The sequence below is a fragment of the Bombina bombina genome, chromosome 4 (assembly GCF_027579735.1).
Source record: "Bombina bombina isolate aBomBom1 chromosome 4, aBomBom1.pri, whole genome shotgun sequence".
Lineage (NCBI taxonomy): Eukaryota > Metazoa > Chordata > Amphibia > Anura > Bombinatoridae > Bombina > Bombina bombina.
The window spans coordinates 139,688,558-139,832,736 of NC_069502.1; the positions used below are offsets into that span (position 1 = coordinate 139,688,558).

At 40.1% G+C, this 144,179-nt stretch overlaps 1 protein-coding gene across 2 annotated transcripts; it reads left to right on the forward strand.

The window, feature by feature from the left end:
• Window positions 1–34,677: 34,677 nt before the first annotated feature.
• On the forward strand, window positions 34,678–107,852 carry LAPTM4A (lysosomal protein transmembrane 4 alpha). Of its 2 annotated transcripts, none has more exons than XM_053709647.1 (7): window positions 34,678–34,864; window positions 51,473–51,623; window positions 54,571–54,647; window positions 63,037–63,159; window positions 68,488–68,583; window positions 90,575–90,673; window positions 107,294–107,852. In XM_053709647.1, the coding sequence occupies exons 1-7, from the start codon at window positions 34,736–34,738 to the stop codon at window positions 107,369–107,371; spliced, it is 753 nt and encodes a 250-aa protein (XP_053565622.1). In that variant the 5' UTR covers window positions 34,678–34,735; the 3' UTR covers window positions 107,372–107,852. The 2 variants fall into 2 exon arrangements, with proteins under 2 accessions (XP_053565622.1, XP_053565623.1); XM_053709648.1 differs by having other exon boundaries at window positions 34,679–34,864; window positions 51,473–51,593.
• Window positions 107,853–144,179: the final 36,327 nt, after the last annotated feature.

Here is a 144,179-nt window from a genome sequence, read left to right on the forward strand (position 1 = left end):
CTATGGGGAAATGCCGAATTTTAACGAGCTAATTCGGATTTATTCGGAGATAGGGCAGCTATTTCGGATTCATTCGGTAGATTCAGAAGTATTTTAATTCGGAAATCCGAATCGATCCGAATCTCCGAATTTACCGAATTTACCGAATTTCCGAATTAATCCGAAACGAACCGCACATGTCTAATCCAAATTTGTAGATCCAATATGTTTCCATTTGCCTCAGACACATTACCCTATTGACCCCTATTTGGGGCTTAATAATTTCCAATGGAGTGATGATCATTTGGCAATTCATTTGCCCATGTGTATGTATATGATGCCTAGATACACTATGTTTTAGGGAGCCATTTTTAATATTTCCTAGATGCTCACTCCATCTTTTCCTTATTTTTATTGTGGTAAGTCCTAAATATTGGACCCCACAACTGCAAGTAAGTAGATAAATTACATAAACTATTGCAAGTGATATGTCCAGAAATCTTAAAAGTTTTTCGTGTAACTGTTGATTTTATAGTTTTAGCCTTATTGGGTAAGAATTTACACATTAGGCATCTTACATGGTTGCATTTAAATACACCATTTATTCCAGCATTTGATTTGTTAGTCTTTGTGTCTCCCTTCTGTAATGTCCTTTTTGTTAAGACCACCTTATTTGGTGCCAGCTTCTGTTTTATAGTCGGAGCTCTTCTATATGTGAGACTGGGGGATTCTTGTATAATCTTATTTAATAAGGGCTCCTTCAGAAGCACAGGCCAATGTTTCTATAAGATTTGTTTTATAGCTTTATGATTGGAATTGTACTGGGTAATGAAGTTTGAACTATATTTCTTTGTGTCATGTTCCTCTTTCTTTACCTTTTTCTCAAACATATCTGTCCAATCTAATTGCCTCGCTCTTTTATAGCCATCCTCAATAATTCTCATTGGATATCCTTTATCTATAAACCTGTTTTTAAGAACTGTGCTTTGTTGGTCATATGAATGATCTGTAGTGCAATTCCTACGGATCCTCAGAAATTGACTAAAGGGTATATTTGTTTTCCAACTCGATAAATGGTTACTGTAGTAATCTAAGAAATTGTTGCTGTCCACTGGTTTAAAGTATGTGGACGATACAAAATTACCTTCATAATCCCATGACAGGTTGACATCCAAAAAATCTATTGTTTCTTTCTGTATATTGGAAGTAAAAGATAATCCAAAATTATTATTGTTCAGGTGTTTAATAAATTTCTGTGCTTTAAAATCGCTCCCTTGCCATATAAATAGCAGGTCATCTATGTACCGCCCATAGAACACCATGCTTTGCTCCCAGCTTGTGTTGTAAATGAGAGTTACTTCAAAAGACCCCATATAGAGGTTAGCAAAGCTGGGAGCAAAACCTGGTTCCCATGGCAGTACCCCTAATCTGGAGGTAATAATCATCTAGAAATCTAAAATAATTGTGATGTAATATGAATTCAATCGAATATAAAATAATAACATCAAAACTCCTTGAAAAACTAGTTTACAATTGCCTAACCCACTTCCTGTCCGCCAACTCCTTGCTTGACCCCCTGCAATCCGCATTCCGCCCCAAACATTTAACTGAAACTGCCCTTACCAAGGTTACTAACGTTCTTCTCTCTGCTAAAAATATTGGCCACTACTCTATACTCATCTTACTTGACATCTCAGCTGCCTTCGACACAGCTGACCACCCCCTCCTCCTACAGACCCTTAGCTCTTTTGGCCTCTGTGACACTGCTCTTTCCTGGATTCACTCTTATCTTTCTCACAGGTCTTTTTCTGTGTCAATTGCAGGCGACTCCTCCTCTCCAATGCCTCTGTCTGTTGGAGTACCTCAAGGATCTGTTCTGGGTCCTCTACTCTTCTCCATTTATACTTCTTCGCTGGGTAAACTTATCAACATTTACAACTTCAAATATCACCTCTATGCTGATGACACCCAGATCTACCTCTCCACCCCTGCTCTCTCTCCCTCTGTCCTTTCTCATGTCAGTGACTGCTTATCTGGTATTTCTTCCTGGATGTCCTCTCACCACCTAAAGATGAACATGTCCAAGACTGAGCTCCTTCTTATCCCCCCTCAAGCTCAACGCTGACTTGTGACTTCTCTATCCCTGTTGCCGGCATCACCATTTCCCCATCACCCCAAGTCTGCTGCCTCGCAGTTACACTTGACTCAAATCTATCCTTCGCCCCCCATATCCAATCGCTTTCTACATCCTGCCGCAACCATCTACGCAATATTTCCAAGATTCAACCTTTTCTGTGCGCTAACACCACAAAGCAAATAATCCACTCCCTTGTTATTAACCAACTTGACTACTGCAATAACACACTTACTGGCCTTCCTCTTTCCCACCTCTCCCCCTTCAATCCATCCTAAATGCCTCTGCCAAGCTGATCCACCTTTCCTTTCGCTCTGTATCTGCTGCACCTCTCTGCAAGTCCCTTTATTGGCTCCCCATTAACAGCAGAATTAAATTCAAAATTCTCACCCTTGCATACAAAGCGCTCATCAACACTGCTTCCCTCTACCTATCCTCTCTAATCAACAAGTATTACATTTCCCTCATCTAACTCTGCATTAACATCTTTCTCAATCTTGCAGTCCTCACCTCCTGTTTCTCAATCTCCTACCCTTCTAGATTGTAAGTTCCCATGGGAATAGGGCCCTCAATTTCTCCTGTATGATATCTCAGCAGAAATCCACAAGAGAGGGGAATTCACGTCATTCTGTATAAAACTCCACAACCAAGGCAGACAAGTGTAGCTTTTCTTGTCCTCAAAGCTGTGACTTGTGACACCTGCGGGTACCAAATTCTTTCTCAATACCCAAACTCTGCAAGAATATCTGAACTCTGAAATTCAAGATGACCAGCATTGACAGGCAATCCATAGTGTTTGTGTTTTTTTATCCTGGATTGCATTGAACAGGGATTGCCATATGACCTAGTCACTAATCTCACTTCTACTATGAAGGACTCTTTTTTATGGTTACTTGTTGATACTGTTTTTCTTTATATTCCAACCCTGGATATTACTGAATGTCAGACCTCAATTGTTGTTTGTTTTCTTCAATGTGGGGAGGGCAGAAATGCTATTACTATTTTTGTGGTTGACTCATTTGTTCATTTAACATTTCTGTGCTCTTTCATTACAGATCAAGGAAGGAACCTGCAGTGCCCGTCTAATACAGTAGTGGTCTTCACACGTGTCGGATTTCTGCTCTCTGGCACCCTGAACTTAACTTGACTTGCTCACATACTCCATTAGTGTTTAGACCACACTACACTTGCTGCCTCTCATGTGCTGAGCTCTAGACGTAAATTGCTTTGTGGAACGTGGGAGGTATTACCTCCCCAGCCACGCGAACCATCATACTGCAACACCTTAAATGACTACACACTGACATCGCCTTATTACAGGAAACCCACCTCACAGCTGCCTAGCATGAGAAATGAAGAACTATATGGGTTGTTCACATATTATACACACCGTCTGAAGGTCAAAAAATGTGGGGTTTTGCCTGGTACTTCCCTAACTATCTATACACAATTTAGAATTTAAAATGCACCTGCGGTCACAATGCAAAGAGTATAGTGCCCTGAATTGTCAGTACCCTGACAGGAAAGATTACAGCGTTCACAGCCCATTATAACTCTGTGTGAAAGAAGATAGACACCGCCATGACATTTTGGGCTAGATGACGAGTGGCATGCTTACTGTAGTGCTCAAGTGATATGGGGTATTTTGCAGCTCTTTGCGCACAACGGAAATATTTCTATGTGTCTACAAATGTATTTATGTGTTTTACTGTATATGTACTATACATATTTCACATTTCAATGTTGTTCACTTACAGGATAATGTACTTTTAATTGTAAATATATATTTCCATATATATCTATATACTGTATACCTATAAATGTATATCTATTCCTATAGATATGTATTTTACATGAACATTATCAGATATATATACATATAAATATATCTTTAATAATAAAAAGTACATTATTTTCTATTTGAAGAACATAGGAATGTAAAAGATGAGTGTTTTGCAACAGGGTTCGCAATTTACAGCAATCTCCATTCAGAACAACTGCCAGGTGCACTGCAAATGCTTTTTCAATAGAAACATTGAGTATACTAGGGTTCGGCATTCCCTCTCTACTGTTCTCATAAAGCAGACACACAAGGTCAAATCCAACACGCCTTTAAAATGAATGTAAAGTTGAATAAATGAGTGCCCGGTTTTTAAAAATACTAATAAAAACAGGGGCACTTTCATTCATTAAACTTTACATGCAGCATTTTTTTTTAAATACTTACTTTTTCTTTAGCAAAACCAGACCGGCGATCCTCTACCCACTTCTCATGCTGTACTTAGCACCTCAATTATGAAACCGGCTTCCTCCAATCACGGCGTGGCGTCACGAGATGGACGCCCTGGGGTGCACGCCATGATTGGAGGAAGACGGTTTCATCATTGCTGAGGAAAGTACAGAGGAGTTGCCTAATACAGGGGGATGGCCGGTCCGGGTTTGCTAAAGAAAAAGGTAAGTATTTAAAAAAAAAATGCTGCAATGTAAAGTTTATTGAATGAAAGTGTCCCTGTTTTTAATAGTATTTTTAAAAACCAGGCACTCATTCATTAGACTTTACATTCTCTTTAATGTAAATATTAAGGCAAAATGTGTTACTCCATCACTCCATAATGTTTCGGTTTTCAACCCAAGCCTTTGTCAAATGGAATGCTGCTTCACAATATGGGCTAGATTACAAGTGGAGAGCTAATTTAACGTGCTCGTAAATGGGCAAATTTGTGTTTACCGGTGCACGCTAAATAACTAGCCATTACAAGCGCCTGGTTAATGCTACTGGTCACAGTAGCACTTGTGCTAAAATTAATTAACCAGAGATTAGAACTCTGTTTAATGAAAAAAAAAATGTCCCCCAATCGCTCCCCAAATAAAGTGTAAGGTTCCTTTATTAAAATAAAAAAAATTGTAGCAATCAGGAAGGGCTACCCAGGGTGCTGAAGCAAGGCTGCTTTTTCGAATAAAGATACCAAGAGAACAAAGAAAAATTGATAATTGGAGTAAATAAGAAAGTTGCTTAAAATTGCATGCTCTATCTGAATCATGAAAGTTTAGTATCCCTTTAAACTGTAACTATATATGCTCACGTGCTAACTTTTTAGCACGCTAATGCAGCCGCCCTCATTTTTTACTTTAAGCAGATAGCGCAAGAGCGAAAAATAAATTGCACGCCACTTGTAATCTGGGCCATAATGAGTAATCAAAGACATTTAAAACACTTAAAGGAACAATGAGCTACCGAGCAATAGTAACAAATCTGGTGAACCCCCACTACCCAAACTGCTAAAACCACAAAACAGTAAATATCAATGTTAGGGAAAAAACCCAGAACAACCATAACACTTGGTAAGGGCCACCAACCACTCTCAATTCATTTAACCCATTCATTAATTTCAATATGAACAAAAATATGAAAAATAAATTAAAGGGACATTCTAGTCAAAATTGGAATGTACACGGGTGCATTTTAGTATTGCATAGAAATATTTTGTTGCAATATACATGCATTAGCAAAATTACTTCTAGTAAAATATATAGCTGTTTCAATAGCTTATTTAAGTATGTTCCTTACACCAGCATTTTAATCTCAGCACTTGCTCAGAGAGCCTAATTTTTTAATTGCTGACATGATACAAGCCCCACTGGTGCTCTGAGCAGCTGCAGTATTTAAAATGCTGGTGCACTGAGAATATCTAACTATACTTCACATGCACATGTAGAGAAAAATAATAACACTAAAACAGTGATAACTTTCAATAGATGCATTTTTGCCAATACATGTATATTGCAGATATGGGCATTTACATTTTGACCGGAATGTCCCTTTAAGATTTTAAGAACAATACCAGTACTGAGCAAATTACATAACTAAGCATACATTGTGGAAATAGATAGACAGTGTGAGTAAAAGGAAGGTCAGAAAGAGTAAAAGAGAGTAAGGGGGAAAGAATGAGAAGAGAATTAGCGATAAAGAGGAATTCGTGAAATAGAGGAATACAGAATAAAGCAGAAGGGAGTAAGGAAGATTGAAAGAGACAGATTACTAAAAAAAAAGAGTAAGGATCTTTAAGTTTGTAAAAGGGAGAGGGAGGCTCAGTATATAGTCTCATAGCCATGTAAAGTAGAAGCAGTGTCTTAAAGCTTAGGCCCTAATATTCAAAACCTCTCTTCTCAGGTGAGATATTCTAAAATGATCCTCCAGCACTGCAAGAACCCTCGTGAAATATTCAAAAGGCAGATTTTACTTTACTTCTCCTGCTTTTCGGTATGCGAAAGAGAGACAAGCCCAGTGCAATATAGCATTGCATGGCATGAGTTCTGCTGCATTTACACTTTGTGCCTTGTATTCTTTAATACTTTACACTTCAGATTAAATTTTATTATATTTAAACTTTGCACTTTCTATTTTGTATTTTATTTTGTATACAGCAGTGTATTTAGGATTGTAAGTTTTACAAATTCTGATTATGCCTTCGCAGTTTATGTGTAACTTTAACAAATTAGGCTCATACTTTGTATATATATATATATATTTGAGTATCTTTTATAAATTACATTGCACTTTGCATGTCTTTTATTTAAATTAAAACTAAAAAACTGTCAGCTTCAGTTTCCCAGAGAGCTTCATTACTTTCTATGTTCTATATAATCAAACATTATCTAGTTTTGAGAGAGATTATAGTACTGAATTTTCTAAGAAATGGGGACGAACCTGGAAATCCCAAAGATATAAGAGATGCCTTTCATAGAAAGTAATGAAGCTCTCTGGGATACAAAATTTCACATGGAGGAGATAAGGTAACTGGAGAACCCCTGGGGCTGATTATAAAGGCTCCATTTGCATTGCTTACAAATTAAACTGAAATGTTTTCACTACAATTTAACTTGCTTTTTTTCTATATTTTAGTATATATTACATTTTTGTTAGTTTAAATAAGTGTATTGTGAATTTTCAGCAAACTTCACTTGCATACAGCTGGCGAGACAAATCAGTGAGACCTGCCTGTTTATCAAAAATAAGAGAGGGCACATACACTATATATACACTGTACAACTTCAAAAACCAACATACACAGCTCATTCAATATATGGCACTTGTACCTATTAACATACAATTATATCAAAGTCCCATGTTGAAAGTCACTATGATAGTGCAAAAAATCAGGTATGTCCTCATTGTGAATGATGGCTGCACTCCTCTTCACAGAAGATACTGGAAAAACTGTAAAATAGAAGAAAGAGAGGGGCTCCTCATGTGTAGAATCCCCAAATCAAAAAAGCCAAAGCTTATGCACTCGAACCAAATTGGTACTCACATTTAAAATAAGCACCAATGTGCTAATGGAAGCAGACTGACATAATATGGTGTGTCAGTACACCCACTCCAGGATATCCCCGCCATGTGTGTAATGTCCAATAGCACACAGTGCTGGTATGGTAGATGCAGACTGATCATTTTAGGTTAGGACGTATCAGCTCACCCACTCCAGGTGTTACCAACGATATGGTCCAAAAACAGGATAAATGCACAAACAGCCCAATCTTGGGAAATGGGAGGTGAGGTAGAAACCACTATACTTGTGTTATAGTAAAAAACATTTTTATTAAAAGACTGAAAACAAAAATTTAAATTAAAAATGAAAATATTAAAAGAATATAATAACAACAAGTACTGGTCAAGGGGATAATCCCCTCTAATGCAACGCGTTTCTCGGCACTGAAGGGCCTGAGGAAATGGTGTAACAAAACATTCATATCATGCAGTACTGTATAGCACTGGGCTTGTCTTTCCTTCATATATAGAAATATATAGAGATATCTAGCAGTGGTGGAGAGCTCCGTCCCTTTTTCTTTTTAATATTCAGCGAGTTCAGCCCTTGTGAGGTCTAAACAGCAATTTCTCTCCAAGCTAGAGAACCGTTGAATGGGCCTACTTTAATTGCTTTTCTATACAACATAGACAGATGAAAAAGCTTTAGTTACTAAACCTGAAAAAAGACTAAACTAGTCTAACTGAATCTAGTGCAGTGGCTTTTGCAATAGCTGATTGATGTGTAAATAAATAGACAGTTACCCATGAAATGTGAGTTTATTCATTTGCAGCCATTTGTTTTCTAGTATATAACAGAAATGATTTGACTTTTTTTTGGTGCACATTATGGTTAAGCATACAAACATTTCTGTACTGCTCAGCATGTGGCAATGTCATATTTTGGCTAAAGCTCTTTGAACATTTTCTCCCCCAGACATAGGGATTTAAGCTAGCAGAGGTGGGTCTGAAATGTAGAAAATGAAAAACGCATTTCTTGTTATGTAGAGAAATAAATAAGCTTTTAGAAACAGAGAGAAAAGCAGTAAAGTTGGCTGTTAAATTCCTAACACACTGTATAATCAGGAACAGGTGAGAGGTCTACCCTGACTTCCTTTGTAACCACGTTTATATGTATTTATTTTGGCTTCATTACTTTGGGAAGCATAATTAGAACGTAGCATTTCAGGCAGTGCAGATATAGACACTAATCTCCTAGCTTCCTTATTGGGGCATCTGTATTTTTGCGGCTTTTTCCCCTCGTCTAGTTTTTAGAAATTTACTGCACTGATGTCACTCAGGAGAATAAAGGCCTTGCTCATTTATAACCTTGTGCATGACCTCTTGGAAAAATGAAACCTCAATTTTTATTTTATTTTATACAGCATAAATGAAGTGGTAAGCCAGGGTCTGCATCAAGTGGCATAGGAAATTAGAGCTAATGTTACTCCAAACAGATGTTTTGGGGTTAAAAAATGACTCATGTATGAACTTGCTAACAGACAAAAGTAACGAGATGTTTTCATCTGTGCTTTTAAAGCAAAATGAAGCACAGGAGGCCATCAAATTTGATATTTTATTAATATTATGGTATTATTTTAACAGAGGATTTTAGGTGGTTTCCTACGTTAAAATAAAACCAGTTTCATTAATTGTTATTATTTAAGCAACACCTATATATTCTGTCTCTCCAAAAGATATTTTCAGTGGCCTTCTGCACCACTGAGCAGAAAACAGATATCAGTAATTTGCTAACGAAGAAACAGTTCCACCCTTCTCATTAGTTAATTAAGCTTGTGTATTACCATTTTATTATTATTATTATTTGGGTAGTAAATACAGTTTAATTAATGAGGTGCTATAATCACTTTTATGTATTCCATCTAAAAGGGAATTCTTCAAAATATTTTATAGTGCTTTGATTTTCAAAATGGATGTTCTTATTCTGAAAAAAAAAAAAACTTTTTCTTTTTGGGAGTTATCCCCCAATGAGCCAGAATTCTAGGACCCAGCTGGACACAATCAGGCACATGTGTTTAACATTAAAGGGACAGTCTAGTCAAAAACAAAATTTATGCTTACCTGATAAATTTATTTCTCTTGTGGTGTATCCAGTCCACGGATTCATCCATTTCTTGTGGGATATTCTCCTTCCCAACAGGAAGCTGCAAGAGGATCACCCACAGCAGAGCTGTCTATATAGCTCCTCCCCTAACTGCCAACCCCCAGTCATTCGACCGAAGACAAGCAAGAGAAAGGAGAAACTATAGGGTGCAGTGGTGACTGTAGTTTAAAAATTAAAAAACACCTGCCTTAAAATGACAGGGCGGGCCGTGGACTGGATACACCACAAGAGAAATAAATTTATCAGGTAAGCATAAATTTTGTTTTCTCTTGTAAGGTGTATCCAGTCCACGGATTCATCCATTACTTGTTGGATACCAATACCAAAGCTATAGGACACGGATGAAGGGAGGGACAAGGCAGACGCTTAAACGGAAGGCACCACTGCCTGTAAGACCTTTCTCCCAAAAATAGCCTCCGAAGAAGCAAAAGTATCAAATTTGTAGAATTTAGAAAAAGTATGAAGCGAAGACCAAGTCGCCGCCTTACAAATCTGTTCAACAGAAGCCTCATTTTTAAAGGCCCATATGGAAGCCACCGCTCTAGTGGAATGAGCTGTAATTCTTACAGGAGGCTGCTGGCCAGCAGTCTCATAAGCTAAGCGGATTAGACTTCTTAACCAAAAAGAAAGAGAAGTTGCTGAAGCCTTTTGGCCTTTCCTCTGTCCAGAGTAGACAACAAACAATGCAGATGTTTGACGAAAATCTTTAGTAGCTTGTAAATAAAACTTTAAAGCACGAACCACGTCAAGATTGTGTAATAGACGTTCCTTCTTTGAAGAAGGATTAGGACACAGTGACGGAACAACAATCTCTTGATTGATATTCTTATTGGATACCACCTTAGGAAGAAACCCAGGTTTGGTACGCAAAACTACCTTATCTGCATGGAAGATCAGATAAGGGGAATCACACTGCAAGGCAGATAACTCTGAAACGCTTCGAGCCGAAGAGATAGCTACCAAGAACAGAACTTTCCAAGATAAAAGCTTGATATCTATGGAATGCAGAGGTTCAAACGGAATCCCTTGAAGAACTTTAAGAACTAAATTTAAACTCCATGGCAGAACAACAGGTTTAAACACAGGCTTGATTCTAACTAAAGCCTGACAAAATGCCTGAACGTCTGGAACATCCGCCAGACGCTTGTGCAAAAGAATAGACAGAGCAGAAATCTGTCCCTTTAAGGAACTAGCTGACAATCCCTTCTCCAATCCTTCTTGGAGAAAAGACAATATCCTGGGAATCCTGACTTTACTCCATGAGTAACCCTTGGATTCACACCAATGAAGATATTTACACCATATCTTATGATAGATTTTCCTGGTGACAGGCTTTCGAGCCTGAATTAAGGTATCAATGACCGACTCGGAAAAACCACGTTTTGACAAAATCAAGCGTTCAATCTCCAAGCAGTCAGACGCAGAGAAATTAGATTTGGATGTTTGAAGGGACCTTGAAGTAGAAGGTCCTGCCTCAGCGGCAGAGTCCAAGGTGGAAAGGATGACATGTCCACCAGATCTGCGTACCAAGTCCTGCGTGGCCACGCAGGAGCTATCAAAATCACCGAAGCTCTCTCCTGCTTGATCTTGGCAATCAGACGAGGGAGCAGAGGAAACGGTGGAAACACATAAGCCAGGTTGAAAGACCAAGGCGCTGCTAGAGCATCTATCAGCGTTGCCTTGGGATCCCTGGACCTGAACCCGTAACAAGGAAGCTTGGCGTTCTGACGAGACGCCATGAGATCCAGTTCTGGTTTGCCCCAAAGTTGAATCAACTGTGCAAACACCTCCGGATGGAGTTCCCACTCCCCCGGATGAAAAGTCTGTCGACTTAGAAAATCCGCCTCCCAGTTCTCTACTCCTGGGATATGGATAGCTGATAGATTGCAAGAGTGTACCTCTGCCCATAGAATTATTTTTGAAACCTCCAACATTGCTAGGGAACTCCTTGTTCCCCCTTGATGGTTGATGTAAGCTACAGTCGTGATGTTGTCCGACTGAAATCTGATGAACCTGACCGCAGCTAGCTGAGGCCAAGCCTGAAGAGCATTGAATATCGCTCTTAGTTCCAGAATGTTTATCGGAAGGAGTGTCTCCTCCTGAGTCCACAAGCCCTGAGCCTTCAGGGAGTTCCAGACTGCACCCCAGCACAGAAGGCTGGCATCTGTCGTTACTATTGTCCAATCTGGCCTGCGGAAGGTCATACCCTTGGACAGATGGACCCGAGATAACCACCAGAGAAGAGAATCCCTGGTCTCTTGATCCAGATTTAGTAGAGGGGACAAATCTGTGTAATCCCCATTCCACTGACTGAGCATGCAGAGTTGCAGCGGTCTGAGATGTAGGCGGGCAAACGGCACTATGTCCATTGCCGCTACCATTAAGCCGATTACTTCCATACACTGAGCCACTGAAGGGCGAGAAGTAGAATAAAGAACACGGCAGGAATTTAGAAGTTTTGACAACCTGGCCTCTGTCAGGTAAATCTTCATTTCTACAGAATCTATCATAGTTCCTAGGAAGGAAACTCTTGTGAGAGGGGATAGAGAACTTTTTTCTTCGTTCACTTTCCACCCATGCGACCTCAGAAATGCCAGAACAATGTCCGTGTGAGACCTGGCAACTTGAAAAGTCGACGTCTGTATCAGAATGTCGTCTGAGTAAGGGGCTACTGCTATAGCCTGCGGCCTTAGGACCGCTAGAAGGGACCCTGGAACCTTTGTAAAGATTCTTGGTGCCTTGGCCAACCCGAAGGGAAGAGCCACAAACTGGTAGTGCCTGTATTGACCCTCCTGGCTCATAGGAAGGATGGTTCAAATAGTCTCCATCTAGAAGGATGGGACTCTGAGAAATTTGTCTTAGATCTTGAGATCTAAGATTGGTCTGAATGTTCCCTCTTTCTTGGGAACAACAAACAGATTTGAATAAAAGCCCTGTCCCCTGTTCCTCCTGCGGAACTGGGTGGATCACTCCCATAACTAGGAGGTCTTGAACACAATGTAAGAATGCTTCTCTCTTTATCTGGTTTGCAGATAAAAGTGAGAGATGAAATCTCCCTTTTGGGGGAGAGGTTTTGAATTCCAGAAGATAACCCTTGGACACAATTTCCAATGCCCAGGGATCCTGGACATCTCTTGCCCAAGCCTGGGCGAAGAGAGAGAGTCTGCCCCCTACTAGATCCGTTTCCGGATCGGGGCTGCTCCTTCATGCTGTCTTAGAGGCAGCAGCAGGCTTCTTGGCCTGTTTCCCCTTGTTCCAAGCCTGGTTAGGTCTCCAGACCGGCTTAGACTGGGCAAAAGTTCCCTCTTGTTTTGTGTTAGAGGAAGTTGAAGCTGCGCCACTCTTGAAGTTTCGAAAGGGCCGAAAACTAGACTGTTTGGTCCTTAATTTGTTGGACCTGTCTTGAGGAAGGGCGTGACCTTTTCCTCCAGTGATGTCAGAAATGATCTCCTTCAGTCCAGGCCCGAATAGGATCTGTCCTTTGAAGGGAATGTTGAGAAGTTTAGACTTTGAAGTCACGTCAGCTGACCAGTATTTAAGCCATAGCGCCCTACGCGCCTGAATAGCAAAACCTGAATTTTTAGCCGTTAGCTTGGTTAAATGAACAACGGCGTCAGAAACAAATGAATTGGCTAGCTTAAGGGCCCTAAGCTTGTCAATAATATCTTCCAACGGGGTTTCAACCGGTAGAGCCTCCTCTAGGGACTCAAACCAGAAAGCCGCGGCAGCAGTGACTGGGGCAATGCATGCAAGAGGCTGGAGAATAAAACCTTGTTGAATAAAAATTTTCTTAAGGTAACCCTCTAATTTTTTATCCATTGGATCTAGAAAAGCACAACTGTCCTCGACAAGGATAGTGGTACGCTTAGCTAGTGTAGAAACTGCTCCCTCCACCTTAGGGACCGTCTGCCATAAGTCCTGTGTAGCGGCGTCTATAGGAAACATCTTTTTAAAAACTGGAGGGGGAGAGAATGGTACACCTGGTCTATCCCATTCCTTAGTAATAATTTCAGAAAACCTTTTAGGAATTGGAAAAACATCAGTGTAAGTAGGTACTGCATAGTATTTATCCAATCTACATAATTTCTCTGGGACTACAATAGTGTCACAGTCGTCCAGAGTTGCTAAAACCTCCCTGAGCAATACGCGGAGGTGTTCAAGCTTAAATTTAAATGTAGACATATCAGAATCAGATTGAAGTATCTTCCCTGAATCAGAAAAATCACCCACAGATTGAAGCTCCCCTGCTTCAGCTTCATTATATTGTGAGGGTGTATCAGAGATAGCTACTAAAGCGTCAGAGAGCTCTGTATTTATTCTAGTCCCAGAGCTGTCTCGCTTTCCTTGCAATCCTGGCAGTTTAGATAATACCACTGTAAGGGTATGATTCATAACTGCCGCCATGTCTTGCAAGGTATACGCAATTGGCGCACTAGATGTACTTGGCGTCCCCTGAGCGGGATTTATAGGATCTGACACGTGGGGAGAGTTAGACGGCATAACTTCCTCCTTGTCAATTTCTTCTGGTGATAAATTTTTTAAAGCCAGAATATGTTCTTTGTAATCTATAGTAAAATCAGTGCATTTGGTACACATTCTAAGAGGGGGTTCCACAATGGCTTCTAAACATAATGAACAATGAGTTTCCTCTATGTCAGACATCTTTAAACAGACTAGTAATGAGACCAGCAAGCTTGGAAAACACTTTAATAACTGTGAACAAGCAAAAAATAAAAACGGTACTGTGCCTTTAAGAGAAAAAAACAAACACAGAAACTTCTAAAACAGTGAAAAAAGCAGTAAATCTTACGGAATTTTTACAGTGTGTATAATAGGCTGAAAGAGCATTGCACCCACTTGCAAATGGATGATTAACCCCTTAGTTTCAAAACCGGATCAAAAAAACGATATAAACGTTTTTAAACAGTCACAACAAACTGCCACAGCTCTACTGTGGCCCTACCTGCCCATAAAATGACTTTGGAAGGCACAAATACCCCTTAGCGAGGTCCTATATGTTCAGGGGACTCCTTCAGGGAAGCTGGATGTCTCAAGCTGCAAAAACTAATGGAAAATAGGCCCCTCCCAACCTGTACTCACAGTGAGAGGGCCTTAAAAAACTACCCCTAGGCAAAATCTAGTCAGCCATGTGGAAAAACTGGGCCCCAGAATAAAGTTTTATCACCAATATGAAATAAACGTTTATACTGTATAAACGTTTATTTCATATTGGTGATAAAACTTTATTCTGGGGCCCAGTTTTTCCACATGGCTGACTAGATTTTGTCTAGGGATAGTTTATCCCTCAAGGTGGGAGAGATATAACGTTTGCTTGAGGTGTATAAATTATACACCTCAAGCAAACGTTATATCTATTCAGTAATGTGAGTAAATAATAAAAATTTTACACTTTACAGCAAGCATGATATCAGTCATTATTAAATCACTGTAATCAGGCTTACCTTAAATAAATCCGGTATTGTCAGCATTTTCTAGCTTATCATTTCTCTAGAAAAATTTAAAACTGCACATACCTCAGAGCAGGAGACCCTGCACGCTATTCCCCAGCTGAAGTTACCCATCTCTTCAGTTATGTGTGAGAACAGCAATGGATCTTAGTTACAACCTGCTAAGATCATCAAAGACCACAGGCAGACTCTTCTTCAACTTTCTGCCTGAGGCTAAAATAGTACAACTCCGGTACCATTTGAAAATAACAAACTTTTGATTGAAGATAAACTACATTAATGCACCACATCTCTCTAGCTGCTTCCCTTGTCGAGAGCTGCAAGAGAATGACTGGGAGGTGGTAGTTAGGGGAGGAGCTATATAGACAGCTCTGCTGTGGGTGATCCTCTTGCAGCTTCCTGTTGGGAAAGAGAATATCCCACAAGTAATGGATGAATCCGTGGACTGGATACACCTTACAAGAGAAATTAAACTTTCATGATTCAGATAGGGCATGCAATTTTAAACAACTTTCCAATTTACTTCTATTATCTAATTTGCTCAATTCTTTAGATATCCTTTGTTGAAGAAATAGCAATGCACATGTGTGAGCCAATCACACAAGGCCTCTAGGTGCAGCAACCAATCAGCAGCTACTGAGCATATCTAGATATGCTTTTCAGCAAGTGATATCAAGAGAATGAAGCAAATTAGATAATAGAATTAAATTAGAAAGTTGTTTAAAATGACATGCTCTTTCTAAATCACAAAAGAAAAAAAATTGGCTTTCATGTCCCTTTAAAAGGAATTTAAAGGAATAGGAAAGTCTACCTTAACCCTTTGGCTGCTAAGCCATTTCCCACCTGGGTGCTAATATTTTATTTTAATTTTTTAATTTTTGAAATTTGTGATTTTTTTTTTTAACTTTTTTATTTTTTTTTACAGACCCCCAAGACTTACACTGTTGGAAAGGTTAGGCGATTACCTTTCCAACAACGGGTCTTGGGGGTCTGTAGCTGCTTAGATGCCTGAGATACAGGCTTCTAAGCAGCATGCCCCCTCCTCCTATACTTAACATTGTTAAGAATAAATAAAGTTGCGCGATGACGTCATCACGTAATTGCGCGTGACGTCACCGCGCATCACGTGAAGCCCCGGCGATGCCTGTCACTCTACAGTCACGATCGCCGGGGTAGAAGCAGTTAGGAGCCCCCAGATCTCCCTCAAGGTGGGAGAGTGCTCATGACGGCTCTGAGCCGTCATTAGCACCAGAGTGAGAAACTCTGTGACGGCTCAGAGCCGTCATTAGCACTCAAGGGGTTAAACTTGCATAATTCACTTTAAGGCACTTTTAAAGGGACAGTCTACACCAGAATTTTTATTGTTTCAAAAGATAGATAATCCCTTTATTACCCATTCCCCAGTTTTGCATAACCAACACAGTTATAATAATATACTTTTAACCTCTGTGATTATCTTGTATCTAAGCCTCTGCAAACTGACCCTTTATTTCAGTTCTTTTGACAGACTTGCAGTTTAGCCAATCAGTGCCTGCTCCCAGATAACTTCACGTGCACGAGCACAGTGTTATCTATATGAAATATGTGAACTAACACCCTCTAGTGGTGAAAAACTGTTAAAATGCATTCTGAAAAGAGGTGGGCCTTCAAGGTTCAAACAATTAGCATATGAACCTCCTAGGTTAAGATTTCAACTAAGAATACCAAATGAACAAAGCAAAATTGGTGATAAAAGTAAATTGGAAAATTGTTTAAAATGACATGCCCTATCTGAATCATGAAAGTTTATTTTGGCCTAGACTGTCACTTCTATTATCACATTTACTTTGTTCTATTGATATCCTTTCCTGAATATAATATGTACATATCCTTAACAATAGCAATGCACTACTGGGAGCTAACTGATGACTGGTGGCTACACACATTTGTTTCATGTCATTGGCTCACCAGATGTGTTCATCCAGCTCCCAGTAATGGATTGCTGCTTTGGAGCTGAACTATATGTTTAATACCTTTGCAGGGTTAAACACACAGACTTACACCACAATCTTTCTGATATCTGCTCCCAATAACTCAGTTTCGGTTTCAGACGATATGGAAAATGTGTTTTTTGAGTGATCACAAACCAATATGTATTCGCCAATAAAAACTTACAGCCGCAGACGAGATTTCCATAGAAAAGTTCCAGAAAACATGTACTTGCTATTGGGTTCAAAACTGTGAATCCCACCAAAACTGTCATATACAATGGCCCTTTTACACCTCTCAAAGGGACAGTCTTCTCCAGATTTTTTTTTTAAAAAAAAGATAGATAATCCCTTTTAGGGTTGCCACCTCAGCCATGTTTTCCTGGGCACTTATGAGTTACACACGCTGCAGGGTGTGCAGGGAGGAACATGTATTGTGTTTCTGGACAGCACTATTCATATTCCTCCCTGCACACCGTGCAGCATGTGTAACTTATAAGTGTTCTGTATTTTAAGGGATGGGTGACAACCTAATCCCTTTTATTACCCATTCCCATACTTTTTGCCTCTGTGATTACCGTGTATCTATGCCACTTCAGACTTGCATTTTAACCAATCAGTGCAGAATCCTAGGTAACTCCACGGGCGTGAGCACAATGTTATCTATATGGCGCACATGAAATAATGCCCTCTAGCTGTAAAAAACAGTCAAAATCCCCTGAGATAAGAGGTTGTCTTCAAGGGCTTAGAAATTAGCATATAAACCTACCTAAGTTTATATTTCAACAAAGAATACCAAGAGAACAAACCAAATTTAATGATAAAAGTAAATTGGAAAGTTGTTTAAAATTGCAGTTTAATTTGGATTTTACTGTCCCTTTAAGGTTACATTATACTTTATAAGAATTAACCCCTTTGTATAGTGTGTATGGGAAATCATCATTTACATGTGTGAGATTAATCCTGTTGTAATTGGATTCCATTCTAACTGATAAACAATTTGAATGACATCTGTATATAGGTATGATGGGTATACGGGCATGTTTGTTTAATAATTATATTGACATATATTTCCAATTATTGATTGAAAAGCACAGTTTTACAGTTTGGTGAGATATACTTCTGAAATCAAGAAGAACACTACAGATTTCTATTAGAAGGAAGTGGCAGCAACTTAGCTTCTAAAATTAAATTTTTTTAAAAAAATGGTAGGTTTATTTGAACAGTGAACAGAATAACAACAAAAAAATCCAGACAACGCATTTTAAAAAAGTTTTAAATTGATAACCACGTCCATCTACCACGTAACATCCCAAGACGTTTTTCAGCCTTCTTCAAGCAATTTATGTCAGACTCATCTTCTTGTTTCATCTTCAATCAGTTTAGACAGAGGTTCTCCAATGCATGTTACAAGATGTTTTTTTTATTGGTTATTTTTCATTTGTAAAACCATTCAATTTTCGTCGCCTTCTTCTAAAACTTACTCTAATCTGCATCAAAGAAGAAAGAGTAGGAATATGGTCTCTATGGACAGTATATGGACACTAGAACACTACTCATTGGCTAATCTCCTCTGCTCATGTGGATTTACTGTTTTCATTGAGGGGTTTTTATAATTTTTTTATTGAGAGACCATTTTTAACAGGTACATCTAAATGTAAAAGGAAGCATAAAAAAAATTCTGTAACAGTATATGATCTGTTATACAATAAATATGAGATACAACCTGTAAAAAAAAACAGTACACACAATCTCACTTATACCCATACCTGGATGCATATACCTACTTATCTAGGTATAAGAATAATAATAAATGTAAGGTAAAACTAAACTGATAGGGTATTTAAATATGAAAAACCCTGCCCAAAGAATATTGCTTTATTGGGTATCTAGAAAATATCTGTACAAAAATGCTAACTAGAAAAAAAGGAAATTTTTCTACCTCCTTTGCAAAGTAAGGTCACTCTTGGACCTGAATTATCAATTAAACACTTCGTGGGAGGTGCATTTAAGGTATAATAGGGTTACTCTTAAACCCATGACAAATATCTAGACTGTGCATTATATTTATTTATATTAACCTATATACAGAACAGCCATTAATAACAGACTAAACATAACATCTAGAATCCACATTTCTATATTGAAGTAGTAATTCTAAAACTATATGACTCCAAAGTTTGTAAGATCATAGTGAGAATAACTGATACCATGAGACCCTTATCTGAGAAGATGAAATTAAAGTGATCCGGGGTTGATATATTGTCTAGATAAGTGTGAGTCCAGGCATCTAACATTATAATTTTCCTCTTACTGGTCCACCTCTAAGTAGAAAGGTAGGGTATATATATATGTAGGAATATGTACATGACTAAAGGACATATAGTAGCTGTAAGCTGAATCATCATAGTGTATGACTATTGTATATATAAGCATATATGGAGGTTCGTCTAGAGTCATAGGTTATGGGATCAGGTTATTGCTGTCAATAGCATATACAGTATTAACATATAAAGCGAAAGCATGTTAACCAATCTCCCATAATACTTCCTTCTATAATAAACAGCTATATATCTGAAGGAGTGTGTCACTCATTATGAGAATGAGTTAGGGCTTAAACTAAACTGGAGCTCAAGATTATATAGCACGATTGTCATATAGCCAGTACAGTACAAAAACATACATGCTAGCATCACTCTCTAACAATGGATGATCCTATGCACCTTATAGGAAATATAAGCAAATTTGTGATTCTATAGTGTAAGTTTAGGAAAATGTATCAAGCAGCTGATATAAACATCAGACAAAATAGCCATCACAGATATAACTGGTTACTAATAAAAGCGGTGTATAATGGTAGCATAAAACTATAATCTTTGGCTTCATATCACTCTCAAATCTGGAAGGAGAACTTTAGCCAATACCAGGTCTAAGAGTTCCTCGATCTTGACATGTCCAGCGTACAGTTCATTGGATATGTAAGTATTAAATAACACTGCTGTCTCTGTAAGATTTAACCTATACCAGAGCAGTTATTCCGGTAGAAGATCATTGTTGACGCTAGCCCTTCTCCCAGGGCTTTGTACATATCTGTCGGCAGGCAAGATGTCAAGTCCAGCGGTGAGAAAGCTGTATCACAGGACCGCCTGTGTGAGAATCTCCATAGTTGCTGTAGGTGTAACGCGGGCCTGCTTGTACTGGAATCACAGTCTACTAAACCGCGGTGGTTGAGTGGTATTGCGGTCCTGCCTGTGTGAGTTTCGCTGTCTCTGTAGTCGCGGTGAGTAACCTGTATTGCTGGCCTGCCTGTGCAGAAATCGCTGCTGCAGAGATACTTTTTCTGGTGCATATAGTACGATTACTTTAGTAGCAATATTAACTCCTGGCTGCTCCATTGCTTCGTGTTGGCCAGAAGTGAAATTGGTCTCCATATCCCGACCAGTGACTGCAGTTTTCTTCCCCTCATTTGGGAAAGGCTTCTGGTGAATGTTAGGTGGACTTACATCTTGCGGCTGTTTCTCAATCTTCACGTAGCTGCTAGAGTCAGAACTAAATGCTTTTTCTATATCATTGCAGAGCTGGATTATATAAATCTCCATAATCTAACTAATTATGGTAATTATCTGTGTATTCTCCATTGTTCATATAGCGCTTTAGTAGTAGTGACTGAAGTTTTAATGTACTTCAATCTGAGCTTGTAACCCAGTAATCTGGGGGGGGGGGACAGTATGTGGTAGCCCCAACTCCACCGTTTCTCGACAACAGAGTAGGCCTCACAGGCCGCATTGCTATATAGATCTTTTGACGGTTGAAAAGTTTAGTTGAAGAGCATAGGTCAGGCGCAGAGTTTAGGAATGCTTTTTCCTGAATCTTTCAAGCCTTCTATGGTATAAAACTACTGATAAGATAGTGATATATCGTTAAAAATAAAATATATAGTTAGGAACTCTTCAAAAACACATCCTGCCGCTTCAACTGTAGTCTCCGCCCCCTAATGGCATTTTAACAGTTCTCACTCTGTAAACCGTGAAACCACTCCACAACAATAACTGCAAAAATGCTGATTATGAATTGCACCTTCATGATTAGGATTTCAATAATGTAGCTGTAAAAACTGGAAACCATTCTGAATATGTTTTGTCTCTACAGTCATGAAAGTGCAATCATATTTGATATCATGGTCATGAAGAGAGTGACCCAAGCTTTAGTTTGTCCTTCTCAGCACCAATCATAGATTATTTGTATTCCCACTGCTTGACGATAAGCATCAAAACTAGGGAGACCTAGGTCTCCATCTCTTAAAGATCTATACATAGTTGACTTATTTATACAAGGAATTTAAGGTACATTGTACTTGCATAAGATTTGGTTATTGACAAAGGTACAGCTTGTGAAGCATACAAATATCTAGGTATTATGTTCATCTTAAATGTTTGAATTCAGCCCCACCAAGAAACACTCTTGGTGCATGAAGGTCTGATTTGAAATAAAGATAGGACTTTTTTGTAATTAAAGTTGTATAATTGTCTCAGGCAAGGAGAGAGGGCAATGCCTAAATATTTTAATGCATAAGTTTGATGTTTACAGGGCAAATGTCTCGTATAGAGGATAATTCTTGATCTGTGAGCCTAACATAATGTATTTCTGATTTTTGACTATTTAATAAAAAAACTGAATATTTACACAACTCCTCAAATACACATAACATCTTGGAATTAAAATCAGTGGAGAAGTTAATTAAAGAGAGGACATTGCATACATTGAGATTTTATATTCATTACTTCCTAAATTCAATGATGTGGTCATTAGGGTGTCTCTAACATGCACAGCCAAAATTACCTATGCTAAATATGAATAAACGGTGTTATAACAGGCAGCCCTGTGTATCATAAAACTATTGAATAGCATTCTGTTACCTGTAGATGACTGATTTTTTTATTTTCTTAGGCCTAGATTTGGAGTTTGGCGGTAGCCGTGAAAACCAGCGTTAGAGGCTCCTAACACTGGTTTTAGGCTACCGCCGGTATTTGGAGTCACTCAAAAAAGGGTCTAATGCTCACTTTTCAGCCGCGACTTTTCCATACCGCAGATCCCCTTACGTCATTTGCGTATCCTATCTTTTCAATGGGATCTTTCTAACTCCGGTATTTAGAGTCGTGGCTGAAGTGAGCGTTAGAATTCTAACGACAAAACTCCAGCCGCAGAAAAAAGCCAGGAGTTAAGAGCTTTCTGGGCTAACGCCGGTTCATAAAGCTCTTAACTACTGTGCTCTAAAGTACACTAACACCCATAAACTACCTATGTACCCCTAAACCGAGGTCCCCCCACATCGCCGCCACTCGATTAAATTTTTTTTATATATATATATATATTTTATACTTATGTACCCCTAATCTGCTGCCCCTAACCCCGCCGACCCCTGTATTATATTTATTAACCACTAACCTGCCCCCCACAACGTCGCCGCCAGCTACCTACAATAATTAACCCCTAATCTGCCGACCGCAATGCACCGCCACCTACATTATAGCTATGTACCCCTAATCTGCTGCCCCTAACACCGCCGACCCCTATATTATATTTATTAACCCCTAATCTGCCCCCCTCAACGTCGCCTCCACCTGCCTACACTTATTAACCCCTAATCTGCCGACCGGACCGCACCGCTATTATAATAAAGTTATTAACCCCTAATCCGCCTCACTAACCCTATAATAAATAGTATTAACCCCTAATCTGCCCTCCCTAACATCGCCGACACCTAACTTCAAACATTAACCCCTAATCTGCCGACCGGAGCTCACCGCTATTCTAATAAATGTATTAACCCCTAAAGCTAAGTCTAACCCTAACACTAACACCCCCCTATTTAAAGCTAAATACTTACCTGTAAAATAAATCCTAATATAGCTACAATATAAATTATAATTATATTATAGCTATTTTAGGATTAATATTTATTTTACAGGTAACTTTGTATTTATTTTAACCAGGTACAATAGCTATTAAATAATTAAGAACTATTTAATAGCTACCTAGTTAAAACAATTACAAAATTACCTGTAAAATAAATCCTAACCTAAGTTACAATTAAACCTAACACTACACTATCAATAAATAAATTAAATAAAATACCTACAATTACCTACAATTAAACCTAACACTACACTATCAATAAATTAATTAAATACAATACCTACAAATAACTACAATGAAATAAACTAACTAAAGTACAAAAAATAAAAAAGAACTAAGTTACAAAAAATAAAAAAACAATTTTAAACTAATAATGATCGGAACAGCCAATAGAATGCGAGCTCAATCTGATTGGCTGATTGAATCAGCCAATCGGATTGAACTTGATTCTGATTGGCTGATTCCATCAGCCAATCAGAATATTCCTACCTTAATTCCGATTGGCTGATAGAATCCTATCAGCCAATCGGAATTCGAGGGACGCCATCTTGGATGACGTCATTTAAAGGAACCGTCATTCGGCTAGTAGGCGTCGGGAGAAGAGGATGTTCCGCGTCGGATGGAAGATGATGGCTCCCGAAGAAAGAAGATTGAAGATGCCGTTGATAGAAGACTTCATCCGGTTCATGGACCTCTTCAGCTCCCGCTTGGATGAAGACTTCAGCTGGATCATGGACCTCTTCAGCTCCCGCTTGGATGATGACTTCAGCCGGATCATGGACCTCTTCAGCCCCCCGCTTGGGCTTGGATCAGGACATCGGAGGAGCTCTTCTGGATCGATCGGTGAACCTGGTATGGTGAAGATAAGGTAGGAAGATCTTCAGGGGCTTAGTGTTAGGTTTATTTAAGGGGGGTTTGGGTTAGATTAGGGGTATGTGGGTGGTGGGTTGTAATGTTGGGGGGGGGGATTGTATGTTTTTTTTTACAGGCAAAAGAGCTGAACTTCTTGGGGCATGCCCCGCAAAGGGCCCTGTTCAGGGCTGGTAAGGTAAAAGAGCTTTGAACTTTAGTCATTTAGAATAGGGTAGGGCATTTTTTTATTTTGGGGGGCTTTGTTATTTTATTAGGGGGCTTAGAGTAGGTGTAATTAGTTTAAAATTGTTTTAATATTTTTCTAATGTTTGTAAATATTTTTTTATTTTTTGTAACTTAGTTCTTTTTTATTTTTTTTACTTTAGTTAGTTTATTTCATTGTATTTATTTGTAGGAATTGTATTTAATTTATTTATTGATAGTGTAGTGTTAGGTTTAATTGTAGATAATTATAGGTATTTTATTTAATTTATTTATTGATAGTGTAGTGTTAGGTTTAATTGTAACTTAGGTTAGGATTTATTTTACAGGTAAATTTGTAATTATTTTAACTATTTTAGCTATTAAATAGTTCTTAACTATTTAATAGCTATTGTACCTGGTTAAAATAAATACAAAGTTACCTGTAAAATAAATATTAATCCTAAAATAGCTATAATATAATTATAATTTATATTGTAGCTATATTAGGATTTATTTTACAGGTAAGTATTTAGCTTTAAATAGGAATAATTTATTTAAGAAGAGTTAATTAATTTCGTTAGATTTAAATTATATTTAATTTAGGGGGGTGTTAGTGTTAGGGTTAGACTTATCTTTAGGGGTTAATACATTTATTAGAATAGCGGCGAGATTAGGTCGGCAGATTAGGGGTTAATACTTGAAGTTAGATGTCGACGATGTTAGGGAGGGCAGATTAGGGGTTAATACTATTTATTATAGGGTTAGTGAGGCGGATTAGGGGTTAATAACTTTATAATAATAGCGGTGCGGTCCGCTCGGCAGATTAGGGGTTAATAAGTGTAGGCAGGTGGAGGCGACGTTGTGGGGGGGCAGATTAGGGGTTAATAAATATAATATAGGGGTCGGCGGTGTTAGGGGCAGCAGATTAGGGGTACATAGGGATAATGTAAGTAGCGATGGTTTACGGAGCGGCAGATTAGGGGTTAATAATAATATGCAGGGGTCAGCGATAGCGGGGGCGGCAGATTAGGGGTTAATAAGTGTAAGGCTAGGGGTGTTTAGACTCGGGGTACATGCTAGAGTGTTAGGTGCAGACGTAGGAAGTGTTTCCCCATAGCAAACAATGGGGCTGCGTTAGGAGCTGAGCGCGGCTTTTTTGCAGGTGTTAGGTTTTTTTTCAGCTCAAACAGCCCCATTGTTTCCTATGGGGGAATCGTGCACGAGCACGTTTTTGAGGCTGGCCGCGTCCGTAAGCAACTCTGGTATCGAGAGTTGCAGTGGCGTTAAATATGCTCTACGCTCCTTTTTTGGAGCCTAACGCAGCCATTCTGTGGACTCTCAATACCAGAGTTATTTTAAAGGTGCGGCCAGAAAAAAGCCAGTGTTAGATACGCGGGTCCTTACCGACAAAACTCTAAATCTAGCCGTTACTGTTAAGGACTAGGGCTGTTTTTAAATTTTTATGGTCTTTGTGTTTAGCAGTAATTGTACTCTTGCTCCTTTACTATACCCACACATATTATATACCATTTTTCTCGCCATTAAATGGACTTTCTAAAGATAGCATTATTTTCATCATATCATATAATTTACTATAAAAAAATATAAAATATGATGAAAAAATTGTAAAAAACACACTTTTTCTAACTTTGACCCTTAAAATCTGTTACGCGTCTACAACCACTAAAAAACACCCATGCTAAATAGTTTCTAAATTTTGTCCTGAGTTTGGAAATACCCAATGTTTACATGTTCTGTGCTTTTTTTGCAAGTTATAGGGCAATAAGTACAAGTAGCACTTTGCTATTTCCAAACCATTTTTTTTTTTTCAAAATTAGCGAGTTACATTGAAACACTGATAACTGTCAAGAATCCCTAAATAACCCTTCACATGTATATGGGTTTTTTTTAGTAGACAACCCAAAGTATTGATCTAGGCCCATTTTGGTATATTTAATGCCACCATTTCACCGCCAAATGTGATAAAAAAAAAACAATTGTTAACTTTTTCACAAACTTTTGGTTTCTCACTGAAATTATTTACAAACAGCTTGTGTAATTATGGCACAAATGGTTGTAAATGCTACTCTGGGATCCCCTTTGTTCAGAAATAGCAGACATATGTGGCTTTGGCGTTTCTTTTTGGTAATAATAAGGCTGTTAAATGCTGCTGCTCACCACACTTGTGGTAATTAGGTAGCTTGTAGGGTTAACTTTAGCTTCAGTGTAGAGATCAGCCTCTCACCTGACACATCCCACTCCCTGATCCCTCCCTGACCCCTCTCAAAAACAGCTCTCTTCCCTCCCCTACCTCACAATTTTCACCGCCATCTTAAGTACTGGCAGAAAGTTTGCCAGTATGAAAATAAAAGCTTTTTTTTTTTTTAAATAATTTTATTTTTAAATATATTTGCTGAAGTGTAGGTTCTCCCCTAACCCCCAACCTCCATTATCCCTCCCAAAAAATCTCTCTAACTCTCCCCCCTCTACCTATTTGCCGCCATCATAGGTACTGGCAGCTGTCTGTTTGCTGCAAATTTGGCTCATTTTTAAAAATAAATAAATAAAAGACCCATTTTTTCTGTAGTATAGCTGCCTCCTCAATACCATACCCCCCTCCCAGATTAATTTACATTGTCGGATACCACATAGGCTCCCCCTTCCTTCCTCCCCCCTCCATCCTTCCCCCTCACTGCCGCTGTGCCTTAATATTATTATTTTTTAATTCCTGTAGAGTGGCGTAACGTTCCCACCTGCTCCCGCCCTCCTCCAGCGATGGGCCGCCCACCCGCCTCCCTCCTCCACCAACGATCAGCACCATCGCTGGCCGATGTAGAAAGGGCCACAGAGAGGTTAAACTGGAAATATGGCGTAATATTTGCTCTCCAAAATAGAATTTCTTTAAAGCGGCTATTAAAATAGTCCAGTTTAAGATATCAAAAGTTTATTCTGAGTCTGTAGAAACCAGTATCAGTTTAACCTGGGAGTGCTGCACATATTCATTAAGTAGTAAAGCTTGAATTGTGCTGTCACAAAATGTGGCAATATCAAATGTATTATTTAGGCAAACATTTTCAAAGCAATGCTAAAGGGACATCATACACTAAATACTAAATCTAGCTTCCACTACATGCCAGTGCTGCCTTCTCTGCACAAGTCTAGCAAATCTCATTCCGATACCTGCAGTGTAACCGAGGATCCAAAATGACGACCCCCATGAATAGAGGGAGGTGCATGAAATGTATTTATGGCTAGATTAAGACTGGAGCACTATGTATCGCTCCCACTCACATGCTAACTCCGCTTGCTTTCAGCATTGGGTAGCCTGCATATTACTAGTTAAAAGTATATTTTTCCATTTGTGTGCTAACCCGACGTGCACAAAGAGCAAAAGTTAGATTTTAGTGACCGCATTAATATACTCCCCCATAGACTTTAATGGAGCGAGAAAAATAGAAAAAATCGAACACCCATACTCACATTCTAACCAGTATTGTCATAAGCCCCCTATTCTAATAACCCCTAAACCGCCACATAGCCCACCGCAATGTTCCCCACTACACTATTAATCCCTAAACTACCACACTCCCACTTTGCAAAATACCCCTCTACACTATGAACCTCTAAACCGCCACATAGCCCACCACAAACGACCCCTCTATACTATTAACCCCTAAATCGAAACAACCCCCATTGTAAAATACCTTTCTAGACTATTTACCCCTAAACCTCCACAACCCCCATCGCAAAATTCCCACTAACCTCTACACCCACTAAACAGCTAACCCCCCCCCCCAACACACCTAAGCTAGTACCCACTGACTCAAATTACAAAAAAACAACTAACATTACATGGGAGAAAACTACCGTTGCAGAAAATAAAAAGCCTACCATTATAGAAAAAACACAAACAAATTACCGAAAATAAAAAAACAGGTATGCCTATTCTAAGACTAAAGCCCCAGTTAAAAAATAAAACACCCCAAAATAAAAAACCCTATACTAAGACTAAACTAAACTATAGCAATAGAAGGTCTTTTTTGTATTACATAAAGTGATTTAGCTCCTACGCAGCGGCGGTGGGCCATCTTCATCGTGGCGACGTTGGTCCATCTTCATCCCGGAAGCGGTCTTCTATCTTTAGCCATCTTTTTATCACCTGATCTTCTATCTCTGATGTCCTCTTCATGCAGTCACCTGTCGCATGCTGAATTTTGAATGTGAGGTACACCCTTTATATATGGGTACCCTTGCATTGCTATTTTCATTTTCAAATTCAAATCAGCCAATAAAATGAAAGCTTTTTCTATTGGCTGATTTAAATTTGAAAATTAAATTCAGCCAATAGGAATGCAAGGGTACTCCTGTACAAAGGGGGTACCACACATTCAAAATTCTGTGTTGTGGGTGACAGCATGAAGAGGACATCAGAGATGGAAGATCTAAAGATAAGAATAAAAGAAGATGGATGAAGATAGAAGACAGACTCCAGGATGAAGATGGACCACCACTGCTGGAATAAAGATGGGCCACCACTGCCAGAATGAAGATAGACCACCAACAGGGAGACGATGGACCGCTACCACAGGGATGAAGATGTATACTGCCGCTGTAGGCGCCGGATTCAAGTTTGGTGAGTACCATCTTTTGGGTTTAGTGATAGTAGGAAGTCTTTTTTTCGAATATGGTTATTTTTTTTTTCTTTTGGGAAGCAAAAAAGCTAAATGCTAGACATGTGCACCGCTGAAAAATTCGTTTAATTTCATTTCGCTTTCAATTAGTTAAAAAACTATTTCGGCAAATTAGTTTAGCTAAGTTTTAAAAAAAAAAATTGTTTCAGCAACTTAGTAACGTTCCGTTAAATCGGTTTTGAATCCGTTTGTATTTTCAGATCCATTCGTTTTTTTTAATCCATTCTAATTTCATTTGCATTATTCTATGCTGAACTAAGTTAGAGAATAATGCATATGAATAAAGAATGGATCCGAAAAAATGAAATAATCCGAAAAAATGATTTAACGTAACTAATGTGCCGCCGAATGCTGAAACAAAATTATGTAAAACCGCTGCTGCCACTAAATAAAGCTATTAACCCCTAAACCACCATCCCCCCACATCACCAACACTACTTAAACCTATTAACCCCTAAACCGCAGCCCCCCCACAACGCCGACACTAACTAAATCACTAAATAAAGTTATTAACCCCTAAACCGCCGTTTCCAAACATCGCCAACACTAACTAAATCACTAAATAAAGTATTAACCCCTAAACCGCCGTTCCTTGACATCGCCAACACTAACTAAACCTATTAACCCCTAAACCGCACCCCCCACATCGCAACAACCTAAATTAAAGGGCCATAATAGCCAAATGTTTAAACACTTGAAAGTGATGCAGCATAGCTGTAACAAGCTGACTAGAAAATAATCTCCTGAACATCTCTATGTAAAAAAGAAAGATATTTTACCTCAAAAGTTCCTCAGTAGCCACCTCCCATTGTAAAGGATTTCTAAGAAGCATATTAGTATGTCTGTCCTAGGACAGCTGAAGGGGTGAGCATCGTGCACTCTCATCTTATTTCACCAATCAGGTAAAGGAAGTTTACAATGAAATCTCATGAGAGTCAAGTCAAATCTCATGAGATCACAGTAAAAGTTCATGACCTCAGCACTGCTGATGCTGATTGGCTGCTGTTCATTTCTTCATTTTTTTTATTTTTTTTTACCTGCAGCTGGGAGCAGTTGAGTATAACTTTTTACACAGAACTTACTCTGCTGAGCTGAGGAGATTGTGAGGTAAAATATCTTCCTTTTTTACATAGAGATGCTCAGGTGATATTTTCCTGTCAGCTTTTTACAGTTATACTGCATCAGTTTCAAGTGATTTAGCATATGAGTATTATGTCCCTTTAAACTATATGAACCCCTAACCCTAAACCTAACACCCCCTAACTTTAACATAATTAAAATAGAGCTAAATTAAAGTTACAATTATTAACTAAATAATACCTATTTAAAACTAAATACAAACTTAACTGTGAAATAAAAATGAATCCTAAGCTAGCTACAATATAACTAATAGTTATATTGTAGCTAGCTTAGGTTTATATTTCACAGGTAAGTTTGTATTTATTTTAACTAGGTAGACTAGTTAGTAAATAGTTATTAACTATTTACTAACTACCTAATTAAAATAAATACAAACTTACCTGCGAAATAAAAGTAAACCCTAAGCTGCCTTACACTAAAACCTAACATTACAAAAAAAAACTAACATAAGAAAAATAAAAAACCTACCATTACAAAAAATAAAAAACTTTAAAATTACAAAAAATAATAAAAAAAATCTACCATTTACTTTTATTTCACAGGTAAGTTTTTATTTATTTTAACTAGGTAGTTAGTAAATAGTTAATAACTATTTACTAACTAGTCTACCTAGTTAAAATAAATACAAACTTAACTGTGAAATAAAAGTAAAACCTAAGCTAGCTACAATATAACTATTAGTTATAATGTAGCTAGCTTAGGTTTGTTTTATTTCACAGGTAAGTTTGTATTTAGTTTTAAATATTATTTAGTTAATAATTTTAACTTTAATTTAGCTCTATTTAAATTATGTTAAAGTTAGGGGGTGTTAGGTTTAGGGTTACGGTTAGGTTTAGGGCTAGGGTTACGGTTAGGGGTTAATTTAGGTTGCTGTGATGTGGGGGTCGGCGGTTTAGGGGTTAATAGGTTTAGTTTGTTTTGGAGATGTTTGGGAACGGCGGTTTAGGGGTTAATAGGTTTAGTAAGTGTTGAGGATGTTTGGTAACGGCAGTTTAGGGTTTAATAGGTTTAGTTAGTGTTGGCAATGTTTGGGAACGGCGGTTTAGGGCTTAATAGGTTTAGTTAGTGTTGGCGATGTCGGGGAGCTGCAGTTTAGGGGTTAATAGGTTTAGGTAGTGTCGGCGATGTCAGAGAACTGTGGTTTAGGGGTGATTAGGTTTAGTTTGTGTCTGCGATGTTTGGGAACGGCGGTTTAGGGGTTAATATGTTTAGTTTGTGTCGGCGATGTTTTGGAACTGCAGTTTAGGGGTTAATAGCTTTAGTTAGTGTTGGCGATGTTGGGGAACGGCAGTTTAGGAATTAATAGCTTTATTTAGTGATTTAGTTAGTGTCAGCGATGTCGGAGAAGTGCGGTTTAGGGGTTAATAGATTTAGTTAGAGTTGGCGATGTGGGGGTGTGTGGTTTAGAGGTTAATAGGTTTAGTTAGTGTAGGGATCGATAGTTCTTTTATAAGTATCAGAAAAGCGGTCTCATTTGCGGAGGATCGATACTTACTTTCCTCTATCCGTGATTGCTGATGCAAATGAGTGAAGAAATGCTTAGCGCATGCGCGAGACATGGACGCGCATTGTTTGTGAATCTGGCTTCTGAATGTGAACGCATGCGCAGTGACATCGCGTGACGTGGCAAAAAAGGGGTTGAACGCCCCAGGGGGGGAAAAGATTATTCGTTTACGGAACTGTCAATCACCAGAAAAATGAGGGACAAAATGGCGGGCGAAGGATGCAAGTAAGAAAATTATTGTTAAATACTTTTATATTAGGAGTTTAGGTGCAATTATAAAAAAAACATGAGTTAAACCACCTTTGTTTTTGGAGATACACAACATGAGGATGAGAGATAACCGTGATTTTACATGCACTTTAACTATAGCTCGGTTGAGAGCTGCACAAATAGACCCTTCTTCACAGAGTCCAGGGCCCACACTAATAGAAAGATTAGTGTGAGTGGATCAGTTCTTTAGCTCTGTTAAGAAGGATCGGATTAGCGTGGCCACTACTATGCTATAGATGGACTTTAATTGATCACTTCTAATGAAGATGCGCTGTCACTTACTTTTAATTTAGCCATGCCATTCTAATACCCTGCGCTCTGGCCACCCACTTTAATCTCTTTTTTTTGTGAGCTAACAGTTTGAACTGTTCTTCAATTGGCATTCTATCTACAACAAAAGTGCCATATGGCTAGAGAGCCGATTGGAGAACAGTTCAAACTAGGGTTGCCACGTTTTGCCCAAAAAAATCCTGGACACTTTTTAAGTGGGCGTGAAGAGGGTGTGGCTTGGGGCGTGGCTTGCCGCAGCCTCAAATTCATTATGAAATTAATTTTTACATATATATAAAATATATATATATATATATATATATATATATATATATATATATATTATATATATATATATAATAAAATATATATTATATATATAATATATATATATATATAATATATATTTTTATATATATATAAATAAAATATATAATATATATATATAAAAAAACATTCTAAGCCAAATAATGTTATTTTCTTTAATAAAAATAAATAAAGAGTATAGTTGTGACGTGCGGCGGGGGGCGGAGCCTAACGCGTTTCACAACCAATGGGTTGCTTCATCAGAAGAAATTAGTCAGCCAGTGACAGGAAGAAGTAATACCCTGTTACCAGCGATTTGACTACGGCTCTAATATCATTTTATGTCTTGCATCATTCTGTAAAGAGGTAGTTTGCCTCACGCTTGTTTGAACCTTTATGTATTACAGATTTTACATTTGTTCTTAATCATTAAATTATCACATTTTCAACATACAACATGCGTGTTAGTACATTCCTTTCTGCAGTTCATTTCTGCACTCCTGTTGTTTTAGTAGCATAACGCTTTAACCCCTCATAGCCCTTGAGTATTATCCCACAGTATTGAGTGAATATCATTTCCAAGGACTGTGTGAAAGACCTGGGCCAATACAAGGGAGACAGGAGGAATCCCGACCTAAAGAATCATCTTTAAACTAACACAGTGCTGCAAAGAGACCTCAGAGTGAATGAGGTAGAACAATGTGAGTACGGATTAATCCCTTTTTTTACACATATATTTTAGCAAAAAACGTATTACACTAGTAGTGCCTTTGTGCGCTTCTCTACTTCTATAATTTTCAATATATATTGAATTTGAGGCTGTGAGAAGCCACGCCCCAAGCCACGCCCACTTAAACAGTGTCCAGGAATTTTCTGGGTAAAAGGTGGCAACCCTAGGCGGGTGGCAACCCTAGTTCAAACAGTTAGCTCACAAAAAAATATGAATTTGAAGTGGGCGGGGGAATTAGAATAACATGGCTAGATTAAAAAGTTATAGCACATCTTCATTAAAGGGGCAGTATACTATAAAATAGTTTTTCCCTTAATGTGTTTCCAATTACTTGTTTTTCCAGTTGCAGAGTATAAAATGTATGAGATTTGCTTTTTTAAAGGGCCATAATACCCAAATGTTTAAACACTTGAAAGTGATGCAGTATAGCTGTAAAAAGCTGACTAGAAAATATCTCCTGAACATCTCTATGTAAAAAAGAAAGATATTTTACCTCAAAAGTTCCTTAGTAGCCACATCCCATTGTAAAGGATTTCTAAGCAGCATTTTAGTGTGTCTGTCCTGGGACAGCTTAGGGGATGAGCCTTGTGCACTCTCATATTATTTCCCTATTCAGCTTACTATGAAATCTCATGAGAGTTAAGTCAAATCTCATGAGATCACAGTAAAAGAGTTCATGACCACAGCACTGCTGATGCTGATTGGCTGCTGTTCATTTCTTAATTATTTTTTTTTACCTGCAGCTGGGAGCAGCTGAAGTATAAATTTTTACACAGAACTCACTCTGCTGAGCTGAGGTAAAATATCTTCCTTTTTTACATTGCGATGCTAAGGTGATATTTTCCTGTCAGCTTTTTACAGTTATACTGCATCAGTTTCAAGTGATTTAGCATATTAGTATTATGTCCCTTTAAGGCTTATTTGTGTATATGAATTAGCTGATTTTGTGTTTTGAAGCCACAACCTAATAAAATGGGTTGAGCTTGTAGGTATAATCAGCTATCATTGCTTCATCACATTGTGTACATATACCTGCTTCTTTATCTTATATCTGTCCATAAACCAATCACCAGTACTTGGGGAGAACAATGGAAAATTAACATTTTATTACCTTATCTCTTCTATAACCCACTAGGAGTGTAATTTCTTCTACTGGCTGTGTTAACACAGCTTGGCCTCGAGACCAAAAACTTTCAGGATGGGTGGGGATACCACAGGCTAAATAAACTATTTCAAATGCCAATATAAGGGTGATGGAAATACTTGTAAACAATTTAATACACTCCAGCAGGTAAAGTGAATCATCAGGAACAAATTAAAGGGGAGACATTTTTTGAGTTGTCCCTTTCAAAGTGCTCAATTAAAGTCAATCTAAAATATTGCTTAGATTTCTGACCTGATTTTAAAACATGTCAAGTTTACCATCACTTTAAATTAAATTAGTGCAAATGCCTAATGACTGTGAAAGGCCTCAGCAGTGAAAGAGCTTATCAAACCATTTCAAATTGTGAACATATCTGTTTTCTCTACTGAATACAGTGAATTAACAACTGATCCACTTGAATCCGCTTTATTTTATTTTCACTTTTCCAACATTTTGTAAAACATATATCTTTTTAAAAAATAACATAATTCTACCACAAAGGGCTGAAACACACTGCTTTGCAATACATTCGTTAGATTACAAAATTATATAGTGCTCCTACCGGTCGCAACTGCCCATTTATATGATGGCGTCGTCGGCTTCACGCCCTTTATTATCAGCTGTTCTGTCTGAATGATCGCTGTAATGTTTTTTCCTTTGGGTTTAGCGTGACGTAAGCGCGCCTGGAGAGACGCAAAGAAGTTGGGTATACATCAAGAGAAGTCACAATATGCGTCTTGTGTTCGGTGATACGTTCGCCATGAACCCCAAGAGGATTCGGAATCGGCTGTATAGTACTCGTTGCTGCGGCTGTTGTCATGTCCGCACTGGGACCATCATACTGGGTACCAAGTATATGGTCAGTGAGTAAGAAAGTGACATGGGGATTCAGTATGGTGGGTGGCGGAAGGGACGGAATGGTTTGGGATGACAGGGCCCAGCCCCGGGGGCTAAGACTGTAGAATGTAAAAAGGTATCTTGGTGTGAATTTGATGCATAGACCTTTATTGATAGGTGACCTGGATAGGGAGGTAATTGTGTAGTAGGTGTTCCCAAATGTCAGGTAACATGAGAGTGGATAGTGTACAGGTGACTTTCAGCTATTATGTGAGGTGCAGGTACCACCGTGGGATATGAGGGACAAGGTGCAGGTACCACCGTGGGATGTGAGGGACAAGGTGTAGGTACCACCGTGGGATGTGAGGGACAAGGTGTAGGTACCACCTTTGGGATGTGAGGGACAAGGTGCAGGTACCACCTTTGGGATGTGAGGGACAAGGTGCAGGTACCACCGTGGGATGTGAGGGACAAGGTGCAGGTACCACCGTGGGATGTGAGGGACAAGGTGCAGGTACCACCGTGGGATGTGAGGGACAAGGTGCAGGTACCACCGTGGGATGTGAGGGACAAGGTGCAGGTACCACCGTGGGATGTGAGGGACAAGGTGCAGGTACCACCGTGGGATGTGAGGGACAAGGTGCAGGTACCACCGTGGGATGTGAGGGGCAAGGTGCAGGTACCACCGTGGGATGTGAGGGACAAAGGTGCGGGTGCCACCTTTGGGATGTGAGGGACAAAGGTGCGGGTGCCACCTTTGGGATGTGAGGGACAAAGGTGCGGGTGCCACCTTTGGGATGTGAGGGACAAAGGTGCGGGTGCCACCTTTGGGATGTGAGGGACAAAGGTGCGGGTGCCACCTTTGGGATGTGAGGGACAAAGGTGCGGGTGCCACCTTTGGGATGTGAGGGACAAAGGTGCGGGTGCCACCTTTGGGATGTGAGGGACAAAGGTGCGGGTGCCACCTTTGGGATGTGAGGGACAAAGGTGCGGGTGCCACCTTTGGGCTGTAAGTGCCATAACACATTGTAGCTCATAAGCTGGACAATTGATGATTGCACAATAAGCATGTAGCCACCTATACAGGTCCTAGAAATTTCTATTTATTCTCCAACCAGTAAGAAACTTCAGGGGATGAGTAATAAATTAGGCTTGTGTCTGTCTTTAACATTGAGTGAGCTAGTAGCTTTTCTGACTAATATCTTTTTATATTGATTTGTTTGTGTACACACGTCTTAAAAAAAGACTGAAAAAAACTTTTTATTTTTAATAGAAATAAGTACTTTCCAAATGAGCAATTACCCTTAAAATAACTACCCTTCAACTGCAAATTATGACTTATGTTTTTTGTTTTTTTATATATAAAACTGAAGGTTGTTATTATCACACCTATCTTTTCTCCTCTAAATTATCCAGTACATAAGTCTTATTTTGCAATATTTTGTTTAACATTTTGTACACAATATTTTAGATTTATAGTGTCTATAAAAGGACAGAATACATTGTTGGGGCTTGTTATATACTTCTAAAATGTTATGGTACAGTATTCTATACATATGAATGTGCAAACCATTGTTTGACTCATAATAAAGCTTTTGGCTTGCTTCTAAATACAAAATACAATTTGACTACTCTTGAATTTCCGGTAAGTACAGATTATGCAGATTTTTGTTTGTACTATGCCAGTTACTGGGAGGAATAAGCTAAAGGAAATTTACCCCTTTCCATGTCCCTAGCCAAAGCCGCCCTGGGGCCACAATTCAATTCTCCAGTCACTTTTTATCTGACATTCCAGTACTTAACCAGTATTACCAATATTCAACTCAGACAGAAATCCTCTCCTCTACAAATTTCTTTCCCCTCACATCCTCAGTGTTAATACTATATATATATATATATATATATATATATATATATATATATATATATATATATAATCTTGCTTTTAAGTTTGTTTTGTATCGAACGTAATTTTAAACAACTTTCTAATTTACTTTTATGAAAATAGATTTGTTCTCTTGGTATCTTTTATTGAAGAGTAAAACTAGGTAGGGCTCATAAGAGCTCAGGAGTGTGCATGTGTCTTTAGGAATGTATGGCCGCAGTGTTTTGCAACATTATTTGTAACTTTGTTATACAATGTTGCAAAACACTGAGGCCATAGATAACTAAAGACATGTGCACACTCCTGAACTTTTATGAGCCCTACCTAGTTTTACTCTTTAATAAAATATACCAAGAAATGAAGGAAATTTGATAACCAAAGTCAATTGGAAAGTTGTTTAAAATTGCCTGCTCAATCCGAATCGTGAAAGTTTAACTTTGTCTTTACTGTCCCTTTTGTTCACTGGCTGTGTGAGTGTAAAAATGCATTCCAGTACATTTCAGTTTTTTTTGTGGTTTTTTTTTTTTTTAGCATTACTGTAATAAGCTTTGTTTTTCTAAAAATGCTTCTTTGAAAAAACTGAATTCTTTGAAGTATGAACTTTTTGAAAACATCACACTATGGTTGTAGCTAGGCCTAATTGAAGTTTAAAACAAAAATATTTCTGTGTTTATATCCTGAGAATAGAATTTTGCAAGCAGTCATAAATATTGTAATTGATTTTGCTCTGTTTACACAACTACCTTATCTGTAGGAGTTGTTAAACAAGTTCAGAATTTGCAAAGCTTTCCTTGTATGGTTGTTTCATATTGTTTTTGACCGAAACAAAAAGTTAGTTGTAAAACATGGTTATTTGATTTAAAGGGACAGTCAAGTCCAAACTAAAGTTTAATGATTCAGATAGGGCATGCAATTTTAAACAACTTTTCAATTTACTTTTATCACCAATTTTGCTTTGTTCTCTTGGTATTCTTAGTTGAAAGCTAAACCTAAGAGGTTCATATGCTAATTTATTAGACCTTGAAGGCTGCCTCTTATCTAAATGCATTTTGACAGGTTTTTCACCACTAGATGGAGTTGTTTCATGTGTGTCATATAGATAACTGTGCTCACGCATGTGGAGTTAGCTAGGAGTCAGCACTGATTGGCTAAAATGAAAGTCTGTTAAAAGAACTGAAATAAGTGGGCAGAGGCTTAGATACAAGGTAATTACAGAGGTAAAAAGTGTAGACTGTCCCTTTTTAATATCTTCAAGATGGATTATTTTGGATATTTTTTCTCTCAGAAACCTTTGAGAGAGCATGACTTTGTGAATGGATTAATATAATTGATTTATCCACCCCAAAAAACACATTATAGCCATGAATATACAGCATCTTGTTGTATAATTAAAAACTAATCCATATTTCAGGATGAATTACCTTTTTGGATTTGGATTTTTTTTTTTTTTAAATCATTGATTTTTATTCATCCTGGAATGAAGCATGTTTGATAATAGAAATAAATTGGAAACTTTTTTTTTTTTTTAATTGTATGCTCCATCTGAATCACAAAATATTTTGAGTTTCATATCCCTTTTGAAAGGGACATTTGACTCTAAATGCTGGAAAGAATGTGTATTCAAAACAAAGATTAGCCTGCAAATAACATGCAGATGTATTTGTATTAAAAATTAGTTTAAATATTAAAAAAAAAAGTGAAAAGTTTTAGCATCCATAAAGCAATGGGCTTAGCCATGTTGTAACTTACCTGTTCTCACACACACACATGTGGAATACATTAAAATCCCATGTGTCTTTATCCATCTGACAGCAGGGTTTGCAACAATGTTTATAGCTATGTGATACATAGTTGCAAAAACTGCTACAGTATAGTGGTTAAGAGCAGTCTAGCCTGTAAAGAAGAAATTCACTTGCAACCCACACATTATGGCAGGAAGCACTACCTACTTTTAGACTTACACTGTTGGTGCCAGTTTATTATTTGCTGAGGTTGCTGTGACCTTATTTCCTAGACATTTATCAATGTTGTATGATTTTGCAGACCTAATTTTTATGTTTGGGAGGAGAGGAGCCATGCCATACATATATCTCCGTGTAACATAATATCAAAAACAGTAATAAACTAGGATTTTCATCAAAAACAAAGTCAAGTTTATTTAAAAAGATACACACACGTACACACACACGTACATGTACGCAAGAACAATTTATGATCACAATTTATACTCACAGTAGTGTTCTATAATTGTATATAATTTCCCCATATGTATTGTAAGTGCATATATCAAAAACAGTAAAAAAAACAAAAAAAAAACAGGATTTTCATCAAAAACAAAAGTCAAGTATTTTATCCCCCCCCCCCTCATAATTTTAATGAATTTTGGTTTAACCTTGAAAGTAGCTTTACCAATTCAGCAACCAGAAATCTATCTCCTACTGATGAGTTCCAAAAAGAACGAAACAGGCTGTCTAGTGAGTGATTTCTGGTTTGCTGCAATAATCCTGTTAAAAATATAGCTGTGTTAAAACAGTATTTTGAAACAAAAAAACCTGAGAATTTGCATATCTAATTTTCATATCTTTACCCAGAATTCTCTTGTGCATTGGTAACATTGTATATGAGGTATTTCTGGGAAAAAGCAAGCGGGGAATCTTGCCTAGATGTGCTAATTTCCTATGCAAATATTTACATTGAGATATATATCTATCTATAATATTCTTGTCTGGACTCTGTCAGTCATATAAGCTGTTTTTTTTTTCCCCTTCAAATATGATTTCACTACATTAAAGGGAATATCAACTTTCATGATAAAGTGCCCGGTTTTTAAAATAACTATTAAAAACAGGGGGCACTTTCATTCATGAACGTTTACATTGCACCGGATTTTACAAATACTTACCTTCTTCTCATGAAACACCAGATCGCCGATCACCCGCCTGCTTCTTCCTGCTGTACTAACACAGCAGTGACGTAACCAGCTTCCTCCAATCACAGCGTGGCCTCACCAGTTGAACGCTCCTGGGGGGGATGCCGTGATTGGAGAGAATCGGTTTCATCATTGCTGACAAAGTACAGAGGAGCTGCAGGCGTGGAATCGGCGATCCAGTGTTTCAGGAGAAGAAGGTAAGTATTTGATACAATGTAAACTTTCATAAATGAATGTGCCCCTGTTTTTAATTTTTTTTTTAAACTGGGCACTTTATCATGAAAGTTGACATTCACTTTAACAGTGTGCTTGGCATCGTTATCATGCTGAAAAATAAAACCATTCCCAATCTGGAAGAAATGGCATGATGAATTAAAACCTCTCTGTACTTTTCAGCGTTCATGATCCCATCAAACGGACAATATCTCCAAGACCACTGGCAGAAATGCAGCCCCAAACTACTAGGACAGACCCTCCAACATATTTCACTGAAGGCCACACGCGCTCATTCTTCCATCTCTCTCCAACTTTTCTTCTTAAATATTGTTGATGATTGGACCCAAAAATTTCAAACTTGAAGTTGTCACTCCATAATACTCTTTTTCCACTGATCTTTATTCCAATCTTTGTGAGTTTTAGCACATCTTAGCCTTTTCACCCCTTTTCCCCTCCCGAAAAAGTGGTTTCTTGGCCTCTACCCTTCCACAAAGACCATTCCTGATCAAGCTTCTTCGAACTGTTGAAGGGTCAACTTGGCATCTCAATTAGATTATATGTATTTGTTATTATATATCCATTCATCAGATATTGTACTTTTTTTTTTTTTTTTTTTTAATGTAAATATCTAATTATGACGCTTTATGAATTACCCAATCACGAGTGAGAGAGGTCTTTTATCTTTGTTTGTTAAATATGTCTATATATAAGGCACTATATGCCGAAACGCGTAAGTCTGACGGCATGTATCCCGCATTCATGTTTTAATCCAGTGTATTACATATCTTAATAAAGCAGCAATATTGTGCATACGAGAGTGCTTGCCGGTTCTTCGGTTTGCTGATCCCGTTGAAGCTGCCAGATGCTAAGTCAGGTCCTTGCTGGATTTTTTCCGTTCTCTCAAAGAAGAAACTCTGAGAAACTTCCCATCAGACAAGTTTCCTTGGCTTTCCAGTCTTTTTTTTTTTTTTTTTGTCCTTGACCTCTACTGATTCTTTATAACAGCTTGAATACCACAACTTGAGTATCCAGTTTGTTTTCTGATTTCCCTTTGAGAGTGGCCTTGCTGATGCAAAAGTATGATTTTATGTATGTCAAATTCTATGATCTTTGGCATTTTGAATGGAATGATGCTATTTTAAAGGTGGTCTTATTAGCAAGCTTCCAATTAATTAAATTTGTACCACATGTGTACATAATGCTCAAGCATGTCTTGCACAAACCTGGTGTAATAGAACTTTTTCACAGCAATCATTTTGACCTTAAATAGTAGGAAAAATACAGGTGTTAGCAATTACATTAATTATGGTTCCATTTAGGTTTACGAGAGCCAGGTTGCTTAAGTGTAAGGAGAGGTTACACTAAATACTTGCCACTTTAGCCTATAGAAGCTGTTTTTTCTTATTTATTTTTCTTTCTGTTTTTTAATACTGCATGCAAATATCCTGTATTTTCTGGTTGTATTCTAATAAAGAGACTGAAAAATATATGGTCATTATACAATTGCTAAAACAATAAATCGAATGGTTGCCTAAGACTTTTGCACAGTACTGTGTGTGTGTGTGTGTATATATATATATATATATATATATATATATATATATATATACACACACACACCTGCAACAACTAATCGGTAAGATTGATCATAAAAAATAATTGTCAAAGAATCTCATTATCAATTAGGTGGTCAGCGATTAGTTGGTTAATTGCACAGCACCAGCTGCTTCAATCCGATGAACTCCTATGGTATTGTGCAAACCTTTTTATTTATTAAAAAAAAATTTCTATCCGTTTAATTGGATGATTATTGTCCGATTTTAATCGGATAGAAAAAAAGATTAAAAAAATAAATTACATTTTTTTTTTTTTGCACAATCTTAGTTGCAGTAGATCATCAGATTAAAGCAGCTGGTGCTGTGCAACTGACCAACTAATCGCTGACCACCTAATTGATAATGAGATTTGTTGACAACTATTTTTATGATCAAACTTACCGATTAGTTGTTGCAGCCCTACATACATATATTTCCTCATTCACAAGTAGCAGTCTTGGTATTTGTGTGGTGGGATGGAAAAGCAGATATGCTGACCTTGCATGCATTGAGGAAGTGCCCACGGTCAGACGCATTGCACAATGCATATGGGGGAGGGAGATTCTATGGAGTCCATATCTCAGCCTCTGTTCCATTTGAGATTTTTGTATTTTTATAAACTGTTTGTGAAAGGTTTTGTATGAGCATGCATTAATTGCCATTAGTTAATAATGTCTTATTCTCTGTCACTAAATAAAAAATAAGTCTTAAGAATGTGTGCGAACCACTACAGTGATAAATATAAAAAAAAAAAATAGAAAAGTAGAAAATACATTCGCAGCTCTTGTACCCTATAACTTTTTTTCTATTTGTTAAAATTGTGCCCATTCACATGTTCCCTGAATGACAAAATTAGGAAGGAATACCTATAAACATAAATTCACTGTACATGTCTAGTTAAATTACAGTGTGTTAGAATTAAAAAAAACAATAGTACTACATTTTTTTTTTTTTTTTTTTTTACCTGTGAATACTAAATTTTGTAAGCCTCTTCTACCTGCCCCCTATCCTAAAGCCTCTTCTGCCTGCTCCCCTTCAGCCTTCCATAGAGTTTTAACAAAGGTGTGCTGCACAATGCGTTAGAGCCTAATCTTAATACGGTAATAGGGCACATAACCCAGTGGCAAAGCTAAGTAAAATGTGGATCACAATCACAACATCATGATCCACGGTTTACATTATGTCAGTGTGCAAGGAACCCCTGAGACTCAAAATTAGCAAGAAATAAAAAGGTTAATGTGAGGACAACATGGGGATACAATTATAGAACACTATTGTGATCATAAATTGTTCTTGCGTATGTGTATTATTATTATTATTATTATTATTATTTTTGTGCCCTCCACTAATATTTACACCCTTGGTAAATATGAGCAAAGAAGGCTATTAAACCTTTTGTTAAAAAAAAAAAATACACAAAAATATTCTGCTCTCATGGATATCAAACAATTGCAAACACAATATAGGTTTATCCAAAATAAAACAAAACATTTTGTTAAATATGTGGTGCAATTATTGGAACCCCTATAATAAATTCATATGTGAAAATTATATTTGAATTATATTCCCATTGATATTTTACATTTTATAGTACTCTAAGAACAGGATATTGTTCAACCATAACTTACTGATTCACAGGGGTATAAATATGACGTAACACATTGGCCAAATTCCCTTAGTCATTCATTACAATGGGTAAGACCTAGGAATATAGTTGTGATGTGCGGCAAAAGGTTGTTGAGCTTCACAAAATGGGACATAGCTATAAGAAAATAGCAAAATGCCCATTTTCACCATCAGGGCAATCATTCCAGTCAACTGGAAATGTTATGAATCAACCTGAAAGAGGATGTGTGTCTATTTCTTTCTTAAGATATTGTGAGTCCACGGCTTGAGTAATTACTGTTGGGAATATCACCCCTGGCCAGCAGGAGGAGGCAAAGAGCACCACAGTTAAACTGCTAAGTATCACTTCCTTACCCCCAACCCCCAGTTATTCTCTTTACCTTCAGTGCATGGAGGAGGTGAAGTTTAGGTGTCTTCCGTGTCATTCCTTGCAGTGGTGGCTTTAAAGCAGTTGAGAACTTGTAAAGAGGTAATTACTGCGTTTTCCGAACAATTGCTGCCCTAATTTAGAAAGCCAGAGTTGGCTACTCTGTTCTTTCTTTTTCAAAGGTCTCTGAAGAACTGTCTTCTCATACCTTGTAACTGTCTACATGCCGGACAGCGTGGCAGGTAAGTGCTTTTTCTTCTAGTTGGGGAGACCATGCACTTAACAAATTAAAAGACACTGTTTTTTTTATTGGGACATAGATAATCCTGTTGTATGGGTTACACTGGGGCATGAAGCAGGCACTGTAGCATGCGTCAGACTAACATTTAGACTCTTATCCTTTTTAAAAAAAAAAAAAAAAAAAAAATGTTTTTATTAGGCTGGACTGTGGACATAATATCCCAGGGTTACAAATTGGAATTCAAGATTATCTGCAGACCAGATAAAGAGAGAGGCGTTCTTGACATGTATCAACACAAAACTTATATGAAAAACTATGCGCTGGACTGGGATCAAACTGCACATTAAAGACAGGCAATCCCAAAACCTGAAAAAAAACTTTGAATCCAAAAACAGTTAATTTGAGTGCCTACTGTTCACTAGAGGCTAAAGATCTCAAAGATGGCAATATTTGTTATATATGGAATGAATTAGGGCTGCCCGACTAATCGCATATGCAATTTGAAACCGCAATTGCAGTGATTTAAAAACTGCGAGAGTCGCGATTTTTTGCTAATAAAAAAATATCCTCAGAAGTGGCTGTAATGCATTGATTTGTATGTGATTTCTTGCAAACCAGCTCCATCTAGTGGTTGCTTTTAGCACACATTTGTAAAATGGCTGTTTTACTTTCACTTTCTGATCTCAGACTTTCTGATCTCAGAGTAGCAGCCGGCCAGCCGATCAATCTAGAAGTCTAAAAACAGAGCCCATGCAGGAATGAAGAGTAGGGAAAGCCACTTTACTTATATTTTCCCCTAGGGACATCTGCAGTCTAAAACTTAGGGTATGTAAAGATTATGGAACCTCCCACACAATCTCCTGCTCTCTGAGAAATGGCTCAAATACATAGCAGATGCAGTTAACCCTTACGGCTACCAAAAAGGCTAAAACTGCAGTCCCCTCTGCTGCTGGGTTAACTTAACTGCATCTACAATGTATTTGATATCAGCAAGGCACAGCATTTCTGAAAGGAGCAGCCCCCCACCCCTACTGCTATATGCCTGTATTGGATACCTGGACAGGAGCAGGGCTAATTTTCAGTCAAAATGTTTAAAAAAAGAATAAATAAATATATATGTATGTGTGTGTATGTGATTGTATATTATATGTGTGTGTGTGTGTGTGTATATATATATATATATATATATATATATATATATATATATATATATATATGTGTATGTGGCTTAAAATGCTTCATTTGTTAATCATACCACTGTCCACAGTTAGAATTACTGTCCAAGAAAACATGACAATGTTGTGTGTCATAAGACCTAATAACTAACTAGTTGCTACTATTTAATCACATCACAGGCAGCAAATTTTATTTTAACTATTTTTTGTTTTGTATTTTCATGCTACAAGAGTGTTTTGGACATTGAGAAACATGTACATTAAGATTCTGTAGTGTTAAATAAACTTTATAATGCAAAACGAAGGTGTTAGTCATTTATAAGAAAACTGCGATTAAATCGCAATCACGTTTTTTTTTCCAAAAAATTAAATTGCGAAAAAATTTTTGCCCATATCATCCAGCCCTAGAATGAATCTATGAATACAAATTTCTGTAGATGATGAATTTTTTATTATTATTATTAATACTCATTTGAAAAATAAATTGTTTGTGGAAGTTTATTCAATGTACATGGATTTAAACACTTGTCTCAAACAACCTGTGTATATTGGTACCAATATGAATTTCAATGCTAAGTGTAGTAATGGTCTGACAATAAAATAATCTCTCAAATAGAGACCATATTGCAGTCGTTTGTGTCCAATAAAATCACAATTCTACTTAACCCCTTAAGGACAAGGCCATTTTTCAATTTCTTTCCCTTAAAGGGACAGTCTACCATAAAATTGTTATTGTTTTAAAAGATAGATAATCCCTTTATTACCATTCCCCAGTTTTGCATAACCAACACAATTATATTAATATACTTTGTACCTCTGTGATTACCTTGTATCTAGGAACCTTCTTCCAGCCCCCGGATCACATGACTGTGACTGTTTATTATCTATTGTCTTAAATTTAGCATTGTTTTGTGCTAAATCTTAAATAACCCCCTGTGCCTGAACACAGTGTTATCTATATGGCCCACGTGTACTTTCTGTTTCTTTGTGTTGAAAAGAGATTTAAAAAGCATGTGATAAGAGGCAGCGCTCAAAGGCTTAGAAATTATCATACAAAACTACCTATGTTTAGTTTAAACTAAGAATACCAAGAGAAAAAAGCAAATTTGATGATAAAAGTAAATTGGAAAGTCTGTCTGGAATCCCTGAATATCCCTTGACGTGTGTGTGTGTGTATGTGTATGTATATATGTATATGTATATATGTATGTATGTGTGTATATATATATATATATATATATATATATATATAATTTTTTTTTTTTTTTTTTTTTTTTTTTTTTTTTAGTATACATCCCAAAGTATTGATCTAGGCCAATTTGGATATATTTCATGCCACCATTTCACCGTCAAATGCGATCAAATTAAAAAAAAAAGTTCACTTTTTCACTAACTTTTGGTTTCTCACTGAAATTATTTACAAACAGCTTGTGCAATTATGGCACAAATGGTTGTAAATGCTTCTCTGGGATCCCCTTTGTTCAGAAATAGCAGACATATATGGCTTTGGCATTGCTTTTTGGTAATTAGAAGGCCGCTAAATGCCGCTGCGCACCAAACTTGTATTATGCCCAGCAGTGACGGGGTTAATTAGGTATCTTGTAGGGAGCTTGAAGGGTTAATTTTAGCTTTAGTGTAGAAATCAGTCTCCCACCTGACACATCCCACCCCCTGATCCCTCCCAAACGGCTCTCTTCCCTCCCCCACCCCACAATTGTCCCCGCCATCTTAAGTACTGGCAGAAAGTCTGCCAGTACTAAAATAAGTTTATTTAGTTTTTTTTAATTAAAAAATATATATATCATATTCTGCTGTGTTGGATCCCCCCCCTTAGCCCCCAACCTGCCTGATCTCCCCCAATGAGCTCTCTAACCCTCCCCCCACTAACTATTAGCCACCATTTTGGGTACTGGCAGCTGTCTGCCAGTACCCACTTTGCAAAATAACTTTTTTTTTTTTTTTTTTAAATCTAACTTTTTCTGTAGTGTAGCTGCCCCCCTCCATACCCTACACCCTCCCCCTCCCAGATCACCCCCAGATAACTGCTCCTCTGCACCCACCACCCTCTCCCACCAAAAAAAAAATCCCCAGCAACTGTCTTAGATCGCGGGTGCACCCGCCCCTCTCCGTCAGCGCGCATACCCGGCATAGAGAATAGTCGGAAGGAAGTTCCCAAGTGATGGGCCGCCCACCCACCAACGATGGGCACTGGCCGATGCAGAGAGGGCCACAGAGTGGCTCTCTCTGCATCGGTGTGCCTAAAAAGGTATTGCAGTGATGTTAATATCGAGGCATCACTACAATACCTTGAAAGCTGCTGGAAGCGATCAGGATCGATTCCAGCCGCTTGAAATCCTTAACGACGTACAGGGTACGTCGCTGGTCTTTAAAGACCAGTTTGTGTAAGACGTGCCCTGTACGACATGCGTCGTTAAGGGGTTAATAAAAACAATTCTATTTTAAAAAATAGTTTCCATAAGTTATATAAACTGATAAAATTCTGGTTAAAAAAAAAAATTTTGGTTTAAAAAAATTTTTGGGCACATTTACCCAGTCTTGGTAAATGTTGTTTTAAATAATGATTTGGAGTTTGTAACTCTCAAAAAGCCAAAAGCAAGTGTAGTTCACTCCGGTGTTGTTTAACACCCTTCCAAAGTGCATTAGTCAAAAAACTCCAAAACAATAATGTTCAGCTATATATCTGCTTACTTGCAAGTAAATTCTTCCTCCAGGTTTACTTTACACCTTCTGTAAGGAGCGTGTGAAGTAGTTACGTCTGAATCCGTATGTGGAAAGACTTCAACTGAGCCGTGCTCTCCTAAGCACGCCCACAGAAGCTGGATGACGTCAGACCTTCCGGCCTTCCTAGTGAAAGTAGTCCGTAAGTGTGGCAACACGTTGCAGCTCTCAGGAGCCTTTGTCAAGCCATTGTGGTTCCCAAAAAAGAGGGAACTTTCCATCCCATTTTAGACTTGAAGTGTCTAAACAAGTTTCTCAAAGTTCCATCCTTGAAGATGGAGACTATACGCTCTATTCTTCCTTTAGTACAAGAGGGTCAGTTCATGACAACCATAGACCTAAAGGATGCATATCTTCATGTTCCTATTCACAGGGACCATCACAGATTCCTGAGATTTGCCTTTCTGGACAAACATTTCCAGTTCCAGTTTTTCAAAGGTTCTGGGAGCTCTTTTTGCAGTGATCCGTTCTTGTGGAATTGCTGTGGCACCCTACCTGGACGACGTATTGGTTCAGACGCCATCTTTTCAACAAGCAAATCTCACACAGATTTTTTTTTTTTTCTTCGTTCCCACGGAGGGAATGTGAATCTGGAAAAAAGCTCCCTTTCCCCTGCTACAAGAGTTGTGTTCTTAGGGACCATAATAGATTCTCTATTGATAAAGATTTTTCTGACAGAGGTCAGGAAAAACAAAATCATTTCCTCTTGCCTCTCCAGGTTACTGCTCATCCTTCAGTGGCTCAATGTATGGAGGTTAATCGGTCTGATGGTGGCTTACATTGACATTATTCCATTTGAGAGCTCTCCAGTTGTGCATGCTCAGACAATGGAATGGCGACCATGCAGATCTATCTCAGAGAATAGTTAGATCAGTCATCAAGAGATTCTCTCCCGTGGTGGATTTCTCAGGAACATCTGTCTCAGGGCACATGCTTTCGGAAACCTTCCTGGGTGATCGTGACCACGGACGCCAGCCGGCTGGGGATCAGTCTGGATCTCGTTAAAAGCTCAGGGCCTTTGGACTCGGGAGGAGTCTGCTTTTCCCATCAACATCTTGGAGTTTAGGGTGATTTACAATGTTCTATTGGCTTGGCCTCAGTTGTCCTCAGCCCAGTTTATCAGGTTCCAGTCAGACAACATAACCTCTGACTTACATGAATCACCATGGAGGAACTCGGAGTTCCTTAGCCATGAAGGAGGTTACTCCGATAGATGCTCTGGCGGTTCCTTGGGTTTTCAGGTTGGCATACCCGTTTCCTCTGTTTGCTCTCCTTCCACGAGTCATTGCTCGTATCAAACAGGAGGGGGTGTCAGTGATTCTAATAGCCCCTGCGTGTCCTTGCAGGATCTGGTTGGCAGACCTAGTGGAGATGTCATCTCTCCCACCTTGGATACTACCTCTGAGGAAGGACTTTCTGATTCAGGGTCCCTTCCTTTATCCAAATCTTGTTTCTCTGAAGCTGACTGCTTGGAGATTGAAAGCTTAATTCTGTCTAAGCGTGGTTTTTCTGAGTCGATCATTGAGACCATGATTCAGGCTTGCAAGCCTGTTACTAGAAAGATTTACCTTTTTAAGATATGGCGTAAATATCTTTATTGGTGTGAATCCAAGGGCTACTCTTGGAGAAGAATTAGAATTCCTAGAATTTTTATATTTTCTTCAGGAAAACCTGGAGAGGGGATTGTCAGTCAGTATCCTGAAAGGTCAGATTTTTGCTTTATCAGTTTTACAACATAAACATTTGGTAGATGTGCCAGATGTGCAATCTTTCTGTAAGGCCTTGGTCAAAATCAGGCCTGTCTTTAAGTCTGTTGCTCTTCCTTGGAGCCTTAACCTTGTTCTTAAAGTTTACAACTGGCTCTGTTTGAGCCGTTGCATTTCATAGACATTAAGTTGTTATCTTGGAAGGTTTTTTTTCTTGTTGCTATCTCTTCTGCTCTTAGAGTCTCGGAACTCTCAGCTCTGTAGTGCGATTCCCCTTATCTTATTTTTCATGCCGATAAGGTGGTTCTTCGTACTAAGTTAGGTTTCCTTCCTAAGGTTGTTTCTAATAGAAATATCAATCAGGAAATTGTTGTTCCCTCTCTGTGTCCTAATCCTTCTTCCAAAGAACGTTTGTTACACAATTTGGATGTTGTATGTGCTCTTAAATTCTACTTACAGTGGACTAAGAATTTTTGCCAGTCCTCTGCCCTCTTTGTCTGTTTCTCTGGTAAACGTAAATGTCAGAAAGCTACTGCTACTACTCCTTTCTTTTTGGTTACGAAGTATAATTCGTTTGGCTTATGAGACTGCTGGACAGCAGCCTATTGAGAGAATTACGGCTCATTCCACAAGAGCTGTTTCCTCTTCTTGGGCTTTCAAAAATGAAGCTTCTGTGAAACAAATTTGCAAGGCTGCAACTTGGTCTACTCTACTTATTTTTTACACATTGATATGTTTGCCTCGGCTAAGGCTTCTTTTGGAAAGAGAGGTTCTTCAAGCGGTGGTGCCTTCTGTTTAGGACTGCCTGTCTTGTCCCTCCCTATTTATCAGTGTCCTCTAGCTTGGGTATTTGTTCCCAACAGCAATTACTCAAGCTGTAGACTCACCATATCTTGGGAAAAAAAAACAAAATGTATGCTTACCTGATAAATTTTATTTATATCCGGATATGATGAGTCCACAGCCCCACCCTTTATTTTAAGATAGTTGTTCTTTTGAGTATAACCTCAGACACCTCTACACCTTTTTATGTTACTCCTTTTTCTCCATTTCCCTTCAGTCGAATGACTGGGGGTTGTGGTTAAGGGAGTGATACTTAGCAGTTTACCTGTAGTGCTCTTTGTCTCCTCCTGCTGGCCAGGAGTTATATTCCCAACCGTAATTACTCAAGCCGAGGACTCACCATATCCGGAAATAAATAAATTTATCAGGTAAGCATACATTTTTGTTTTTTCTCAACGCACTGTAAAAGAGGATGGTTCCCGTGGCCAAAATATCTCCAAGAATCAAAGCTGGAGAATTGCAGAGGTTTGTTGTGTCTTTGGGGCAGAATGTCTCAAACTACAATCCGACGTCGCCTACATCACCACAAAAACAAACAAACTTAAGCTTCTTCAGTTTGCCAAACACTACTGGAAATTCAAATTATGGCAAACGCCAGAGGTGGGTTTGGTGCACACAGAGAGGAAGCCATGCCCAGGCTGAGGCTGTTTTTATGCCAGAGGACCTGGACATTTTGTTGGGATACTTGGCATCATGGACTCGAATACTAACAGATATTAAATGAACACCTGACTGCCTCTGCCAGAAAGCTTAAAATACTCTGTGGTTGGGTCTTCCAGCAGGACAATGATCCAAACTTAACATCAAAATCGATACAAAAATGGTTTACTGACCACAAAATCAAGGTCCTGCCATGGCCATCACAGTCCCCTGACTTGAACCCCATAGAAAACCTGTGGGGTGAACTGAAGAGGAGAGTCCACCAGCTTCGACCTTGCATTTTAAAGGATATGGAGAGATTCTGTATGGACCAATTTTCTCAGATCCCTTGCCATGTATTTTCCAACCTTGCCAGGCATTATAGGAGAAAACTCAGAGCTATCTTGTCAAAGGGAGGTAGCACAAAGTAATGACTAAAAGGGTGCCAATAATTGTGCCACAAATATATTTAACAAAGATTTGTTTTGTTTTTGTTAAACCTGTGTTGTATTTTTTTTATTTTTTGGGGAAAAATAAATAAATATATATATTGTGTGTGTTGACATATATGTACTGTTAAATGCACCCACTGTTTTCCCATTACAGATTTAAGTGTATTATCTTTAACCTTTTTAATAAGCTGACATTTGTGATTTTATTTATTTTAAGGTGGTGTATTTGCTTATGGGAATTTTACTCACTGTGAAAGTGACCCATCCTGATACAGTGCCATCTGTGGATATACAGTATGAAGTTATTGGAAACTACTATTCTTCAGAGAGAATGGCTGGTGAGTCTGCCAACGTGCCCTCATTGCCAGGTGTGTCTTCAGAAAACAAGATTTGTAGGAGTTTATAGAAATCAGCAGAGCAGTAACTGACAATGAGCCAATTAGCAGCAACATTTGCACGGCTGGGTCACATGACTACAACTTCAGATTGGGTCACCAGCTGTTTTTTGTTCAGGACTAGGATTAGCAAAAGGTCAAAACTGAAATGTGCATTTCAGTTTTAATTAGAAGTGTGTTTGCACTATACTTCCATTAGCAAAAATGCTTCTAGTAAAAGTTACGCACATATGCTTTGAATGCCCCGTGCACCAGCACTCAAACACCATATCTTCTCAGAGTCGGCAGTGGCTTGTATGACACAAATCAAGTCTTCACTGATTCAGTACACACCGCCGCCAGTTCTTTGTGTAGGTGTGGTGCTTGAATCCTGAAGCTGTTGTATAGTCACAGGTAGCATATGTGCGTATACCACTGAAACGGTAAAAACATTTACTAGTATTTTTGCTAATGGAAGTATATTGTAAAGATGTTTCTTGCCAAAACTGAAATGCACATTTCAATTTTTTCCTTTTTATACCAGTATATACCTTAGATGTATTAAAGAATTGTGTTAAAAGGATGTTAAACTCAAAATGTAATCTCTTAAAATAAGGAACACAAATATTTCATATATGCTGCTTTTGCTGTATATAAATATTATTTTAGGTCTTTCTCCAGAGAGGCTGAAGTGCTTCCATCATACTTTAAAGGGGCATTCTGACAAAAAAAAATGCATGTTTATAAATAGTTAGTACCTGGAATTTTTACATTATTAAACCTAGATAACTTTAATTTACAGCATGTCATTTTTATGGTAGAATGTGGGGAAATGTATTCTACAGCACTAGTTTATTCATATCTAATCCTAATTGGCATCAGCAGAGGACACAAGGCTTTTCAATAGATCTGTAGATCTATTGTGCGGTTCCCAGTCTTACAAGACCTGATGCTGTGGCGTAAATTGGCCAGCAGATGTCCTCAGCTTGTTCTATAACGAGCTTTATTAAAAAAAATATAATGGTCGTAACTGAAAAATGAATGACTGACTGCATTTCAGTATTGAATGGAATTGTTTTTGCAATATATTTATATTAGCAAAAATGCTTGTGGTAAAACCAGTTCTAACTGTTAATAAGTCAGTACTTATGTACCGCCTCATACAGTGGTGTATTGCATCAGTTATGACTTAATTTGCATCATACACTGCTGTCTCTCAGCGCAAGTCTGGTGCTTGAATGTTAGTGCACAGGGTATGTGCAGCGTATGTTGCCGGCCGGGTAACATTATGAAATTGTGAGGGCAGTGTAATGCTTTACAAACATTTTGTTATTTATAAACACTACATATGCTATAGAGCAAGTAGTTTTAAACACATTTTTATTTTATTTCTATTAACTCTTTTTCTTTTCTTTTTGTATCCTTTGTTGAAAAGCAGGATCATGGGCAGCAGTGCACAACTGGGTGCTAGCTGCTGATTGGTGGCTGTACATATGTCTGCTCTCATTGCTTCACCCTATGTCACTGGTTTTCAAATCTGTCCCCAGGCCTCCCAAACAGGCAAGATTTTAGGGATATCTCAACTAGAGCACAATAAACATGGTTATTAGCCTGCTCTCATCCAAGGTAATCCTGATAATCTGGCCTCTTAGGGAGGCTGAGGACAGGTTTGAAATCCAGTGCTCTGTGCATTGCTTCAACAAAGGATGCCAAAAGAATAAAGCACATTTGATAATAGAAGGTAATTAAAAAGTTGTTTGTTCTGTCTTACTCATGAATGAGTTTTTGAGTTTAATATGTCCATATAATATTGGCTTAAATTTTTAAATTTTAGCTGTATGTGTACAGAAGAACAAAGAAATCCTTTCTAATAAATAAACATTAATATACACACTCTGTAGACAAACGTATGTGAACACCTAACAATCGCACCAAATATCCTTCACCAAACTTTATAGTAGACACCATGCATTCCTGTAGGTAGCGTTCTCCTAGCATCCAGCATAATTCATCACTCCAGAGAAAACACGTTTCCAGTGTCCAGTAGCAACTTACTTTACACCATTCCAGCTGACGCTTGGTATTGTGCATCCTGATGTGAGGCTTGTGTACACGGCCATGGAAACTCATGAAGGTCCTGACAGTTCTTGTGCTGGTGTTGCTTCCAGAGGCAGTTTGGGATGCTGTAGTGAGTGATGCAACAGATGATTGGTTATTTTTATGCTCTTCAGATCTCGGCAGTCTCCATGGTTTATCACTTTGTATCTGGGCTGTTGCTCATAGACACTGCCACTTCACAATAATAGCACTTCTATTTGACCGATCTAATAGGGCAGAGGTGACATCCTATGATAGTGCCATGTTTAAAGTCACTGAGCTCTTCTATACAACACATTGTACTGCTTATGTTAATCTATGGAGATTTCATGGCTTAGTGCTGGATTGTATGCATCTATTAGTAATGAGTATAGCTGAAACACTCAATGATTGGTAGGGGTGCCCACATACCTTTGGCCATATGGTTTGTATGTATGTCTCTGTTTTATAGAGTGATGTGGTCCGTCCTTCATCAGGCAACCTGATTGACAAATAAAGCTCAACTATGCAGTATATACGAGTGTATTAAAAACAAATGTGCATTTGTCATACTTTTTGAGAGAGGTGGGAAGTAGCTTCTAGATGTGATTAATTTCTTAAAGCTTTGACCATGTGACTGACCTGTTTATAGCTTAATCACAAAGTGGAAGCAGAGGGGACAACATAAGGAATCTTCAGTGTAGGTTTACACAAGATGTTGCCTTAATCTAGATAAAAATGTAAACACACTTATTTAGGCTTGAGAATCAAATTAATGACATTTATATTACTTTAATCGCCAGCTTGTTTCAGTCAGTACTAATTTTCTTAAATGCTCTTATAAAGTGGTTTTGTTTCTTTGCAGAAAATGCCTGTGTTCTCTTTGCGATCTCCCTTCTTATGTTTGCTATGAGCGCAATGATGGTCTATGGAGCAATCACCGTGAGTTATTTTATCCAGTATTTTTTTTTTTTTTTTTTTTTTTCTTTACAAAAGTTTTCTATAAAAATTGTATGGCATAAAGATAAGATATTACTAGGCCTTACTAGAGAGCTTGCAATCCAAAGGTCATATTTTACATGTGATATACACAATGAAAAGTAATACGTAAGACGGGTGTTTTTGTGATTTGAAAGGTATTCTTAATATTTCCAAAACATATTTACAATACCCTCATAAAACAAACCTTGGACTCGCATCTTATCTATTGTATGTGTGTGGTGGGGTTGTATATGTGTTTGTATGTGTGTGTGTGTATATATATATATATATATGTATATATATATGTATATATATATATATATATATATATATATATATATATATATATATATATATATATATATATATATATATATATATATATATATATATTTATTACACACACAATACTGTATTTGGGGAGCGCTCACCTACAGACAAACGATCCGTCTTGCATCTTTGAGACAACGGTACAATGGAGCGACCCATCCCCTTACCTAAACCAATGCAGAGGCTGCTACTGCGGGCGGAACTGCCACTCATGCCCCAAACGAAAGTCCAATATAGTAATCCAAATAGAAGTAGTGCACAGATATCAAGTGAAGGTAACACAAATCCCATACGAATCCAGCAGATAAAATTTAAAAAATGTATTTCAAGACTTAAAAACATAGAGGCAGAATAGCCAGCACGATAAAACAACCATTAGGTCAGAGATGAACAGTTTCAGACGCCTTTCATGTGCACTTAATCACTACTAGCACAAGCAGTGATCAAGTGCGCATGCACACGAAACGCGTGAGGAGGTTTCGGTATACCCGCCTGCTCAACTATGTTCTCCATGCCTCGATAAAATAGTGAACGCTCAAAGCAATAAGATGTTAAGTACCACTGAGCCGTCCACCTCTGAGGGGTCTCCGTCCCGTGAGGTGCGTTCCCTACATTCATCTCCAATTACACATGCAGCTCACCATTGCACTTCTAATCCACGTTGCTGCACAATTTTGCTGAGCAGTTGCAAATGGTGGTATTTGCAGTCATTAGTGCTTTACCTCGCCCGGCCAAGCGAAAGGTTATACATTACTATCCTTCCCAGGGGCCATCTACTTTGTTGCATGTCTCTGAGACTAGATTATCCCCTAGATTATCTCCTGATGCTGAGGATTCCAATACTTCAAAAGGCCTCTCTCTCTGAGTCGGAATCTGTGACCTCCGGCTGCAGAGGAACCAGACAAGAAATTGTTCCTGGTTCCAGATTCTCAGCTAGAATTGTGGGGATCTGTCCCCAAGGTGGATGGAGCTATCTCCACGCTCTCTAAACGAACCGATATCCCGCTTGAGGATAGGTTGTCTTTTAAGGAGCACATGGATAAAAAATTAAAGAGCCTGTTAAAGGGACACTGATCCCAATTTTTTTCTTTCATGATTCAGATACAGCATGACATTTTAAGCAACTTTCTAATTTACTCCTATTATCAATTTTTCCTCGTTCTCTTGCTATCTTTATTTTAAAAGCAGGAATGTAAATCTTAGCAGCCAGCCCATTTCTCCTACATTGGTGTGTCCGGTCCACGGCTTCATCCTTACTTGTGGGATATTCTCATTCCCTACAGGAAATGGCAAAGAGAGCACACAGCAAAAGCTGTCCATATAGCCCCCCCTCTGGCTCCGCCCCCCAGTCATTCTCTTTGCCGCTCTGAACAAGTAGCATCTCCACGGGGATGGTAAAGAGTATGTGGTGTTAGTTGTAGTTTTATTTCTTCTATCAAGAGTTTGTTATTTTAAAATAGTGCCGGTTTGTACTATTTACTCTACAACAGAAAGTGATGAAGATTTCTGTTAAGAGGAGTATGATTTTAGCACCAGTAACTAAAATCCATTGCTGTTCCCACGCAGGACTGTTGAAACCAGAGAACTTCAGTTGGGGGAACAGTTTGCAGACTTATCTGCTTCAGGTATGACCATTCTCTTTTCTAACAAGACCTAGTAATGCTAGAAGACTGTCAGTTTTCCCTTATGGGCTCGGTAAGCCATTTTCTTAGACTCAGTAACAGAATTAAGGCTTATAAATTGGGGCTCTATGCTGGTTTACACTATTGTGGGCTAAATCGATTTGTTTTTATCATATTTATATGACATTTGGAGTGTTTTGTGAACTTTGAAACACTTTTGGGAACGTTTATTTGCGCCTGGCAGTTGTTTAGACGCCTAATCTAGTCAGAGAGGCCCCTTCACTCTGGTATGCAGAGGGAGGAGGCCTCATTTTCGCGCCTCAGTTGCAGTTACTTTCTATAGGCAGTGCATGCAGCTTCACGTGAGAGGGTCCTGTGGCTGAGAAAAGGACTCAGGGGTTATTCACCACAGAAATAAGCCTTCCTAAGGAAGGTAAAAGCCGCAGCAAAGTCTGTGGCAGGGACTGTAGTGTGTTTAAACCGGTAAATTGAACGATTAGCTCCGGTTTGCTCATTTAAGGGTTTAGAGACTTGAAATTTGGTGTGCAATACTTTCAAAGCATTAAGACACTGGGGTGTAAATTTCATAAAGATCGGATATTTCTTTGATAGTTTTTCGAACATTCAGAAATGAAGTGTGCTCTTTTTATTATTTAAAGAGACAGTAACGGTTTTGGTTAAATTTGTTTTTATTGCATTAATAGCCTGCCTAAATCTGTCTAACATGTCTGTACCTTCAGATAGCATATGTTCTGTGTGTATGGAAGCCAAGGTGGTTCCCCCTTTAAATGTATGTGCAAATTGTGCCATGTCGTCCAAACAAAGTAAGGACAGTACTGTCACATTTAATAAGGTTGCCCAAGATGATTCTTCAAATGAAGGTAGTGGGGATAGTTCATCATCCTCTCCTTCTGTGTCAACACCAGTTTTGCCCGCGCAGGCGATACCTAGTACATCTAGCGCGCCAATGCTTGTTACTATGCAGCAATTGACAGCAGTAATGGATAATTCTATAGCAGCTCTTTTATCCAAACTGCCAGCATTTCCCAGAAAGCATGATTGCTCAGTTTTAAATACAGAGGATGAGCAAGTAGGCGCTGACGATAATTTATCTGTTATACCCTCACATCAATCTGAGTTGGCAGTGAGGGAGGGTCTGTCTGAGGGAGAAATTTCTGATTCAGGAAAAATTTCTCAGCAGGCAGAACCTGATATCGTGGCATTTAAATTTAAGCTAGAACATCTCCGCGCCCTGCTTAAGGAGGTGCTAGCTACTCTTGATGATTGTGATTCTTTGGTGATTCCAGAGAAGTTGTGCAAAATGGACAAATTCTTAGAGGTCCCAGTGCACACTGATGCTTTTCCGATACCCAAGAGGGTGGCGGACATAGTGACTAAGGAGTGGGAGAAGCCAGGTGTACCTTTTGTTCCACCTCCTATATTTAAGAAAATGTTCCCCATTGTCGACCCCAGAAGGGATGCATGGCAAACGGTCCCTAAGGTAGAGGGGGCAGTTTCAACGTTGGCCAAGAGCACAACTATTCCTATAGAGGACAGTTGCGCTTTCAAAGATCCTATGGATTAAAAATTGGCAAGGATTGCTTAAAAAGATTTTTGTTCAGCAAGGGTTCCTTCTTCAACCAATTTCGTGCATTATTCCTGTCACCACGGCGGCGTCTTTTTGGTTCGAGGAACTAGAAAATTTGCCTCAAAAGGAGACTCCATATGATGAAGTCATGGACAGAATTCACGGCTAATTTTTTATTATTTATTTTGGATGCCGCTTTTCAATTGGCAAAATTAGCGGAGAAAAATTCAGGTTTTGCAATAGTGGCGCGCAGGGCGCTTTGGCTAAAATCTTGGTCGGCGGATGTGTCGTCCAAAACAAAATTGCTTAATATTCCTTTCAAAGGTAAGACCCTTTTCGGGCCAGAATTGAAGGAGATTATTTCAGACATCACTGGGGGAAAGGGCCATGCCCTCCCACAGGATAGACCTTTCAAGGCTAAGAACAAATCTAATTTTCGTTCCTTTCGCAATTTCAGGAACGGACCGGCTCCTAACTCTGCAGCCTCTAGACAAGAGGGTAACGCTTCCCAGCCTAAACCAGCATGGAAGCCATTGCAAGGCTGGAACAAGGGTAAACAAGCCAAGAAGCCTGCTGCTGCTACCAAGACAGCATGAAGGGGTAGCCCCCGATCCAGGACCGGATCTAGTAGGGGGCAGACTTTCTCTCTTTGCTCAGGCTTGGGCAAGAGATGTTCCGGATCCCTGGGCACTAGAAATAGTCTCTCAGGGGTATCTTCTAGAGTTCAAGGAACTTCCTCCAAGGGGAAGGTTCCACATGTCTCGCTTATCTTCAGACCAGATAAAGAGACAGGCATTCTTACATTGCGTAGGAGACCTATTAAAGATGGGAGTGATACACCCAGTTCCAACAGCGGAACAAGGTCTGGGTTTTTACTCAAACCTGTTTGTAGTTCCCAAAAAAGAGGGAACTTTCAGGCCAATTCTGGATTTAAAAATTCTAAACAAATTCCTCAGAGTTCCATCATTCAAAATGGAAACCATTCGGACGATTTTACCAACAATCCAGGAGGGTCAATATATGACTACCGTGGACTTAAATGATGCGTACCTGCATATTCCTATCCACAAAGATCATCATCATCAGTTCCTGAGGTTTGCCTTTCTGGACAAACATTACCAGTTTGTGGCTCTTCCATTCGGTTTAGCCACTGCTCCCAGAATTTTCACAAAGGTGCTAGGGTCCCTTCTAGCGGTCCTAAGGCCGAGGGGCATTGCTGTAGCACCTTACCTAGACGACATTCTAATCCAAGCGTCGTCCCTTTCCAAAGCAAGGTCTCATACAGACATTGTTTTAGCCTTTCTCAGGTCTCACGGGTGGAAGGTGAACATAGAAAAGAGTTCCCTGTCCCCGTCCACAAGGGTTCCTTTTCTGGGAACAATAATCGATTCTGTGGAAATGAAGATTTTTCTGACAGAGGTCAGAAAGTTAAAGCTTCTAAACGCTTGTCGAGTTCTTCAATCTATTCCTCAGCCTTCCATAGCTCAGTGCATGGAGTTAATAGGACAAATGGTTGCAGCAATGGACGTGGTTCCTTTTGCTCGAATTCATTTAAGACCATTGCAACTGTGCATGCTCAAACAGTGGAATGGGGATTATGCAGACTTGTCTCCCCAGTAGTAGACCAGGTAACCAGAGACTCACTCCTCTGGTGGTTGACTCAGGATCACCTGTCTCAGGGAATGAGTTTCTGCAGACCAGAGTGGGTCATTGTCACGACCGACGCCAGTCTCTTAGGCTGGGGCGCGGTCTGGGACTCCCTGAAAGCTCAGGGTCTATGGTCTCGGGAAGAGTCTCTTCTCCCAATAAACATTTTGGAACTGAGAGCGATATTCAATGCGCTCCTGGCTTGGCCTCAACTAGCGAAGGCCAGATTCATAAGATTTCAGTCGGACAACATGACGACTTTAGCGTACATCAATCATCAGGGGGGAACAAAGAGTTCCTTGGTGATGAGAGAGGTATCCAAGATCATCAAATGGGCGGAGGATCACTCCTGCCATCTATCTGCAATTCACATCCCAGGAGTAGACAACTGGGATGCAGATTATTTGAGTCGGCAGACTTTCCATCCGGGGGAGTGGGAACTTCACCCGGAGGTCTTTGCCCAGCTAACTCAACTATGGGGCACTCCAGATATGGATCTGATGGCGTCTCGTCAGAACTCCTAGGTTCCTCGCTACGGGTCCAGATCCAGGGATCCCAAGGCGACACTAGTGGATGCATTGGTGGCGCCCTGGTCGTTCAATCTAGCTTATGTGTTTCCACCGTTTCCTCTCCTTCCCAGGCTTGTAGCCAGGATCAAACAGGAGAAGGCCTCTGTGATTCTAATAGCTCCTGCATGGCCACGCAGGACTTGGTATGCAGACCTGGTGAATATGTCATCGGCTCCACCATGGAAGCTACCTTTTTGAGGCAGGATCTTCTAGTACAAGGTCCATTCGAACATCCAAATCTAGTCTCTCTGCAACTGACTGCTTGGAAATTGAACGCTTGATTCTATCTAAGCGTGGGTTTTCAGATTCGGTTATAGATACTCTGGTTCAGGCCAGAAAACCTGTGACTAGGAAAATTGACCATAAGATATGGCAAAAATATATCTGTTGGTGCGAATCCAAGGGATTCTCTTGGAGTAAAATTAAAATTCCTAGGATACTTTCCTTTCTCCAAGAGGGTTTGGATAAAGGTTTGTCAGCTAGTTCTCTAAAAGGACAGATATCTGCTCTGTCTGTTTTGTTGCACAAACGTCTGGCAGCCGTGCCAGATGTACAGGCGTTTGTACAGGCTTTAGTCAGAATCAAGCCTGTCTACAGACCTATGACTCCTCCATGGAGTCTAAACTTAGTTCTTTCAGTTCTTCAAGGGGTTCCGTTTGAACCCTTACATTACATAGATATTAAGTTACTATCTTGGAAAGTTCTGTTTTTGGTTGCTATTTCTTCTGCTAGAAGAGTTTCTGAATTGTCTGCTTTGCAGTGTACTCCACCCTATCTGGTATTCCATACAGATAAGGTAGTTTTACGTACCAAGCCTGGTTTTCTTCCAAAAGTGGTTTCCAACAGGAATATTAACCAGGAAATAGTTGTTCCTTCTCTGTGTCCGAATCCAGTTTCGAAGAAGGAACGTTTGTTACACAACCTAGATGTGGTCCGTGCTTTAAAATTCTATTTAGAAGCAACAAAGGATTTCAGACAGACATCATCCTTGTTTGTCATTTATTCTGGTAAGAGGAGAGGGCAGAAAGCTACTGCTACCTCTTTCCTTTTGGCTGAAAAGCATCATCCGATTGGCTTATGAGATTGCCGGACGGCAGCCTCCTGAACGAATTACAGCTCACTCTACTAGAGCTGTGGCTTCCACATGGGCCTTAAAGAGCGAGGCTTCTGTTGAACAGATCTGTAAGGCAGCGACTTGGTCTTCTCTGCATACTTTTGCCAAATTTTACAAATTTGATACTTATGCTTCTTCGGAGGCTGTTTTTGGGAGACAGGTTTTGCAAGCCGTGGTGCCTTCCGTTTAGGTTACCTGACTTGTTCCCTCCCTTCATCCGTGTCCTAAAGCTTTGGTATTGGTTCCTACAAGTAAGGATGAAGCCGTGGACCGGACACACCAATGTAGGAGAAAACAGAATTTATGTTTACCTGATAAATTTCTTTCTCCTACGGTGTGTCCGGTCCACGGCCCGCCCTGGCTTTTAGTCATGTTTAAAATTTTTATTTTCTGTACACTACAGTCACCACGGCACCTTATAGTTTCTCCTTTTTCTCCTAACCGTCGGTCGAATGACTGGGGGGCGGAGCCAGAGGGGGGGGCTATATGGACAGCTTTTGCTGTGTGCTCTCTTTGCCATTTCCTGTAGGGAATGAGAATATCCCACAAGTAAGGATGAAGCCGTGGACCGGACACACCGTAGGAGAAAGACATTTCTCAGGTAAACATAAATTCTGTTTTTAGGTTAAGCACCATGGCTAGTGCTTGCTTATTGGAGGCTTACATTTACCCACCAATAAGCAAGCATAACACCAGTTCTCAACCAAAAATTGGCCGGCTCCTATGCATCACGTTCCTGTTTTTTAAATAAAGATAGCAAGAGAACGAATAAAAATGTATAATAGGAGTAACTTAGAAAGTTGCTTAAAATTTCATGCTCTATCTGAATCGTGAAAGAAATATTTTGGGTTTAGTGTCCCTTTAAGAAAAATGTTTCAGCACACGGGGTTCATTTTTCAACCTGCGGTTGCGGGAGCCTGCCAGTCCAAGGGATCTTAGAAGTCTTAGAATAAAGCCAAGCAGAGAAAGAAGCCCACCGAGACTAAATTGACATGAAGGGGCGGCTCCCGATCCGTCTCTGGATCTAGTAGGGGGGCAGACTCTCTCTCTTTTCGCGGAGGCTTGGTTGAGAGATGTACAGGATCCTTGGGTTCTGGAGGTTGTTACCCAGGGTTACAGGATAGGTTTCAGAGCTCAACCTCTCAGGGGCAGATTCCTCTCGTCAAATCTCTCATCAAATCCAGAGAAATGGATTGCCTTTCTAGAGTATGTGAGGGCTCTCTCTCTCCTAGGAGTAATTGTACCGGTATTCACAGTAATGTGAATATTGCATTCTTTAGATTGTCCCTCTCATCCCTTTCTGATTATCAATGCCTTTTTCAACAAATTATTACCAACCCCATGCAAAGTCAAAGGGATATTGCAGTTTAGTGCAGCATTACACATTATTTTGCAACATTTTTGTGGTAGAACTAAACTTTGAAATGACTACAGCCTCTTATACTGTAAGCTCTAACTGATAACCTGTTTCTTTTCCCAGCATCGAGCAGGTTGGTTGATTCCGTTTTTCTGCTATCAACTCTTTGACTTTGCCCTTACTTGCCTACTTGCAATCAGTTCTCTTACATACCTGCCTGGAATTAAAGATTATATAAAGCAACTGGTAAGTTTTTTTTTTTTGTTTTGTTTTTTTTTCATAAAAACATGTTTTATTTCTATATTGATTTCGTTTGACATTTATTGTAAAATGATTGTGAATTTGCAAGCGCTAATAGATTTGCAGTGTTTTGTTGCAAACCGCAAGTGCAAATATGGTAATATGGTTTATAAATGACAGGTACATTTAGTAAATAACACATCGTTTTACTACAAAAAGTTTGAAGCATAAATAAAGTCATAAAATAAAGTAGCTAATGCACAATGTAGCTATGCCAGATGGCCTTTTAAATGGACTGTGAACACCTTGGGTTTTGTATATAAAATGTTTAGTTATGAATAATGAAATAACTGAAATATTTTTTCATTATTTAGTTCCAGAACTTAAACTGCACCTTGTTGATTTCTCAAGTCTAACACACATATATATATATATATATATATATATATATATATATATATATATATATATATATTATACAGTGCCGGCTCAAGATATTGTGCTGCCTGGGTCCAAGAATGAAATGAACCCCCCCCCCGCAGAAGTAACATTACTTATTAACATATCCTCCTACTAGATTGGACGCTGACCTTACTAAGCCTGCCTACCTGCATGCAACCAATGCTTATGCACAATAAGTGGGAAGGTAGTTATGGAAGAGATATTCTTTTCCTACCTTATGTCACCCCTGGGGCGCGATCCGATATAGATCGTACTTTGCTGCGCAAGCGAGGGAACCCCCGTCGCCCGTAGTTTCAGCTCTCAACTCGAGCTATCCAATATACCCCGCCGTCAGATGCTAAAGTGCTGTAAGTCAGATAAACCAGTGATGTCCAGAAATCTGCGTAAGTACAAATTTCTGGAGTCGCCAGCGACTTACGGCACTTTAGAAACTGCCGGCGCCTATAAAACCTGACTAAGTTATAAAATCTCCCGTACTGTCTAACATGCCTCCCAAACATAGCCCGACACGTATACCCTTCTATCCGCTATCCCCCCTCACTCTCTCCTAATAATAAAAAATGTATTAACCCCTAAACCGCCGCTCCCGGACCCCGCCGCACCTAATAAAGATATTTTCCCCACCTACATTAACTACCCCCTAATGTGAGCCCCTTACACCGCCGCCAGCTAAATACTTACCTATAAAATAAACCCTAAGACAGCTACAATGTAATTAATAATTACATTGTAGCTATTTTAGGGTTTATATTTATTTTACGGGTAACTTGGTATTTATTTTAACTTGGTACAATAGCTATTAAATGGTTAATAACTATTTAATAGCTACCTAGTTAAAATAATTACCAATTTACCTGTAAAATAAATCCTAACCTAAGTTACAAATACACCTACACTATCAATAAATTAAATAAACTACAAATATCTAAACTAAAATACGCTAAACTAAATTACAAAAAATAAAAAGATTACAAGAATTTTAAGCTAATTACACCTATTCTAAGCCCCCTAATAAAATAACAAAGCCCCCAAAATAAAAAAAATTCCCTACCCTAAACTAAATTACAAAAGTTAAAATCTAATTGGCTGATTCAATCAGCCAATCAGATTCAAGTTCAATCCGATTGGCTGATCCAATCAGATTGAGCTCACATTCTATTGGCTCTTCCGATCAGCCAATAGAATGTGAGCTCAATCTGATTGGATCAGCCAATCTGATTGAACTTGAATCTGATTGGCTGATTGAATCAGCCAATCAGATTTTCTTACCTTAATTCCGATTGGCTGATAGAATCCTATTAGCCAATCGGAATTTGAGGGACGCCATCTTGGATGACGTAATTTAAAGGAAACTTCATTCGTCTGTCAGTCGTCGGGCCAGCTGGATGTTCCGCGTCGGAGGTCCGAAGAAAGAAGATTAAAGATGCTGCTGGAGGAAAACTTCGCCCAGATGGAGGACCTCTTCTTTGCCGCTTGGATGAAGACATCGCCCGGATTGGATGAAGAGTTCGGCCCGGCTGGGTGAAGACGACTCAAGGTAAGGAGATCTTCTGGGGCTTAGTGTTAGGTTTATTTAAGGGGGGTTTGGGTGGGTTTAGAGTAGGGGTATGTGGGTGGTGGGTTGTAATGTTGGGGGGTGGTATTGTGTAGGCAAGAGAGCTGAATATTTTGGGGCATGCCCCGCAAAAAGCCCTTTTAAGGGCTGGTAATAGAGCTGTTAACTTTTGTAATTTAGTTTAGAGTAGGGCATTTTTTTTTTTATTTTGGGGGGCTTTTTTATTTTATTAGGGGGCTTAGAATAAGTGTAATTAGCTTAAAATTCTTGTAATCTTTTTTTATTTTTTGTAATTTAGTGTTTGTTTATTTTTGTAATTTAGGTTAGTGTATTTAATTGTATTTTAGTTTAGATATTTGTAGTTTATTTAATTTATTGATAGTGTAGGTGTATTTGTAACTTAGATTAGGATTTATTTTACAGGTAAATTATTAATTATTTTAACAAGGTAGCTATTAAATAGTTATTAACTATTTAATAGCTATTGTACCTAGTTAAAATAAATACCAAGTTACCTGTAAAATAAATATAAACCCTAAAATAGCTATAATGTAATTATTAATTACATTGTAGCTGTCTTAGGGTTTATTTTATAGGTAAGTATTTAGATTTAAATATTAAAATAAATCTAATATTATTAATTAAAATATTCCTAAGAATTTAGTTAGGGGTGTTAGAGTTAGATAGGGTTATTATACTTAATATATATATAATATAATAACTATATTAACCCTAATATAATTAGGGTTAATATATATAATATAACTATATTAACCCTAATATAATTAGGGTTAATATAAGTGGCGGCGGTGTAGGGGGATTAGATTAGGGGGTAATACATTTATTATAGGTGGCGGCGGTATAGGGGGATTTAGATTTTAGGCAAAGGGCTGATTACTTTGTGACAATGCCCCGCCAAAAGCCCTTTTAAGGGCTGGTAAAAGAGCTGATTACTTTGGGGCAAAGCCCCGCAAAAAGCCCTTTTAAGGGCTGGCGATAGAGCTGTTTACTTTGGGGTAATGCCACACAAAAAGCCATTTTCAGGGCTATTTGTAGGGTTAGACTAGAGGTTTAGTGGTAGGGATAGTTTAGTATTTTAGGGGATAATTAATTTAATATAGGTGGCGGCGGTATAGGGGGATTAGATTAGGGGATAATTAATTTAATATAGCTGGCGGCGGGGTAGGGGGATTAGATTAGGGGTTAATAATTTCAATATAGCTGGCGGCGGGGTAGGGGGATTAGATTAGGGGTTAATAATTTTAATATAGCTGGCGGCGGGGTAGGAGCTCACATTAGGGGGTAGTTAATGTAGGTGGCGGCGGTGTAAGGGGCTCACATTAGGGGGTAGGTAATGTAGATGGCGGCGGTGTAGGGGCTCACATTAGGGGGTTATACATTTAATGTAGGTGGCGGCGGGGTCCAGGAGTGTCGGTTTAGGGGTTAAATACTTTATTAGGGATTGCGGCGGGGGATCGCGGTTGACAGGTAGATAGACATTGCGCATGTGTTAGGTTTTATGTAGCAGTTCGCGGTTGACAGGTAGATAGACATTGTAGGTAGTTTAGGGAGTTACGGGGCTCCAATAAACAGCGTAAGGCTTACTACGACGGCAATTTGTGGCGAGGTGAAAATGGAGTAGGATTTCTCCATTTTCGCCACGTAAGTCCTTACGCTGTATATTGGTTACGAAACTGCTCTGGTTTGGTATACCTGTCTATGGGCCAAAAAACTACGGCCGAAGGCAGAAATATACGAGCGTAACTTCTAGGTTACGCCGTATATGTGATACCAAACCATTGCCGGCTTTTGCGGGCGAAGCTGCATATCGGATCGGGCCCCTGACCGCTTCTGTGTATTTGTGCTTAATGAGTTAAAGGGACATTAAACCCAAATTTTTTCTTTCATGATTTAGAAAGAGCATGCCATTTTAAACAACTTTCTAATTTACTTCTATTGTCTAATTTGCTTCATTCTCTTGATATACTTAGCTGAAAAGCATATCTAGATAGGCTCAGTAGCTGCTGATTGGTTGCTGCACATAGATGCCTCGTCTGATTGGCTCACCCATGTGCAATGCTATTTCTTCAACAAAGGATATCTAAAGAATGAAGCAAATTAGACAATAGAAGTAAATTGGAATGTTGGTTAAAATTGTATTCTCTATCTGAATCATGAAATAAATTTTTGGGGTTTAGTGTCCCTTTAATGCTGCTGGGAGCCTGCAAATTCCCCCATGGAGACAGAGGACTGGAGGGGTCTGACAGTGACTGACTCAGTCACTAAGTGCTGCCCCTTGTCAAGTGCTGCTTGGGTGGATCTGTTGGACCCACTTGGTCCCATGGTTGAGTCTGCCCTGCTAATATAGGGTTTAACTGTCAACAGCTGCAAAACAATGCACTTTTATACTAAAATTATACCTGGGGCTAGCCTGTTGTCTGAGGACTAAAGCCTTGATACTACTACTTTGGCTACTCCAAATAGGCAGATAGGGGGTGGAGTTTGGCTATTGATAAATCACTGCAGTAAAAATGATCTTTATTTGTTATTAAAGGGACAGTCTAGTCAAAATTTAAACTTTCATTATTCAGATAGAACATGTAATTTTAATCAACTTTCCAATTTTGCTTTTTTCTCTTGGTAGTCTTAGTTTAAACTAAACATAGGTAGCCTCATGCTAATTTCTAAGCCTTTGTGGGCTGCCTCTTATCACATGCTTTAAATTTATTTTCAACACAAAGAGACTGAAAGTACACGTGGGCCATATAGATAACACTGTGTTCAGGCACAGGGGGTTATTTAAGATTTAGCACAAAAACAAAAAGTGTATATATATATATATGTATTTCACATATAAAGCTAATACTAATATTTGTAATGCAGAAACAGATTGCATTGCAATATACAGGGTGTGGTACAGTTGATAAGTTCTTCGAGACAATAGGTTTTGCTTTATATTTCTTAAGATATTTCTCAGAGGCACCATCAAAATAACAAATAACAGCAGAGCTTAATCAGCCGAGAAGGGAGGCCCGCAATAGCACTGAGAATAACTATTTTCATATGGTGCATATGTGATTACTATTTCTGTCTGAGCATGCTCAACCATAGGCAGCAAGCTGTAGCATTTGCTGTGGTAAAGCTGAGAGAGAGTAGTACATTTTGCCCAGAGTGAGAAACTAGGTTTTATTAAAATACATGGAGAAGCACCAAAGGGAAAAGAGGCACATGGGAGTATGTATTCCTCATTTTTTGTCTACCTTTATTTTGGTATATATAGTTAACTATTAAACAGCTTGTTTTATGCTCTTGTTTAGCCAGACTTTCCGTACAAGGATGAAATGCTCACCATGGATTCTAGCTGTCTCTTGTTCATTGTCATCCTGTTGGGTGCTTTTATCATCCTTCTGAAGGTAAATATGAGTTTATGTACGTGACTGTAGATGAGCATTTTGAAAAATGAGACTACATGCTAATTAGGAACCTGATCATTCAAAAACAAGTTGTTTGCTTTTTATATAATATGTATATGTGTGTGTTCCACTAGTAGCATGCACTCACTCCATATTCTGTTTTCACAGCCTAAGTGACTCCTCATAAAATAAGATTGGATTTCAGACATGAAGGAGGGCACTCACGGGTCTTTTCATCCTCAAAACAGATACTTTATTTCATCATATCAAACAAAAGTCAACGTTTCGGCTCTTGTAGTGAGCCTTTTTCAAGACAGTCTTGATGTGTTACATTTACAGCGTCTCACATCTCTTGGAAAACAGCTTGAGACGCTGTAAATGTTTTGATGATGAAAAGACCTGTGAGTTCCCTTCTTTATGTCTGAAATCCGCTATATATATATATATATATATATATATATATATATATATATATCTCTATCTCTCTCTATCTCTCTCTATCTCTCTCTATCTCTCTCTATCTCTCTCTATCTCTCTCTCTATCTCTCTCTCTATCTCTCTCTCTATCTCTCTCTCTATCTCTCTCTCTATCTCTCTCTCTATCTCTCTCTCTATCTCTCTCTCTATCTCTCTCTCTATCTCTCTCTCTATCTCTCTCTCTATCTTTCTCTCTATCTTTCTCTCTATCTTTCTCTCTATCTTTCTCTCTATCTTTCTCTCTATCTTTCTCTCTATCTTTCTCTCTATCTTTCTCTCTATCTTTCTCTCTATCTTTCTCTCTCTCTTTCTCTCTCTCTTTCTCTCTCTCTTTCTCTCTCTCTTTCTCTCTCTCTTTCTCTCTCTCTCTTTCTCTCTCTCTTTCTCTCTCTCTTTCTCTCTCTCTTTCTCTCTCTCTTTCTCTCTCTCTTTCTCTCTCTCTTTCTCTCTCTCTTTCTCTCTATCTTTCTCTCTCTCTCTCTTTCTCTCTTTCTCTCTCGTGTTGCAAATTGGTTACGTACTACACAAAGGGAAAGTCATTGTTTAGTTTGGTGATAAACTGTATTAGATTTTTAAGGGTCTTTAAAAGATAACAAACATTTTATTGTAATGCATTTGGAATATGGAAGTTTGATTTTATTCCAGCCTTTCTTTGCTTCCAAGAAGGAAGGCCAGTTTCATCCTGTTCTGTAGTTAAAACAGCTAACATGTTTGTTAGATTTCCCCACTAAAATTCAATTATTAATAATATTATTATTATTATTATGAAACCATAGTAGTTCATGACACCCTAGGTCTAAAGAAAGCAGACCATTTTTATCCCCACATATCAAGATCTTTTATCTATTTGGTATGGCTGTTGACTTAAGGAATTAACATAGATCCTTGCTATACCTTTAGCGAAATTTTAGATTAGTTTGTCTCAGTGACCTGCCTGTATCTTAAAATAAAGAATTTTCTCTTGTAAGCTGTATCGAGTACACAGATTCATCCATACTTGTGGGATATTCTCCTTCCCTACAGGAAGTGGCAAAGAGAGCACCCACAGCAGAGCTGTCTATATAGCTCCACCCCCAGTCAGTCTCTTTGCCTACTCTAAGTACTAGGAAGGGTAAAGGTGAGTGTGGTGACTAAAATGTTAGTTTCTCTTGTTAAGTGTATCCAGTCCACAGATCATCCATTACTTGTGGGATATTCTCCTTCCCAACAGGAAGTTGCAAGAGGATCACCCACAGCAGAGCTGCTATATAGCTCCTCCCCCAGCTGTCATATCCAGTCATTCTCTTGCAAGCCTCAACCAAGATGGAGGTCGTAAGAGGAGTGTGGTGTTTTATACTTAGTTTATTCTTCAATCAAAAGTTTGTTATTTTTAAATGGTGCCGGAGTGTACTGTTTATCTCAGGCAGTATTTAGAAGAAGAATCTGCCTGCGTTTTCTATGATCTTAGCAGAAGTAACTAAGATCCATGGCTGTTCTCACATATTCTGAGGAGTGAGGTAACTTCAGAGAGGGAATGGCGTGCAGGTTTTCCTGCAATAAGGTATGTGCAGTTAAAATATTTTTCTAGGGATGGAATTTGCTAGAAAATGCTGCTGATACCGAACTAATGTAAGTAAAGCCTTAAATGCAGTGAGAGCGACTGGTATCAGGCTTATTAATAGAGATACATACTCTTATAAAAATGTAATATAAAACGTTTGCTGGCATGTTTAATCGTTTTTATATGTATTTGGTGATAAAACTTATTGGGGCCTAGTTTTTTTCCACTTGGTTGGCTTGAATTTTGTCTAGAAACGGTTTCCTTAGGCTTTCCACTGTTGTAATATGAGTGGGAGGGGCCTATTTTGCCGGGGTTTTTTTTGCACAGCAAAAATTACAGACACAGACATCCAGCTTCTTCCTGCATGATCCAGGACATCTCTGGAGGGCTCAAAAGGCTTCAAAGTCGTTTTTGAGGGAGGTAAAAAGCCACAGTAGGGCTGTGGCAGTTGTTGTGACTGTTTGAGAAAAAAACAAAAAAAAAAAAACGTTTTTGTCATTTATTATTCCGTTTTGGGTATTAAGGGGTTAATCATCCATTTACAAGTGGGTGCAATGCTCTGCTAACTTGTTACACTGTAAAAATTTCGTTAGTGTAACTGCCTTATTTCACTGTTTATTTCAAATTTTGACAAAATTTGTGTTTCTTAAAGCTGCAGTAACGTTTTTTTATATTGCTTGTAAACTTGTTTAAAGTGTTTTCCAAGCTTGCTAGTCTCATTGCTAGTCTGTTTAAACATGTCTGACACAGAGGAAACTACTTGTTCATTATGTTTGAAAGCCATGGTGGAGCCCCATAGGAGAATGTGTACTAAATGTATTGATTTCACTGTAAACAGTAAAGATCAGTCTTTAAATGTAAAAGAAATATCACCAGAAGATTCTGACGAGGGGGAAGTTATGCCGACTAACTCTCCCCACGTGTCAGACCCCTTCGCCTCCCGCTCAGGGGATGCACGCTAATATGGCGCCAATTACATCAGGGACGCCCATAGCGATTACCTTGCAGGACATGGCTGCAATCATGAATAATACCCCGTCAGAGGTATTATCCAGGTTGCCTGAATTAAGAGGCAAGCGCGATTGCTCTGGGGTTAGGAGAAATACAGAGCGCGCAGATGCTGTAAGGGCCATGTCTGATACTGCGTCAAAATATGCAGATCATGAGGACGGAGAGCTTCAGTCTGTGGGTGACATCTCTGATTCGGGGAAACCTGATTCAGAGATTTCTAATTTTAAATTTAAGCTTCAGAACCTCCGTGTGTTGCTTGGGGAGGTATTAGCTGCTCTGAATGACTGTAACATAGTTGCAGTACCAGAGAAATTGTGTAGGCTGGATAAATACTATGCGGTGCCGGTGTGTACTGATGTTTTTTCTATACCTAAAAGGCTTACAGAAATTATTAGCAAGGAGTGGGATAGACCGGGTGTGCCTTTTTCCCCACCTCCTATATTTCGAAAAATGTTTCCAATAGACGCCACTACACAGGACTTATGGCAGACGGTCCCTAAGGTAGAGGGAGCAGTTTCTACTTTAGCAAAGCGTACTACTATCCCGGTTGAGGACAGTTGTGCTTTTTCAGATCCAATGGATAAAAAATTGGAGGGTTACCTTAAGAAAATGTTTATTCAACAAGGTTTTATTTTACAGCCCCTTGCATGCATTGCGCCTGTCACGGCCGCGGCGGCATTCTGGTTTGAGGCCCTGGAAGAGGCCATCCATACAGCTCCATTGACTGAAATTATTGATAAGCTTAGAACACTTAAGCTAGCTAACTCATTTGTTTCTGATGCCATTGTTCATTTGACTAAACTAACGGCTAAGAATTCCAGATTCACCATCCAAGCGCGTAGGGCGCTATGGCTTAAATCCTGGTCAGCTGACGTGACTTCGAAGTCTAAATTACTCAACATTCCTTTCAAGGGGCAGACCTTATTCAGGCCTGGTTTGAAGGAATTTATTGCTGACATTACTGGAGGTAAGGGTCACACCCTTCCTCAGGACAGGGCCAAAGCTAAGGCCAAACAGTCTAATTTTCGTGCCTTTCGAAATTTCAAGGCAGGTGCAGCATCAACTTCCTCCGCTTCAAAACAAGAGGGAACTTTTGCTCAATGTAAGCAGGCCTGGAAACCTAACCAGTCCTGGAACAAAGGCAAGCAGGCCAGAAAGCCTGCTGCTGCCTCTAAGACAGCATGAAAGAACGGCCCCCTATCCGGCGACGGATCTAGTAGGGGACAGACTTTCTCTCTTCGCCCAGGCGTGGGCAAGAGATGTTCAGTATCCCTGGGCGTTGGAGATCATATCTCAGGGATATCTTCTGGACTTCAAAGCTTCCCCTCCACAAGGGTGATTTCATCTTTCAAGGCTATCTGCAAATCAGATAAAGAAAGAGGCATTCCTACACTGTGTGCAAGACCTCCTAGTTATGGGAGTGATCCATCCAGTTCCGCAGACGGAACAAGGACAGGGTTTTTATTCAAATCGGTTTGTGGTTCCCAAAAAAGAGGGAACCTTCAGACCAATTTTGGATCTAAAGATCTTAAACAAATTCCTCAGAGTTCCATCTTTCAAAATGGAAACTATTCGGATCATCCTACCCATGATCCAAGAAGGTCAGTACATGACCACATTGGACTTAAAGGATGCCTACCTTCACATACCGATTCACAAAGATCATCACCAGTTTCTAAGGTTTGCCTTTCTAGACAAGCATTACCAATTTGTAGCTCTTCCCTTCGGGTTGGCTACAGCCCCGAGAATCTTTACAAAGGTTCTGGGCTCACTTCTGGCGGTTCTAAGACCGCGAGGCATAGCGGTGGCTCCGTATCTAGACGACATCCTGATACAGACGTCAAGCTTTCAAGTTGCCAAGTCTCATACAGAGATAGTTCTGGCATTCCTGAGGTCGCACGGGTGGAAAGTGAATGAGGAAAAGAGTTCTCTATCCCCACTCACAAGAGTCTCCTTCTTCGGGACTCTTATAGATTCTGTAGAAATGAAAATTTACCTGACTGAGTCCAGGTTATCAAAACTTCTAAATGCTTGCCGTGTTCTTCACTCCATTCCGCGCCCTTCGGTAGCTCAGTGTATGGAGGTAATCGGCTTAATGGTAGCGGCAATGGACATAGTGCCATTTGCGCGCCTTCATCTCAGACCGCTGCAATTATGCATGCTGAGTCAGTGGAATGGGGATTACACAGATTTGTCCCCTCTGCTAAATCTGGATCAAGAGACCAGAGATTCTCTTCTCTGGTGGTTGTCTCGGGTACACCTGTCCAAGGGTATGACCTTTCGCAGGCCAAATTGGACAATTGTAACAGATGCCAGCCTTCTAGGTTGGGGTGCAGTCTGGAACTCCCTGAAGGCACAGGGATCGTGGACTCAGGAGGAGAAACTCCTTCCAATAAATATTCTGGAGTTAAGAGCGATATTCAATGCTCTTCTGGCTTGGCCTTAGTTAGCAACACTGAGGTTCATCAGATTTCAGTCGGACAACATCACGACTGTGGCTTACATCAACCATCAAGGGGGAACCAGGAGTTCCCTAGCGATGTTAGAAGTCTCAAAAATAATTCGCTGGGCAGAGTACCACTCTTGCCACCTGTCAGCAATCCATATCCCAGGCGTGGAGAACTGGGAGGCGGATTTTCTAAGTCGCCAGACTTTCCATCCGGGGGAGTGGGAACTCCATCCGGAGGTGTTTGCTCAATTGATTCATCGTTGGGGCAAACCAGAGTTGGATCTCATGGCGTCTCGCCAGAACACCAAGCTTCCTTGTTACGGATCCAGGTCCAGGGACCCAGAAACGACGCTGATAGATGCTCTAGCAGCGACTTGGTTCTTCAACCTGGCTTATGTGTTTCCACCGTTTCCTCTGCTCCCTCGACTGATTGCCAAAATCAAACAGGAGAGAGCATCGGTGATTCTGATAGCGCCTGCGTGGCCACGCAGGACTTGGTATGCAGACCTAGTGGACATGTCATCCTTTCCACCATGGACTCTGCCTCTAAGACAAGACCTTCTGATACAAGGTCCTTTCAATCATCCAAATCTAATTTCTCTGAGACTGACTGCATGGAGATTGAACGCTTGATTCTATCAAGGCATGGCTTCTCCGAGTCAGTCATTGATACTTTAATACAGGCACGAAAGCCTGTTACCAGGAAAATCTACCACAAGATATGGAGTAAATATCTTTATTGGTGTGAATCCAAGAATTACTCATGGAGTAAGGTTAGGATTCCTAGAATATTGTCCTTTCTCCAAGAGGGCTTGGACAAAGGATTATCAGCTAGTTCCTTAAAGGGACAGATTTCTGCTCTGTCTATTCCTTTGCACAAGCGTCTGGCAGAGGTTCCAGACGTCCAGGCATTTTGCCAGGCTCTGGTTAGAATTAAGCCTGTGTTTAAACCTGTTGCTCCCCTGTGGAGCTTAAACTTGGTTCTTAAGGTTCTTCAAGGAGTTCCGTTTGAACCCCTTCATTCCGTTGATATAAAACTTTTATCTTGGAAAGTTCTGTTTTTGATGGCTATTTCCTCGGCTCGGAGAGTCTCTGAGCTATCTGCCTTACAATGTGATTCTCCTTATCTGATTTTTTTATGCAGATAAGGTAGTTCTGCGTACCAAACCTGGGTTTTTACCTAAGGTGGTTTCTAACAAGAATATCAATCAAGAGATTGTCGTTCCATCATTGTGTCCTAATCCTTCAAAGAAGGAAAGTCTTTTACATAATCTGGACGTAGTCCGTGCCTTGAAGTTTTACTTACAAGCTACTAAGGAATTTCGTCAAACATCTTCCCTGTTTGTCGTTTACTCTGGACAGAGGAGAGGTCAAAAAGCTTCGGCGAACTCTCTTTCCTTTTGGCTTCGTGGCGTAATACGCCTAGCCTATGAGACTGCTGGACAGCAGCCCCCTGAAAGGATTACAGCTCATTCTACTAGAGCTGTGGCTTCCACCTGGGCCTTTAAAAATGAGGCCTCTGTTGAACAGATATGCAAGGCCGCGACTTGGTCTTCGCTTCACACCTTTTCCAAATTTTACAAATTTTATACTTTTGCTTCTTCGGAGGCTGTTTTTGGGAGAAAGGTTCTTCAGGCAGTGGTTCCTTCCGCTTAATCCTGCCTTGTCCCTCCCATCATCCGTGTACTTTAGCTTTGGTATTGGTATCCCACAAGTAATGGGTGATCCGTGGACTGGATACACTTAACAAGAGAAAACATAATTTATGCTTACCTGATAAATTTATTTCTCTTGTAGTGTATCCAGTCCACGGCCCGCCCTGTCCTTTTAAGGCAGGTCTAAATTTTAATTAAACTACAGTCACCACTGCACCCTATGGTTTCTCGTTTCTCTGTTTGTTTTCGGTCGAATGACTGGGTATGACAGCTGGGGGAGGAGCTATATAGCAGCTCTGCTGTTGGTGATCCTCTTGCAACTTCCTGTTGGGAAGGAGAATATCCCACAAGTAATGGATGATCCGTGGACTGGATACACTACAAGAGAAATAAATTTATCAGGTAGGCATAAATTATGTTTTTTATTTTCTCAAGCAAAAGTTTGTTATTTTAAATGGTACCTGTGTGTACTATTTACTCTCTGGCAGAAAAGGGATGAAGATTTCTGCAAGGAGGATGATGATGATCTTAGCACTTTGTAACTAAGATCCACTGCTGTTCTCACAAGGGCTGAAGAGTACAGGAAAACTTCAGTTGGGGGAACGGTTTGCAGACTAAGCTGCATTGAGGTATGTTCAGTCTATTTTTTTCTAGACAGACTGTGTTAATTCTAGAAAAGGCTGGTAATATCCCCATGAGGGAAGGGTAAGCTGTATTCAGATACTTAGCAGGAATTCTAGCTTGCATTAAGGGCTCATTAGTTACTGGTGACACTGATAGGAAAAAAATGTTTTTGTTTATTTTATAAAAAATGCAAATATAACGTTTTTTGAGGGACTTTAAGGGGTCATTGTGGCTTGTTAAGGGTTTTTAACCCACATGGCTAGTTTAAGAAACACTCTGTTGCGTTTCTTTTAGGCCCCATAACATTGAGTGAGGTGGGAGGGGCCTATTTTTGCGCCTCCGTTGCACAGTTTCTTTTCCTCAGACGTCCAGCTGCTTCTCCAGAGGTTCCTACTGTGTTTGAGGGCTGTAAAGAAGTTTTTCCCCCCACAAATCGTTCCTAAAGGGCAGGTAGGTGCCACATCAGAGCTGTGGCAAGGTGCTGAACGTTTTTTACCGGGTTTTGACGTTTTGTCAATCCGGTTTTTACATTAAGGGGTTAATTGTTTATTTGCATAGCTGTGCAAAGTTACTAAGGCTTTATGATGCTGCTGTAATAATTTCGTTGAGTTTACTGCTTTTTTACACTGTTTTGCAGAGTTTGTGCAGCTTTTTTTCTCTTAAAGGCACAGTACCGTTTTGTTATTTGCTTTGATTAAAGTATTTTCCAAGCTTGCTTGTTACATTACTAGCCTGTTTAACATGTCTGACACCAAGGAAAATCTTTGTTCAATGTGTTTAGAAGCCATTGTGGAACCCCCTCTTAGAATGTGTCCCACTTGCACTGATATGTCTAAATTATAAAGAGCATATTTTCTTCTGTTAAGTGTGATCAGTCCACGGGTCATCATTACTTCTGGGATATTACTCCTCCCCAACAAGAAGTGCAAGAGGATTCACCCAGCAGAGTTGCATATAGCCCCTCCCCTCTACGTCACCCCCAGTCATTCTCTTGCACCCAACGACTAGATAGGATGTGTGAGAGGACTATGGTGATTTTATTTAGTTTATTTCTTCAATCAAAAGTTTATTTTTTAATAGCACCGGAGTGTGTTATTCCTTCTCTGGTAGAGTTTGAAGAAGAATCTACCAGAGTTTTTACTATGATTTTAGCCGGAGTTGTTAAGATCATATTGCTGTTTCTCGGCCATCTGAGGAGAGGTAAACTTCAGATCAGGGGACAGCGGGCAGTTTATTCTGCAAAAAGGTATGTAGCAGTTTTTATTTTCTAACAATGGAATTGCTGAGAAAATCCTGCCATACCGACATTATATCATGTATGTATAATTTACATTTTAGTATTCTGGGGAATGGTACTTCACTGGAATTACACTGTGTATATAAGATTTTAGCCTAATAGAAATACAACAGGCTTTTTAATAATTCTTAATTATGTTAAACGTTTTTGCTGGAATGTAAAATAGTTTTCATTTTCTGAGGTACTGGGTGAATAAAATGTTTGGGCACTATTTTTCCACTTGGCAGTTGCTGGATCTAATTATGACAGTTTTTAATCTCTCTCACTGTTGTGTGTGAGGGGGTGGGACCTTTTTTGGCGCTTTTGCTACGCATCAAAAATTTCAGTCAAAAGCTCATTGTTTTTTCCTGCATGTTCCGGTTTATCTCTACAGAACCCAGGGATCTTCAAAGCTAATTTGAGGGAAGTAATCTAACAGAGCTGTAAGATTGTAGTTGACTGTGATAAAAAAACGTTTATTCTTTAACTTTTTTTATGCCTCAGGGTTAGTTTTTTCTTGCTACTGGGTACAAGCCTTTACTAAGTTGCATTTTGTTTTACAAAGCTGATTGATTTCATCTGTTATATTTATTCAGTGCTTTTCAAGCACAGTTCGTTTTTTTCATTGTACTTTACTTGTATAGTATTTCCAAATTGCAAGTTTATTTGCTAGTTTGTTAAACATGTCTGATTCAGAAGATGAGACCTGTACTATTTGTACTAAAGCCAAGGTGGAGCCCAATAGAAATTTATGTACTAACTGTATTGATGCTACATTAAATAAAAGTCAATCTGTACAAATTGAACAAATTTCACCAAACAACGAGGGGAGAGTTATGCCGACTAACTCGCCTCACGTGACAGTACCTGCATCCCCCGCTCGGGACGTGCGCGATATGGCGACGCCAAGTACATCTGGGCGGCCATTACAAATAACATTACAAGATATGGCTACTGTTATGACTGAGGTTTTGGCTAAATTACCAGAACTAAGGGGCAAGCGTGATCACTCTGGAGTGAGAACAGAGTGCGCTGATAATGTTAGGGCCATGTCAGATACTGCGTCACAACTTGCAGAACATGAGGACGGAGAGCTTCATTCTGCGGCTGACGGTTCTGATCCAAACAGATTGGATTCAGATATTTCAAATTTTAAATTTAAGCTGGAAAACCTCCGTGTTTTACTAGGGGAGGTGTTAGCGGCCCTGAATGATTGTAACACAGTTGCAATACCCGAGAAAATGTGTAGGTTGGATAAATATTTTGCTGTACCAACAAGTACTGACGTTTTTCCTATACCTAAAATACTAACTGAAATTATTACTAAGGAGTGGGATAGACCCGGTGTGCTGTTCTCACCCCCTCCAATATTTAGAAAGATGTTTCCAATAGACACCACCACACAGGATTTATGGCAAACGGTCCCTAAGGTGGAGGGAGCAGTTTCTACTTTAGCTAAACGTACCACTATCCCGGTAGAGGATAGCTGTGCCTTTTCAGATCCAATGGATAAAAAATTAGAGGGTTACCTTAAGAAAATGTTTGTTCAACAAGGCTTTATATTGCAACCCCTTGCATGCATTGCGCCGATCACGGCTGCAGCGGCATTCTGGATTGAGTCTCTAGAAGAGAATCTTGGTTCAGCTACGCTGGACGACATTTCAGACAGGCTTAGAGTACTTAAGCTATCTAATTCATTCATTTCGGAAGCCGTAGTACATTTAATTAAACTTACGGCTAAGAATTCCGGATTCGCCATTCAAGCGCGCAGAGCACTGTGGCTAAAATCCTGGTCAGCTGATGTAACTTCTAAGTCCAAATTACTTAATATACCTTTCAAGGGACAGACCTTATTTGGGCCTGGTTTGAAAGAAATTATCGCTGACATTACAGGAGGTAAGGGCCACGCCCTACCTCAAGACAAAGCCAAACCTAAGGCTAGACAGTCTAATTTTCGTTCCTTTCGGAATTTCAAAGCAGGAGCAGCATCATCTTCCAACTACTCCAAAACAAGAAGGATCTGGTGCTCGCTACAGACAAGGCTGGAGACCTAACCAGTCCTGGAACAAGGGCAAGCAGGCCAGGAAGCCTGCAGCTGCCACTAAAACAGCATGAATTGAGGGCCCCCGATCCGGGATCGGATCTAGTGGGGGGCAGACTTTCTCTCTTCGCCCAGGCTTGGGCAAGAGATGTCCAGGATCCCTGGGCGCTAGAGATAATATCTCAGGGATACCTTCTGGACTTCAAACACTCTCCTCCAAGAGAGAGATTTCATCTGTCAAGGTTGTCGACAAACCAAACAAAGAAAGAAGCGTTTCTACGCTGCATACAAGAACTATTGTTAATGGGAGTAATCCATCCAGTTCCACGGTCGGAACAGGGACAAGGGTTTTACTCAAATCTGTGGTTCCCAAAAAAGAGGGAACTTTCAGACCAATACTGGATTTAAAGATCCTAAACAAATTCCTAAGAGTTCCATCATTCAAAATGGAGACTATCCGGACAATTTTACCCATGATCCAAGAAGGTCAGTACATGACCACAGTGGACTTAAAGGACGCTTACCTTCACATACCGATTCACAAAGATCATTACCGGTATCTAAGGTTTGCCTTTCTAGACAGGCATTACCAGTTTGTGGCTCTTCCATTCGGATTGGCTACAGCTCCAAGAATCTTCACAAAGGTTCTAGGTGCTCTTCTGGCGGTACTAAGACCGCGGGGAATTTCGGTAGCTCCTTACCTAGACGACATTCTGATACAAGCTTCAAGCTTTCAAACTGCCAAGTCTCATACAGAGTTAGTACTGGCATTTCTAAGGTCACATGGATGGAAGGTGAACGAAAAGAAAAGTTCACTCGTTCCACTTACAAGAGTTCCCTTCCTGGGGACTCTTATAGATTCTGTAGAAATGAAGATTTACCTGACAGAAGACAGGTTAACAAGACTTCAAAGTGCTTGCCGCACCCTTCATTCCATTCAACACCCATCGGTGGCTCAATGCATGGAGGTAATCGGCCTAATGGTAGCAGCAATGGACATAGTGCCATTTGCTCGCTTACACCTCAGACCACTACAATTGTGCATGCTAAGTCAGTTGAATGGGGATTACTCAGACTTGTCCCCTTCTCTGAATCTGGATCAAGAGACCAGAAATTCTCTTCTATGGTGGCTTTCTCGGCCACATCTGTCCAGGGGGATGCCATTCAGCAGACCAGACTGGACAATTGTAACAACAGACGCCAGCCTTCTAGGTTGGGGTGCCGTCTGGAATTCTCTGAAGGCTCAGGGACAATGGAGTCAGGAGGAGAGTCTCCTGCCAATAAACATTCTGGAATTGAGAGCAGTTCTCAATGCCCTCCTGGCTTGGCCCCAGTTGACAACTCGGGGGTTCATCAGGTTTCAGTCGGACAACATCACGACTGTAGCTTACATCAACCATCAGGGAGGGACAAGGAGCTCCCTAGCAATGATGGAAGTATCAAAGATAATTCGCTGGGCAGAGTCTCACTCTTGCCACCTGTCAGCAATCCACATCCCGGGAGTGGAGAATTGGGAGGCGGATTTCTTAAGTCGTCAGACTTTTCATCCGGGGGAATGGGAACTTCATCCGGAGGTCTTTGCCCAAATACTTCGACGTTGGGGCAAGCCAGAGATAGATCTCATGGCGTCTCGACAGAACGCCAAGCTTCCTCGGTACGGGTCCAGATCCAGGGACGGCACCTTGGGACTTCAGGATGGCTTATGTGTTTCCACCCTTCCCGATGCTTCCTCGATTGATTGCCAGAATCAAACAGGAGAGAGCATCAGTGATTCTGATAGCACCTGCATGGCCACGCAGGACTTGGTATGCAGACCTGGTGGACATGTCATCCTGTCCACCTTGGTCTCTACCTCTGAAACAGGACCTCCTGATACAGGGTCCTTTCAAACATCAAAATCTAACTTCTCTGAAGCTGACTGCTTGGAAATTGAACGTTTGATTTTATCAAGACGTGGGTTTTCTGAGTCAGTTATTGACACCTTAATACAGGCCAGGAAGCCTGTTACCAGAAAGATTTACCATAAAATATGGCGTAAATACCTATATTGGTGTGAATCCAAAGGTTACTCTTGGAGTAAGGTTAGGATTCCTAGGATATTGTCTTTTCTACAAGAAGGTTTAGAAAAGGGTTTATCTGCTAGTTCATTAAAGGGACAGATCTCAACTCTGTCTATTCTGTTACACAAACGTCTGTCAGAAGTGCCAGACGTTCAGGCTTTTTGTCAGGCTTTAGCGAGGATTAAGCCTGTGTTTAAGACTGTTGCTCCACCATGGAGTTTAAATCTTGTTCTTAACGTTTTACAGGGCGTTCCGTTTGAACCCCTCCATTCCATTGATATAAAGTTGTTATCTTGGAAAGTTCTATTTTTAATGGCTATTTCATCGGCTCGAAGAGTCTCTGAATTATCAGCCTTACATTGTGATTCTCCTTATTTGATTTTTCATTCGGATAAGGTAGTTCTGCGTACTAAACCTGGGTTCTTACCCAAGGTAGTCACTAACAGGAATATCAATCAGGAGATTGTTGTTCCATCTTTGTGTCCAAATCCTTCTTCAAAGAAGGAACGTCTTCTGCACAATCTGGATGTAGTTCGTGCCCTAAAATTTTACTTACAGGCAACTAAAGAATTTCGACAGACGTCTTCCCTGTTTGTCGTTTACTCTGGTCAGAGGAGAGGTCAAAAAGCTTCTGCTACCTCTCTCTCTTTTTGGCTTCGTAGCATAATACGTTTAGCCTATGAGACTGCTGGACAGCAACCTCCTGAAAGAATTACAGCTCATTCCACTAGAGCTGTGGCTTCCACTTGGGCCTTTAAGAATGAGGCCTCTGTTGAACAGATTTGCAAGGCTGCAACTTGGTCTTCGCTTCATACTTTTTCCAAATTTTACAAATTTGACACATTTGCTTCCTCGGAGGCTATTTTTGGGAGAGAGGTTCTTCAGGCAGTGGTTCCTTCTGTATAAAAGAGCCTGCCTATCCCTCCCGTCATCCGTGTACTTTTGCTTTGGTATTGGTATCCCAGAAGTAATGATGACCCGTGGACTGACCACACTTAACAGAAGAAAACATAATTTATGCTTACCTGATAAATTCCTTTCTTCTGTAGTGTGATCAGTCCACGGCCCGCCCTGTTTTTTAAGGCAGGTAATTATTTTTAAATTATACTCCAGTCACCACTACACCCTTGGTTCCTCCTTTCTCGTTGGTCCTTGGTCGAATGACTGGGGGTGACGTAGAGGGGAGGGGCTATATGCAACTCTGCTGGGTGAATCCTCTTGCACTTCCTGTTGGGGAGGAGTAATATCCCAGAAGTAATGATGACCCGTGGACTGATCACACTACAGAAGAAAGGAATTTATCAGGTAAGCATAAATTATGTTTTTGCACTTAAAAATATTGAAATAGATGATTCTCAGACAGAAGAGAATGAGGGTTTGCCATCTAGCTCTCCCCAAGTGTCACAACCAGTAACGCCCGCACAAGTGACGCCATGTACCTCTAGTGCGTCTAATTCATTTACTTTACAAGACATGGCCACAGTACAACACTCACAGAGGTTTTATCTAAACTGCCTGGTTTACAAGGAAAGCGTGACAGCTCTGGGTTAAGAACAAATGCTGAGCCATCTGACGCTTTAGTAGCCGTATCCGATATACCCTCACAATGTTCTGAAGTAGGGGTAAGGGATTTGTTATCTGAGGGAGAAATTTCTGATTCAGGAAAGACGCTCCCTCAGACAGATTCTGATATGACAGCCTTTAAATTTAAGCTTGAACACCTCCGCTTATTGCTCAGGGATGTATTAGCGACTCTAGATGATTGTGACCCTATAGTGGTCCCAGAGAAATCGTGTATAATCGACAAATATTTAGAAGTTCCTGTTTACACTGATGTTTTTCCAGTCCCTAAGAGGATTGTGAATATTGTTACTAAGGAGTGGGATAGACCAGGTATTCCGTTCGCTCCCCCTCCTGTTTTTAAGAAAATGTTTCCCATATCTGACACCATGCGGGACTCGTGGCAGACGGTCCCTAAGGTGGAGGGAGCTATTTCTACTCTTGCTAAGCGTACAACTATACCTATCGAAGACAGTTTGTGCTTTCAAAGATCCTTTGGATAAAAATTTAGAGGGTCTCCTGAAGAAAATTTTTGTTCATAAAGGTTTTCTTCTCCAACCTATTGCGTGCATTGTTCCTGTAACTACTGCAGCTGCTTTCTGGTTTGAGGCTCTAGAAGAGGCTCTTCAGATGGAGACTCCATTAGAGGATATTATGGATAGAATTAAGGCCCTTAAGTTGGCTAATTCTTTCATTACAGATGCCGCTTTCCAACTGGCTAAATTAGCGGCAAAGAATTCAGGTTTTGCCATTTTAGCACGCAGGGCGTTATGGCTTAAGTCCTGGTCTGCTGATGTGTCAACAAAATCTAAACTTTTGAACATCCCTTTCAAAGGAAAGACCCTATTCGGGCCTGAACTGAAAGAGATTATTTCAGACATCACTGGAGGGAAAGGCCATGCTCTCCCTCAGGATAAAACAAATAAAATGAGGACCAAACAAAATAATTTTCGTTCTTTTCGGAACTTCAAGGGTGGTCCCGCTTCAGCTTCCTCTGCTGCAAAGCAAGAGGGGAATTTTGCCCAATCCAAGTCAGTCTGGAGACCTAACCAGGCTTGGAACAAAGGTAAACAGGCCAAGAAGCCTGCAGCTGCCTCTAAGACAGCATGAAGGGGTAGCCCCCGATCCGGGACCGAATCTAGTAGGGGGCAGACTCTCTCTTCGCTCGGACAAGAGATGTTCACGATTCCTGGGCTTCAGAAATTGTGTCCCAGGGATATCTTCTGGACTTCAAAGACTCACCCCCAAGGGGGAGATTTCACATTTCTCAATTGTCTGCAAACCAGACAAAGAGAGAGGCGTTCTTATGCTGTGTAGAAGACCAACATACCATGGGAGTGATCCGCCCAGTTCTAAAAGAGGAACAAGGGCTACGGTTTTACTCAAACCTGTTTGTGATTCCCAAAAAAGAGGGAACTTTCAGACCAATCTTGGATCTCAAAATTCTAAACAAATTCCTCAGAGTACCATCATTCAAGATGGAGACTATTCAGACCATTCTACCAATGATCCAGGAGGGTCAATATATGACTGCCGTGGACTTACAGGATGCGTATCTACACATCCCTATTCACAAAGATCATCATCAATTCCTCGGATTTGCCTTTCTGGACAGGCATTTCCAGTTCGTGGCCCTTCCCTTCGGGTTGGCCATGGCTCCCAGAATTTTCACAAAAGTGCTAGGGTCCCTTTTGGCGGTGCTAAGGCCGCAGGGCATAGCAGTGGCGCCTTATCTAGACGACTTCTTAATTCAGGCGTCACGGGTGGAAGGTGAACATAGAAAAGAGTTCTCTCTTCCCTCTCACAAGAGTTTCCTTCCTAGGGACTCCGATAGACTCGGTAGAAATGAAAATATTTCTGACGGAGGTCAGAAAATCAAAACTCTTAACCACTTGCCGAGCTCTTCATTCCATTCCTCGGCCATCAGTGGCTCAGTGCATGGAGGTAATCGGACTCATGGTAGCGGCAATGGACATAGTTCCTTTTGCCCGCCTACACCTCAGACCACTGCAACTATGCATGCTCAAACAGTGGAATGGGGATTATGCAGATTTATCTCCTCAAATCTGGACCAGAAGACCAGAGATTCTCTTCTCTGGTGGTTGTCTCAGGACCACCTGTCTCAGGGAATGTGTTTCCGCAGGCCAGAGTGGCTCATAGTAACGACAGATGCCAGCCTGCTAGGCTGGGGTGCAGTCTGGAACTCCCTAAAAGCACAGGGCTTATGGTCTCAGGAGGAAACTCTCCTCCCGATAAACATTCTAGAACTGAGAGCGATATTCAATGCGCTTCAGGCCTGGCCTCAGCTTGCTGCGGCCAAATTCATCAGATTTCAGTCGGACAACTTCACGACTGTAGCTTATATCAATCATCAAGGAGGAACAGTTCTCTAGCGATGATGGAGGTAACCCAAATAATCCGATGGGCAGAGGATCACTCTTGCCATCTCTCAGCAATCCATATCCCAGGGGCAGAGAACTGGGAGGCAGATTTCCTAAGTCGTCAGACTTTTCATCCGGAGGAGTGGGAGCTCCATCCGGAGGTATTTGCCACAGCTGACTCTGCTATGGGGCACACCAGAATTGGATCTGATGGCGTCCCGACAGAATGCCAAACTTCCTCGTTACGGGTCCAGGTCCCGGGATCCCCAGGCGGTACTGATAGATGCTTCAATCTGGCCTATGTATTTCCACTGTTTCCTCTCCTCCCACGTCTAGTTGCCAGAATCAAGCAGGAGAGGGCTTCGGTGATTCTGATAGCACCTGCGTGGCCACGCAGGACTTGGTATGCAGACCTAGTGGACATGTCATCGGTTCCACCATGGTCTCTGCCAATGAGGCAGGACCTTCTAATCCAAGGTCCATTCACGCATCCAAATCTAATTTCTCTGCGTCTGACTGCTTGGAGATTGAACGCCTGATTTCTATCAAAGTGTGGTTTCTCTGAGTCGGTCATTGATACCCTGATTCAAGCTAGAAAGCCTATCACCAGGAAGATTTATCATAAGATTTGGTGCAAATATTTTTATTGCTGTGAATCCAAGGGTTACTCATGGAGTAAGATTAGGATTCCTAGAATATTGTCTTTTCTCCAAGAAGGATTGGAGAAGGGATTATCAGCTAAGCTAGTTTGTTAAAAGGACAAATATCTGCTTTGTCTATTCTTTTACACAAACGTCTGGCAGATGTCCCAGACGTTCAAGCATTTAGTCAGGCCTTGGTCAGGATCAAGCCTGTATTTAAACCTGTTGCTCCACCTGTTGCTCTTAAAGTTCTTCAAGGGGTTCCGTTTGAACCTATGCATTCCATAGATATTAAGCTTCTATCTTGGAAAGTTTTGTTTTTAGTAGCTATCTCTTCAGCTCGAAGAGTTTCTGAGTTATCTGCTTTACAGTGTGACTCATCTTGCCTTGTTTTCCATGCAGATAAGGTGGTTTTGCGTACCAAACCTGGGTTTCTTCCTAAGGTTGTTTCTAATAGGAATATCAATCAGGATGTGTCCTAATCCTTCATCAAAGAAGGAACGTCTGTTGCACAATCTTGATGTGGTTCGTGCTTTAAAGTTCTACTTACAAGCAACTAAAGATTTCCGTCAAACATCTTCATTGTTTGTTGTTTATTCTGGTAAACGGAGAGGTCAAAAGGCTACGGCTACCTCTTTTCTTTTGGCTGAAAAGCATCATCCGTTTGGCTTATGAGACTGCTGGCCAAGCAGCCTCCTGAAAGAATTACTGCTCATTCTACTAGAGCAGTGGCTTCCACATGGGCTTTTAAAAATGAGGCTTCTGTTGAACAGATTTTTTAGGCGGCGACTTGGTCTTCGCTTCATACTTTTTTCCAAATTTTACAAATTCGATACTTTTGCTTCTTCGGAGGCTATTTTTGGGAGAAGGGTTCTACAAGCAGTGGTGCCTTCCGTTTAAGGTCCTTGTCTTGTCCCTCCCTTCATCCGTGTCCTAAAGCTTTGGTATTGGTATCCCACAAGTAAGGATGAATCCGTGGACTCGATACATCTTACAAGAGAAAACATAATTTATGCTTACCTGATAAATTTATTTCTCTTGTGATGTATCGAGTCCACGGCCCGCTCTGTTTATTAAGACCGGCAATATATTTTTATTTAAAAAACTTCAGTCACCACTGCACCCTATAGTTTCTCCTTTTTTCTTCCTAGCCTTCGGTCGAATGACTGGGGGGTGGAACTAAGGGAGGAGCTATATAGACAGCTCTGCTGTGGGTGCTCTCTTTGCCACTTCCTGTAGGGAAGGAGAATATCCCACAAGTATGGATGAATCCGTGGACTCGCTACATCACAAGAGAAATACATTTATCAGGTAAGCATAAATTATGTTGTGTTTTTTTGGTAGAAGCATTTTCACTTCCCTGGTGATTCAGGCCTGAAGCTTTAGTTGGTAGATCAAAAGCTTCAAACCAGATTAGTTTCCTGGATCTATGCTAGATAGGAACCCACAAAGAGGTTTTTCTAGACAAATGTCTTCTAGAATATTCAAATGTATTGGAATAGAATTTAATTGGTTTTCTCTTGTAAGGTGTATCCAGTCCACGGATCATCCATTACTTGTGGGATATTCTCATTCCCAACAGGAAGTTGCAAGAGGATCACCCACAGCAGAGCTGTTATATAGCTCCTCCCCTAACTGCCATATCCAGTCATTCTCTTGCAACTCTCAACAAGCATGGAGGTAGTAAGAGAGAAGTGGTGAAATATAGTTAGTTTTTTCTTCAATCAAAAGTTTGTTATTTTTAAATGGTACCGGAGTTGTACTATTTTAGCCCAGGCAGTAAATAGAAGAAGAATCTGCCTGCGTTTTCTATGATCTTAGCAGGTTGTAACTAAGATCCATTGCTGTTCTCACATATGACTTAGGAGAGAGGTAACTTCAGTGGGAGAATGGCGTGCAGGTTATCCTGCTATGAGGTATGTGCAGTTAATAATTTTTTCTAGATATGTAAATGCTAGAAAATGCTGCTGATACCAGATTTATGTAAGGTAAGCCTGGATACAGTGATTTAATAGCGACTGGTATGCTTACTTTCAGAGGTAATAATCTTATAATTTTGCAATATAAAACGTTTGCTGGTATGTTTAAGCGTTTTTATATATGCTTTGGTGATAAAACTTTATTGGGGCCTAGTTTTTCCACATGGCTGGCTTAAAATTAGACTGAGACATCCAGCTTCCCTCAGAAGTCCCCTGAATGCTATAGGACATCTCTAAAGGGCTCAAAGGCTTTCCAAAGTCGTTTATTGGGGAAGGTGTTTGTTTCTGCTCCCTCGTCTGATTGCCAAGATCAAGCAGGATATAGCATCGGTGATCTTGATATCGCCTGCGTGGCCACGCAGGACCTGGTATGCAGATCTAGTGGACATGTCATCCTTTCCACCTTGGACTCTGCCGTTCAAACAAGACCTTCTACTACAAGGTCCTTTCAATCATCCAAATCTAATTTCTCTGAGACTGACTGCCTGGAGATTGAACGCTTGATTTTATCAAAGCGTGGCTTCTCCGAGTCAGTCATTGATACCTTAATACAGGCACGAAAGCCTGTCACCAGGAAAATTTACCATAAGATATGGCGTAAATATCTTTATTGGTGTGAATCCAAGGGTTACTCATGGAGTAAGGTCAGGATTCCCAGGATATTATACCTTCTCCAAGAAGGTTTGGAAAAAGGATTGTCAGCTAGTTCCTTAAAGGGACAGATTTCTGCCCTGTCTATTCTTTTGCACAAGCGTCTGGCAGATGTTCCAGACGTTCAGGCATTTTGTCAGGCTTTAGTTAGAATCAAGCCTGTGTTTAAACCTGTTGCTCCGCCATGGAGCTTAAATCTGGTTCTTAAGGTTCTTCAAGGAGTTCTGTTTGAACCTCTTCATTCCATATATATCAAACTTTTATCTTGGAAAGTTCTATTTTTGGTAGCTATTTCCTCGGCTCGTAGAGTCTCCGAGTTATCTGCTTTACAATGTGATTCTCCTTATCTGATCTTCCATGCGGATAAGGTAGTCCTGCGTACCAAACCTGGGTTTTTATCTAAGGTGGTATCTAACAAGAATATCAATCAAGAGATTGTTGTTCCATCTTTGTGTCCTAATCCTTCTTCAAAGAAGGAACGTCTATTACACAATCTGGACGTGGTTCGTGCTTTAAAGTTTTACTTACAAGCTACTAAAGATTTTCGTCAAACATCTGCTTTGTTTGTTGTCTACTCTGGACAGAGGAGAGGTCAAAAGGCTTCGGCAACCTCTTTCTTTTTGGCTAAGAAGCATAATCCGCTTAGCCTATGAGACTGCTGGCCAGCAGCCTCCTGAAAGGATTACAGCTCATTCTACTAGAGCTGTGGCTTCCACATGGGCCTTTAAAAATGAGGCTTCTGTTGAACAGATTTGCAAGGCGGCGACTTGGTCTTCGCTTCATACTTTTTCAAAATTCTACAAATTTGATACTTTTGCTTCTTCGGAGGCTATTTTTGGGAGACAGGTTTTACAGGCAGTGGTACCTGCCTTGTCCCTCCCTTCATCCGTGTACTTTAGCTTTGGTATTGGTATCCCACAAGTAATGGATGATCCGTGGACTGGATACACCTTACAAGAGGAAACATAATTTATGCTTACCTGATAAATTTATTTCTCTTGTTGTGTATCCAGTCCACGGCCCGCCCTGTCATTTTAAGGCAGGTCATTTTTTAATTTAAACTACAGTCACCACTGCATTCTCCTTTCTCTGCTTGTTTTCGGTCAAATGACTGGATATGGCAGTTAGGGGAGGAGCTATATAATAGCTCTGCTGTGGGTGATCCTCTTGCAACTTCCTGTTGGGAATGAGAATATCCCACAAGTAATGGATGATCCGTGGACTGGATACACCACAAGAGAAATTTATCAGGTAAGCATAAATTATGTGTTTTTTTTGTTTGACTTCCCTTGTAAAAGGGATTTATTTGGTACTGTTTTAGAATAGCCCAATAAAGGTGAACATTTTTTCCTATAAAAACATTTTCTCAAACCCTTTTTTTAGCATGCATATAAACAAGCAGTAATTACATGTGATGTTTTATTTTTTAAATTAAAAAGGAGGTTCAATAAAAGCTGCAAAAACCTTAAATCGAGACAGATGTAAAGTATGTTTATGTACAGATTATACCTTTAACTTATAGAATTACTTTCACATTTACACTTGGAAAAATAGGTGTCATATTTTAATGATTTAACTATATATTTTAAATTTGCAACTATAACTGCTTTATATCTAATTTTGTGTATTTATATTTACAACACCAGGCCTATCTGATTAATTGTGTGTGGAACTGTTACAAGTATATAAGCAACAGAAATGTGCCTGATATTGCGGTGTATCCAGCTTTTGAAGCTCCTTCACAGGTAATGCTATGTAGAAAGTTTTGTTTGTCACTTCTTCGGGAGTATATACATGCTATGATGTATGATCAATTTTGTAGATCCCTTACTGCGAATATGTTTGAAAGTGACTATTTTAACAATGAAAACCATTCAATTTATCTAAATCATGAAAGAAAAATGGGTTCAGTGTCCCTTTAAGCTGTTATTTTACAGAGCATGAAATTTTAAGCAACTTTCTAATTTACTCCTTTTTATCAATTTTTCCTTGTTCTCTTGCTATATTAATTTTAAAAGCAGGAATGTAAATCTTAGCAGCCAGCCCATTTTAGTGCTTGCTTATTGGAGGCTTACATTTACCCACCAATAAGCAAGCATAACCCAGGTTCTCAACCAAAAATGGGCCGGCTCCTATGCATCAAATTCCTGAATTTATTAATTATGAAAGAAAAAGTTTGGGTTTAGTGTCCCTTTAACTATATTCTATATATTAGAAAATTTGAATTTATCATGAAAGCGTTTGAAATACACTTGTTGTTTGTATAAATAGTTCTAGAATATATATCACAGGCATTTTTTGTGTGTGTGTATGTATGTATATATGTGTGTGTGTATATGTATATGTGTATATATATATATATATATATATATATATATATACATACACACCTGTTAAAATGTCAGGTTTCTGTGATGTAAAAAAATTAGACAAAGATAAATCATTTCAGAACTTTTTCCACCTTTTAATGTGACCTATAAACTGTACAACTCAATTGAAAAACAAACTGAAATCTTTTAGGTAAAGGGAAATAAAAATAAAAAACTAAAATATGGTTGCATAAGTGTGAACACCCTTTTATAACTGGGGATGTAGCTGTGTTCAGAATTAAGCAATCTCATTCAAAATCATGTTAAATAGGAGTCAGTACACACCTGCCATCATTTGAAGTGCCTCTGATTAACCCCAAATAAAGTGCTGCTGTTCTAGTAGGTATTTCCTGACATTGTTAGTCGCATCCTACAGCAAAAGCCATGGTCCGCAGAGAGCGTCTAAAGCATCAGAGAGATCTCATTGTTAAAAGGTATCAGTCAGGAGAAGGGTACAAAAGAATTTCCAAGGTGTTGGATATACCATGGAACACAGTGAAGACAGTCATCAAGTGAAGAAAATATGGTGCAACAATGACATTACCAAGAACTGGATGTCCCTCCAAAATTTATGAAAAGACGAGAAGAAAACTGGTCTGAGAGGCTTCAGCAACATTAAAGGAGCTGCAGGAATATCTGGCAAGTACTGGCTGTGTGGTACATTTGACAACAATTGCCCATATTCTTCATATGTCTGGGGCTTAGTGTGTAAATTTTGCAAAAACACATCTGAAGTTTCCCAAAAGCATGTTGCAAAAGGTGTTCTGGTCTGATAAAACCAAAGTTGAACTTTTTTGGCCATAATTCCAAAAGATATGTTTGGCGCAAAAACACTGCATATCACCGAAAGAACACCATACCCACAGTGAAGCATGGTGGTGGCAGCATCATGTTTTGGGGCTGTTTTTCTTCAGCTGGAACTGGGGCCTTAGTCAAGGTAGAGGGAATAATGAACAGTTCCAAATACCAGACAATATTGGCACAAAACCTTCAGGCTTCTGCTAGAAAGCTAAACATGAAGAGGAACTTCATCTTTCAGCATGACAACGACCCAAAGCATACATCCAAATCAACAAAGGAATGGCTTCACCAGAAGAAGATTAAAGTTTTGGGATGGCCCAGCCAGAGTCCAGACCTGAATCCAATTCAAAATCTAACAGGGGTGTGTACTTTTTATATCCACTGTGTGTGTGTATATGTATGTATGTATGTATATTTCATAAGATGGTGAGAGTCCACAAGCTATCGCGTGGGATTAAGGACCAGTCCTATAGAGGGGAGACGATGCACACCACACAGCAGAGCTTTAATTCAACCCACATTCCTATGATTTTTTGGTCAATTTTTTGCCTCCAGCAAGGAGTGATGGTAAAACTTGAAGTGCTGATCTATATGTTGATTATCAGGGGTTCTCAGACCAATGTGAGACACATTACTCCCCATCAGAGAGCTGGGAATAGGACAGAGGGGTGTAGAAAAGTACATTGTAAGTGAGAGTAATTCTCCTGTGGGAGTTTTGTCACTTGCCTGCCCCAGGTGTTGTTTGGCCTTGTTTGGCAGTCTCCTCCTGTTGGTGCGTTGAAGTACTCCTTAGATCCTGTGTTAGTGTGTACTACACAGGATGGCTCTTCTGCTGGAAGCAGGTCTCCTGCAGCTTGCTAAGCCCGGAGTGAGTGTTGACAGATAATTGGTTAGTTGCCCATAGGCTATTAGCATGAACGTGTACACAGGATTCACATAGCCTGGGGGCATGCACCAGATAACACTAAATACAGGTTTAGGCACTTTTACATATTTACTGTAAAATCGAGATGTTTTTTGTTTTTTGTGTGTGTGAGCTTTAGTACATACCAGAGCTCTGGTTCTAAATCTCAGCAGGCTCTTGGATGATCAGGGACATCTCTAAAGCTGGGGAAGTTCATTTGCAGAAGCTTCTGTGCAGACCACGAGGATTTAACTTTTTCCTGCCAAAACTGTGCTCTGTTTCTTCTTTCCCTCACAGACAGTGGCCATCTTTGATGACTCACTGCAATTTCTCCACAGACTCTCTGCCCTTTTATTTAAGTATATTTTAAAGTGCAATTTTTTTTTCTTAACCCTTCATGTAATAAGGATTCCATGCCATTCTAACACTGGGCTTTAATGCTGAAAGACAGCATGGAACGCTCTACTTTCTATGGCATCCTGCAACCTCCCCCTTTGATGCGAGCAAGAATTGGACGGGGGGGGTGCCTAGCAGCATAGGCAGTCCCCTATGACCCGATTATGGCCTTGAAGTCACAGGATCGCATTAACAATCTCATGATTTCATTTTTACAGCAAGTGTTTTTACAAAGGAACTTAGTTCCGATCTAAGCACTTATACCCTGGCATGAAGAGGTTAAAAAGACGGTACACTTTTTTTTTCTCTATTTTCTCACAGGGACTTCAGTTTTACATTGTGCCAATATTTGTGTGTTCCCCTGAAATTGTTGACCTTTTTTTTGTGCCTGGTATACTGTATTTTTTGTGCGTTTGCTATCTAATTTTAGTTACTTGTCTGTCATTACTATTCTTAATCATTATCGAACAAACTGGTGCAGCTAAAGCATTAGGACATGTCATTGATCTCTTTTATGACGATCTACTGAATATTCAACCCCTTCTTATATGTGTTTGCTATGTAAGGAAGTGTTGGTGTTTCCCCCTAATTAGCGTTGTAACCTATGGTCTGAGTCTGTTGCTAGACACGGTCACCCAGCATTGCATTTGTACTCAATTATTGGTTAATCACCAGTGTTATCCCCTGGACGGTTCTACAGACCTGCCTCCCAACATAAAACGGTACATTCACTCTGCAGCTTTCATGTCTTCACCAGTTAAACCCATATCTTCACCAGTTAAACTCAAATGCATGCAAAGGACAGAACGAACCCTTTGCATGCTCTGAGCTCACCTGGGACATCCCTATGGAGGGACCTGTCTAGGAACCCTGTAACCTCCAGGGGTACAACTAAATTACAGCAATAAAGACGATTTTAGAGGAGCACTTGGAGTAGGTTAAAACAATACTTTATTTCTTTCATGTAAATGGCAAGAGTCCATGAGCTAGTGATGTATGGGATATGCATTCCTACCACTGTTAAAAAAACAGTATGAAACAGGGTAACTTGTCAAGTGTTTCCCCTCTTCTGAGATCAACTGATGCGTTTCGGTATAAGCTGTAGTCTTAGCTGTTCCTAGACACATAAGCTCACTTCCTTTTTATAGTGGCTAATTCACACTGATTCGTTAAAAACAAAGGTGTACTCTAAAGGTAAGTAAAGGCCTGTTCAGTTGGTACTATACTTCACATTGTTAATTAGTAAGGTAAAACATATTATCAAATAGTGCAAATTACTAGTACAAATATCTAAACCTACTTCTCCTATTCACTTGTGGTATTAAGTATGCTATTATAATTATACACTTAGTAAATATCCCTGATGCCTTATTATGCACTGAATACAAAGTTCCAGTACCCTAGCTCTTTAATATAAAGAAATTTCCAATAAAAATATATAGTGAACTCCTCTTTAAAGATGGCTACTAATTTCATTCATAGTTGTATACATGTTTGTAGTCAAATTTGTAATTATTTTCAGGTAGTCCCCCAGTGTATTCAGTAGTTTGCTAAACCATAATATGTAAGGTTAGCATGAATATATATGAAATAATAGATCTAAGATAATAAAGACCATTGCAGACATATGTGTTTTATGCTGTATTATCATAGGGATACGTGTTCTGGGTACAACTAAATTAGAATTCTTCTCCTTATACTCTGAAAAATTGGAAGGGTGGGAGACTATTCCAAAGATAGATGGTGCTATTTCCATTTTGGCTAGATGGATTACTATTTAGAGCACTGGTTTTCAAACCTGTCCTCAGGCCTTCACAACAGTCCAGGTTTTCTGGATTACCTTGGATGAGAGCAGGTAAAATACCCATGTTTACTAATCAGCTGATTATTTCTCCTGTGCTCTAGTTCAGATATCCTCAAAATGTGGGCTGTTAGGGAGGCCTAAAGACAGGTTTTAAAACCAGTGCTATAGAGGACAGTACCTCTGTTAAGGATCCAATGGACAGAAAATTTTGTTTCCTTAGGAGATCCTTTCAGCTGGCAGGCTATATGTTGCATCCACTTGTTAGTGTAGCCAGCCTGCATATCTGCATCTACTGCAGTATGATGTGCCAACATCTCTGATCTTCTTTCCAAGAATCTTTCCTTGATGAAATTCAGGATCGCTTAAGGTTCATCAAGACTGTGATGCAGCTGTCGAAATATCTTATGTTTGAAGTCATGGTCTGCTGATAAAGTATATAAAAGCAGACTTCTATCCCTCCCATTTTAGGGAAACACTGCTACACTGGAAGTAAAGGAGCTGTCAGGCCACAAGACAGAAAAAATAAAGCTAAGGGCAGGTTTAAGTCCACCAGACCATTTCACTCCTTTCGTTATTCCAAGACACACACTCAGCTGAGACAGAACAAAAGCTAGAATAATTTCCATGCCTGTTCATTTTCAGTGCCACTCAGGGTGCATACTCCATCCTTTTTTTTTTTTTTTTTTTTTTTTTTTTTTTTTTTTTTTAAGCACACTATATATCAGACGAGTGAATGCTCCGAAAACCTTCACATTAAAGTTTGCTGTGAGTTAAACCCAGAGAGTGTGTTATTTGGAATCTGTTGCACCCTGGTCCTCTCAGCCTCCTGGAGTAGTTTATTTGCCTGCAGATTTTGCTGCACAGGTATCTTCTGCAGTATCTGTGCTGGGAAAACGCAAGAGGAAAATTAGACATTCAGATAGTAAGGTTTCTGTTCCACTTACTGCTACACAGGTTGCCCTCCCTCATAAGTCTGATGAAGAGGATACGTCGGTAGGGTGAAATCTCAGATTCGGACAGTATTATTCCTTCATCTGATACTGAAGAAGTAGACTTAAGATTTAAGCTTGAACACCTATGTGTACTGTTAAAGGAGGTATTGGCTTCTTTGGACGACTGTGATACTTCTGTCGTCAACCCTAAGAAGTCTAGTAAACTTAATAAATACTATGTTGTTCCTTCCTCTGTAGAAGTATTCCTGTCCCAGACAGTGTGACTGAGATTATTTCACAGGAATGGGAGAAGCCAGGGTTTGCTTTCTCCCCGTCTCCTGTATTTAAAAAGGTTTCCTGTTGCTGAATCCATTAAAGATTCTTGGCGCTCAGTGCCTAAAGTAAAAGGGGCTATTTCTACTCTGGCTAAGAGAACTAAGATTCCTATAGAGGATAGCTGCTCCTTTTAAGGATCCCATGGACAAAAAGCCAGAAGCTTATTTGAAGATGTTCATCAAGGTCTTCTATGGTAACCTGCAGTTTGTATTGCAACAGTAGCAAGTGCGGTATCTTATTGGTGCGACGCCTTGTCTGAATCAATTTTAGTAGAGACTCTGTTGGAGGAGATACAAGATAGGATTAAGGCGCTCAAACTAGCCAATTCCTTTCTGATTTTAACATGCAAGTTATTAAACTGGGAGCCAAGATGTCTGGCTCCTCTGTCCTAGCCATAGGGCATTGTGGCTGAAATCTTGGTCAGCTGATGTTTCTTCTAAGTCCAAGCTTCTGGCGCTTCCTTAGAAGGGTAAGACCTTGTTCGGACCTGGTCTGGCAGAAATAATTTCTGATATTACGGGTGGAAAAGGGTCTTTTCTACCCAAGACAAAAAGAAACAGACTTGAAGGACGTCAAAGTAATTTTCGTTCCTTTCGTAACTTCAAAGGTCAAGTCTTCCTCTCTATCCAAGCAGGAGCAGTCCAAGTCTTCTTGGAAGCCCAACCAGTCTTGGAATAAGGGGAAGCCATCAAAGAAACCCTCAGCTGAGTCTGTCAGCATGAAGGATCGGATCAAGTGGGGGGCAGACTTTCCCTGTTTTGTCAAGCGTAGAGACGAGATGTCCCAGATCCTTGGGCTGTGGACATAGTATCTTAGGGTTACAAAATAGAATTTAAAACTTTCCTTCCCAGGGGCAGATTCCACCTCTCAAGATTATCTGCAGACCAGGTGAAAAGAGAGGCATTCTTGAACTGCGTTCAGGACCTTTCCTCTCTGGGAGCGATTGTTCCAGTAAGGGAACAGGGTCTAGGATTCTATTCAAATCTGTTCTTGGTTTCCAAAAAGAGGGATACGTTTGACCCATTTTAGACCTAAAGTGCCTCAACAAGTTTCTCAGGGTACCGTCCTTCAAAATGGAAACTATTAATTCCATTCTTCATCGGGTTTCAGTCGGACAACATCACCTCAGTGGCTACATCAACCACCAGGGAGGAACTAGGAGTTCCTTAACCATGAAGGAGGTGGCTCGGATTATTCAGTGAACGGAAGCTCACAATTGTCTATCTGCCATCCACATACCTGGAGTGGACAACTGGGAATCGGATTTCCTGAGCAGACAGACATTTGATCCCGGGGAATGGGCTCTCCATCCGGAGGTGTTCTCCAGGTTAACCCTCAAATGGGGGTGCCGGAGTTGGCTCTGATGGCGTCTCGGCAGAACGCCAACCTTCCAAGGTACGGTTTAAGGTCAAGAGATCCTCGGTCCTCTCTGATGCTCTGGTGGTTCCTTGGGATTTCAGTCTAGCATACCCGTTTCCTCCGTTTGCGCTCCTTCCACAAGTTATTGCTCGTATCAAACAAGAGAGAGCATCAGTAATTCTAATAGCTCATGCATGGCTTCGCAGGATCTGGTATGCAGACCTAGTGAAGATGTCATCTCAGCCGCCTTGGAGATTGCCTCTGAGGAAGGACCTTCTAACTCTGGGTCCATTTCTCCATCCAAATCTCGTTTCTCTGAAGCTGACTGCTTGGAGATTGAACGCTTAGTTATGTCTAAGCGTGGATTTTCTGAGTCGGTCATTGAGACCATGATCCAGGCTCCCAGGCCTATTACTCAAAAAATTTACCATAAGTTATGGCGTAAATACCTTTATTGGTGTGCATCTAAAGGGTTACTCTTGGAGTAGGGTCAGGATTCCTAGAATTTTGTCTTTTCTCCAGGAAGGTCTGGAGAAAGATTTGTCAGTCATTTCTCTGAAAGGTCAGAATTCTGCATTATTTATTTTGTTACACAAGCGTCTGGCGGATGTGCCAGATGTTCAATCTTTTTGTCAGGCCCTGGTCAGAATCAGGCCTGTGTTTAAGGCTCCAAGGAGGAGCAACAGGTTTAATCTTATTCTTAAAGTTTTGTAGCAGGCTCCGTTTGAGCCAATGCATTCCATAGATATTAAGTTGCTATCTTGGAAGGTTTTGTTGCTTATTGCTATCTCTTCTGCTCGGAACTCTTGGATTTGCAGTGTGATTCGGCTTACCTTATCTTTCATGCGGATAAGGCGGTTCTTTGTACTAAATTGTGGTTTCGGATAGAAATATTAATCAGGAAATTGTTGTTCCTTCTCTCTGTCCCAATCCTTCTCATAAAGAACATCTGTTGCACAACTTGGATGTTGTGCATGCTCTAAAATTCTACCTACAGACGACTAAGGATTTTCACCAGTCTTCTGCCCTGTTTGTTTGTTTCTCAGGAAAGCGTAAGGGTCAGAAGGCTTATGAGACTGCTGAACAGCAGCCTCCTGAGAGAATTACAGCTCATTCCACTAGGGCTGTCTCCTCTTCTTGGGCGTTCAAACATGAAGCTTCTGTGGAACAGATTTGCAAGGCTGAAACTTGGTCCTCTCTGCATACTTTTTCCAAATTTGATACTTCTGCCTAAGCTGAGGCCTCTTTTGGGAGAGAGGTTCTTCAAGCGGTGGTGCCTTCTGTTAAGGTCTGCCTGTCTTGCTCTCCCTCCCTGTTCATTCTGTGTCCTCTAGCTTGGGTATTGTTTCCCACTAGTAATTGAATGATGTTGTGGACTCTCCATATCTTAGGAAAGAAAACAAAATGTATGCTTACCTGATAAATTTCTTTTTTAAGACACAATGAGTCCACGGATCATCTTAATTACTAATGGGATATTCACCTCCTGGTCAGCAGGAGGAGGCAAAGAGCACCACAGCACGTGTTAAATAGCTCCTCCCTTCCCTCCCACTCCAGTCATTCTCTTTGCCTACATTAGTGATAGGAAGAGGTAAAGTGAGGTGTTAGATTAGATTCTTCAATCAAGAGTTTATTATTTTTAAAGTAGTGCAAGATTGTACTGCTTTGTTCTAGGGTGTAGCCGTAGTCCATATCAGTCTCTACAGTAGAGCTTTGGTGGCTTTAAAGCAATGGGAACTTGTGGGACATAATTCTCACTGCGCCTCCCATATTCTGATGCTGCCCTGACTAAGAAAACCTGAAGAATTTTTACTCAGGACTTTTGTTTTCTTTCCAGGTCCATGGGAGGGAGAGGACCTCTTAAACCTGGGAACTTCCTTACTGCCAGGCAGAAAATGAGGTAAGTGCTAACCTTTTTTCTGGGGGTAGAGATCTCAGAGAAAGTTTGGGCACTTTCTTTAATTTTCCATCTAACCTCATTATACTTGGATTCAGATTCTCCTAGTTTTAGTAGGAGACATTAAGGCAGTTAGGACGCAGGCACTGGCATGTCTTTCATTTCCCGGTCTTATAATAAGGCTGGCTGAAAGAGACAGTAACGTTTTTTTATCTGCACACAGAAATGTACATATAGATTTACATTGCGGTGTGTGTGCTCTTAAACATGTGGAGTTGTACACAAGCCTAAGGGGCTGACAACATAGAATCTGGGCAATGCTTATTATGTAACATCAAGTGCAGAGGGGAGGCTCTGCTAACAGTGGAACTATCGGGCTGAGCAGCTGTTTAGACATGTTGCTGTTCAGTCTGTCTGCTTGATCCCGGTAGCTATAGTTAGACAATGGCGACCGGAAGATTACATGTTGCATTTTTATTCATGCATATGGAAGAGCTGTTGGTACAGTGTGAGTGGTGTTTCCGCGATAACAGCAGTGTAACCTCTTTTTAAAGTGAGTAGAGCTCTATTTTGGACAATTAAGTAAGGTCTAGCCTTTTGCTCCCGGTGCCTTTATTCAGACAACGGCGACCGGGAGAGGACTTGGGTAACAACCACGAGGAGCGGAGTTGGTAAAACGGCACCAAGGTTTCTCCCTCCTGACAGTTATCAATATGCACTAGGAGTGGAGGATGGCGCCGTACAGAAAACCCTTCCGTCCTGTCACTTGCGGTTATCGAAAGACACTTAGGAATTCTTGAACTAAATGCTTGCGCTTCAGTCAACGCTATAATCGGTTCAGTTTTCTGTATAGGCAGGCTGTCTAACGTTTCTGCTGGGTCAATCTAAATTATAGAGTACTGACATTTCCTCATACATCTTAGACAGGTTTGAACTAGTAAACATAAAGATGTTACTTTTTAACCTTTAAAGAGACAATATCACTTGCTATATGTTGAATTTTATTAGCAACTGGTTAAGTTATTTAATTATTCTGCTATGTAAGGCAGGTTAATTAAAGAAGTGAACATGAATTTTTCTATCTCACATGCAGTGCCCTGCGGTTCCTTGCAATTTCCATCTGGAATTGCTACACAAGACATTGCTTCTTTAATGTCATGGCGATGTCTATGAATAGCAATGTTGACATACTAATTTGCTTGCTTCTGCACACAGAAATAAGAAATTACTTTTAAAATTTAAAGAGACAGTAACGTTTTTTGTGTCCGTTTTTCTTTAAAAATTTCACTTTTTTTTTTTTTGCACCTACTCCTCCTAGGGCGCTTGCTGCTTAGTATGTGGACAAATTTCTTACTTGGTGTCACACAAAATTTTATGACCCACTTGCAGTGCCCTGTGCTTCCTCTCACAATCCACCTGGGGTTACTCTGCATGTCATGCTTTATGTTTCTCCCACGTGACAGAAGACATTACTAGAGGAATTATTTTCAATCATTTAGGGTGATTGATTCAGTAGGTGCTATTCCGAATGGTGTTTACCTGACAGGGGAAGATACTTCAGGATTATCTGAGAGAGAATCCTCAGACTCAAATGAATATTTTTTATTTTATCCTGAGGTTGTGTTTTCTCTCTTTTTTTTTTTTTTTTTTTTTTTTTTTTTTTTTTTAGCTTGAACATCTCCATTTGTTATTTTAGGAGGTTTTAGCTACCCTGGGCGACTCCGACACTACCGGTGTAATCTATCCGTGTGCGTACATTAAAGGGCCATTATACATTAATTTTTTCTTTGCATAAATGTTTTGTAGATGATCTATTTATAAAGGCCATAAAGTTAGTTTTTTTTTAAAAAATGTATTATTGTGCTTATTTTTAAAGAACATTGCTCTGATTTTCAGACTCCTAACCAAACCCCAAAGTTTTATTTGAATACCGTCTGCTACCTTCTCCAGCTTGCTCCTGTTTGTGTAAAGGGTCTTTTCATATGCAAATGTAGGGGGAGGGGGGAGTGTCTTATTTCCCACTTGCAGTGGGCTTTTCAACAGAGCTAAACTGAAAGCTTCTAAGTACGTTTTTAAACCATTTTATACTGGATTTTTATATCAGTATCTGTGCATCTTATTCTTTATAGTAGTGTCTATTACATGCAGTTATATGAAAATGAGTGTATACTGTCCCTTTAAATTATAAGGAATGGAAGAGACCGCATTCCCTATATTTAGAAAGATGTTTCCTTAGGGTGGAAGTAGTAGTTTCCAGCTTAGCTAAGAGATCTACTATACCCTTAGTAGATAGTTGGGTATTTCAAAGGTCCTATGGACAAAACTTAGAAGGATGTACACTAGGGCTTATAATGGCAACCAGCTGTGTACTTTGCTACCGTCACTAGTGTGACGGAATATTGGTTTGATGCGTTTGTCTGATACTACTAAGTCAGAAGCTTACCTGGATAAAATCCAGTATAGGATAAAAAGCTTTCAATTTGGCTAATTCCTTTATTTCAAGATTTTTTTCCTCCAAGTTATCAAACTGGGAACATAGTTTTCTCGGTTCCAGCTCACAGGGCCTTGTGGTTAATGCCTTGTTCTATGGATGTACACTCTAAGTCTAAGCTTTTAGCGATTCTTTACAAGGGGAAGACCTTGTTGCAACCTGGCTTGATGAAAATAATCTCTCTTGAAATTTAAGGAACTTAAAAAAAAAAAAAAAAAATCATCCAAATAGCCTACAACATGATGGACATACCCCCGATCCTGGACCGGATCTGGTAGGGGGCAGACTTTTCATCTTCACTCTGGCTTCGGTTCGAGATGTTCAGGTTCACTGGACAATAGAAAATAGGTCCCAGGGATACTAGTTAGAGTTCAAAAGTTTTCCTCCCAGAGGCAGGTTTCTGCTTTCAAGTTATCTGTAGATCAGACAAGTAGAGAGGTATTCTTGCTTTGTGTAAGAGACATCTCCGTCCTGGGAGTAATAGTTCCTGTTCCGATTCAGGAACGGGATCTGGGATTTTATTCCATTCTGTTTGTGGTTCCCAATCAAGGAGGGAACCTTCAGGCCTATTTTAGATTTCAAGAGTCTAAACAAGTTCCTCAGAGTACCGTCCATCAGGAGGGAAACTATTCGTTCCATTCTCCTTTTGGTCCAAGAGGGTCCATTTATGAAAACTGTGGTTTTAAAGGACGCGTACTTGCATGTTCCTATTGCTCAGGGATCATCTCAAGTTTCTAAGGTTTGCCTTTCAAGACGAACACTTCCAATTCGTGGTTCTGCCCTTCGGTCTTACCATAGCTCCCAGTTTTTTCTCTAAGGTTCTGGGTTCACTGTTGGCGGTGTTTCGGGGCATTGATGGGCATTGCAGTTGCTCCCTATCTGGACGACATCCTAGTCCAGGCGCCATTTTTACAACAAGCAAGTTCCCACACGAAAATGTTATCCTTCCTGGATGGTATATTTGGATACGAGTTCCTTTGTCCTAAATACAAGGTTAACTTTCTTGGGACACTTCAGGTAACAGGAGAGGCCGCTTCCAGCTTACACACCATACTCCGGTGGCAGACTCCTGGGGATGACGTCACTGAAGCTTCCGCATTCAGCTTGCACACACTGTGGCTTGCGGTGATCGGGTGCAATGTCCGTGAAGCAATGGATTACTTGCCAATAATGTCCAAAGAAGAAAAAAAGTTCTGGCAGCACATAGTATTTTCTTGGGAACCATACTAGGTTCTCTATCAATGAAGATTTTTTCTGACAGAAGTCAAAGATCTTTCGATACTTGTCTAGCTTTTCATTGTGTCAAAAAAGAAATAAATGGATCAGGTAAGCATAAATTTTCTTTCTTTCCGGATATGGAGAGTCCACGACCCCACCCTTTATTAAGACAGTTATTTTTTATTAAACTTAGGCAACTCTACACCTTTGTGTTATTCCTTTTCCATTTCCCTTCGGTCGAATGACTGGGGATAATTTGTAGGGGAGTGACACTTAACAGCTGTGGTGCTCTTTGCCTCCTTTTGCTGGCCAGGATTGCTATTCCCACTAGTAATTGAAAGATGTTGTGGACTCTCCATATCCGGGAAGAAAGAAATTTATCAGGTAAGCATAGATTTATTTATTTTTTTCATTTTTTTTTCTTCTTTGTTCTGGTGGGGATCACACAAACTTTTTCAGGAGGCTTAGGAAAGATTATGTTTGTTACTTAGAAAATGAACATCATTTCCCGGTGGTACCACATAGGCTTTGGTCTTGCCCTCCTAGAAGCTGTGGGAGTAGTGAACAGATTTTAAGGATTCTATTCAAACCTTTTCTAAATGGACACTGGACCTACAGATTGATCTTGGATCTCAAAATTCTGAAAGTTCCAACTTTCAAAATGGAGAGTTTTTGCACTAAATTTCTTTACTGCAGGAGGGTCAATTTATTTCTACCATATGCTTGTAAAAAGCATATGTTCCCTATGAATATGGATATGCAAATAGAAGATTTCAGGTTTTCCTTTTAAACAGACATTACAATGGCATGCCATTTTTTTTAGCTCTTTTATCCATAGTGAGAGCTTAGTGCATGGCATTCGCTTCTTACCTAGACAACATTCTGATACAAGCTGCTTCTTACCAGATGGCTCAGCAACATACCAACAGTTCTTCAGTTCCTTTGTTCACATGGTTGCTTTTCTGGTCCTTATTATAGACTCTGTAACAATGAGACTATCTCTCACAGATGTTTGTAGACTCAACTTGAGAAAGCCCTTTGCTCTTCTTCCTACACGCCTTCAATGCATTAAAGTAGTTGATCTCATGGTAGCGGCTTCAGATGCCGTACTTTAAATGTTTCGACAATGGGATGGAGTTTAGAACAATCTGTCTCAGAAGATCTCTAGACAACAAGATAAGACATTATATAACTTTGTGGCAGAATGACCAATCATTGATTCAGGGAGCCTCATTTCTCTATTCAAGTTGGGTAGTAATTACCAAGGACGCCAATCTGCTGAGTTGGGGCGCAGTCTGGAGTTCCTGGAAAGAGCAGGAAATTTTTCCTTCGCAAGAGGCGAGGTTACCGATCAACATATTGGAACTTTATAATCTGCAGGGCTCTCTATAGTTGAACCCTGTTATGACAGCAGTCTTTTCTGAGTTATCGGTCAGACAGTGTCACATGAATCACCAAGGCATTACGCAAAGTGCCTTTAGCATTTGACAAGGTAGCCTACATTCTGATTTGGGTAGAATGGCATAATTGCATGATTTCAGCATTTCACATTCTGGGTTTGGACAATTCGGCAGTATCTTCACCCTGGCGAATAATCCTTGAATCAAGAGGTATTTGACAAGATTGTGAATCGTTGGGGTAAGGACAAGACAGACCTCATGGCCTCTCGCTTGAATTACAAGCTACTCCAGTATTGTGTGTATTCATGAGTTCCACAAGCAACTAATAGATAAACTAGTGAGTTCCTTGATCATTAAACCTGATTTACGTCTTTCCTCTTGTTTTACTATCCACAATAATAGCCAGAATTAAACAAGAAAGGGCCTCAGTGATTCTAATTGGTTTGGCATGGCCCCACATGGCTTGTTACGCAGATCTGTTAAAATTTCCTTTTGGCATCTTCCTCTCAGGAAGGACCTCTCTCAAGGTTCCATCAAAACTTCAAATCTCTCAATTTGACATGGCGATTTGATCACCTGTTTTTGTCTCAGGCTTTTCAGATCAAGTGTTGGACACTTTCCTTAAGGCCAGAAAGCCTTTTACAAGACTTATCGAAAAATCTGGAAAGTTTTCCTTTCCTGATGTGAGCCTAAGCATTACCATACATTTAAGAATTTTTGCAGGATCATCTGGATAAGGGTTTATCAGCCAGTTTCCCTAAAGGCTAAATTTCTGATCTTCCTGACATTTTAAGCCTTTGTTTAAGCTTTGGTCAGGATAAGATCAGTTATCATGACTGCTTCCCCTCTTCAGGCTCATCTTTTTAAATCTATGAACAGGACATTCAGCTATTGTTTTGAAACATTCTTTCTCTTGGCTATTTCCTCAGCCAGAAGAATATTTTAGCTTTTTGCTGCATTTTGTGACTCTCCTTACCTGATTTTTCAGTATAAAGCAGTTTTAAGAATAAACTACTTTTTTTTTTTTTTTCCCTAAGGTTGTTTCTTCTGCAAACCTCAATCAGGAAATTGTAATCCCATCTCTCCGCCCACTGCCAAAAAAAAAACCTTGTTCATATATTTCTCAGGTCCCTATAAGGGACAGAAGGCACCTTGGCTGCTTTGCTTAACTCTTTCATTTTTGTAGCATAACTAGTCACAGGGAAGTCTTCATGTGAACTAATTACTGCTCATTCTACCAGAGCAGTCACCACTTCTTGGGCATTTGGAAATTAAGCATCCTTTGAGCAAATTCCCAAGGCAGCTTCTTAGTCATCTTTACATACCTTTACCAAATTCTACCTTTTCTTACAATATTTTGATAGGAAAGTTCTGCACACCGAAGTGCCTGTTTAGGACCTCTACCTGCTTTAACTGTTTTTTTTCCTGCCCTATTTCATGGTGGACTTTACAGCTTGGGTATATGATAGCTTGTACGCTCTCTCACCATCGGAAGAAAGAAAACAAAATGTATACTTGGCTGATAAACTCTTGTTTCATGATGGTGAGAGTCCATGAGACCCGTCCTTGTTTTTCCAGTTGGCAGGAGTATCAGTTTGCACTTTTTACCCTAATTTTCCTTATTGCATTTCTCTTGGCTAAATTTATGCATAAGGAGTCATGGGAAAGTGTGAATGATTAAAGGGACAGTATACACTCATTTTTATATAACTGCATGTAATAGACACTACTATAAAGAATAAGATGCACAGATACTGATATAAAAATCCAGTATAAAACTGTTTAAAAACTTACTTAGAAGTTCTTAGTTTAGCTCTGTTGAAAAGGTAGCTGGAAAGCCCACTGCAAGTAGGAAATAAGACACTCCCCCCCCTCCCCCTTCTTTTGCATATGAAAAGACCCTTTACACAAACAGGAGCAAGCTGGAGAAGGTAGCTGATAGTATTCACATAAAACTTTGGGGCTTGGTTAGGAGTCTGAAAATCAGAGCAATGTTATTTAAAAATAAGCAAAACTATACATTTAAAAAAAAAAAAAAAAACTTTATGAGCTATATAAATAGATTATCTACAAAACATTTATGCAAAGAAAAAATTAGTGTATAATGTCCCTTTTAAAGCTCTATTGTGTGGGGTGTTTTGCCTTCTCTTGTAGGACTGGACTCGTGGACTCTTGCCATCATGAAATGTATCAGGTAAGCAAAAATTTTGTTTCTTAAGATATTTTTTCTACATATTTATGGTATTCTAAAATCAACATGGATACATCAAAAGGCACCTTGTGAAACCTTGTATAAGGATTTTTTTACAATATTTTTTTTGTGTGGTACAGGCTTGTATACTAGTGTTGATATATCAACAGGAAAAAGGTGTGTGTTCTATCATAAATATAATGAATACTATGTTTATCAACAGATGACCATTTGCATGCTCAATATATATTTCTTTTTCTTTTGCAGCAGTACATTCTTCCTACGTATGAGATGGCTGTAAAGATGCCAGAGAAGGATCCTCCTCCGCCTTACCTCCCAGCTTAAAATATTTCATTTTCATTTTAATTCTGCTTAAGAATGGTCCATATTATTATCATTGTTCTCTGACATTCTACAGAATTATACAGTTTTAAAAAAAATATATATTTTTATGTATTCTGATATCTGTATTGCCTTAACCCTTGAATGATGATTTTTTTTTTTGATGTTATGATAATGACAATCTTAAATTGGTTACAGTTTACTTGGGAGTTTAGTTGTGGGAAATAAAAAGGATTAGTTGTGGTACTTTTTGTTTTATGTGTATCTATAGTACTTTTTTGTATCGTTTTTCTTATATTCATAGTTTTGTTGTATTGCCCAACACTTTCACTGCTAGAGAGCCAAGTAATATGTTGCACATAACGCTTTTGTGTCTAATCAAAAGGAGAAAGAAGAATAAAATAAATGCTGGGTATGTTAAAAAGTTACTTTTTTGACATTTGCAGAAAGTTGGTACTGTAAATAAAGATACAGAAGTATTTAAGATTTGTGTACAATTTCTAAAACACTTCATGCTTTTGAGATCATTCTTATTCATAATTTTTTTTAATTTATTCTTAAGGAAATGAATCATCCTTTCTAAGTTCATTTAGCTTTTCCCAATAAATATGCTACAATTATTCTTATGTATACATTAATATAATCAATCTATTAAAGTCAGATTAGTGCATGTTTTTGTGTTGTTGTTTTTTAACCAGCTTTTATAAACCTTGAATAATACATAAAGTTTTTAAATCTAGCACACTGCAATATTGTGGAAGAAATAACCTAACAATTAATTACTTTTCTTTTTAATGACACGATGAGTCCACGGATCATTTTAATTACTAATGGGATATTAACCTCCTGGTCAGCAGGAGGCAGCAAAGAGCACCACAGCAAGAGCTGTTATATATCGCCTCCCTTCCCTACCAACCCAGTCATTCTCTTGGCCTACGTTAGTGATAGGATAGCCTCGGTCCAGTTTATCAGGTTTCAGTCTGACAACATAACTTCAGTAGCGTACATCAATCATCAGGGAGAAATGAGGAGTTCCTTAGCGATGACAGAGGTAACCAAATTAATTCAGTGGGCAGATACCCACTCTTGCTGTCTATCGGCGATCCACATCCCAGGGGTGGACAACTGGGAGATGGACTTCCTGAGCAGGCAGACCTTTCATCTGGGGGAGTGGGAGCTCCATCCGGAAGTGTTTTCCAGCCTGATTCTCAAATGGGGTCAGTCAGAATTGGATCTCATGGCATCTCGGCAGAATGCCAAGCTTCTGAGGTATGGGTAGAGGTCCGGGGATCCTCAGGCAGTACTGATAGATGTTCTGGCGGTACTTTGGACCTTCAATCTAGCATACCTATTTCCTCTGTTTGCTTTTCTTCCTCAGGTCATTGCTCGAATCAAACAGGAGAAGGCATCTGTGATCCTCATGGCAGCGGCTTGGCCTTGCAGGATTTGGTATGCAGATCTGGTGGACATGTCATCTCTGCCTCCATGGAGACTTCTGTTGAGGAAAGACCTTCTAATTCAAGGACCCTTCCTTCAAATCTAGTTTCTCTGAAGCTGACTGCTTGGAGATTGAACACTTAATTTTATTCAAGCGGGGCTTTTCGGACTCGGTCATAGAGACCAGGATTCAGGCTCGTAAGCCTGTAACTAGAAGGATTTACCATAAGATATGGTGTAAATTTCTTCTGTTAAGTGTGATCAGTCCACGGGTCATCATTACTTCTGGGATATTACTCCTCCCCAACAGGAAGTGCAAGAGGATTCACCCAGCAGAGCTGCATATAGCTCCTCCCCTCTACGTCACTCCCAGTCATTCTCTTGCACCCAACGACTAGATAGGATGTGTGAGAGGACTATGGTGATTATACTTAGTTTTATATCTTCAATCAAAAGTTTGTTATTTTAAAATAGCACCGGAGTGTGTTATTACCTCTCTGGCAGAGTTTGAAGAAGAATCTACCAGAGTTTTACTATGATTTTAGCCGGAGTAGTTAAGATCATATTGCTGTTTCTCGGCCATCTGAGGAGAGGTAAACTTCAGATCAGGGGACAGCGGGCAGATGAATCTGCATAGAGGTATGTAGCAGCTTTTATTTTCTGACAATGGAATTGATGAGAAAATCCTGCCATACAGATATAATGTCATGTATGTATACTTTACACTTCAGTTTTCTGGGGAATGGTACTTCACTGGAATTACACTGTAAGAAATACATAAAACTTTTTAATAACTAAGAAATTATGTTTAACGTTTTTGCTGGAATGTAAAATCGTTTTCATTTGCTGAGGTACTGAGTGAATAAATGTTTGGGCACTATTTTTCCACTTGGCAGTTGCTTGATCTTTTTTCTGACAGTTTCTGTTCTCTCTCACTGCTGTGTGTGAGGGGGAGGGGCCGTTTTTTGGCGCTTTTGCTACGCATCAGAAATTTCAGTCAGCAGCTCATTGTATTTCCTGCATGATCCGGTTCATCTCTACAGAGCTCAGGGGTCTTCAAAACTTGTTTTGAGGGAGGTAATTTCTCTCAGCAGAGCTGTGAGATTATAGTTGACTGAGATAAAAAAACGTTTATTCTGTAATTTTTTTTCTGCTTTCAGAATTAGTTGTCTCTTGCTAATGGGATCAAACCTTTGCTAAAGTTGTGTTGTTTACAAGGATTGAGGCTATAACTGTTTCAATTTATTAATTTTCAACTGTCATAAATCTTCTGTGCTTCTTAAAGGCACAGTACGTTTTTAATAATATTCTAATAGAATTGTATTCCAAGTTGCAAGTTTATTTGCTAGTGTGTTAAACATGTCTGATTCAGAGGAAGATACCTGTGTCATTTGTTGCAATGCCAAAGTGGAGCCCAATAGAAATTTATGTACTAACTGTATTGATGCTACTTTAAATAAAAGTCAATCTGTACAAATTGAACAAATTTCACCAAACAACGAGGGGAGAGTTATGCCGACTAACTCGCCTCACGTGTCAGTACCTGCATCTCCCGCTCGGGAGGTGCGCGATATGGTGGCGCCCAGTACAGCTGGGCGGCCATTACAGATAACTTTACAAGATATGGCCACTGTTATGACTGAAGTTTTGGCTAAATTACCAGAACTAAGAGGCAAGCGTGATCACTCTGGGGTGAGAACAGAGTGCGCTGATAATATTAGGGCCATGTCAGACACTGCGTCACAGGTGGCAGAACATGAGGACGGAGAACTTCATTCTGTGGGTGACGGTTCTGATCCAAACAGACTGGATTCAGATATTTCAAATTTTAAATTTAAGCTGGAAAACCTCCGTGTATTACTAGGGGAGGTGTTAGCGGCTCTGAATGATTGTAACACAGTTGCAATACCAGAGAAAATGTGTAGGTTGGATAAATATTTTGCGGTACCCGGCGAGTACTGATGTTTTTCCTATACCTAAGAGACTTACTGAAATTGTTACTAAGGAGTGGGATAGACCCGGTGTGCCGTTCTCACCCCCTCCGATATTTAGAAAAATGTTTCCAATAGACGCCACCACACGGGACTTGTGGCAAACGGTCCCTAAGGTGGAGGGAGCAGTTTCTACTTTAGCTAAGCGTACCACTATCCCGGTGGAGGATAGCTGTGCTTTTTCAGATCCAATGGATAAAAAATTAGAGGGTTACCTTAAGAAAATGTTTGTTCAACAAGGTTTTATATTGCAACCCCTTGCATGCATTGCGCCGGTCACGGCTGCAGCGGCATTCTGGATTGAGTCTCTGGAAGAGAACATTAGTTCAGCTACTCTGGACGACATTACGGACAGGCTTAGAGTCCTTAAACTAGCTAATTCATTCATTTCGGAGGCCGTAGTACATTTAACTAAACTTACGGCTAAGAATTCAGGATTCGCCATTCAGGCACGCAGGGCGCTGTGGCTAAAATCCTGGTCAGCTGATGTTACTTCTAAGTCTAAATTGCTTAATATAGCTTTTAAAGGGCAGTCCTTATTTGGGCCTGGTTTGAAAGAAATTATCGCTGACATTACAGGAGGTAAAGGCCACGCCCTGCCTCAAGACAGGGCCAAACCTAAGGCCAAACAGTCTAATTTTCGTTCCTTTCGGAATTTCAAAGCAGGAGCAGCATCAACTTCCTCTGCCCCAAAGCAAGAAGGATCTGTTGCTCGCTACAGACAAAACTGGAGACCTAACCAGTCTTGGAACAAGGTCAAGCAGGCCAGGAAACCTGCTGCTGCCCCTAAAACAGCATGAATTGAGGGCCCCCGATCCGGGATCGGATCTAGTGGGGGGCAGACTTTCTCTCTTCGCCCAGGCTTGGGCAAGAGATGTCCAGGATCCCTGGGCGCTAGAGATAATATCTCAGGGATACCTTCTGGACTTCAAATACTCTCCTCCGAGAGAGATTTCATCTGTCAAGGTTGTCAACAATCCAGACAAAGAAAGAGGCGTTTCTACGCTGCGTACAAGAGCTCTTGTTAATGGGAGTAATCCATCCAGTTCCACGGTCGGAACAGGGACAAGGGTTTTACTCAAATCTGTTTGTGGTTCCCAAAAAAGAGGGAACTTTCAGACCAATCCTGGACTTAAAGATCCTAAACAAATTCCTAAGAGTTCCATCGTTCAAGATGGAGACTATTCGGACAATTTTACCTATGATCCAAGAGGGTCAGTACATGACCACTGTAGATTTAAAAGATGCTTACCTTCACATACCGATTCACAAAGATCATTACCGGTACCTAAGGTTTGCCTTCCTAGACAGGCATTACCAGTTTGTGGCTCTTCCATTCGGATTGGCTACAGCTCCAAGAATCTTCACAAAGGTTCTGGGTGCTCTTCTGGCGGTACTAAGACCGCGGGGAATCTCGGTAGCTCCATACCTAGACGACATTCTGATACAAGCTTCAAGCTTTCAAACTGCCAAGTTTCATACATAGTTAGTACTGGCATTTCTAAGGTCACATGGATGGAAGGTGAACGAAAAGAAAAGTTCACTCGTTCCACTCACAAGAGTTCCCTTCCTGGGGACTCTTATAGATTCTGTAGAAATGAAGATTTACCTGACAGAGGACAGGCTAACAAGACTTCAAAGTGCTTGCCGCACCCTTCATTCCATTCAACACCCGTCAGTGGCTCAATGCATGGAGGTAATCGGCTTAATGGTAGCGGCAATGGACATAGTACCCTTTGCACGCTTACACCTCAGACCACTGCAACTGTGCATGCTAAGTCAGTGGAATGGGGATTACTCAGACTTGTCCCCTTCTCTGGATCAAGAGACCAGAAATTCTCTTCTATGGTGGCTTTCTCGGCCACATCTGTCCAGGGGGATGCCATTCAGCAGACCAGACTGGACAATTGTAACAACAGACGCCAGCCTTCTAGGTTGGGGTGCCGTCTGGAATTCTCTGAAGGCTCAGGGACAATGGAGTCAGGAGGAGAGTCTCCTGCCTATAAACATTCTGGAATTGAGAGCAGTTCTCAATGCACTCCTGGCTTGGCCCCAGTTGACAACTCGGGGGTTCATCAGGTTTCAGTCGGACAACATCACGACTGTAGCTTACATTAACCATCAGGGAGGGACAAGAAGCTCCCTAGCAATGATGGAAGTATCAAAGATAATTCGCTGGGCAGAGTCTCACTCTTGCCACCTGTCAGCAATCCACATCCCGGGAGTGGAGAACTGGGAGGCGGATTTCTTAAGTCGTCAGACTTTTCATCCGGGGGAGTGGGAACTTCATCCGGAGGTCTTTGCCCAAATACTTCGACGTTGGGGCAAACCAGAGATAGATCTCATGGCGTCTCGTCAGAACGCCAAGCTTCCTCGTTACAGGTCCAGATCCAGGGATCCAGGAGCAGTCCTGATAGATGCCCTGACAGCACCTTGGGATTTCAGGATGGCTTACGTGTTTCCACCCTTCCCGATGCTTCCTCGATTGATTGCCAGAATCAAACAGGAGAGAGCATCAGTGATTCTAATAGCACCTGCATGGCCACGCAGGACTTGGTATGCAGACCTAGTGGACATGTCATCCTGTCCACCTTGGTCTCTACCTCTGAAACAGGACCTTCTGATACAGGGTCCTTTCAAACATCAAAATCTAACTTCTCTGAAGCTGACTGCTTGGAAATTGAACGCTTGATTTTATCAAGACGTGGGTTTTCTGAGTCAGTTATTGATACCTTAATACAGGCTAGGAAGCCTGTTACCAGAAGGATTTACCATAAGATATGGCGTAAATACCTATATTGGTGTGAATCCAAAGGTTACTCTTGGAGTAAGATTAGGATTCCTAGGATATTGTCTTTTCTACAAGAAGGTTTAGAAAAGGGTTTATCTGCTAGTTCTTTAAAGGGACAGATCTCAGCTCTGTCCATTCTGTTACACAAACGTCTGTCAGAAGTTCCTGACGTCCAGGCTTTTTGTCAGGCTTTGGCCAGGATTAAGCCCGTGTTTAAAACTGTTGCTCCACCATGGAGTTTAAACCTTGTTCTTAATGTTTTACAGGGCGTTCCGTTTGAACCCCTTCATTCCATTGATATAAAGTTGTTATCTTGGAAAGTTCTATTTTTAATGGCTATTTCCTCGGCTCGAAGAGTCTCTGAATTATCAGCCTTACATTGTGATTCTCCTTATTTGATTTTTCATTCGGATAAGGTAGTTCTGCGTACTAAACCTGGGTTCTTACCTAAGGTAGTCACTAACAGGAATATCAATCAAGAGATTGTTGTTCCTTCTTTGTGCCCAAATCCTTCTTCGAAGAAGGAACGTCTACTGCACAACCTGGACGTAGTCCGTGCTCTAAAATTTTACTTACAGGCAACTAAGGAATTTCGACAAACGTCTTCTCTGTTTGTCGTTTACTCTGGTCAGAGGAGAGGTCAAAAGGCTTCTGCTACCTCTCTTTCTTTTTGGCTTCGTAGCATAATTCGTTTAGCTTATGAGACTGCTGGACAGCAGCCTCCTGAAAGAATTACAGCTCATTCTACTAGAGCTGTGGCTTCTACTTGGGCCTTCAAGAATGAGGCCTCTGTTGAGCAGATTTGCAAGGCTGCAACTTGGTCTTCGCTTCATACTTTTTCCAAATTTTACAAATTTGACACTTTTGCTTCCTCGGAGGCTATTTTTGGGAGAAAGGTTCTTCAGGCAGTGGTTCCTTCTGTATAAAGAGCCTGCCTATCCCTCCCGTCATCCGTGTACTTTTGCTTTGGTATTGGTATCCCAGAAGTAATGATGACCCGTGGACTGATCACACTTAACAGAAGAAAACATAATTTATGCTTACCTGATAAATTCCTTTCTTCTGTAGTGTGATCAGTCCACGGCCTGCCCTGTTTTTAAGGCAGGTAAATATTTTTTAAGTTATACTCCAGTCACCACTACACCCTTGGCTTCTCCTTTCTCGTTGGTCCTTGGTCGAATGACTGGGAGTGACGTAGAGGGGAGGAGCTATATGCAGCTCTGCTGGGTGAATCCTCTTGCACTTCCTGTTGGGGAGGAGTAATATCCCAGAAGTAATGATGACCCGTGGACTGATCACACTACAGAAGAAAGGAATTTATCAGGTAAGCATAAATTATGTTATTTCTATTGGTGTGAATCCAAGGCCTACTCACGAAGTAGTTAGGATTCCTAGAATTTTGTCTTTTCTCCAAGAGGTTTTGGAGAAACGTTTATCGGCAAGTACCCTTAAGGGTCAGATCTCTACCTTATCTATTTTGTTACGAAAACATCTGGCAGATCCAGATATGCAATCATTTTGTAAGGCCTTGGTTAGGATCAGGCCTGTGTTCAAACCAGTTACTCCCCCATGGAGTCTGAATTTAGTTTTCAAAGTTCTTCAACGGACTCTGCTTGAGCCTATACATTCCTTAGATATCAAGTTGTCATCTTGGAAAGTTTTATTTCTTGTTGCTATTTCTTCTGCACGTAGAGTATCGGAACTCTCGGCATTGCAGTATGAGTCTCCTCATCTTATTTTCCTTTCAGAGAAGGTAGTTTTACATACTAAATTATGCTTTCTTCCTAAAGTTGGTTCTGATAGGAACATTTATCAGGAGATTGTTGTTCCTTCCTTGTGTCCTAATCCTACTTCTCAGAAGCAATGGCTTCTGCACAATTTGGACATGGTTCGTGCTTTAAAGTTTTACCTGCAGGGGACTAAAGATTTTCGTCAGTCTTCTGCTTTGTGGTTTTCTCAGGAAAACTTAAAGGACAGAAAGCTACTGCTACTTCTCTTTCTTTTTTGGCTGAAGAGTATCATCCATTTTGCATATGAGACTGCTGGACAGCAGCCTCCAGAGAGTGTTACAGCTCATTCCATGAGGACTGTTGCTTCCTCATGGGCATTCAAGAATAGAGCTTCTGTGGAACAGATTTGCAAGGCTGCAACTTGGTCCTCTCTTCACACTTTTTCAAAATTCTACAAATTTGATACTTTTGCCTCGGCTGAGGCTGCTTTTGGGAGAAGGGGTCTTCAAGCAGTGGTGCCTCCTGTTTAGGTTACCTGTCTTGTCTCTCCCGTATCATCTGTGTACTCTAGCTTGGGTATTAAATCACATTAGTAATTAAGATGATCTGTGGACTCATCGTGTCATAAAAATGAAAAGAAAATTTATGCATAACTGATAAATTTATTTCTTTTTTGACACGATGAGTCCATGGCCCGCCCTGTTTTTTGTAAGACAGGTCATTAGTTATTATAAACTTCAGACACCTATGCACCTTGTTACTTCCTTTCTCTGCCTTACTTTGGTCAAATGACTTGGTTGGTAGGGAAGGGATAGTGATATTTGCAGCTCTTAAAACAACAGAAAAAGGAGAGAGGCACCATATGTGTGAATCAATCGACAACTGAAGGAGAGTACAAAGATAGTACAGGGTACTCACATTCTGTGAAGGCACTCCAATGTGCCAATAGTTGCAGGCTGGTTTTCAACAGCAGACCAGCTAGCTGATACAGGCAGTATCTGGATTCCCAAGGGAGGCAGCTCCCCATGTCATACCCAGTCATTCTCTTGCAACTCAACTAGATAGGACGTTGTGAGAGGTCTGTGGTGTTTTTTATACTTAGTTTATTTCTTCAATCAAAAGTTTGTTATTTTAAATGGCACCGGAGCGTGCTGTTTGTTCTCAGGCAGTATTTGGAAGAAGAATCTGCCTGCGTTTTCTATGATCTTAGCAGAAGTAACTAAGATCCACTGGCTGTTCTCGCATATTCTGAGCAGTGGGGTAACTTTCAGAAAGGGAATAGCGTGTGGGGAATCCTGCAAACAAGGTATGTGCAGTAAATTATTTTTCTAAGGAATGGAATTGACTAAGAAAATACTGTTGATACCGATGTAATGTAAGTACAGCCTTAAATGCAGTAGCGACTGGTATCAGGCTGACGAATGCATGTACAATTAGTAATTTTCTAAGGAATGGAATTGACTAAGAAAATACTGTTAATACTGAGGTAATGTATGAGCCTTAACTGCAGTAGAAGGGACTGGTAGCAGGCTTATTAATAACACTACCTAACTTTTAAAGTGCATGTTTAAAACGTTTACTGACATGTTATTCGTTTTTTTTTTTGGTGAGGTACTTTGGTGATAAATTTTTGGGGGCATGATTTTCCACATGGCTGTCGTTTATTTCTATATAGAAACGATTAACTGAGGTTCCCACTGCTGTAATATGAGTGGGAGGGGCCTATTTTAGCGCTTTTTTGCGCAGTAAAAATTCAGTTACAGTTCTTCCTCCTTGATCCAGGACGTCTCTAGAGAGCTCAGGGGTCTTCAAAATTCATTTTGAGGGAGGTAATCAGTCACAGCAGACCTGTGACAGTGTGTTTGACTGTGATAAAAACGTTAATTGTTAAATTGATTATCCGTTTTTGGGTATTAAGGGGTTAATCATCCATTTGCTAGTGGGTGCAATGCTTTGCTAACTTAATACATTTACTGTGAAAATTTGGTTGCTATAACTGATTTGGTTCATTGTTATTTCAACTGTGACGATTTTTTGTGCTTCTTAAAGGCGCAGTAGCGTTTTTTTATTTTGCTTGTAAACTTATTTGAAAGGATTTTCCAAGCTTGCTAGTCTCATTGCTAGTCTGTTTAGACATGTCTGACACAGATGAATCTGTTTGTTCACTGTGTTTGAAGGCCAATGTGGAGCCCCACAGAAATATGTGTACTAATTGTATTGATGTCACTTTGAATAAAAGTCAAATTTTATCTGTAAAGAAATTATCACCAGACAACGAGGGGGAAGTTATGCCGACTAACTCTCCTCACGTGTCAGTACCTTCGCCTCCCGCTCAGGAGGCGCGTGATATTGTGGCGCCAAGTACATCAGAGAGGCCCATACAAATCACTTTGCAAGACATGGCTGCTGTTATGACAGAGGTATTATCTAAATTGCCTGAATTAAGAGGCAAGCGCGATGGCTCTGGGTTAAGGACAGAGCGCGCTGATGATGTGAGAGCCATGTCCGATACTGCGTCACAATTTGCAGAACATGAGGACAGAGAGCTTTATTCTGTGGGTGACGGATCTGATCCAGGGAGACCGGATTCAGAGATTTCTAATTTTAAATTTAAGCTTGAGAACCTCCGTGTATTGCTAGGGGAGGTATTAGCGGCTCTGAATGATTGTAACACGGTTGCAATTCCAGAGAAAATATGTAGGTTGGATAGATACTTTGCGGTACCGGTGTGTACTGACGTTTCTTTCATGTAATTAGCAAGAGTCCATGAGCTAGTGACGTATGGGATATACATTCCTACCAGGAGGGGCAAAGTTTCCCAAACCTCAAAATGCTTATAAATACACCCCTCACCACACCCACAAATCAGTTTTATAAACTTTGCCTCCTATGGAGGTGGTGAAGTAAGTTTGTGCTAGATTCTACGTTGATATGCGCTCTGCAGCAGGTTGGAGCCCGGTTTTCCTCTCAGCGTGCAGTGAATGTCAGAGGGATGTGAGGGGAGAGTATTGCCTATTTGAATTGAATGATCTCCTTCTACGGGGTCTATTTCATAGGTTCTCTGTTATCGGTCGTAGAGATTCATCTCTTACCTCCCTTTTCAGATCGACGATATACTCTTATATATACCATTACCTCTACTGATTCTCGTTTCAGTACTGGTTTGGCTTTCTACTACATGTAGATGTGTGTCCTGGGGTAAGTAAGTCTTATTTTCTGTGACACTCTAAGCTATGGTTGGGCACTTTTATATAAAGTTCTAAATATATGTATTCAAACATTTATTTGCCTTGACTCAGGACGTTCAAACATTCCTTATTTCAGACAGTCAGTTTCATATTTGGGATAATGCATATGAATACATTTTTTTCTTACCTTAAAATTTGACTTTTTTTCCCTGTGGGCTGTTAGGCTCGCGGGGGCTGAAAATGCTTAATTTTATTGCGTCATTCTTGGCGCGGACTTTTTTGGCGCAGATTTTTTTTTCTGTTTCCGGCGTCATACGTGTCGCCTGGAAGTTGCGTCATTTTTGACGTTTTTTTGCGCCAAAAGTGTCGGCGTTCCGGATGTGGTGTCATTTTTGGCGCCAAAAGCATTTAGGCGCCAAATAATGTGGGTGTCTTTTTTTTGGCGCTAAAAAATATGGGCGTCACTATTGTCTCCACATTATTTAAGTCTCATTATTTATTGCTTCTTGTTGCTAGAAGCTTGTTCACTGGCATTTTTTCCCATTCCTGAAACTGTCATTTAAGGAATTTGATCAATTTTGCTTTATATGTTGTTTTTTCTATTACATATTGCAAGATGTCCCAGATTTACACAGAGTCAGAAGATACTTCTGGAAAAACGCTGCCTGGTGCTGGATCGACCAAAGTTAAGTGTATCTGCTGTAAACTTGTGGTATCTGTTCCTCCAGCTGTTGTTTGTAATGAATGTCATGACAAACTTGTTAATGCAGATATTTCCTTTAGTAATGTTACATTACCTGTTGCTGTTCCGTCAACATCTAATAATCAGAGTGTTCCTGTTAACATAAGAGATTTTGTTTCTAAATCCATTAAGAAGGCCATGTCTGTTATTCCTGCTTCTAGTAAACGTAAAAGGTCTTTTAAAACTTCTCATTTTTCAGATGAATTTTTAAATGAACATCATCATTCTGATTCTGATAATGGTTCCTCTGGTTCAGAGGATTCTGTCTCAGAGGTTGATGCTGATAAATCTTCATATTTATTCAAAATGGAATTTATTCGTTCTTTACTTAAAGAAGTCTTAATTGCATTAGAAATAGAGGATTCTGGTCCTCTTGATACTAAATCTAAAGGTTTAAATAAGGTTTTTAAATCTCCTGTAGTTATTCCAGAAGTTTTTCCTGTCCCTGATGCTATTTCTGAAGTAATCTCCAGGGAATGGAATAATTTGGGTAATTTATTAACTCCTTCTAAACGTTTTAAGCAATTATATCCTGTGCCATCTGACAGATTAGAGTTTTGGGACAAAATCCCTAAAGTTGATGGGGCTATCTACTCTTGCTAAACGTACTACTATTCCTACGGCAGATAGTACTTCCTTTAAGGATCCTTTAGATAGGAAGATTGAATCCTTTCTAAGAAAAGCTTACTTATGTTCAGGTAATCTTCTTAGACCTACTATATCTTTAGCGGATGTTGCTGCAGCTTCAACTTTTTGGTTAGAAGCTTTAGCGCAACAAGTAACAGATCATAATTCTCATAGCATTGTTAATCTTCTTCAACATGCTAATAACTTTATTTGTGATGCCATCTTTGATATCATTAGAGTTGATGTCAGGTATATGTCGCTAGCTATTTTAGCTAGAAGAGCTTTATGGCTTAAAACTTGGAATGCTGATATGTCTTCTAAGTCTACTCTGCTTTCCCTTTCTTTCCAGGGTAATAAATTATTTGGTTCTCAGTTGGATTCTATTATCTCAACTGTTACTGGAGGGGGAAGGAACTTTTTTACCACAAGATAAAAAATCTAAAGGTAAATTTAGGTCTAATAATCGTTTTCGTTCCTTTCATCACAATAAGGAACAAAAGCCTGATCCTTCACCCACAGGAGCGGTATCAGTTTGGAAACCATCTCCAGTCTGGAATAAATCCAAGCCTTTTAGAAAACCAAAGCCAGCTCCCAAGTCCACATGAAGGTGCGGCCCTCATTCCAGCCCAGCTGGTAGGGGGCAGATTACGTTTTTTCAAAGAAATTTGGATCAATTCAATTCACAATCTTTGGATTCAGAACATTGTTTCAGAAGGGTACAGAATTGGCTTCAAGATAAGGCCTCCTGCAAAGAGATTTTTTCTTTCCCGTGTCCCAGTAAATCCAGCGAAAGCTCAAGCATTTCTGAAATGTTTTTCAGATCTAGAGTTGGCTGGAGTAATTATGCCAGTTCCAGTTCTGGAACAGGGGCTAGGGTTTTATTCAAATCTCTTCATTGTACCAAAGAAGGAGAATTCCTTCAGACCAGTTCTGGATCTAAAAATATTGAATCGTTATGTAAGGATACCAACATTCAAAATGGTAACTATAAGGACTATCCTGCCTTTTGTTCAGCAAGGGCATTATATGTCCACAATAGATTTACAGGATGCATATCTGCATATTCCGATTCATCCAGATCACTATCAGTTTCTGAGATTCTCTTTCCTAGACAAGCATTACCAGTTTGTGGCTCTGCCGTTTGGCCTAGCAACAGCTCCAAGAATTTTTACAAAGGTTCTCGGTGCCCTTCTGTCTGTAATCAGAGAACAGGGTATTGTGGTTGTGACGAACCAAGGTTATCCAACCCTGCGCCACTTATTTGGCACAGAAAGGGTTTTCAGCCCCCTTTTCTGTCACCTATAGGTCACAATCTAGCCACACCAGGCAAGCTTGTGATTCAGTTTAGTGGGTGCAAGAGTTAATTTGCACTCCCTTAATCTGTACTAGACGTAAGAGAAATGCCCAACACTCCCTTTCCAATGTCACCCACAATAAACTATAAATCCTATAGCTCAAATGCTGCCACCACTTAAAATGTATTAAAGGGAAAATCTTAAGGAAAACCCCAGACTTTACACATTAACTCTAGAAATACAATTTAGCAGAAAATAACCTAAAATTATACAGTTCTAATATTCCAGTCTCTTTCAGTAATGTGGTTCAATTATTAGACAAAGGCCAAACTTAATAAAGGAATTATTTATTATGCCAAAAATATTATGCACAATGCATTATTAATAAAAAGTTGTTACAAATAAAATTACACACGCAAACAGTATTTTAAAATAAAAAGGAGAAAAACAGAATTGAATACTTTCCTAGTCTTCAAGATATGCGCCAGGGGCTGGCATGAAAATGATGGCTCCTTACTTCTGTACAGCAGCTCCCCTTGTAAGAATGACAATCTTATTGTTAAAAAATAAGATTCTTAAACCCTACTTTTCAGAGATAAGGTTGCTTAACCACACCCTCCTGGGCGGGCTAAGAAACCCCCCTGTCTTTACAACCTTCAATAGACTAATTTCTTGCCTGAATTTATACAATCCATTATCATTCCTGCTAGGTAAGAAATTTCTATATTTACATATTTAGAACCTTTTTAGTTTTATTGGGAGAATCGTTTTGATATCAAATATGCCATAGGTTGTCATATTTACCTGCCGTTAAGGTTATAACACTTTTAACCCACATATGTACATAATATACCAATGTCCTGTCAGTGACCTGGTCAGTTTTTGTAATGAAGAGCCTGTTTTGCATCAGGCATTCTACTGACAGCTTAAGCCATAAACTTTATCCTGTGTATCTCTGTGACTAAGAGTTTCAGTGACTTTATGACCCAATGCATACACACTAACATTTGGTGGCTATTTAGGGGGTTCTGGCACTTCAAAGAAAATACAAACACAATTCTTCTTGAATACAAATAACTGTTTTGAGTGCAAGCTACACAAAGTTAACTCCTTAGCAGCTGAATCCTGAGATATTTGTGAAAGTGGTATTTCCTTATTTGGACGATATCTTGGTACTTGCTCAGTCTTCACATTTAGCAGAATCTCATACGAATCGACTTGTGTTGTTTCTTCAAGATCATGGTTGAAGGATCAATTTACCGAAAAGTTCATTGATTCCTCAGACAAGGGTAACCTTTTTAGGTTTCCAGATAGATTCAGTGTCCATGACTCTGTCTCTGACAGACAAGAGACGTCTAAAATTGATCTCAGCTTGTCGAAATCTTCAATCACAATCATTCCCTTCGGTAGTCTTATGCATGGAAATTCTAGGTCTTATGACTGCTGCATCGGACGCGATCCCCTTTGCTCGTTTTCACATGCGACCTCTTCAGCTCTGTATGCTGAACCAGTGGTGCAGGGATTACACAAAGATATCTCAATTAATATCTTTAAAACCGATTGTACGACACTCTCTGACATGGTGGACAGATCACCATCGTTTAGTTCAGGGGGCTTCTTTTGTTCTTCCGACCTGGACTGTAATTTCAACAGATGCAAGTCTGACAGGTTGGGGAGCTGTTTGGGGGTCTCTGACAGCACAAGGGGTTTGGGAATCTCAGGAGGTGAGATTACCAATCAATATTTTGGAACTCCGTGCAATTTTCAGAGCTCTTCAGTCATGGCCTCTTCTAAAGAGAGAATCGTTCATTTGTTTTCAGACAGACAATGTCACAACTGTGGCATACATCAATCATCAAGGAGGGACTCACAGTCCTCTGGCTATGAAAGAAGTATCTCGAATACTGGTATGGGCGGAATCCAGCTCCTGTCTAGTTTCTGCGGTTCATATCCCAGGTATAGACAATTGGGCAGCGGATTATCTCAGTCGCCAAACGTTACATCCGGGCGAATGGTCTCTTCACCCAGAGGTATTTCTTCAGATTGTTCAGATGTGGGGACTTCCAGAAATAGATCTGATGGCTTCTCATCTAAACAAGAAACTTCCCAGGTATCTGTCCAGATCCAGGGATCCTCAGGTGGAAGCAGTGGATGCATTGTCACTTCCTTGGAAGTATCATCCTGCCTATCTCTTTCCGCCTCTAGTTCTTCTTCCAAGAGTAATCTCCAAGATTCTGAAGGAATGCTCGTTTGTTCTGCTGGTGGCTCCAGCATGGCCTCACAGGTTTTGGTATGCGGATCTTGTCCGGATGGCCTCTTGCCAACCGTGGACTCTCCCGTTAAGACCAGACCTTCTGTCACAAGGTCCTTTTTTCCATCAGGATCTCAAATCCTTAAATTTAAAGGTATGGAGATTGAACGCTTGATTCTTAGTCAAAGAGGTTTCTCTGACTCTGTGATTAATACCATGTTACAGGCTCGTAAATCTGTATCTAGAAAGATATATTATAGAGTCTGGAAGACTTACATTTCTTGGTGTCTTTCTCATCATTTTTCCTGGCATTCTTTTAGAATTCCGAGAATTTTACAGTTTCTTCAGGATGGTTTGGATAAAGGTTTGTCTGCAAGTTCCTTGAAAGGACAAATCTCTGCTCTTTCTGTTCTTTTTCACAGAAAGATTGTTAATCTTCCTGATATTCATTGTTTTGTACAAGCTTTGGTTCGTATAAAACCTGTCATTAAGTCAATCTCTCCTCCTTGGAGTTTGAATTTGGTTCTGGGGGCTCTTCAAGCTCCTCCGTTTGAACCTATGCATTCGCTGGATATTAAATTACTTTCTTGGAAAGTTTTGTTTCTTTTGGCCATCTCTTCTGCTAGAAGAATTTCTGAATTATCTGCTCTTTCTTGTGATTCTCCTTTTCTGATTTTTCATCAGGATAAGGCGGTGTTGCGAACTTCTTTTAGATTTTTACCTAAGGTTGTGAATTCTAACAACATTAGTAGAGAAATTGTGGTTCCTTCATTGTGTCCTAATCCTAAGAATTCTAAGGAGAGATCATTGCATTCTTTGGATGTAGTTCGAGCTTTGAAATATTATGTTGAAGCTACTAAGAATTTCCGAAAGACGTCTATTTGTTATCTTTTCCGGTTCTAGGAAAGGTCAGAAGGCCTCTGCCATTTCTTTGGCATCTTGGTTAAAATCTTTAATTCATCTTGCTTATGTCGAGTCGGGTAAAACTCCGCCTCAAAGGATTACAGCTCATTCTACTAGGTCAGTTTCTACTTCCTGGGCGTTTAGGAATGAAGCTTCGGTTGATCAGATTTGCAAAGCAGCAACTTGGTCTTCTTTGCATACTTTTACTAAATTCTACCATTTTGATGTGTTTTACTTCTTCTGAAGCAGTTTTTGGTAGAAAAGTACTTCAGGCAGCTGTTTCAGTTTGATTCTTCTGCTTATAATTTCAGTTTTTTTCATTATAAGATTTAAACTTTATTTTGGGTGTGGATTATTTTCAGCGGAATTGGCTGTCTTTATTTTATCCCTCCCTCTCTAGTGACTCTTGCGTGGAAAATCCACATCTTGGGTAGTCATTATCCCATACGTCACTAGCTCATGGACTCTTGCTAATTACATGAAAGAAAACATAATTTATGTAAGAACTTACCTGATAAATTCATTTCTTTCATATTAGCAAGAGTCCATGAGGCCCACCCTTTTTGTGGTGGTTATGATTTTTTTTGTATAAAGCACAATTATTCCAATTCCTTATTTTTTATGCTTTCGCACTTTTTTTCTTATCACCCCACTTCTTGGCTATGCGTTAAACTGATTTGTGGGTGTGGTGAGGGGTGTATTTATAGGCATTTTGAGGTTTGGGAAACTTTGCCCCTCCTGGTAGGAATGTATATCCCATACGTCACTAGCTCATGGACTCTTACTAATATGAAAGAAATGAATTTATCAGGTAAGTTCTTACATAAATTATGTTTTTTCCTATACCTAAAAGGCTTACAGAAATTATTAGCAAGGAGTGGGATAGACCCGGTGTGCCCTTTTCCCCCTCCTCCGATATTTAGAAAAATGTTTCCAATAGACGCCACCACACGAGACTTATGGCAGACGGTCCCTAAGGTGGAGGGAGCAGTTTCTACTTTAGCTAAACGTACCACTATCCCGGTGGAGGATAGTTGTGCTTTTTCGGATCCAATGGATAAAAAATTAGAAGGTTACCTTAAGAAAATGTTTGTTCAACAAGGTTTTATCTTACAGCCCCTTGCATGCATTGCACCTGTCACTGCTGCTGCGGCATTCTGGTTTGAGTCTCTGGAAGAGGCCATTCGCACAGCTCCATTGGATGAGATTATGGCCAAGCTTAAAGCACTTAAGCTAGCTAATGCATTTGTTTCTGATGCCGTTTACATTTAACCAAACTAACGGCTAAGAACTCCGAATTCGCCATCCAGGCGCGCAGAGCGCTATGGCTTAAATCCTGGTCAGCTGACGTGACTTCTAAATCTAAATTGCTTAATATTCCTTTCAAAGGGCAGACCTTATTCGGGCCCGGCTTGAAAGAAATTATTGCTGACATTACTGGAGGTAAGGCTCATACTCTTCCTCAGGACAGGGCCAAATCAAAGGCCAGTCTAATTTTCGTACCTTTCGTAACTTCAAGGCAGGAGCAGCATCAACTTCCTCCGCTCCAAAACAGACAGATCTGGAAAGCTAACCAGGCCTGGAACAAGGGCAAGCAGGCCAGAAAGCCTACTTCTGCCCCTAAGACAGCATGAAGTGAGGGCCCCCGATCCGGAAACGGATCTAGTGGGGGGCAGACTATCTCTCTTTGCCCAGGCTTGGGCAAGAGATGTCCAGGATCCCTGGGCGTTGGAGATCATATCTCAGGGATATCTTCTGGACTTCAAAGCTTCTCCTCCACAAGGGAGATTTCATCTTTCAAGGTTATCAGCAAACCAAATAAAGAAAGAGGCATTTCTACGCTGTGTGCAAGACCTCTTAGAAATGGGGGTGATCCACCCAGTTCCGCGGACGGAACAAGGGCAAGGGTTTTACTCAAATCTGTTTGTGGTTCCCAAGAAAGAGGGAACCTTCAGACCAATCTTGGACCTAAAAATCTTAAACAAATTCCTAAGGGTTCCATCATTCAAAATGGAAACTATTCGAACCATCCTACCCATGATCCAAGAGGGTCAATACATGACCACAGTAGATTTAAAGGATGCCTACCTTCATATACCGATTCACAAAGATCATTTTCGGTACCTAAGATTTGCCTTTCTAAACAGGCATTACCAGTTTGTAGCTCTTCCCTACGGGTTAGCTACGGCCCCGAGAATTTTTACAAAGGTTCTGGGCTCACTCCTAGCGGTGCTAAGGCCGCGAGGCATAGCGGTGGTGCCGTACCTAGACGACATTCTGATACAAGCGTCAAGTTTTCAAATTGCCAAGTCTCATACAGAGATAGTTCTGGCATTTCTGAGGTCGCATGGGTGGAAGACAAGAGTCTCCTTCCAAGGGACTCTGATAGATTCTGTAGAAATGAAAATTTACCTGACGGAGGCCAGGTTATCAAAACTCTTAAATGCTTGCCGTGTCCTACATTCCATTCCACGCCCGTCAGTAGCTCAGTGCATGGAAGTAATCGGCTTAATGGTAGCGGCAATGGACATAGTACCATTTGCGCGCCTGCATCTCAGACCCTTGCAATTATGCATGCTAAGTGAGTGGAATGGGGATTACTCAGATTTGTCCCCTCTACTAAATCTAGATCAAGAGACCAGAGATTCTCTTCTCTGGTGGCTTTCTCGGGTCCACCTGTCCAAGGGGATGACCTTTCGCAGGCCAGATTGGACAATTGTAACAACAAATGCCAGCCTTCTAGGTTGGGGCGCAGTCTGGAACTCCCTGAAGGCTCAGGGATTATGGACTCAGGAGAAGAAACTCCTTCCAATAAATATTTTGGAGTTGAGAGCAATATTCAATGCTCTTCTAGCTTGGCCTCAGTTAGCAACACTGAGGTTCATCAGTTTTCAGTCGGACAACATCACGACTGTGGCAACCATCAAGGGGGAACCAGGAGTTCCCTAGCGATGTTGTAAGTCTCAAAGATAATTCGCTGGGCAGAGTCTCACTCTTGCCACCTGTCAGCGATCTACATCCCAGGCGTGGAGAACTGGGAGGCGGATTTTCTAAGTCGCCAGACTTTTCATCCGGGGGAGTGGGAACTTCATCCGGAGGTCTTCGCTCAACTGATTCATCGTTGGGGCAAACCAGATCTGGATCTCATGGCGTCTCGCCAGAACGCCAAGCTTCCTTGTTACGGATCCAGGTCCAGGGACCCGGGAGCAGCGCTGATAGATGCTCTGACAGCCCCTTGGGTCTTCAACATGGCTTATGTGTTTCCACCATTTCCCATGCTACCTCGACTGATTGCCAAGATCAAACAGGAGAGAGCATCGGTGATTCTAATAGCGCCTGCGTGGCCACGCAGGACCTGGTATGCAGACCTAGTGGACATGTCGTCCTGTCCACCATGGTCTCTACCTCTGAGGCAGGACCTTCTAATACAAGGTCCTTTCAAACATCCAAATCTAATTTCTCTGAGGCTGACTGCATGGAGATTGAACGCTTGATCCTATCAAAGCGTGGCTTCTCGGAGTCAGCTATTGATACCTTAATACAGGCACGGAAGCCTGTTACCAGAAAAATTTACCATAAGATATGGCGTAAATATTTATATTGGTGCGAATCCAAGGGTTACTCATGGAGTAAGGTTAGGATTCCTAGGATATTGTCCTTTCTACAAGAGGGTTTAGAAAAGGGCTTATCTGCTAGTTCGTTAAAGGGACAGATTTCTGCTCTGTCTATTCTCTTACACAAACGTCTGGCAGAAGTTCCAGACGTCCAGGCTTTTTGTCAGGCTTTGGCTAGGATTAAGCCTGTGTTTAAGACTGTTGCTCCTCCGTGGAGCTTAAACTTGGTTCTTAAAGTTCTTCAAGGGGTTCCTTTTGAACCCCTTCATTCCATTGATATTAAGCTTTTATCTTGGAAAGTTCTGTTTTTGATGGCTATTTCCTCGGCTCGAAGAGTCTCTGAGTTATCGGCCTTACATTGTGATTCTCCTTATCTGATTTTCCATTCAGACAAGGTAGTTCTGCGTACTAAACCTGGGTTTTTACCTAAGGTAGTTTCTAACAGGAATATCAATCAGGAGATTGTTGTTCCATCTTTATGTCCTAATCCTTCTTCATAGAAGGAACGACTTTTACATAATCTGGACGTAGTCCGTGCCCTGAAGTTCTATTTACAGGCAACTAAAGATTTTCGTCAAACTTCTTCCCTGTTTGTCGTGTACTCTGGTCAGAGGAGAGGTCAAAAAGCTTCGGCAACCTCTCTATCCTTCTGGCTTCGTAGCATAATACGTTTAGCCTATGAGACTGCTGGACAGCAGCCCCCTGAAAGAATTACAGCTCATTCCACTAGAGCTGTGGCTTCCACCTGGGCCTTTAAGAATGAGGCCTCTGTTGAACAGATTTGCAAGGCTGCAACTTGGTCTTCGCTTCACACTTTTTCAAAATTTTACAAATTTGACACTTTTGCTTCTTCGGAGGCTGTTTTTGGGAGAGGTTCTACAGGCAGTGGTTCCTTCCGTTTAAGTTCCTGCCTTGTCTCTTCCATCATCCGTGTACTTTGGCTTTGGTATTGGTATCCCATAAGTAATGGATGACCCGTGGACTGAATTCACTTAACAAGAGAAAACATAATTTATGCTTACCTGATACATTTATTTCTCTTGTAGTGTATTCAGTCCACGGCCCGCCCTGTCTTTTTAAGGCAGATCTAAATTTTACTTAAAACTCCAGTCACCACTGCACCCTATGGTTTCTCCTTTCTTGTCTTGTTTCGGTCGAATAACTGGATATGACATGTGAGGGGAGGAGCTATATAGCAGCTCTGCTTGGGTGATCCTCTTGCAACTTCCTGTTGGGAAGGGAATATATCCCATAAGTAATGGATGACCCTTGGACTGAATACACTACAAGAGAAATAAATTTATCAGGTAAGCATAAATTATGTTTTGCTCTATCCCCTTTTCAAGTTACTTATTGTCTTAAACATTTTCTTAATGTAATTTTATTTTTATTAAATTCTGGATAAGAATAGGGGCTGAGAGCTTTATGAACTTTTCACACTTTGTGTAAACATTTTTTTACAAGGGTTTGAGGGCTGGGTTTTATCAGGTTTTTCTCCTGAACATAATGTTTTATCTGGTATTGGCCACCATCTGGTGGTAGTTCAGTGTAAATGAAGTTTCATTCATATTTTAAATATGTGCATGCAAAGTGCCTTCAATCTCTTTCAGAGTAGATTACCGGACTACTGGTGGTATGCAAAATACTTCTTTATCTAAATGCCTTATGTCACTAATATATGTTATTAGTTGTGTTTTTTTTTATTTATTATTACAAAGCATGTAGTGATGTTCTATGTTGTTCTGTATAGGGACTCTGTGTATTTATCTCTCTCATATTGAGCGGATTTTTTATTTATCTATTTCATGTGGGGTCTTATTTCAACATGTATGTTTTCATGTTGGGACCCTAATTTATTTTTTTTCCATATAATTGGCAAGAGTCCATGAGCTAGTGACATATGAGATATACAATCCTACCAGGAGGGGCAAAGTTTCCCAAACATCAAAATGCCTATAAATACACCCCTCACCACACCCACAATTTAGTTTTACAAACTTTGCCTCCTATGGAGGTGGTGAAGTAAGTTTTGTGCTAAGATTTCTACGTTGTTATGCGCTTCTCAGCATTTTGAAGCTCGATTCCTCTCAGAGTACAATGAATGTCAGAGGGATGTGAAGGGAGTATCACCTATTGAATGCAATGGTTTTTCCTCACGGGAGATCTATTTCATAGGTTCTCTGTTATCGGACGTAGAGATTCATCTCCTACCTCCCTTTTGAGATCGACTATCTACTCTCATTCCATTACCTCTACTGATAGCCAAACCAGTACTGAAACGGTTATCTGCTATATGTGGATGGGTGTCTTTTGGTAAGTATGTTTTCATTACTTAAGACAGCTATGGTTTGGCACTTCTATGTATTTATATAAAGTTCTAAATATATGTATTGTACTTATATTTGCCATGATTCCGGTTTTCAGTATATTTCCTTTTGCAGACTGTCAGTTTCATATCTGGGAAAAGCTTTTTTTAGGAAAAATGTATTTCTGGGGTATAGCCTCTTTCAAATTGACTCTTTTAAATTTGCGGGCAAAATTAGGCTTGTGCAAAATGCAAAATGCCAACGTTTATTGCGTCATTCTTGGCGCAAGATTTTTTTCCCGCGAAGTTACGATCGTTGATGCAAATTCATAATTTCCAGGGGTCTTAGTCGACACCGAGTCCTTCGCAAGGTTGCGTCTTCTATGATGCGAGTGTGTCATTTCGGGACGTTTTTGGCGCCAAAAATTTTTTTTCTGTTTGTTGTGCGTCATACTTGGCACCAAATATTTTCATTATTAAAGACCCCGTTCCTATATGCCTCTTGCCTTTTTTCTCTATCAGAGGGCTATGCTGTTTGCGTTTTTTCCCATTCCTGAAACTGCCATATAAGGAAATTGATAATTTAGCTTTATGTGTTGTTGTTTTTCTCTTACATTTGCAAGATGTCTCAATCTGATCCTGTCTCAGAAATCACTGTTGGAACCTTGCTGCCTGATAACAGTTCTACCAAAGCTAAGTTCATTTGTTGTAAACTTGTGGAGGTTATATCTCTTGCTGTGGTTTGTAATAGTTGTCATTTATAAACTTTTACATGCAGAGAATGTATCCATCAGTAGTAGTTCATTACCTGTTGTGGTTCCCTCAACATCTAATGCACAAGATATACCTGTAAATTTAAAATAATTTATTTCTGATTCTATTCAGAAGGCTTTGTCTGCCATCCCGCCTTCTAATAAATGTAAAAGGTCTCATAAAGTTGATGGAACTTCAAATGACCGGCAACATGTTGAATTATCCTTTTCTGATGGGGATCTATCTGGTTCAGAAGATCCTGCCACAGATATTGACACCAACAAATCTTCTTATTTATTTAAAATGGAGTATATTCATTCTTTGTTAAAAGAAGTGTTGATTACATTGTATATGGAGGAAACTAGGCCTCTTGATATTAAAACTAGTAAACGTTTAAATTCTGTTTATAAACCTCCTGTGGTTATTCCAGAGGTTTTTCCAGTTCCTGATACTATTTCTGATATGATTTCTAAGGAATGGAATAGGCCTGGTACTTCTTTTATTCCTTCTTCAAGGTTTAAAAAATTGTATCCTTTGCCAGCAGTTACTTAAGAGTTTTGGGAAAACATCCCCAAAGTTGATGGGGCTATCTCTACTCTTGCTAAACGTATTACTATTCCTACGGAAGAGTACTTATTTTAAAGATCCTTTAGATAGGAAACTTGAATCTTATCTAAGAAAAGCCTATTTATATTCAGGTCATCTTCTCAGGCCTGCAATTTATTTTGCTGATGTTGCAGCGGCTTCAACCTTTTGGTTGGAAACTTTAGCGCAACAAGTATTGGATCATGATTTGTCTAGCATTGTTAATTTGATTCAACATGCTAATAATTTTATTTGTGATGCCATTTTTTATATCATCAAAATTGATGTTAAATCTATGTCTTTAGCTATTTTAGCTAGAAGAGCTTTGTGGCTTAAATCTTTCTTTCCAAGGTAATAAGTTATTTGGTTCTCAGTTGGATTCAATAATTTCAACTGTCACTGGGGGGAAGGGAGTTTTTTTTGCCTCAGGATAAAAGTGTAAATCTAAAGCTTCTAACCGTTTTCATCCCTTTCGACAAAATAAGGAACAGAAACCTAATCCCTCCCCCATGGAATCTGTTTCCAATTGGAAGCCTTCCTCGAACTGGAATAAATCCAAGCCATTTAAGAGATCAAAGCCAGCCCCCAAGTCTGCATGAAAGTGCGGCCCTCATTCCAGCTCAGCTGGTAGGGGGCAGATTAAGATTTTTCAAAGATGTTTGGACCAATTCGGTCCAAAATCAATGGATTCAGAGTATTGTCTCTCAGGGATACAGAATAGGATTCAGAGTAAAGACCGCCTGTGAGAAGATTTTTTTCTCTCACGCATTCCCCGGCAAACCCAGGAAAGGCTAAGGCTTTCCTGAAGTGTGTTTTTGACCTGGAGTTATCAGGGGTAATCATGCCAGTTCCGTTTCAGGAACAGGGTCTGGAGTTTTATTCAAATCTATTCATTGTCCCAAAGAAAGAAAATTCATTCAGACCAGTTTTGGATCTAAAAATTTTAAATCGATATGTAAGATTGACAACTTTCAAAATGGTGACTATAAGGACTATTCTGCCTTTTGTTCAGCAAGGGCATTATATGTCCACAATAGACTTACAGAATGCATATCTTCATATTCCGATTCATCCAGATCACTATTACTTCCTGAGATTCTCTTTTCTAGACAAGCATTACCAATTTGTTGCTCTTCCTTTTGGCCTAGCGACCGCTCCAAGAATCTTTTCAAAGGTTCTCGTTGCCCTACTCTCTGTAATCAGAGAGCTGGGTATTGTGGCATTTCCTTATTTGGACCACATCTTGGTACTTGCTTAGACAAGGGTAACCTTTTTAGGTTTCCAGATAGATTCAGTGTCCATGACTTTGTCTCTAATGCACAAGAGATGTTTGAAATTGGTTACAGCCTGTCGGAACCTTCAGTCTCAGTCATTCCCTTCAGTAGCTATGTGCATGGAAGTTTTAGGTCTCATGACTGCAGCATCGGACGCTATCCCCTTTGCTCGTTTTCATATGAGACCTCTCCAGCTTTGTATGCTGAACCAATGGTGCAGGGATTATACAAGGATATCACAATTAATATCCTTAAATCCCAATGTTCAACTTTCTCTGACTTGGTGGTTAGATCACCATCGTATTGTTCTAGGGGCCTCTTTCGTTCGTCCTACCTGGACTGTGATCACAACAGATGAGAGTCCTTCAGGTTGGGGATCTCTGACAGCACAAGGGGTTTGGAAATCTCAAGAGGCGAGATTACCAATAAATATTTTGGAACTCCGTGCGATTCTCAGGGCTCTTCAGTTTTGGCCTCAATTGAAGAGAGAACCGTTCATTTGTTTTCAGACAGACAATATCACAACTGTGGCATATGTCAATCATCAGGAGGGGACTCAGTTCTCAAGCTATGAAAGAAGTATCTCGTATAGTTGTTTGGGCGGAATCCAGCTCCTGTCTAATTTCTGCGTTTCATATCCCAGGTATAGACAATTGGGAAGCGGATTATCTCAGTGGTCAGACTTTACATTCAGAAAAGTGGTCTCTCCACCCAGATGTGTTTTCTCAAATTGTTCAGATGTGGGGTCTTCCAGAAATAGATCTAATGGCATCTCATCTAAACAAGAAACATCCCAGGTACCTGTCCAGGGGTCCTCGGGCGGAAGCAGTGGATGCGTTGACACTTCCTTGGTGTTATCAACCTGCTTAAATTTTCCCGCCTCTAGTTCTTCTTCCAAGAGTGATCTCCAAAATCATCATGGAGCAATCGTTTGTGTTGCTGGTGGCTCCAGCATGGTCTAACAGGTTTTGGTATGCGGATCTTCTTCGTATGTTCAGTTGCCAACCTTGGCCACTTCCAATAAGACCGGACCTCAAATCATTAAATTTGAAGGTATCGAAATTGAACACCTAGTGCTTAGTCATAGAGGTTTCTCTGATTCAGTAATTAATACTATGTTACAGGCTCGTAAATCTGTTTCTAGAAAGATTTATTATCGAGTTTGGAAGACTTACATTTCATGGTGTTCCTCTCATAAATTCTTTTAGAATTCCTAAAATTTTAGTTTCTTCAGGATGGTTTGGATAAAGGTTTGTCTGCAAGTTCATTGAAAGGACAAATATCTGCTCTTTCTGTTTTATTCCACAGAAAAATTGCTAAACTTCCTGATATTCACTGTTTTGTACAGGCTTTGGTTTGTATCCAGCCTGTCATTAAATCAATCTCCCCTTCTTGGAGTCTTAATTTGGTTTTGAAGGCTTTACAGGATCCTCCATTTGAGCCTATGCATTCTTTTGACATTAAACTACTTTCTTGGAAAGTGTTGTTCCTTTTGGCCATCTCTTCTGCTAGAAGAGTTTCTGAATTATCTGCTCTCTCTTGTGAATCTCCTTTTCTTATTTTTCATCAGGATAAGGCAGTTTTGCGGACTTCATTTAAATTCTTACCTAAGGTTGGGAATTCTAAGATTAATAGAGAAATTGTTCTCCCTTCTTTGTGTCCTAATCCTAAGAATTCTTTGGAGAGATCTTTACATTCTTTGGATGTGGTGAGAGCTCTGAAATATTATGTTGACGCTACTAAAGATTTCAGGAAGACTTCTAGTCTATTTGTTATCTTTTCTGGTTCCAGGAAAGGTCAGAAGGCTTCTGCCTTTTCTTTGGCATTGTGGTTAAAGCTTTTGGTTGATCCAGCTTATTTGGAGTCGAGTAAAGCCCCCCCTCAGAGAACTACAGCTCATTCTACTAGATCAGTTTCCACTTCTTGGGCTTTTAAGAATGAAGCTCCAGTTGATCAGATTTGCAAAGCAGCAACTTTGTATTCTTTGCATACATTTACTAAATTCTACCATTTTGATGTATTTGCTTCTTCGGAAGCAGTTTTTGGTAGAAAAGTTCTTCAGGCAGCTATTTCAGTTTGATTCTTCTGCTTATGATTTAAGTTTTTCCTTGTATTTATAAGAATAAACTTATATTTGGGTTGTGGATTATTTTTTTTTCAGCGAATTGGCTGTTTTTATTTTTATCCCTCCCTCTCTAGTCACTCTTGCGTGGAGTTCCACTTCTTGGGTATTGCTATCCCATACGTCACTAGCTCATGGACTCTTGCCAATTACATGAAAGAAAACATAATTTATGTAAGAACTTACCTGATAAATTCATTTCTTTCATATTGGCATGAGTCCATGAGGCCCACCCTTTTTATGGTGGTTATGATTTTTTTGTATAAAGCACAATTATTTCCAAATTTCCTTTGTTGATGCTTTCCACTCCTTTCTTTATCACCCCACTGCTTGGCTATTCGTTAAACTGAATTGTGGGTGTGGTGAGGGGTGTATTTATAGGCATTTTGAGGTTTGGGAAACTTTGCTCCTCCTGGTAGGATTGTATATCCCATATGTCACTAGCTCATGGACTCTTGCCAATATGAAAGAAATTAATTTATCAGGTAAGTTCTTACATAAATTATGCTTTTCTGAGTAGGCAGAATTTTCATCCAGGGGAGAGGGCCCTTCATCCAGAAGTATTCTCAATGATAACTCTCAGGTGGGTCTCATGGCGTCTCGTCTAAACGCCAAGCTTCCAAAGTATGGGTCAAGATCAAGAGATCCACAAGCAACTCTGATCGACACTTTGGCGGTTCCTTGGGACTTCGGTCTCGTGTACCTGTTTCCTCCATTTGCCCTTCTTCCTAGGGTGATAGCTCGTATCTAACAGGAGCGGACATCGGTGATCCTTATCCCCCTAGCGTGGCCTCGCTGAATCTGGTTCACGGATCTGGTGAGGATGTCGTCCCTTCCCCCTTGGAAGTTGCCTCTGAGGAAGGACCTTCTACTTCAGGGTCCCTTCCTTCATCCAAACCTAGATTCTCTGAAGCTGACTGCTTGGAGATTGAACGCCTAGTTTTGTCTAGGCGTGCTTTTTCTGAAAAGGTCATTGATACCATGCTTCAGGCTCGTAAGCTGGTATCTCGCAAGATTTACCATACGGTGTGGCGTAAATACCTTTATTGGTGCGAATTTAGGGGTTTTTTCTTGGAGTAGAGTGAAGGTTCCCCGCATTTTGTCTTTTCTTCAGGAGGGCCTGGAGAAAGGCTTGTCAGTCAGTACTCTGAAGGGTCAAAGCTCTGTGTTGTCAATTCTTCTGCATAAACGTCTGGCAGGCCTGCCAGCTGTTCAATCCTTTGTTTAGGCCTTGGTCAGAATCAAGCCTGTGTTTAAACCTGTTGTTCCTTCATGGTGCCTTAATCGTGTTTTTAAAGTTCTGCAGCAAGTTCCATTTGAGCCTATGCACTCTGTTGATATTAAGTTGTTATCTTGGAAAGTTTTGTTTCTCCTCGCTATTTCTTTTGCTCGCAGAGTTTATGAGCTTTCGGCTCTGCAGTGTGATTCTCCTTACCTTATTTTTCATGCGGATAAGGCGATCCTCCATACTAAGTTAGGATTTTTTTGTAAGGTAGTGTCGGACCGCAACATCAATCAGGAAATTGTTGTTGCCTCTTTTTGCCTTAATCCTTCTCTGAAGGAACTTCTGTTGCATAACCTGGATGTTATGCGTGCTCTGAAATTCTATCTGCAGGCAACTAGAGATTTTCTGCAGTCTACTGCTCTGTTCATAGTTGTCTCTGGTAAGCGTAAGGGCCAGAAGGCCACTTCTACTCTCTTTCTGGTTGAGAAGTGTTATTCGGATGGCTTATGAGACAGCTGGACAACAGCCTAATAAGAGCATTACAGCTCATTCCACTAGGTCTGTCTCTTCTTCCTGGGCCTTCAAAAATGAAGCTTCTGTGGTAAAAAAAAACTGCAAGGCGGCTACTTGGTCCTTGTTGCACAGTTTTTCCAAGTTCGATACTTTTGCCTCAGCTGAGGCTTCTTTTGGGAGGAAAGTTCTTCAAGTGGTGGTGCCTTCTGTTTGGGTCCGCCTGTCTTGTTCTCCCTCCCTCCCATTCTGTATCCTCTAGCTTGGGTATTAGTTCCCATTAGTAATTAGAATGTATTTGTGGACTCTCCATGCCAAGGAAAGAAAAGAATTTATCAGGTAAGCATACATTTTGTTTTCTTTCCACAACCCGCCCTTATTTTAATTTTAAGCGACTTTTGTCAATTCTAAACCTTAGGCACCTCTATACCATTGTATCTTCTTCTCTTTCCATATTCCTTCAACTGAATGACTGGGTTTTATGGGATGTGGAAGTGATACTTAACAGCTTTGCTGGAGTGTTCTTTGCCTCCTCCTGGTGGCCAGGAGTTGAATTCCCACTAATAACTAGAATGGATTTGTGGACTTTATCATGCCAAGGAAAGAAAACATTTATCAGGTAAGCATACATTTTGTTATCTATCTTTTTAAGCAATAAAGATTCTGGCGTAGACTGTCCCTTTAATTTTGCTGAGAGTGCCTTGATGGTTCTGATCTAGAGTATGTTAATATTTTTACACATAGCCGACGCGGAGCGGGTCCATCCTGAAGACATCCGGCACCGAGTATCCTTTTCATACGGTCGCCGTCGTCGTACACTTAATCTTCAATTCAAGGGACGCGATTCAAGATGGCGTCCCTGGCATTCCTATTGGCTGAAAAATTTGAATCAGCCAATAGGAATTAGGGCTGCTAAAATCATAATGCCTATTCAAATCAGCCAATAGGATTTAAGCAGCTCTCATTCTATTGGCTAAATTGAATTAGCCAATAGAATGAGAGCTGCTTAAATCCTATTGGCTGATTTGAACAGCCAATAGGATTTTATTAGCCCTTATTCCTATTAGCTGATTCAAATTTTTCAGCCAATAGGAATGCAAGGGACGCCATCTTAAATCGCGTCCCTTGTATTGAAGATTCAGTGTACTGCAGCGACCGTATGAAGAGGATGCTCCGCGACGGATGTCTTCAGGATAGACCCACTTCGCGCCTCCCGGATCAAGATAGAAGATGCTGCCTGGATGAAGATTGAAGAGGCCGCCTGGATAAAGACTTCTCCTCGCTTGGATCAGGACGTCGCTGCCGGGATGAAGACTTTACCAGGATGAAGATCGTTGATGCAGGACTTCAAAAACTGTAAGTGGATCGTCAGGGGGTTAGTGTTAGGCTTTTTTAAGGGTTTATTGAGTGGGTTTTATTTTTTAGGTTAGTGTCTGGGCTGTAAAAGAGCTAAATGCCCTTTTAAGGGCAATGGGTAGCTTAGGTTTTTTTAGATATTTTTTTGTTTGGGGGGTGGGGGTTTGTAATGTTAGTGGGTCTTTGTAATTTAATTTTTAATTTTTTTTTTTAAAAGCGGATATCTTTAGGGCAATGCCCTACAAAAGGCCATTTTAAGGGCCATTGGTATTTTATTCTAGATTAGATTTCTTATTTTGGGGTGTTTTTTTATGGGTATTAGAATAGGAATATTTTTTTTATTTTTGATAATTTGTTTGTTATTTTGTGTAATGTATATTTTTAGGGGTGTTTTTTTTTTTAGTAAAAGAGCTGTTTATCTCAGGGCAATGCCCTACAAAAGACCCTTTTAAGGGCCCCTGGAATTTTGGGGGGTGGGGGTTTGTATAGTGTTAGGGGGTGTTTCTATTCTTTTTGGAGTAAAAGAGCTGTTTAACTCAGGGCAATGCCTTACAAAAGGCCCTTTTAAGGGCCCTTGGTAGTTTATTCTAGAGTAGGGTTTTTTATTTTGTGGTGTTTTTTTTTTAAGGGTATTAGAATAGGATTAATCTTTATTATTTTTTTTTATACTTTTGTGTGTTTTTTGTAATGATGGTTTATTTTTTTTTGTAATGTTAGGTTTTAGTGTAAGGCAGGTTAGGTTTTATTTCACAGGTAAGTTTGTATTTATTTTAACTAGGTAGTTAGTAAATAGTTAATAACTATTTGCTAACTAGTCTACCTAGTTAAAATAAATACAAACTTACCTGTGAAATAAAAATATAAAACCTAAGCTAGCTACAATATAACTATTAGTTATATTGTAGCTAGCTTAGGTTTTATTTTACAGATAAGTATGTATTTAGTTTTAATTAGGTATTATTTAGTTAATAATTGTAAATTTAATTTAGATCTAACTGAATTATGTTAAAGTTGGGGGGTTAGGCTTATGGGTTAATATAGTTTAATTAAGCTTGTTGCAATGTGGGGGGCTGGCGGTTTAGGGGTTAATAGATTTATTTAGTTAATAATTGTAAATTTAATTTAGCTATATTTTTATTATGTTAAAGTTAGGGGGTGTTAGGGTTAGGTTATGGGGTTAATATAATTTAGCTTGTTGCGATGTGGGGGATTGGTAGTTTAGGGGTTAGTAAATGTAGTATAGTGGCAGCGATATCGGGGGATCAAGTTTTATTCAAAATTGGAGGCTCTTTGGAACTTTGTTTTTTATGTCTATTTATGGAGCACAGGGGCTCCATTCCTGCTGTGTTTGCCTCCTACAAGTGCTGATACTAACAAACAAGCAAAGACCCAGTGACGTCATTTGCATCATTAAGATTGGACATTGAAACTCCAAGTGATTTCCGGGTTCACGGCCTCCATGTGACTTCCGGTTTACGGTTTCATGAGCAGCGTTAGAATCCACTACAAATTCTCTTAGTTCTAGCCTTACAGGAAATGTTCCGTTTACCTGAGAATATTGGGCGAATTCTTTGCATTTATTGGGGTGAGTGAAGATAAGCAATATCCTTAAAACACCACTGAGCCCACACAGACAGCTGTTAAGTTCAATTAAGGGTTGGCATGCATATAATAATTGGATACTTGTATAGCGCACAACCTCGAACTTAATCGCCTTGCGGCACTGATAACAGGTATTATTATTACCCAACTTAATGGTACCCATTACTATTGAATGCAGTTCTCTAGCTTTGTTAAGCGGGTGCCTGGTCACCTTTAGGGAGGCTTTATAAATGGCTGTGTTTAGGGTTATTTTCTTTGGGGAACAGGATTGCTGAGACATAGTTTCCCCCATGATGTTTGCCTGTTGGGACTTTTTCTCCAATATAAGTGACTAAGCTAATGACAGATTAAACTCCACTAGCTACGGTTCCATTATTGTGAATAATTTATTCTTACCTGATAAATTCCTTTCTTTCTTGGTGGTGAGAGTCCACAAGCCCGCCCAATTTTCTAGCTGGCAGAAGTTCTAGTTTGCATCTCTATACCCTTCTTTATTTCTTACTACTTCCTCATATGCTTAACTATAATACTGGGAGGGTCAGGAAAGTAGGAGGAATATTAAAGCTCTTGGTGTAGGGTGTCTTTGCCTCCCCCTGGTGGCCAGGTGATGAATTCTCAACAGTAAGGAATTATGGACTCTCACCACCAAGAAAGATAGGAATTTATGAGGTAAGAATAAATTATGTCTTTATTATGTATTCTGTGGTCAGCTGTTTTCTTGGATACTTTCATTGAGTGAGGTTATCATGGGGTCACAGCCTCACAGAGAAGGTGCAACTTTGGAAGTGGTGAGTGCCTATGATTTTGTTGTGGCTACTACTATAAGGTAGGCGATTCACACATTATTACAGTGGACTGAGTTGCCGGATAAGTTCTGAAATGCTGACATAGTGGGATGGTTTTGTTTGAGTGTTACCCTAGACCCTTCCTAAGGCTCCATTTATAAAGCTGTAAAGAATGCTACTACGTAACCTCTCCGCCACCTAGAGTGTGACTGACTTCAATCATCATCAACAGCAGCAGCTTGTGCAATGCTAAATGTCACTTGCTGTAAGGCCAAGAGGACAAGGTTCACAATAGCAAACCTTGTCCCCTACAAATGATAAATGGAGCCCTCCTCTTAATTCTGTTAGAAGTTGGAACAGGACTTGTTGATCTAAAGCTCTCCGCTCTTGTGAGATTATCTAATGTGTTTCCACTGAGAGTTGAAACGTGTAAAAGCTTCTTGCCTACCATAATTTTCCTCAGGATGACCAGCAGTTTGGGAGCAGTTGCAATTGTAGTACCGGCCCTGTCACTATAGCGCTGAAATAGGAAAAGGGTTCACACATCACATGATTGGAGTTGATGATATGCTTTCATACAATATTATTATTTATTTATAAAGCACCAACAGATTCCGCAGCGCTGCCCATGGGTACAAGGATAGAAGTACAACGGAGAAACAATACAATAAAAGACAAAATTTTACAGACGGATACAGGGGGAATTGAGGGCCCTATTCCTGTGGAAACTTACAATCTAGATGGGTAGGAGGGTGGGAAACAGGAGATGGGGACTGCAAATGTGGGGAGATGAGGGCAACTGTTGAGTTAGTGAAGTTAATTTGTTAATGAGTCGGGTGATAAGCTTCCCTGAACAAAAAGGTCTTTAGGGAACGTTTAAAGGAGGAGAGGTTAGGGGAGAGTCTGACGGCTCGAGGAAGTGCGTTCCAGAGGGTTGGAACCGCACGAGAGAAGTCCTGTAGTCTAGCATGAGAGGAGGTGATGGTAGAGCACGCAAGAAGCAGGTCATTGTTGGATCTTAGGGGGCAGGCTGGAGTATATTTGCTGATGAGTGAGGACAGGTAGGGTGGGTCAGCATTGGTGAGGGCTTTGTAGATCAGGGTGAGAATTTTGAATTTAATTCTGCGATGAATGAGGAGCCAGTGAAGGGACTCACAGAGAGGTGCAGCAGAAACGGAGCGTCGAGAGAGGTGGATTAGCCTGGCAGACGCATTTAGGATGGATTGAAGGGGAGAGAGGCGGGAGAGAGGGAGGCCAGTTAGCAAGTTATTGCAGTAGTCAAGTCGGGAAATTACTAGGGAGTAGATAAGCAGTTTAATAGTTTCGTCACTCAGAAACTGACACATTTTGGAGATATTGCGTAGGTGGTTACGGCAGGATGAAGAGAGCAGTTGGATGTGGGGAATGAAGGACAGATTTCAGTCAAGTGTGACTCCGAGGCAGCGGACTTAAGGTGATGGGGAGATAGTGGTGCCGCCAACAGCGATGGAAACATTTGAGAGTGTGATTAGAAGTAGTTTGGTCTTGGCCATGTTTATTTTTAGGTGGGGAGAGGCCATCCAGGAGGAAATGCCAGATAAGCAGTCGCTGATGTGAGAATTGACAGAAGGAGAGAGTGCAGGGGTGGAAAGGTAGATCTGGGTGTCATCAGCATAGAGGTGGTAGTTGAAGCCATAGCTGTTGATAAGTTTACCCAGTGAAGAAGTGTAAATAGAGAAGAGTAGAGGACCCAGGACAGAGCCTTGAGGTACTCCAACAGACAGAGGCAATGGAGAGGAGGAGCCACCAGCAAAACAGACGGAGAAGGATCTGTTAGAGAGATCGGTTGAGTAAAATGAGTATAGAGTAGAAGCCTTTGTTTTTAGCAGAAAGTAGATAGTTAGTAACCTTGGTGAGGGCAGTCTCAGTTGAGTGTTGGGGACGGAAGCCAGATTGCACGGGGTCGAGCAGTGAGTTGGAAGACAGGAAGTTGGTTAGGCGATCGAAAACTAGTTTTTCAAGGATATTTGAAGCTAATGGGAGCAGTGATATAGGGCAGACGTTCGCAGGAGAGTTAGGGTCAAGGGAGGGTTTTTTGAGGATGGGGGTTACCTTTGCATGTTTGAAGGAGGCAGGAAATGAGCCGGTAGAAAGGGATGGGTTGAATATGTGGGTAAGAGCCGGAGTGAGGGTGGGAGACAGAGAAGATATTAGATTTGAAGGAATAGGGTCAAGTGGGCAGGTAGTGAGGTGTGAGGAAGACAATAGGCAAGCCACTTCACTCTCAGTGGTTGGGAGGAGGATGCAGAGAGCGGCAGAGGGGGTGACTGGAAGTGAAGTTGGGAGATTGCAGGCTTGTGTTGGGATGTTTCTTCGGATGGTAAGTGTTTTATTGAAAAAGTAGTCAGTCAGGTCTTGAGCACTGAACACAGATGGGGGTGCAGGTGGGTAGAGAAGAGAGTTGAAAATGGAGAAGGGTCTTTTAGGGTTTGAGGAGTAAGTGGATATAAGAGAATAGAAGTAGGTTTGCTTAGCTAAGTGAAGGGCAGAGGTGTAAGAGTAAAGGATGAACTTATAGTGCATGAAATTGGGTTCAGAGCGGGATTTTCTCCAGGCACGTTCAGCAGTGCGGGAGCATTTCTGTAGGTGGCGTGTTTGCTGGGAGTGCCAGGGCTGGAGCTGACGACGTGGGGCTTTGCCAATTTGGGGCAGAGTGAGGGTGTCAAGTGCAGAGGAGAGAGTATTGTTGTAGTGGGTTATGGCAAGGTCAGGGCAGGATATTGTGGAAGTGTGGGGGAGGCGTATTTGAATAAGGTTGGAGAGTTGGGGAGGGTCAACAGTGTGCAGATTTCTACAGGTGCGGGGGCGAGGGGGGGAAGTAGGTTTTGCCTGTATATTAAGATTCAAGGTGAGCAGATGGTGGTCTGAGATGGGAAATGGGCGACAGTCAACATCTGGGAGAGAGCAGAGATAGGAGAATACCAGATCAATAGAGTGTCCATTGCAGTGGGTAGGGAATAGGCCGAAGGAGTTCGTGAGTGAGAGAAGTTTAGAGGCAGCAGGGGCAGATGGGTTGTCAATGGGGTTGTTGAAGTCCCCCAGAATTAGAGTAGGTGTATTTGTAGATAGAAAGTAAGGAAGCCAGGCAGCAAAGTTGTCAAGGAATTGTGAGGTTGGTCCAGGGGGGCGATAGATAACTGTCACTCTGAGAGAGATGGGGGAGAATAGACGAATGCAATGGACTTCAAAGGAAGAAAAGGAGAGAGATGGAAATGGAGATAGGTACTGATAGGAGCAGGAGGGGTAGAGAAAGATGCTAACACTGCCACCGTGTCTCTCACCTGGCCTAGGTGTGTGGCTAAAGTGAAGACCACCATGTGTGAGAGCAGCAATGGAAACAGTGTCAGAGGAAGATAGCCAGGTTTCAGTTATTGCTAAAAGGTTGAAAGCGTTGGAAATAAACAGGTCGTGAACGGTTGTAAGTTTGTTACAGACGGAGCGAGCATTCCAGAGGGCACAAGAAAATGCAGAGGATAAGCGCTGTGGGTTAATAGAGATGAGATTGTTGGTATTGCGTGACCTAGGGTTTTTGCAGTGGGAGACAGAGCGGGAGTGTAAAAGTGTGGTGATTGCTGCAGGGCCAGGGTTAGGAGAGACATCACCAGCAGCAAGCAGAAGTAGCAGTGAGAGTGACAGAAGGTGAGAGTAAGATTTGTAGTTAGAGGAGGAAGTGTTTCTAAGGAAAC

Bases quoted from the DNA above. Each gene is read 5' to 3' on its own strand.
- LAPTM4A (XM_053709647.1), top strand. From the start codon at position 34,736: ATGCGTCTTGTGTTCGGTGATACGTTCGCCATGAACCCCAAGAGGATT. The intron at 34,865-51,472 runs GTCAGTGAGTAA...ATTTATTTTAAG, and splicing joins TACTGGGTACCAAGTATATG to GTGGTGTATTTGCTTATGGG. The intron at 54,648-63,036 runs GTGAGTTATTTT...TTCTTTTCCCAG, and splicing joins TGGTCTATGGAGCAATCACC to CATCGAGCAGGTTGGTTGAT.